This window comes from Gigantopelta aegis, chromosome 11, assembly GCF_016097555.1.
Source record: "Gigantopelta aegis isolate Gae_Host chromosome 11, Gae_host_genome, whole genome shotgun sequence".
Classification (NCBI taxonomy): Eukaryota; Metazoa; Mollusca; class Gastropoda; order Neomphalida; family Peltospiridae; genus Gigantopelta; species Gigantopelta aegis.
The window spans coordinates 17,003,953-17,135,544 of NC_054709.1; the positions used below are offsets into that span (position 1 = coordinate 17,003,953).

The following is a 131,592-nucleotide window of genomic DNA, read 5'->3' on the forward strand; positions in this document are numbered from 1 at the left end:
TACATAGGTGGCTTTTGTTATACATAAGGGGTGGGACGCAACCCATTGGTAACACGTTCGCCTGATGCGCGGTCAGTCTAGGATCGAACCTCCTTGCTGGGCCCATTTGGGTTACGTCTCATTACTGCCAGTGCACCACGACTGGTATATCAAAGGCCGTGGTATGTACTATCCTGATTGTGGGATTTTGCGTATAAAAGATCCATTGCTACTAAAGGAAAAATCTAGCGAGTTTCGTCTTTAAAGCTATATGTTAAATTTTTGGTTACACAGAGATAGGTCACCAATCGAAGGTTAAAAACGTTATGCCCAACATGTCATTTTGCAGGCCCGTATACGCCCCCCCCCCCCCCCATAGTCTGCCGAGGTCCGTCCGTGGATGTGTAAAAAGTATATTTGACATATTTTGAGACAAAGAAACATTTCAAATTTACTTCCCAGAATGCAGGAAAATGCATCTCCTGCATTCTAGATTTTAAAAAAATGGGGGGGGGGGGGGGGGGGGGGCATGCCTCCGGACCCCCTAGCAACTCCGGCCCTTTGAGCCGTCGATTACACACACACACACACACACACACACACACAAACACACACCATAATTTTCTGCATACGGGCCTGTTTTGTGAAGTTTTGTTATATTTTTACTTCTTAAAGGGCCGGTACAGTATTTTACAGTACATTAAACGTGGACTGGATCGTTATTTATTTTTGTCTCACTACTTCATTTTTCTGTGTATGCGTGTATGTATGTATGTATGTATGTATGTATGTATGTATGTATGTATGTATGTATGTGTATGTTAATATGATTACTATAACATACTAAGATGTATTAAAGCATGTCGACGTGCTTTTCCGAGTTTATAACGAGCATATTTTCATGCAATTATCACAAAATGTGAAAACTATTGGATGTGTAAACATTTGTTAACTCTGATATGTCACCTTCTGAGGAAACCCGCTACATTATTTTATTAGTAACAAAAGATATTTTATATGCACTTTCACACAGACTTGATGACACATATAACGTGGGGCAAATGGTCGGGATGGGAAAAAACAATCAAAGAATGGGTGCACGGAGTGTGTTCCATCTTACGATCATCTTAGGGGCTGTCCTAAGTTATTGTCATTGTTAGAATGTTGCCGACTATGTATAGGAATGAAGGAAGGAAATTGTTTATTTAACACATTTTATTTACGGTTTTTGGTTTACTCAACACATTTTATTTACGGTTTTTGGTTTACTCAACACATTTTATTTACGGTTATATGGCATCTGGCATATGGTTAAGGATCACACAGACATTGAGGGAGAAAAACCGCTGTCACCACTTCATGGGCTATTCTTTTCGATTAGCAGCAAGGGATCTTTTATATGCACCATCCCATAGACAGGATGGCACATACCACGGCCTTTGATGTACCAGTCGTGCTGCACAGGCTGGAGCGAGAAATAGCCCAATCCGACTATGTATAGACTATGTATGGCAACAAAAAAAACACCCAACATTTTGTAGGCATACATACATATTTATAAATAAAATAATATAATGTGCACATTGCGCGGAATGGTAACTAGCAAGGAATTACAATCGATAAAAGTCAATAATAAATAGCTAATACAAAAAAGGAAATGTTTTATTTAACGACGCACTCAACACATTTTATTTATGGTTATATGGCGTCAGACATATGGTTAAGGACCACACAGATTTTGAGAGGAAACCCGCTGTCACCACTACATGGGCTACTCCTTCCGATTAGCAGCAAGGGATCTTTTATTTGCGCTTCCCACAGGCAGGATAGCACAAACCATGGCCTTTGTTGAACCAGTTATGGATCACTGATCGGTGCAAGTGGTTTACACATACCCATTGAGCCTTGCGGAGCACTCAGTCAGGGTTTGGAGACGGTATCTGGAATAAAAATCCCATGCCTCGACTGGGATCCGAACCCAGTACCTACCAGCCTGTAGACCGATGACCTAACCCCGACGCCACCGAGGCCGGTAAATAGGTAATACGTGCATAGTAATAATATACAATATAATAACACATGCCATTGTATAATGATTTTAGAGAAATTTTATTTAACAACACTGTCTTAATGTTACTTTTAATGATTTTAATTCATGTGATAAAATTATATTTTTATTTTCCAACAAAGATCTAATGAAAAGATTTGCAGGGTACAATGGTCTCTCCAGTATTCAGGAAAGGGATGGAGGGAATCGGTAGAGCTGGTTCCACTTTTGGAAAAGGATGATACCTAAGATTTGCAGGGTACAAGTACTTCGAAAATGTCTTGTAAACGACGATGAACCTGATTACTCTGGTAGTTCAAGACGATGGCATGACTTGTGATTTTGGATGGCGGCCTAAATAAACGGATGGAAAGAAAGAAATGTTTTATTTAACGACGCACTCAACACATTTTATTTACGGTTATATGGCGTCAGACATATGGTTAAAGACCACACAGATTTTGAGAGGAAACCTGCTGTCGCCACTACAAGGGCTACTCTTTCCGATTAGCAGCAAGGGATCTTTTATTTGCGCTTCCCACAGGTAGGATAGCACAAACCATGGCCTTTGTTGAACCAGTGATGGATCACTGGTCGGTGCAAGTGGTTTACACCTACCCATTGAGCCTTGCGGAGCACTCACTCAGGGTTTGGAGTCAGTATCTGGATTAAAAATCCCATGCCTCGGCTGGGATCCGAACCCAGTACCTACCAGCCTGTAGACCGATGGCCTAACCACGACGCCACCGAGGCCGGTAAATAAACGGATGGCGGATATTACTATCGCTGTCACTGGATGGCTTAAGAAATGGCGGGCCCGCCATCGCTTATGACATGTAGCAAGACCCCTGATATATTATAAGTATTGTATATATTTTTTTTTTTAAAGGTGAGACGGTAATAAAATATTGAATTGAATTGAATTGTATCAGTGTTGCTTGTTCTATGCGTGGTAGCAGTGGTCAATTTACACAATTTAATTAGCTGTTTTGAATTGTCGCTGGACAGTACTTGCGTTAATTTACATGTTGATGGTTTATTATAGTAAAAGAGACGTTTTAATGATTAAAATTGCGTATTAAATACATTTCGTTTTCTGCATAAAATATCAGTGACTGTATATTAAATGTATTTCTGATTGTTGTAGTGTTTGCACTAGGTCAAACTTAATTTTTTTTTCCAAATACCAATTTATAAAATATAATATTTCGTATCTACAAAATTTTGGGAGACCAAATCCAGCTTGGGCTACTTACAAACATAAAGACAACCCAAAAACATAGTGAATATACAGACACTGATATTCGAAACAAGAAAATGTATTCAGTGTGAAATTTTAGACGTAAAAAATCTTAAATGGCGGAAAACTCAGGAGAGACTCTTTTAAAGGGGCAGACCCTACTTTTTAAACACTACAGCATATTTTTTACTATTAGAGCCGTTCATGATCACTGAAATCAAACATTACTTATATTTTATTTTTTAGATTATCCATTTCCGGAGAACCGAAGTGTTTCTGGTCATCCTAGTGTTTCTAATACCAAAAAATGCATTTTTCATATTTTTAAAAACGCACGTGCGTCTGAGAAGTAGCGGTTTATTGATTCGAGTTCCAGTCTATTTTGAAGGATATTTCCTGTTTTAACGCCATAGACTCTTCTTTCACTCTATTGTAACTTTATCCAAATGAGTTATAGGTTTGTAAATTAACTAAACTTAGTGTCCATTTTTTATGGGTTAAAACTAGTGTCTGCGTTTTTAAGGGTACTTAGCCCTCTTAGTACGAATCTTATGTAACACTATGGTATTTTCGATTACTCGGACCATAATCTAATATTATTGCCATTGGTATAATAGTTTCTTTTTTCCTTTTTTCCTTTTTTTTTAAATTTATTTATTTTAAAAATCTAAATTGCTAATTTATCCCCACCACGCCCCTGTTTTTAACACACTACCCAGGAAATTTGGACAGCCGTGCTTCAAGCGTTAAAACTGTATTTTTTTAATAATTTAGTCATATCTATTTTGTTCTGTAAATAACCACCTTCCCTGTACAAAGCTCGAAGTTTTGCAAAACTCGAATATCACTAAAAGTAGACACGAACCAAATGGTCCCAATAAGACGCCGTCTTAATCTTCTATAACCCATTCCCATAAATATGGCGGCTAGAGGGAGAGGGGGTGCAGTATGACAATGAAGGGCACATCGCGTTATTAGGGAAAATATTTGAGGGGGGGGGGGGGGCGGAAAGGGGGAAAAAAAGGCGCATGGACCAACTCGTGAAATGGGCAACCCATGAACATTTTTAAAAAAAAAAAAAAAAAAAAGAATAAATAAATAAATAAAAATTAAAATAAGCGAGGAAATAAAAAAGATACTTGAATATATTTTGAAGAGACGGGACCCTGGACGCATCTTGGATCCGCCTTTGGTCATTTAATTTTTTGTTTCCAAATTAACTATTAACAATACATATTAAATGGTGTATTTCATTTTACTTAGAGAGGCCATTAAATTTTAATGACTGTTCTTTATTAAAATTCAGCAAAATATAATCCTTAGACCACGACTCAGTCATTCGAGGGTCGGGACTTAGCTCAGTGGTAAAGCGATCGCTTGATGCGCGGGCGGTCTTCCATCGATCCCCGTCAGTGGACCCATTGGGCTATTTCTCGTTTCAGCCAGTGCACCACGACTGGTATGGACAGAACTCTCTGGCGAAGTCAGAGATTGTGCCCACGACAGGCGTGCTTGAACAATTCTCTGATGGGTGAAAAATGTAGCGGGTTTCCTCTCTAAGACCATAATATTATTTCAAAATTGCAAAATGTCTGACATCTAATAGCCGATGATTATTTAATTATGTCGTTAAACAAAACAAACCTTTTAACAATCATTCGAACGGTAGACAAATATATTTCCTATATTCGATTGCTTTTTGTTTACGGTCTTTTCTTTTTGTCTTTTTTTTTTTTAAATTTGTTTTGTGCAGTACGTTTTCATGGGTTACACGTTATGTGTTGCAGATTAGTTTTACTCATTTTCTCATAATGAATAAATTTATACATGTTTACTATAACTTCTTTTTCTCTTTTTTTTTTCTTCTTTTGTTTGGCATTTCGAAAAAAACAACCTAAACAACTCCCCTAACAAAGTCTCCCTTTTGTTAAAATTCCTGTCCCGAGTATCATATCGGAGGTCGAACTCGGGATAGGCGTGTTCGAAACCCTAGTGGTATATGAGCACGTTAAACTAGTCACCTATCTATCTATATGTTAACAAAGGCGGATCTAGGGGAGCAGCCCCTCCCCCCCCCCTAAATTTTGCGAAAGTAATAATTTTATTATATATTAATTTTCTTTTCTTTTTTACGATCCCTTTCCAAACCTCCCTCAAAGTTCCCTTGGCATTCCGCCTCATGTCAATGGGGCCCCCCTAAATGGATTTTCTGGATCCGCCACTGGTTAAAAACTTCTCCCTCTCAAAGGCTGAGACAGAAGTGACTTTACCCTATAACTTGAACGTCGCACGATACCTGTCTTATAGGGGATGCAGTCTTAGCGTTACAAAACGTTATTATGGGGAGAGGAGAAAGGGGTGGGGGGAGAAGGAGGTATCAAAAATTGCAAAAAAATTGCGTTACGTAATTGTTGAATGCTACACCCACAGGAATAAGAAGTTTGTTTTATTTTAACGACATCACTACAGCACAATGATTTATTAATCATCGGCTATTGGATGTCAAATATATGGTCATTTTGACACACAGTCATAGAGATGAAACCCGCTACAGTTTTCCATTAGTAGCAAGGGATTTTTTATATGCACCATCCCACATACAGAATAGCACATATCACGGCCTTTGATATTACAGTCGTGGTTCACTGGATGGTGCGAGAACCACAGTAAAAAGACAAATATGAAAGTATTCTTTGGAACAAAACTACTTATCACCGTTTGGTTAATTCGTAAATTCCTCTTGTTACACATTGTAATTTTCCTGAGTATTGTCTAATAAATCTTGAAATCTTAAAATCTTTAAAAAATCTTAAAAAAAAAAAAAAATGCCTTTCCGTCCCTGGTCAGCCAACTAGCCAGGCCATTTATTCATTTCATTTCTAACTTATTTTCGTGCTTATATCCAATTAAGGTTCAAGCACGCTGTCCTGGGCACACACGTCAGCAATCTGGGCTATCTGTCCAGGACAGTGGGTTAGTTGTTGGTGGTTAGTGAGAGAGAAAAGACTGTGTAGTGGTCTTACACCTACCCACCGAGTCGTTTAAAACTCGCTAGAGGTGAGAGCCGGTACCGGGCTGCGAACCCTGTACCTACCAGCCTTATGTCCGATGGCTTAACCACGACACCACCGAAGCCGGTTAGCCAGGCCAGAGACCGGATCTTGGACGGACGTGCCTTAAACCATCGGGGTATATGGGCACCAAAATAGAGTTACGAGTTCGAGTAAATGCCTTTTTAACTGCATGCAAATGTTACACTGTATATCCTTGAATGTCCTGTTAGTAATGTATGCATGCACTATATCTCCTTCAATGTCCCGTTAGTAATGTATGCATGCACTATATCTCTTTCAATGTCCCGTTAGTAATGTATGCATGCACTACGTCTCCTTGAATGTCCCGTTAGTAATGTATGCATGCACTATATCTCCTTCAATGTCCCGTTAGTAATGTATGCATGCACTATATCTCATATACATTATACCTGAACTGAGCTGGTAAGACCAATGCAGTCACGTATCTCCATAACATGTGTCTTATGCGATTGCACAACATAAATCCTTTGAGAAAATAACCCCCGAAAATCTGCACGAACATATCCAAGATAGAAAATATTCTCGTTAGGTTTCAATATTTTGCAAATATTTGTTTATGGAATTTGTAAATGCATTCTGGTTTTTAAAATGCTACTCCATGTATTGATTTTGTGTTAAGACGACGTGTCGTATTGGGTTTGGCTACTTCGTAACAATCAGCGACTCAGTACAGATAGCTATTCGGGAACATTAGAAAGGAACTTATTACAAGTAACATTACAGTATATAGATAATTTAAATTAAATTGATTTAAAAATTAAAACACTTAAAAACAAAACAAACAAGAAACAGCGGATAAGCAGTTCTTTGAAGTGTATCTATGCAGTAAAAGCTACCAAAAATGTGTAACTTTAATTACTTATTTAAAAAAATTAAAAAAAATTACAAATTGTACAACAAAAACAAAACAAAACAACTAGATAATAAATTTTTAAAAATCTATATCTATGCAGTAAAAACTTTAAAAAAATTCTAATTAACATGGATCATATAATAAACACGAACATAAAATATATTTCTTTATTATTTTTAAATATTTTAATATATGCTGAATACATAAATAATACAGATTTCCATACAGTATAGAAACATGTGAATGATACGTCGTCATTATATCAAAGTATGCATAATACAATTTTTTTGCAACATATGCAAGTTTTATTATTTCATTTAATATCTATGTATACATATGTTCATAACAATGTATTAATTCACCTTATAGTGTAAGTAATTAAATTCGACGGGGAAACGTGTTTACTTGAGAGCAATCTTGCTACGTCTTTTGTCTACGAACACAATAATACATCGACAGCTCTTTATGTGGCTTTGGCACGTGGTAAAGATTACTGAAAGTTAATTTGAAACTTTAATTACTTATTGGCTGCATATTGATTATATATTACGGAGGTGGATGACCTTGGGAAGTTGATTTTGCCACTTTTATATATATATATATATATATACACATATACACACACACACACACACATACACATACACATACACACACACACACATATATATATATATATATATATATATATATATATATATATATATATATACATATACATATACATATACATATACATATATATACTAAAAGGCAAAAGTTATTGTGACACACAAAAGACAAAGATAATTGATGGTAAGTTTTTACTGCCGTGTATGAAACGTTATAATATGGAAAGAGAAATGGAAATATGGAAAGAGCGAAGTTCACACAGTCAGTTGCGAGTGTGTCCACCTTGAGCATTGATACAGGCCTGGCACCGTCGTCTCATTGAGGCCACTAAACGCTGGGAATACCTGTTTCGCAGATGCGAGGTTAGGATCCATGTGTCTTGGTGAGGGGTTGTCACGGGTGGTCGGCCGCTACGGAGACGGTCCTTGACCTGGTTGTTTTGTTGATACCGTTGCTATAAGTGCCATATGATGTGTCTGTGGATCTGAATTGACGTGCGACGTCACGCTGCGAGGTCCCAGATTCAAGCATCCCTATGATTCGCCATCTGTCATTTTCACTGAGGCGTGGCATGACGAAATGGCATCAAACAGTTCACTAATGGTGTTTTTCTGACTTCTGAACTTCTGAAGGCTGCACAGAGTGGCAATGATTTGCGACTGAATGTCTTGCCTTTTATGGTGAACACTGGACAGGATTTCTCCCGAATTATCCATGCTTCTTGCACAAAGCATGCAATCGCTGCAACAACTGCTCTCTCTCTCTCTCTCTCTCTCTCTCCACCCGATCCGTATCTTACCCTCTTTTTTCCCATCCAGCTTTCTCTTAGCCTTTCTTCCCCTCACCTTTACTATCAACCTCTCTCTCCCCACCCTATCTTTCTCTCTTCCCAGCTCCTCGCCCCATCTGCCCCTCACACTCTGTATCTTTTCCCTCCCAACCGATCTCTTCCTCTCTTTATGCCAGGCATGAGATACTAGTTGACCTCACATTTAATAACTGGGTACCTGATTTGCGCACCCCCCCCCCCCCCCCTCCCAATTACCGGCATCTTCTGACGACTAACTTTAGATGCTCCATCCCAATGTGAATACCCCCAAAATATAATCCAGGCTATGCTATTGCGATAAACAAACAAGACATTCCCTTACTTCCTTGATAATATTAACATACATACAATAAAACCACTTTTTATGTCGACCAACATTATGTCATAAACGGGCAGCTTGTGTACAATGTAGCCCGTATTATTATTCTCCTGAACTAGCCCGTCTATCGTAAAAGCGAGGCAGCTGGCGGCCATTACAGTTGATTATTATTGTTTACTGTTAGAACGCATTATTTAAACTATTTACATAACGGCATTTCAACTATATCGGTATGAAAGCTAGTCAATAGTGCCTATGGACGTATGAAAGCTAGTCAATAGTGCCTATGGACGTATTAATCAAACTTGCTAAGTTAACGTTTTAATTGTAATTTTAAAAGGTTAGTCACCAATACCTGCGGACGGTTTTTACATCCAGCCACCAGACTGGGTGTGGGATAAAAACCGCCAATCACTTAGGACACTGTTGCATTAGATACACCTTAACCGCATATGTGTCCTTGAACAAATCGACAGCACTTTGCAGGGTGTATACTAGCAAATCAAATACCATAGTCTAGACGCCAATAGTAACATATGTGGCTAAAACTCCTACCTGTAGCGTATCAATCGACATAAACGCCACGGATATAAATACTACCACCTCTCAATCTAACAATGAATCAGAAAAAAATGGTGGTCAAGCTGCTCATTTCTGAGATAACGGGTAGCGTCTATGACTATCCTAGTTCCGCACAAAATTCGAGTATTTTTTCACAGGTACTCCATACATGTTTCAAGCACAAGGCTACTTGACACAGTGGTACTAGATGAAATAAAATTGCATACATTTTATGCCCAGATGAAACAACTTTTTTTTACAACCAACCAACACACTCACATTTATCACCAATCACAGGACTTGTTGGACCTCGAACTTTGATCCAGCCGGAAGTTATTTGGTTCTTGGAAACTGGGTGCTGGTATCACTAGTTAATTTTTTTTTAAAGGGACATTCCCGAGTTTGCTGCAATTTTTAAGATGTTATCGATTAACAGAGACTTTAAACGTGTTTCTGATCGTTCTAATATTTGTACTAGGTTAAATTTCATTTTATTTCCTAAAATCTAATTTTTTCGTACGTATGAATTATTTGAAGACAAAATCCAGTTTGGGCTTCTTACAAATATTAAGACGACCAGAAACATATTAAATATACAGATGCTGATATTCTAAACAAGAAAATATATTTAATATGTAAGTTTAATCGTAGAAATATTTTATTATTCGGAAACATCTTACAATGCAGCAAACTCAGGAATGTCCCTTTAAACTTTTACATTTGGAAACTTCTAACGCGTAGTCTTCAGAGAAAATCAGCTACATTAATTTTTGTTCTCCATTAGTAGCAAGAAATCTTTTATATGCACTTTCCCACAGACAGGGAAGCACATACCAGTCTTTAATATACTAGATGTTATACACTGGCTAGGACGGGAGGGGGTCCAATGGGTTCACCGAAGAGGTTTGATCCCAAGATCCAAGCGACTCGGGGATCTTTTATATGCACCATCCCACACAGGATACTATAGTACATACCACGGCCTTTGTTACACCAGTTGTGGAGCACTGGCAGGAACGAAAAATAGTCCAATGGCCCCAAATCTGAATACCCGAATCTGAATAATGTATTTATTCATGATAGCATTACTGCCAAACAGATATATAGGGCTGCAAACGAATTACCACTAATACTGTGGGTAGAAGGATGGAACTACATGTCATTTGTTAAGCACACACCTCAATATTTTATCATTTTGTTAGTCTATAACATAGGCAGATGTAAGTGGGACAGCTGACATAGGGCTGGGTTCAGACAACCCCTATGAGATGACAAGATCCCTTGGTAAAATTAACTGACTGTCTCAAGATATATATTACTGGATATATCATTTATATATAACCACACGACTGACTATTTTATCTTATGACGATTAAAGGTGGTTTATGTTTAACTACATCACTTTAATTTATTAATCACCGGCTATTGGATGTCAAACATTTGGTAATTTTGACATATAGTCTAAGAAAGGAAACCAGACATTTTTCAATTAGTAGAAAGGGATCATTTATATGCATGATTTGACAGGATAGCACATACCACGGCCTTTGATATACCAGTCGTGGTATATTGGCTGGATTATCTTATGACGATTCCATAACATGAGCAGATCTGCAGTGTGACATGGGGGGGGGGGGGGGGGTCCAACCCCACCCACACAAAATGATATACTAGTATCCCTTTTTATCTTAAAGCATTGGCATTTTTGACCGACTTATGCAATTTAATTACAGATGTTTAAAATATCCTCCACAGACCCAGAGGATCTCAAGGGTTAAAGATTTATAGAATTCTTCCCTCCCCATAAGAAACTCTAGATCTGTCCTAATGTGTTACATATATATAACTTACAAAGCAACCAGTGTCTGTGTACTTCCCTGCACCCACCTGGCATTATTGTCCTCTGTCGTCAATAAAGCTGGTCTGACCCACAGCGCTAACTAACGACCGACCACCGGTGAGTAGGCAGGGGCGTAGGCTAAAACATACAGGTTTACACATATGGAGTTTCTGGTGGTGCAAAAATAAAATAGAAAAAGGTCCACTTGGTTCATATTCGAAACCCCCCAGGTCCAGATCATGCTACGACCCTGGTAGGGGAGCATAGTAGGTAGTTATAAGTGTCTCTTAATATCAGGAGACCGGCCTCGGTGGCGTCGTGGTAGGCCATCGGTCTACAGGCTGGTAGGTACTGGGTTCGGATCCCAGTCGAGGCATGGAATTTTTAATTCAGATACCGACTCCAAACCCTGAGTGAGTGCTACGCAAGGCTCAATGGGTAGGTGTAAACCACTTGCACCGACCAATGATCCATAACTGGTTCAACAAAGGCAATGGTTTGTGCTATCCTGCCTGTGGGAAGCGCAAATAAAAGATCCCTTGCTGCTAATCGGAAGAGTAGCCCATGTAGTGGCGACAGCGGGTTTCCTCTCAAAATCTGTGTGATCCATAACCATATGTCTGACGCCATATAACCGTAAATAAAATGTGTTGAGTGCGTCGTTAAATAAAACATTTCTTTCTTTCTTTCTTAATATCAGAACTATAGAACACTCCCCAAAGTGGTCGGCCTACGCCCACAGCCAAAAGCCGATAGGGTATGACAGGTGTGTGGCACGGTTGCGGTTGGAAAGACAAGGATTGGGATGTGGAGGTGGACAGCGAAAGAATTTTAAAGATCGGAAGAGTTGCCAGATCAAGAAGAATTGAGATAGAATTCAAAGGAGTAAAAGGCCAGTGGGATAAAAACAAAAACAAAAACCCAGACAATCATATATAAAAACATAACTTTATTGTTCTAATAAATTCTATATTTATATACATATATACAAACTGCCCATAATCATCTTCACACCTATATCGGTCATTACAATGCTTTCTGTTTGTTTCGTTTAACGACACCACTGGAGCACATTGATTAATTAATCATCGGCTATTGGATATCAAACATTTGGTATTTATGACAAGTAGTCATCAGAGGAAAACCGCTACATTTCTCCTAATGCGGCAAGGGATCTTTTATATGCAGTTTTCCACAGATAGGAAAGCACACACCACGGCCTTTATCCAGTTGTGGTGCACTGGTTGGAACGAGAAAAACCCAATCAGCTGAATGGATCCACTGCAGTTTGATCCTACGATGCAAGCACCTCAAGCGAGCACTCAACCCACTGAGCTGAATTCTGCCCCTCATTACAATGCAGTTACAATAAATTAAACTTGACAACTGCAGGTATAGTGCAGACTCGACATCAACTATTTTCATGTTGTTCCACAAACTCGATCAGTGTGGTTGTGTCTATTGGAATATTCAAGTGCTCAGCACCATCATAACTCTGAAAACAGAAAAAACATATCTTGTATAAGTATTGCATTTTATTATCAAACGTTAAAATTACAGTTTATGTTTTACAACACAACTAGAGAACATTGATTAATTAATCATCAGTGATTGGAGGTCAAATAGTTGGCAATTTCGACATATAGTCTAAGAGAGGAAACCAGCTACATTTTTCCATTAGTAGCAAGGGATCTTTTATAAGCAACATCCCAGACAGGATAGCACATTCCATGACCTTTGATGTACCAGTCATGGTGCACTGGCTGGAATGAGAAATAACCCAATGGGTCCACTGACGGGGATCGATCCCAAATTGACTGCACATCAAGCGAGTGCTTTACCACTGGGCTACATCCTGCCCCATAACTGATAAAGTGAGACCACTAACTGATAAAGTGAGACCACTAACTGATAAAGTGAGATCCATAACTGATAAAGTGAGACCACTAACTTATAAAGTGATACCACTAACGTATAAAGTGAAACAAACTTATAAAGTGAGACCATTAACTGATAAAGTGAGACCACTAACTGATAAAGTGAGACAAACTTATAAAGTGAGACCACTAACTGATAACATGAGACAAACTTATAAAGTGAGACCACTAACTGATAAAGTGAGACAAACTTATAAAGTGATACCACTAACTTATAAAGTGAGACAATTAACTTATAAAGTGAGACAAACTGATAAAGTGAGACCACTAACTTATAAAGTGAGACCACTAACTGACAACATGTGACAAACTTATAAAGTGAGACCACTAACTTATAAAGTGAGACCACTAACTGATAAAGTGAGACAAACTTATAAAGAGAGACCATTAACTTATAAAGTGATACCACTAACGTATAAAGTGAAACAAACTTATAAAGTGAGACCATTAACTGATAAAGTGAGACCACTAACTGATAAAGTGAGACAAACTTATAAAGTGAGACCACTAACTGATAACATGAGACAAACTTATAAAGTGAGACCACTAACTGATAAAGTGAGACAAACTTATAAAGTGATACCACTAACTTATAAAGTGAGACAATTAACTTATAAAGTGAGACAAACTGATAAAGTGAGACCACTAACTTATAAAGTGAGACCACTAACTGACAACATGTGACAAACTTATAAAGTGAGACCACTAACTTATAAAGTGAGACCACTAACTTATAAAGTGAGACCACTAACTGATAAAGTGAGACAAACTTATAAAGAGAGACCATTAACTGATAAAGTGAGACCACTAACTGATAAAGTGAGACAAACTTATAAAGTGAGACCACTAACTGATAACATGAGACAAACTTATAAAGTGAGACCACTAACTGATAAAGTGAGACAAACTTATAAAGTGATACCACTAACTTATAAAGTGAGACAATTAACTTATAAAGTGAGACAAACTGATAAAGTGAGACCACTAACTTATAAAGTGAGACCACTAACTGACAACATGTGACAAACTTATAAAGTGAGACCACTAACTTATAAAGTGAGACCACTAACTGATAAAGTGAGACAAACTTATAAAGAGAGACCATTAACTTATAAAGTGAGACCACTAACTGATAAAGTGAGACCACTTACTTATAAAGTGAGACAAACTTATAAAGAGAGACCATTAACTTATAAAGTGAGACCACTAACTGATAAAGTGAGACCACTAACTGATAACATGAGACAAACTTATAAAGTGAGACAAACTTATAAAGAGAGACCATTAACTTATAAAGTGAGACCACTATCTTATAAAGTGAGACCACTAACTGATAAAGTGAGACAAACTTATAAAGAGAGACCATTAACTTATAAAGTGAGACCACTAACTGACATGTGACAAACTTATAAAGTGAGACCACTAACTTATAAAGTGAGACCACTAACTTATAAAGTGAGACAAACTTATAAAGAGAGACCATTAACTTATAAAGTGAGACCACTAACTGATAGTGAGACCACTAACTGATAAAGTGAGACCACTAACTGATAACATGAGACAAACTTATAAAGTGATACCACTAACTTATAAAGTGAGACCACCAACTGATAGTGAGACCACTAATTTATAAAGTGAGACAAACTTATAAAGAGAGACCATTAACTGATAAAGTGAGACCACTAACTGATAACATGAGACAAACTTATAAAGTGATACCACTAACTTATAAAGTGAGACCACCAACTGATAGTGAGACCACTAATTTATAAAGTGAGACAAACTTATAAAGAGAGACCATTAACTTATAAAGTGAGACCACTAACTGATAGTGAGACCACTAACTGATAAAGTGAGACCACTACCTGATAACATGAGACAAACTTATAAAGTGATACCACTAACTTATAAAGTGAGACCACTAACTTATAAAGTGAGACCATTAACTTATAAAGTGAGACACTAACTGCTAGTGAGACCAATAACTGATAAAGTGAGACCACCAACTGATAAACTGATAAAGAGAACATTAACCGATAAAGTGAGACTACTAACCGATAAAGTGAGACCACTAACCGATAAAGTGAGACCACTAACTAATAAAGTTAGATTACAAACTAATAAAGTGTGACCACTAACTGATCAACTCAAAAAATGTAAATAGCTAATTCATAAAGTGACACTCCTACTCAAAAAAGTATCATTACAATATAATTCTAACCTTTTTTGACTTGACGAGTTTGTGATCACGGAACTCGGTGAGTTGTGCTCGTAACGTGAGATCACTGTTAACGAGAAATGCTTCTCCACATCGCTGGTACAGGTCAGTGAACGACATTCCTGAAAACAGTCAATCAATGTTTCATGACCACATGGCATGAAACACCCCCCCCCCCCCCCCCCTCCACCCAAAAAAGGCAAGTCTACATCACAAAAACAATTCAAGAGAGCTCATCTAATAACATTCCAACTTAAATTATATACAGCAAGTTTCTCTTCAATGGAGTTGTGGGTAAGTAGTAATGTATAATCTTCAAAGTTTGGGGGGACATTACTCCCCCACCCCTCCCTCCACTTCTGAATCACATTTAACACAAGGCTTCTAGAATTTTTATAAAATTCACTAGCCATAGGATCAGTAATTTAAAATTGTTATTAGCCATAATAAAAAATTTACTAGCCCTACATTACTTTATATTAATATAATTTTATTAAATAATAGTAATAAATGGATATGTCACCTAAAGTGGTAGATAGAGCTCAAAAACACTAACATTGGGGGATTTGGGTGGGGGAGGGGGGGGGGGCAGCATATTCATGCTTACAAAATAGACTTAACTGCACCATTTGACCAAAATATTTCACTAGCCGTTGGGCATGGCAATAATAATTATTTACTAGCCCAACATTGAATATCACTAGCAATGTGAGTGAGGCTCCCCATTTAACAAATTGCATATTATACAGGCAATGCTATTTAATGATTCTGAGTGAGAAAAGAAATTTGATAAAACAAATTATTACACATCAAACATGGAAACAAAGTAGCAAAACATTAATTATTTCATAAAATAAAAATATTTTCTGAGATAAAAATAAAATTTGCAAATTATTTTAAAATTTGAAGCTGGAGAAACCTTGAACCAGTCAGTTGGAATAATGGAATAAGCACTTTGTTGTGAGAGGTCAGGTTAAGTTATAAACAAGTACCTATGTATAATGGGTTGTCTTTGTTCTCTAGCTGGTGTTTGGCAAGTACCTATGTATAATGGGTTGTCTTTGTTCTCTAGCTGGTGTTTGACAAGTACCTATGTATACTGGGTTGTCTTTGTTCTCTAGCTGGTGTTTGGCAAGTACCTATGTATAATGGGTTGTCTTTGTTCTCTAGCTGGTGTTTGGCAAGTACCTATGTATAATGGGTTGTCTTTGTTCTCCAGCAGGTGTTTGGCAAGTACCTATGTATAATGGGTTGTCTTTGTTCTCTAGCTGGTGTTTGGCAAGTACCTATGTATAATGGGTTGTCTTTGTTCTCTAGCTGGTATTTGACAAGTACCTATGTATAATGGGTTGTCTTTGTTCTCCAGCAGGTGTTTGACAAGTACCTATGCATAATGGGTTGTCTTTGTTCTCTAGCTGGTGTTTGGCAAGTACCTATGTATAATGGGTTTTCTTTGTTCTCCAGCTGGTGTTTGGCAAGTACCTATGTATAATGGGTTGTCTTTGTTCTCCAGCTGGTGTTTGACAAGTACCTATGTATAATGGGTTGTCTTTGTTCTCCAGCAGGTGTTTGGCAAGTACCTATGTATAATGGGTTGTCTTTGTTCTCCAGCAGGTGTTTGGCAAGTACCTATGTATAATGGGTTGTTTTTGTTCTCTAGCTGGTGTTTGGCAAGTACCTATGTATAATGGGTTGTCTTTGTTCTCCAGCAGGTGTTTAGGAAGTACCTATGTATAATGGGTTGTCTTTGTTCTCCAGCAGGTGTTTGGCAAGTACCTATGTATAATGGGTTGTCTTTGTTCTCCAGCAGGTGTTTAGGAAGTACCTATGTATAATGGGTTGTCTTTGTTCTCCAGCAGGTGTTTGGCAAGTACCTATGTATAATGGGTTGTCTTTGTTCTCCAGCTGGTGTTTGACAAGTACCTATGTATAATGGGTTGTCTTTGTTCTCCAGCAGGTGTTTGGCAAGTAGCTATGTATAATGGGTTGTCTTTGTTCTCTAGCTGGTGTCTGACAAGTACCTATGTATAATGGGTTGTCTTTGTTCTCCAGCAGGTGTTTGGCAAGTACCTATGTATAATGGGTTGTCTTTGTTCTCCAGCTGGTGTTTGGCAAGTACCTATGTATAATGGGTTGTCTTTGTTCTCCAGCTGGTGTTTGACAAGTACCTATGTATAATGGGTTGTCTTTGTTCTCTAGCTGGTGTTTGGCAAGTACCTATGTATAATGGGTTGTCTTTGTTCTCTAGCTGGTGTCTGGCAAGTACCTATGTATAATGGGTTGTCTTTGTTCTCTAGCTGGTGTCTGGCAAGTACCTATGTATAATGGGTTGTCTTTGTTCTCTAGCTGGTGTCTGGCAAGTACCTATGTATAATGGGTTGTCTTTGTTCTCTAGCTGGTGTCTGGCAAGTACCTATGTATAATGGGTTGTCTTTGTTCTCTAGCTGGTGTCTGGCAAGTACCTATGTATAATGGGTTGTCTTTGTTCTCTAGCTGGTGTTTGGCAAGTACCTATGTATAATGGGTTGTCTTTGTTCTCCAGCTGGTGTTTGACAAGTACCTATGTATAATGGGTTGTCTTTGTTCTCTAGCTGGTGTTTGACAAGTACCTATGTATAATGTGTTGTCTTTGTTCTGTAACTGGTATTTGACAAGTAGCTATGTATAATGGGTTGTCTTTGTTCTGTAACTGGTATTTGACAAGTACCTATGTATAATGGGTTGTCTTTGTTCTCTAGCTGGTGTCTGACAAGTACCTATGTATAATGGGTTGTCTTTGTTCTCCAGCTGGTGTTTGGCAAGTACCTATGTATAATGGGTTGTCTTTGTTCTCTAGCTGGTATTTGACAAGTACCTATGTATAATGGGTTGTCTTTGTTCTCTAGCTGGTATTTGACAAGTACCTATGTATAATGGGTTGTTTTTGTTCTCTAGCTGGTGTTTGGCAAGTACCTATGTATAATGGGTTGTCTTTGTTCTCTAGCTGGTATTTGACAAGTACCTATGTATAATGGGTTGTCTTTGTTCTTTAGCTTGTATTTGACAAGTTATAAAGAAGTACCTATGTATAATGGGTTGTCTTTGTTCTCCAGCTGGTATCTGACGAGCAACATGAAGATGCCCTTTGCGTTTGGCGTCAGACTTCTCATGACGTGGGTCAGCGAGCTCAGAGCGAGCGCGCCTGTCTGTTGCACAAGCAGCGAGTTCTCGTACGATGTTTCAGACGTGTACGGGGTGAAGTTCGTCACATCATACCACACCCAGTTGAACCGACTGCATTTCGCGTTGTCCCAAACTGTAACGATAAATATATTATGCATGAGGTAAAATTGCTATGAAAGGAAAAACATATATATATATAAGTGGTTAAGCCATTGGACATAAGGCTGGTAGGTACAGAGTTCGCAGCTCGGTACCGACTCGCATACAGAGCAAGATTTAACGACTCAATGGGTAGGCGTTAGGCTACTACACCCTCTTCTCTCTCACTAACCACTAACAACTAACCCACTGTCCTGGACAGACAGCCCAGATAGCTGAGGTGTGTGCACAGGGCAACGTGCTTGAACTTTAATTGGATATAAGGACGAAAATAAGTAAAAGTAAATAAATAATGATGTGTATCTCCACCACCCACCTACCACCGAACCCCCTCCACTGGTACTTATTTTAGGAGAGCACTTATATAGGCTCTACCTGTTGTGCAATCCTTTTGACTTTTTTTGTTTTCTGATCAATAAAATATCTCAAAACAAAACTGGTACTTATTTTTGTATATTGCTTACCAAGAGGTGCATTTATGTGGTCTACAGAAGCAATGCAATGTAATTAAAATTAGCTCCACTATTACATGCGGATCTAACAGCAGCCAGCTACAATCTCATTAAAATTAGCTCCACTATTACACGTGGATCTAACAGCAGCCAGCTACAATCTCATTAAAATTAGCTCCACTATTACACGTGGATCTAACACCAGCCAGCTACAATCTCATTAAAATTAGCTCCACTATTACACGTGGATCTAACATCAGCCAGCTACAATCTCATTAAAATTAGCTCCACTATTACACGTGGATCTAACACCAGCCAGCTACAATCTCATTAAAATTAGCTCCACTATTACATGTGGATCTAACACCAGCCAGCTACAATCTCATTAAAATTAGCTCCACTATTACACGTGGATCTAACACCAGCCAGCTACAATCTCATTAAAATTAGCTCCACTATTACATGTGGATCCAACAGCAGCCAGTTGTAGCTCATGTCCACCAATCAAAACCGTACTTGCAGAATCATGCCAGTGATTTGAAAATATTCCGAATTATTCTGAGGGTATATATTCATGTGAATTACGAATGCCTTATTTAGACCAGTAGAACTAATTTTAATCAGATTGCTAACAACACTGCGTAGTCTCCAATGTCCAGGTAACATTTCGTCTGTAAATAATAATTTAAATATTGACCAATCACACTCTGCCTTTTATAACGTTATTTGGGAGCATACAAATTCTAAAAATATCGGGCGAGTCTATTTTAGTGGCCGCAGTACAGCGAACCATACCAATACGTACGGGATGGGTTATCAGTCTTCAATTTTACATTAAAAATTATTTATTTATTTATAAAAAAAATCAAAACAACTAAATCAGTCTTCAGTTTTACATTACAAATTATTTATTTTATAAAATAAAACATGTTTTAAGGCATTCGTAATTCACACGAAACATGTCGTATACCCTCAGGATAATTCGGAATGTTTTCAAATTATTTTTAAATCACTGGCATGATTCTGCAAGTAAGGTTTTGATTGGTGGACATGAGCTACAACTGGCTGCTGTTAGATCCACATGTAATAGTGGAGCTAATTTTAATTAGATTGGAAACAATGGTGTGTATCTCCACCACCCACCCACCTACCACCAAACCCCCTCGCCTGGTTTAGTGTGTTACTTACCAAGAGGTGAATTTATGTGGTCTATAGAAGCAATGGTGTGTACCGCCACCACCCATCTACCACACAACCCCCTTCCCTGGTACTTGTTTTGTGAGTTACTTACCAAGAGGTGAATTTATGTGGTCTATAGAAGCAATGGTGTGTACCACCACCACCCATCTACCACACAACCCCCTTCCCTGGTACTTGTTTTGTGAGTTACTTACCAAGAGGTGAATTTATGTGGTCTATAGAAGCAATGGTGTGTACCACCACCACCCACCTACCACACATCCCCCTCCCCTGGTAATTGTTTTGTGAGTTACTTACCAAGAGGTGAATTTATGTGGTCAACAGAAGCAATGATGTGTACCGCCACCACCCATCTACCACACATCCCCCTCCCCTGGTACTTGTTTTGTGAGTTACTTACCAAGAGGTGAATTTATGTGGTCTATAGAAGCATTGGTGTGTACCACCACCACCCACCTACCACACACATCCCCCTCCCCTGGTAATTGTTTTGTTTGTTACTTACCAAGAGGTGCATTTATGTGGTCAACAGAAGCAATGATGTGTATGCCCCTGATGCTGGCTAAAAGACTGAGCAAGTTCTGCGTCTTTTCGCCACGCAATGTGGCTCCATCAATGTTGTGAAGTATCAGAAAGAAATCTTCATAGTCTGAAACAAACAAAACAGGTATTATTGCATAGCTCGCTCTACCACTTGCTAAATTATCCAGGGGTACAGAAAGTACTCGCCCACTTGCCAAATGTGAATATATATATTCTGACGGACGAGTTAAACTTAAAGAATATAACTAACAGTCCAACTGGTGATCTCTCTTTTTCTGACTGACTAATAGACAATGGAAACAGAGCCAGTCATGGCCAATACTGTGAGAGCCAGGGGTTAAAATATTGCCAGTAAATTATTTTGATATAAATTATTGAGCTATAATTCAAGTCCGTTTTTTTTTTAGCGCCAAAGTGCCTCAAAGTCTATATTTGTTTACACTGAACAGCACAATTCTATGCACCTGTTCAATAAAACAAGGCCTTGTTTCTCGTATATTATTTATACACATAATCATTAGTGTTTATATTATCAATAGTCACAGATAACTTACCTTGTGAACTGTTATTAAGTTGTTAAATTGGTATTTTTATACAGCCACAAATGTAAAAGATCAAAAGAAAGACATGTTTTATTTAACGGCGCACTCAATACATTTTACTTATGGTTATATGGCGTCAGACATATGGTTAAGGACCACACAGATTTTGAGAGGAAACCCGTTGTCACCACTACATGGGCTACTCTTTCCGATTAGCAGCAAGGGATCTTTTATTTGCGCTTCCCACAGGCAGGATAGCACAAACCATGGCCTTTGTTGAACCAGTTATGGATCACTGGTCAGTGCAGTCAGTACCTTCCAGACTGTAGACCGATGGCCTAACCACGATGCCACCAAGGCAGGTCTGTAAAAGATCGAAGCCATGCTTTTGTAATTGTATTTATTTGGTTCCCATTATAGCATAGTGATTAAGGTGTAAAGGCGTGTAGGCTCGTAATGACCTTATCCAGCAGTAGATGACATCATTGGTTTTCTACTGGCCTCGGTGGCATTGTGGTTAGACCATCGGTCTACAGGCTGGTAGGTACTGGGTTCGGATCCCAGTCGAGGCATGGGATTTTTAATCCAGATACCGACTCCAAACCCTGAGTGAATGCTCCGCAAGGCTGAATGGGTAGGTGTAAACCACTTGCACTGACCAGTGATCCATAACTGGTTCAACAAAGGCCATGGTTTGTGCTATCTTGCCTGTGGGAAGCGCAAATAAAAGATCCCTTGCTGCCTATCATAAAAGAGTGGCCTATGTGGCAACAGCGGGTTTCCTCTGAAAAACAGTGTTAGAATGACCATATGTTTGACGTCCAATAAGATAAAAAAAATCAATGTGCTCTAGTGGCGTCGTTAAATAAAACAAACTTTACTTTACTTTTTCATTGGTTTTCTAACCTGCATTGTGGATTGTACCCTGCACTGCTGGACTTTTACTGCGCTCTGCGGAATGCACAGTTCTGCAATGCTGGATACTAACCTGTATTGCTGGATTTTGGCAGGGGTATAAATACAGATCCCGCAATGATTTGTCAGTTTCCGTCAATCATTCGCCCCGATAGGTGGGTTGGTTTTATTTATAGATAACTAAATTATACAGGTTTTACATAAGTGAATATTAATGGGATAATTTGTAGAGACCAAACACACAACCTTACTGATTAGATACAGGGGTGCACAAAATCGGTTGTCCGTGCGGCCGGGACAACCAAAATATGTTGCAGGCAACCATTCTTTGTCAAACAGTTGCCTGACGGGCAACCAAGAAAATCATAAAACAAGTAAAATGAAAAACAAAACTTCACAACACTCGGACAGTCACGGGCAATTCAAAAGTATCGAAACTGATAACTTGACTGACAGGCGATATAAATATCCACCCTAACGCTGCCATCCACTCAGCGTCCACAGTGCATGATTATGATGAGTTCAATGCAGACAGAACGTTTCAGAATGGTGGCTATTAGCAAACTACACCAACATCTATCCAGTTCTGAGCTAAAAATTTGGCTACGCCATTTTCTATCTTTCGTTTACATAATCTATCCGACACCTAACTTATAATAATAATACCAAATATTAACAGGGATCTCGCGACTGGTAACGAGAAGAGGTATCATCAAGAATTCAGCATAACAATGTTTGCTTATTTTAATAATCACAGTTATTAATTTTAACGGCAACATATGTATGCAAGAAAAGTCTGAAAAATCTGTAGCGTGTTATTTTAACTTTGTAAAGTCTTTGAGCCAAAGTAATAAAAATGGACCGAAATTGCGCGTCAGTTTCAATACACATGCTAGTTCAGGGCCAAAGACAAGTAGGCTAGGGCCGAGTTCAGCTAAACTGGTTTATGCGCTTCACATTAAACCCAATGTCCACGTCGGGAACCAACCACATAGTTCGCGAACGTTAGGAAAACGTTCATTGGCTGTTCTCTGTGTGCATATATGTCACGCTTGACAGTCAGCCAAGACTGCTGCACGCAGCACGTGTCAAAAGACATTGTTGCAGACATTAAACAATACGATTACACGCCAGTAAATCTTGATGTAAATTTGTGAGAGAAAAAAACAAAACCCAAATAGTTGTTCGCATCAGTGAATACTTGATTGCTGTTTCGTTTGTTTATTTACATTGTCTTTGTTAATTTCGTACTCAAGCATTTCGCGATCGTGGGAAAGGAACATGCAGTATTTATACAAATTGCTGTTAAACGTACACTGAATACAATTAGTTAAAAATAATCATGATATTTGTTAAGATAAAATATTATATAAATTTGTTGACTGTGAGGTGACATCTCAAATGTTAGCTAGATTATAAAAAGACTGTAAATTTGAATTCATTATCTTTTTAATCAAAACCTTTTGACATAGGCCTAAATGGATAGTTGTCATAACGTGAAGTCAGTATTCTTAGGCTAAGTATTTTACAAGCTGAAATCAACAACAAGCATTTAACACGACACGGAAATCAACAAAATGGCACAAATTACGAAATTGTTGGGGTATGGAATAGATCCAAAATAAAGATTGCTATTTTACTGAAATAATGAGCACTGTTTAAAAAAAGAAGAAGAGTATTGGCTCTAAGATTTTTATTAATGCCATAGGCCTTAGAATTTGGGGTGTGTTTGCAGAAGGCATTGGCTTCCAACTCTGCATATCTCCCCTCACCCACTGAAATGTATTTCAGTTTGTACATAATTAGCTGAAAAAGATGCATTTTCATTTTCATATATAAATACTCTATACAGTACTACACAAAACAATTTTGGCTAAAACATTTTCATTATGGCAAATAAAAATCCCATTTGGCAATTTTTTTTGGCAACAGGTATTTTTAATCCTGGATGAGCCCCGAGTTCATCAAAATATTATAACTGTGACAGCCCAAGCGAGATCGAACCACCTCTGTGTATCCATTCAGCTGATTGAGTTTTTTCTCGTTCCAACCAGTGCACAACAACTGGACAAAGGCTGTGGTATGTGCTTTCCTGTCTATGAGAAAGTGCATATAAAAGATCGCTTGCTGCATTAGAAAAAAAAGTAGCGGTTTCCTTTGATGACTACGAGTCCAGTAGCTGATGATTAATTAATCAATGTGCTCCAGTGGTGTCGTTAAACAAAACAAACTTTTTTTCAGCCTAAGCGAAGATGAGCTGTAGATAAATAATGTTAAAAAAGAAATAAAACTAAACTGATAAGTAATGATAATAATAAAAACATTTTAAATTTCAGTTTCATTTTAAAGACAGTTCAAAATTATATTTATAAAACTTTTTATGAAATATGTGGGCAACCAAGAGATGATGTTGGGCAACCAAACTTCAGCTACTGGTTGCCCACCGGGCAACTATCACAATTTCACATTTGTGCACCCCTGAGATAATTAATAAAGATTAATGGGTATTATTTTCGGCATTTATAATTAACAGAATTTAGGGCGATAGACAACACCTATTACACAGAAAGGTTGTACGCTCCGGGTGTTGTGGTTTTTGTGGCAAAGTTAAATATATATAGAGAGAGATATAGAGTGCCTATACATTAGATATAGGTCTATGTAAACTAAACAAAGTATTTGAAGTGCATATTCTTGCAGATATTGACATTTTTGGTCCACAATTTAGACTGTATATATTATAATGTTGGGGACTTAGTATATTAGTAATAATTATTACAGAGCGACTTACCTGTCACAGGTGAATAAGACTCAGTCTTATAAGGTAATTTAAGAATTGTGGTATATTTCATAGCCTGAAAGTAACCTAGTCATATTTATTTAATTATTTATGTAAATTTTATTACTAAATGAATCAGTGAACATACAGTTCAACTGCGTACCGTATGTTTTTTGAGGTTAATGTTAAATAAATACTGTAGACTTTTAATTTTGTTGATCTTTTGCCTTCATAGTTAGTAATTACGGCCATTTACAAGGACACCCTCTAATCCAGGGTCGTCACAATACTTCCTAGAAATGTTTTATTTAACAGCGCACTCAACACAATTTATTTACAGTTATATGGCGTCGGACATATGGTTAAGGACCACACAGATGTTGAAAGAGGAAACCCACTGTCGCCACTTCATGGGCTACTCTTTTCGATTAGCAGCAAGGTATTTTTTATATCCACCATCCCATAGACAGGATAGCACATACCACAGCCTTTGATATACCAGTCGTGGTGCACTGGCTGGAACGAGAAATAACCCAATGGACCCACTGATGGGGATCGATCCCAGACCGACCGCGCATGAAGCCTCCTAATTTGAAGTTACATGCAAAAATTGATGCCATTGAAACCATTGGAATAATAAAAGCTTTATTTCACCTTGATGTGCGGTCGGGGGCAGGACGTAGCTCAGTGGTAAAGCTGGTACCACGACCGGTATATCAAAGGCCTCTCTGTAGGATGGTGCATATAAAAGATCCCTTGCTACTAATGGAAAAATGTAGCGGGTTTCCTGTCTAAAACTGTATGTCAAAATTACCAAATGTTTGACATCCAATAGCCAATGATTAATAAATTTATCAATGTGCTCTAGTGGTGTTGTTAAACAACACAAAGTTTAATTTTAACTTTAATACAGACACAGCCAGACAAAAATACTGAACCATCTCTTACATCCTTCTTCAAAGTGTTTACGTATCAGTTCGTACTGGTCAGCTGGGTTTCTATGACTTCCATCACACTCGAGTATTTCATCGATAATACAGCCGAAAATCTGAAATGTAATAAACAAATAAGTGAAAACATTTTGTAGAAAAGGAATGCCATGCCTCGACTGGGATCCGAACCCAGTACCTACCAGCCTGTAGACCGATGGCCTAACCACTATGCCACCGAGGCCGGTAGAAAAGGAATGAGATCATTTTGAAAGGAATGTGCAGGAATTATATTATCAAGCATTCTGAGAGTATTGCTAAAGCAATACATGTCCCCTACGGGACCAAATATTTTTTGTATCTCTTAAATTCAAGGGCCATAACTCTGTGAATAAGAGTATGAGTGAGGCATACGATACCAGGCCCTAATCTGGAATTGAAAAAGTAACATAAGTGACTTCTCCCTTCCCAGAATAAATGGGCGAAGTTTGATAAAAATTGACAAAGTGAACATTTATCGGTACATTTCGTAATGTTTTGCCAGTAGCGGAAAATTGGGAAATTGTCTGATGCCAAAGAAAAACAGCGTCTGATATACGGCAACAAGGTGCCAAGTGAACTATGATAATAAACAAGTCAGGATCTTCACATCTGTCGTGTGATTTTGTTTTTGAAATCCGATTAAAAGTAAAGTTTGTTTTATTTAACGACGCCACTAGAGCACATTGATTTTTAATCTTATCATCGGCTATTGGACGTCAAACATATGGTCATTCTGACACTGTTTTTAGAGGAAACCCGCTGTCGCCACATAGGCTACTCTTCTTTACGACAGGCAGCAAGGGATCTTTTATTTGAGCTTCCCACAGGCAGGATAGCACAAACCATGGCCTTTGTTGAACCAGTTATGGATCACTGGTCGTGCAAGTGGTTTACACCTACCCATTGAGCCTTGCGGAGCACTCACTCAGGGTTTGGAGTCGGTATCTGGATTAAAACTCCCATGTCTCGACTGGGATCTGAACCCAGTACCTACCAACCTGTAGACCGATGGCCTGCCACGAGAAATCCGATTAGGTCCAGAATATTACTGGTACCTCGACTTCTCACTACTGCTAATAACTCATTGACTTGAGCCGAAAGGTAAACGCTCATTTCGTTGGCAAGATTAGGGCCTGTGATACGCCCGTCAGAAGTTTGATGGATATTAATCATTATGTTACAGGTATCATTCAATTCTTATTATGTGAAATGTTTGCAATGGGATTGATGAACAGTTTGTTTTGGATCAACTACACTTACGATGTTTAGTGAAATTGAGTCCTGACCCGTAGTCATCAGAAGAAACCCGCTACATCTTTCCATTAGCAGCGAGGGATCTTTTACATGCACTTTCCCACAGATAGGAGAGCACAGACAGTAGTGGTGCATTGGCTGGAACAAAAGAAAACCCAACCAACTGAATGGTCCACTGAGGTGGTTTGATCCTACGACGCAAGCACCTCAGGCGAGCATTCAACCGACTGAGCTAAATCACGCCCCCTACTATTGAATAAATGATTGAATGAATGAATGAATGAACGAATTAACGAATTATTGAATTAATTAAGGACATCCCAACACAAAATATGCATAAGAATCCTTACATGTTTGATAGTCAGACTGGGGAAGTAACCGTTGACAACCACGTGAGAGTAATCTCTGAGGAACGTCTTGCGAAACTCTTCAAGAAATCCTCTCTTGGAACCAAGACCATACAGCAGAATGTTAAAGCCACTGCTGAGGAAAAAAAGAAACACACATTAGAAGGGCTTTAAATTTTAATTACTTTCGGCCCGTTTTTTTTGTTTGTTTTTTTGGGTTTTTTTTTTTGGGGTGTGAGTGTGTGTGTGTGCGTGTGTGTGTGTGTGTATGTGTGTGTGTATGTGTGTGTTCTGAGCAAATCCTGCCCTTTGCCAAAATAACCAGTTTCTGATTTTTATGCATGTTTGGCTAATAAAATGTTACAATAACTAATTTTGATTAATTTTTAAGAAAAAAGTTTGTTTTGTTTAACAACACCACTAGAGCATATTGATTTATTAATCATTGGCTATTGGATGTCAGACATTTGGTAATTTTGACATATAGTGTTAGAGAGTAAATTTGCAAAAAAAATTCCATTAGTAGCTGACTAAAACAGGGCTTCTAGATTATGGCAGCCCCACTCCCATGGCTAGTGATATTCAATGTTGGGCTAGTAAATAACTACTGTTGCCATGCCAGACAGGGCTTCTAGATTATGGTAGCCCCACTCCCATGGCTAGTGATATTCAGTGTTGGGCTAGTAAATAACTACTATTGCTATGCCAGACAGGACTTCTAGATTATGGTAGCCCCACTCCCATGGCTAGTGATATTCAGTGTTGGGCTAGTAAATAACTACTATTGCCATGCCAGACAGGGCTTCTAGATTATGGTAGCCCCACTCCCATGGCTAGTGATACTCAGTGTTGGGCTAGTAAATAACTACTATTGCTATGCCAGACAGGGCTTCTAGATTATGGTAGCCCCACTCCCGTGGCTAGTGATACTCAGTGTTGGGCTAGTAAATAACTACTATTGCCATGCCAGAAAGGACTTCTAGATTATGGTAGCCCCACTCCCATGGCTAGTGATACTCAGTGTTGGGCTAGTAAATAACTAATATTGCTATGCCAGACAGGGCTTCTAGATTATGGTAGCCCCACTCCCATGGCTAGTGATATTCAATGTTGGGCTAGTAAATAACTACTATTGCTATGCCAGACAGGGCTTCTAGATTATGGTAGCCCCACTCCCGTGGCTAGTGATATTCAATGTTGGGCTAGTAAATAACTACTATTGCTATGCCAGACAGGGCTTCTAGATTATGGTAGCCCCACTCCCGTGGCTAGTGATATTCAATGTTGGGCTAGTAAATAACTACTATTGCTATGCCAGACAGGGCTTCTAGATTATGGTAGACCCACTCCCATGGCTAGTGATATTCAATGTTGGGCTAGTAAATAACTACTGTTGCCATGCCAGACAGGGCTTATAGATTATGGTAGCCCCACTCCCATGGCTAGTGATATTCAATGTTGGGCTAGTAAATAACTACTATTGCCATGCCAGACAGGGCTTCTAGATTATGGTAGGCCCACTCCCATGGCTAGTGATATTCAATGTTGGGCTAGTAAATAACTACTATTGCTATGCCAGACAGGGCTTCTAGATTATGGTAGCCCCACTCCCGTGGCTAGTGATATTCAATGTTGGGCTAGTAAATAACTAGTATTACTATATTGCCAGACAGGGCTTATAGATTATGGTAGCCCCACTCCCATGGCTAGTGATATTCAATGTTGGGCTAGTAAATAACTACTATTGCCATGCCAGACAGGGCTTCTAGATTATGGTAGCCCCACTCCCATGGCTAGTGATATTCAATGTTGGGCTAGTAAATAACTACTATTGCCATGCCAGACAGGGCTTCTAGATTATGGTAGCCCCACTCCCATGGCTAGTGATATTCAATGTTGGGCTAGTAAATAACTACTATTGCTATGCCAGACAGGGCTTCTAGATTATGGTAGCCCCACTCCCATGGCTAGTGATATTCAATGTTGGGCTAGTAAATAACTACTATTGCCATGTCCGACAGGGCTTCTAGATTATGGTAGCCCCACTCCCATGGCTAGTGATATTCAATGTTGGACTAGTAAATAACTACTATTGCCATGCCAGACAGGGCTTCTAGATTATGGTAGCCCCACTCCCATGGCTAGTGATATTCAATGTTGGGCTAGTAAATAACTACTATTGCTATGCCAGACAGGGCTTCTAGATTATGGTAGCCCCACTCCCATGGCTAGTGATATTCAATGTTGGGCTAGTAAATAACTACTGTTGCCATGCCAGACAGGGCTTCTAGATTATGGTAGCCCCACTCCCATGGCTAGTGATATTCAGTGTTGGGCTAGTAAATAACTACTATTGCTATGCCAGACAGGGCTTCTAGATTATGGTAGCCCCACTCCCATGGCTAGTGATATTCAATGTTGGGCTAGTAAATAACTACTATTGCCATGACAGGGCTTCTAGATTATGGTAGCCCCACTCCCATGGCTAGTGATATTCAATGTTGGGCTAGTAAATAACTACTATTGCCATGCCATGCGGACAGGGCTTCTAGATTATGGTAGCCCCACTCCCATGGCTAGTGATACTCAGTGTTGGGCTAGTAAATAACTACTATTGCTATGCCAGACAGGGCTTCTAGATTATGGTAGCCCCACTCCCATGGCTAGTGATACTCAGTGTTGGGCTAGTAAATAACTACTATTGCCATGCCAGAAAGGACTTCTAGATTATGGTAGCCCCACTCCCGTGGCTAGTGATACTCAGTGTTGGGCTAGTAAATAACTAATATTGCTATGCCAGACAGGGCTTCCAGATTATGGTAGCCCCACTCCCGTGGCTAGTGATATTCAATGTTGGGCTAGTAAATAACTACTATTGCTATGCCAGACAGGGCTTCTAGATTATGGTAGCCCCACTCCCGTGGCTAGTGATATTCAATGTTGGGCTAGTAAATAACTACTATTGCTATGCCAGACAGGGCTTCTAGATTATGGTAGCCCCACTCCCGTGGCTAGTGATATTCAATGTTGGGCTAGTAAATAACTACTGTTGCCATGCCAGACAGGGCTTCTAGATTATGGTAGCCCCACTCCCATGGCTAGTGATATTCAATGTTGGGCTAGTAAATAACTACTGTTGCCATGCCAGACAGGGCTTATAGATTATGGTAGCCCCACTCCCATGGCTAGTGATATTCAATGTTGGGCTAGTAAATAACTACTATTGCTATGCCAGACAGGGCTTCTAGATTATGGTAGCCCCACTCCCGTGGCTAGTGATATTCAATGTTGGGCTAGTAAATAACTACTATTGCTATGCCAGACAGGGCTTCTAGATTATGGTAGACCCACTCCCGTGGCTAGTGATATTCAATGTTGGGCTAGTAAATAACTACTGTTGCCATGCCAGACAGGGCTTCTAGATTATGGTAGCCCCATTTCCCATGGCTAGTGATATTCAATGTTGGGCTAGTAAATAACTACTATTGCTATGCCAGACAGGGCTTCTAGATTATGGTAGCCCCACTCCCATGGCTAGTGATATTCAATGTTGGGCTAGTAAATAAATACTATTGCCATGTCCGACAGGGCTTCTAGATTATGGTAGCCCCACTCCCATGGCTAGTGATATTCAATGTTGGACTAGTAAATAACTACTATTGCCATGCCAGACAGGGCTTCTAGATTATGGTAGCCCCACTCCCATGGCTAGTGATATTCAATGTTGGGCTAGTAAATAACTACTATTGCTATGCCAGACAGGGCTTCTAGATTATGGTAGCCCCACTCCCATGGCTAGTGATATTCAATGTTGAGTTAGTAAATAACTACTATTGCCATGCCCGACAGGACTTCTAGATTATGGTAGCCCCACTCCCATGGCTAGTGATATTCAATGTTGGGTTAGTAAATAACTACTATTGCCATGCCCGACAGGACTTCTAGATTATGGTAGCCCCACTCCCATGGCTAGTGATATTCAGTGTTGGGCTAGTAAATAACTACTATTGCCATGCCAGACAGGACTTCTAGATTATGGTAGTCCCACTCCCATGGCTAGTGATATTCAATGTTGGGCTAGTAAATAACTACTATTGCCATGCCCGACGGCTAGTGAAATTTGTGTTTCAAATGTTGCAGTTACGTCTATTTTGTAAATATAAATACCCCACCCAAACCCACAAAGTTAGTGTTTATAAGCTTGATCTCCCTTTTTAGGTGACATAACTGATTATTATTTAGTAAAATTGTTTTAACTTAAAAGTAAAGTAGGGCAGGTGAATTTTTAATCGTGGCTAGTAAATCTTTTTAATCACTGATCCCATGGCTAGTGGATTAAAAAACCCTTTCTAGAAGCCATGCTAAAACAACATTTGTTCCACTTTGAGCCCTGCTTTTCAGTTAAGGTGATGCCATAGCTAGACTTGGTTTCCAACGATTAATGTAATTTTTAGTTATTATCCATTTTTAGAGAAATAAGGTCCTTAAATCCGTAACAGTATGCCTTTAAAGACAAAATGTTTTTAGGTTAGCATGTCTTTTATCGATAATTAAGCTGAAAATCACAAATGTAATAAATCAACATGTGTGTACTTAATGTAGGCATTTTGGGCATGTTTATCGCCTCGACTTTCATGTAATCCAAAACCATGACGTTAATTATTACTTCCAACATCAGAGCTTCTAGAATTTTTATGAAATCCACTAGCCATGGGATCAGTGATTTAAAAAATGTACTAGCTACAATTAAAAATTCACTAGCCCTACTTTACTTTAAGTTAATACAATCTTACTAAATAATAGTAATAATCAGATATATCACCTAAAGAGGGCGATAGAGCTTAAAAACGCTAACATTGATGGGTGGGGTGGGGGCAGGATATTCATATGTACAAAATCAACTTAATTACAACACTGACCCAAAAAAAGTTCACTAGCCGTCTGGCATGGCAATAGTAGTTATTTACTAGCCTAACATTGAAAATCACTAGCCATGGGAGTGGAACTGCCATAATCTAGAAGTCCTGTCTGGCATGGCAATAGTAGTTATTTACTAGCCCAACACTGAATACTACTAGCCATGGGAGTGGGACTACCATAATCTAGAATTCCTGTCTGGCATGGCAATAGTAGTTATTTACTAGCCCAACATTGAATATCACTAGCCATGGGAGTGGGGCTTCCATAATCTAGAAGTCCTGTCTGGCATGGCAATAGTAGTTATTTACTAGCCCAACATTGAATACCACTAGCCATGGGAGTGGGGCTGCCATAATCTAGAATTCATGTCTGGCATGGCAATAATAGTTATTTACTAGCCCAACACTGAATACTACTAGCCATGGGAGTGGGACTACCATAATCTAGAATTCCTGTCTGGTATGGCAATAATAGTTATTTACTAGCCCAACATTGAATACCACTAGCCATGGGAGTGGGACTACCATAATCTAGAATTCCTGTCTGGCATGGCAATAATAGTTATTTACTAGCCCAACATTGAATACCACTAGCCATGGGAGTGGGACTACCATAATCTAGAATTCCTGTCTGGCATGGCAATAATAGTTATTTACTAGCCCAACATTGAATACCACTAGCCATGGGAGTGGGGCTACCATAATCTAGAAGTCCTGTCTGGCATGGCAATAGTAGTTATTTACTAGCCCAACATTGAATACCACTAGCCATGGGAGTGGGACTACCATAATCTAGAAGTCCTGTCTGGCATGGCAATAGTAGTTATTTACTAGCCCAACATTGAATACCACTAGCCATGGGAGTGGGGCTACCACAATCTAGAAGTCCTGCAACATGTTGTTTAAACAATGACACTTATAAACAATTTAAACAGCAGGGCACTACTAATTTTGCCATTGGCAGGGGTTAGGAGAGGTCTTTCCATGTACCAGCAAGCAAACATAGTTTAAGTTTGTTATGTTTAACAACACCACTAGAGAACATTTATTTATTAATCATCGGCTATTGGATGTCAAATATTTGGTAATTGTTTTTACCTATAATCTTATAAAGAGGAAACCCACATTTTTTCATTAGTAGCAATGAATCTTGTATATACACCATCCCACAGACAGGATAGCACATACCACAGCCTTTTGATATACCAGTTGTAATGCACTGGCCGGAACAAGAAATAGCCCAATGGGACACTGATGAGGATTGATCTTATACCGACCGCGCATCAGGCGAGTACTTAACCACTGGGCTACATCCTGCCCTGCAATATTGTTATTAACAGCTGCTCAAGTGTTGTAGATATTCATAAATACATTTCAAGTTATTTTATCTCTATTTGAAGCTTTCGATTTCAGTGGTTTTGAGGCAAATATAAAATACAGCTGAAAATCTGGAACGAGAAATAGCACAATGAGGATCGATCTTAGACTGACCGCGCATCAGGCGAGCGCTTTATCACTGAGCTATGTCCCACTCAACAAGCAAACATAAGAGCTAAAGCACATTAGGATCCATACCACATGTGATACATCCAGTTTGGAAAGAGGGCCGTGTTTTCTAAGAGGAGTTCTTGAAACTCTTTTTTGTGCCCCGTCGCTACATTTCTCAACAATTTGTTCAGCGATTCCTGTTCCATCTTCGGTGTCTTCAGTTTGGACAGGGTGTTTTCTGAAGTGCGACCAGTCCCAGAATGGAGATCGAAATAGTCTTCTGCGTTGGTCGTCTGAAAGAAAAACATTCACGGCTTCAGATCTCGCTCATTTGGGCACAACAGGCTGTCACTCGGTTCTAAAATGTGACTAATTTAAGGAATTATTTTATGATCCAAACACTTAATACTGAAGCTACTTTGTAGAGAATTTAATCGCTTGGCTAATTTGGCACTGGTTGAGCCCCAGTCAGGAAATGTTTTATTTAACGACACGCTCACACATTTTATTTACAGTTATATGGCGTCGGACACATGGTTATGGACCACACAGATATTGAGAGAGGAAACCCGCTGTCGCCACCTCATGGGCTACTCTTTTCGACCAGCAGCAAGGGATCTTTTATATGTACCATCCCACATACAGGATAGCAAATACCACAACCTTTTATATACCAGTCGTGATGCACTGGCTGGAAAGAGAAATAGCCCAATGGGCCCACCGACGCGGATCGATCCCATACCGACCGTGCATCAAGCGAGCGCTGTACCACTGGGATACATCCCACCCCGAGCCCCAGTCAGATGCCAGATATATGGGGGGGGGGGGGGGGGGGGGGGGGAGGAGGACGACATGTTAATAAGCTAAGCAAAGGTTGCCATATAAGGCTAGTTATCACCTTCGTTCCCCATCACTCTCCTAAGACTAGTTCAAGGAGGGTAATTTTTATCTCCTCTGAGCTTGTGAATTTATATGGTATCAATACGGCAATATCTTAAATGGCTCCCCATAATCTAAGTTACGGGAGCAATTCATAACTCCCCGAAATGTTTTTTAAGTTGAGGCCTGCTTTGGTGTAAAGGGTTAAACAAAAATACAAACATCTTCAAAATCTTTGACGGGTTTCTTTCTTCTTGACGGAGTCTGTGGTGTGTTGCTCTCTTCGTCACTCTCGGAGTCTGTCGAATCCTCATCGCTGTCGGACAGTTCGTCATCTGGGGTAGGAAAATAATCAGTGTGATGATATGTTAAAGTCTGTTTTGTTTAAAGGCATATTGTCACAGACCACTGACCTATTTAATGGCATATTGTCACAGACCACTGACCTATTTAATGGTCTAACAAAGTATTACCTGTGCAAAAATAATTTGATTTGTCCCTAAATGTACTTTATTCAACCATCTTTATAACCACCATACTCCATTTATTAATGATATTTTGTAAAAATAATTGAATTATGGCAATGGTCCATACTTCAAAAAATGAAATTGCCGAGAGGGTTGACATGGATTTCACTCCATCATGTTTCAGTCAAGGTGATGCAATAGCTAGATTCGGTTTCCAACAATTAATGTAATTTCTATTTATTATCCAATTTTAGAGAAATAAGGTCCTTAAATCTGTGACAGTATGCCTTTAACGACACCACTGGAGCACATTAATTTGAAAATCATCGGCTATTGGATGTCAAACATATGGTCATTTTGACACTGTCATAGAGAGGAAACCAGCTACATTTTTCCATTAGTAGCAAGGGATCTTTTATATGCACCATCTCAGACAGGATAGCAAATACCACAGCCTTTGATATACCAGTCATGGTGTACTGGCTGGAATGAATGTGATGATATGATGAAAAGTAATGCAAGTAACAGATGTCAAATAATGCAAGTACATTAGTTCATGTAAATCGTAAAAAAAAACCCAAAAAAAACCTAATTTTTAGTAGTAGAAAAAAACATATCGTCGTTATGTGTTCTGGTTTCAAATAACAATATTTAACTATAGCCTAGAATTTATTACAAAATATGCAAATAATGCAAGTAGATTAGCACATATAAATCGTACAAAACCAACCTTAATTAAAGTACGGAAGAAAAAAAATGGTTGTTGTTTTCAAATAACAATATTTAACTATAACAGTTTTTTTTATTATGTTCAAAACTTCCTTGTAAATGCATTTATTTTTAAATGATTGTCACAGCCATTATATTTACCAACTAAACACACAAAAAAATCACTTTAATCATCCAATTTTTTAAAGTGAATATCTGAACCAAAAAACACCTCACACCTAGAATCTATAATGGACCACGATTAATGAATTCTCACCCGTAAGTAAACTGTGTAGTGAGACTAACACAATACTTTTTAAATGAGAAATATTATCAGTAATTATGCCACATCCAGTTTTTCCAGCAAAAATGAAAAGTATTGAGAAAGAGAATTACATCAGACAGATAAATAATAAACAGGGCACACCCTGCCCATAGCCAAATTAGCCAATTGTTAAAAAAATACATTCAAAAGTAGCTCAACATTTGGCTAACAAAATTGTTTTTAAATAATGTTCAACAAAATACTCTCTACATCTAAAAATTGGCTAAAACAAAATTCTTTCCAATGTGGGCACTGAAGAAAGTACAGTGAAACCTGTCTAAACTGGACCCTGAACAAACTGGAATCCTGTCTAAACCAGATCCTGAACAAACAGGAATCCTGTCTAAACCAGATCCTGAACCAGAATCCTGTCTAAACCAGATCCTGAACAAACAGGAATCCTGTCTAAACCAGATCCTGAACCAGATTCCTGTCTAAAACTGATCCTGAACAAACAGGAATCCTGTCTAAACCAGATCTTGAACAAACAGGAACCCCTGTCTAAACCAGATCCTGAACTAGAATCCTCTCTAAAACTGATCCTGAACAAACAGGAATCCTGTCTAAACCAGATCCTGAACCAGAATCCTGTCTAAACCAGATCCTGAATAACAGGAATCCTGTCTAAACCAGATCCTGAACAAACAGGAATCCTGTCTAAACCAGAATCCTCTCTAAAACTGATCCTGAACAAACAGGAATCCTGTCTAAACCAGATCCTGAACCAGAATCCTGTCTAAAACTGATCCTGAACAGGATCCTGTCTAAACCAGATCCCGAACAAACCAGAATCCTGTCTAAACCAGATCCATAACAAACAGGAATCCTGTCTAAACCACATCCCTGTCTAAAACTGATCCTTAACAAAAAGGAATCCTGTCTAAACCAGATCCTGAACAAACAGGAATCCTGTCTAAACCAGATCCTGAACAAACAGGAATCCTGTCTAAACCAGATCCTGAACAAACAGGAATCCTGTCTAAACCAGAATCCTCTCTAAACCAGATCCTGAACAAACAGGAATCCTGTCTAAACCAGAATCCTCTCTAAAACTGATCCTGAACAAACAGGAATCCTGTCTAAACCAGATCCTGAACCAGAATCCTCTCTAAAACTGATCCTGAACAAACAGGAATCCTGAACAAACAGGAATTCTGTCTAAACCAGATCCTGAACAAACAGGAATCCTGTCTAAACCAGACCCTGAACCAGTATCCTGTCTAAAACTGATCCTGAACAAACAGGATCCTGTCTAAACCAGATCCCGAACAAACCAGAATCCTGTCTAAACTAGATCCATAACAAACAGGAATCCTGTCTAAACCACATCCCTGTCTAAAACTGATCCTTAACAAACAGGAATCCTGTCTAAACCAGATCCTGAACAAACAGGAATCCTGTCTAAACCAGATCCTGAACCAGAATCCTGTCTAAACCAGATCCTGAACAAACAGGAATCCTGTCAAAACTGACCAAATTTCATTTTTAATTCTAAAACACAACCCTCTAAATACTCGATCCAGCGTGATCCAGTTTAGACCGGTTTCACTGTAATACAAAACAAGTTTGGTGGAACCTGAAGCATTTCGTTTCCGTAACCGGTAAGGTGTGGTGGTTTCTGGTCTTCTCTGGGATCTTCTTAATGGACTTGTCTCCTCTTGTTGCTTACTCTTCGGTTCAGAAACTGGAAACATACATTTATAATTCTAACAAAAGTTATGTTATCTGTGTTTTAAGTCTATAAGAGGTAGGAACTAGCATGTATCACATTATAACATGTCAATAATCATCATTCCCAACCATCTCAAAATAAAAGGGAGTACGTTTTGTTTAATGACACCACTAGTGCACACTGATTTATTAATCATCGGCTATTGGATATCAACATTATGTAATGTTGACATGTAGTCTTAGAGAGAAAGCCTGCTACCTTTTCCATTAGTAGCAAGAGACTTTTATATGCACCATCCCACAGACAGGATAGCACATACCACAGCCTTTGATATACCAGTCGTGGTGCACCGGCTGGAACAAAAAATAGCCCAAATCGACAGGGATTGATCCCAGACCAACCATACATCAAGCAATTGCTTTACCACTGAGATACGTCCCATCCCCTCATCTACAGTCACACATTACTACATTCAGTCTCACATTACTGACATTCAGTCTCACATTACTGACATTAGTCTCACATTACTGACATTCAGTCTCACATTACTGACATTCAGTCTCACATTACTGACATTAGTCTCACATTACTGACATTCAGTCTCACATTACTGACATTAGTCTCACATTACTGACATTCAATCTCACATTACTGACATTCAATCTCACATTACTGACATTCAATCTCACATTACTGACATTAGTCTCACATTACTGACATTCAGTCTCACATTACTGACATTCATTCTCACATTACTGACATTAGTCTCACATTACTGACATTCATTCTCACATTATTGACATTCAGTGTTACATTACTGACATTCAATCTCACATTATGCCAATTAATGAAACTTGGTCTACCTTATTTTTTAAATTATTTTAAATTTATGCATAGTGTACTGTTACAGAATGAAGTTTATGTACACGTCACCTTGTGATGTTTTCACTTTTTTCCCACTTGCTGTTTTGCTCTTGGAAACACTCTTTGATGGAGTTGTCTCCCTTGTGTGTCTTCGAGTTGGTGTTCTGCATTCATCAGCTGAAAGAAAGAAATGTTTTATTTAACGACGCACTCAACACATTTTATTTACGGTTATATGGTTAAGGACCACACAGATTTTGAGAGGAAACCCGCTGTCGTCACTACATGGGCTACTCCTTCCGATTAGCAGCAAGGGATCTTTTATTTGCGCTTCCCACAGGCAGGATAGCACAAACCATATGGCCTTTGTTAAACCAGTTATGGATCACTGGTCGGTGCAAGTGGTTTACACCTACCCATTGAGCCTTGCAGAACACTCACTCATGGTTTAGAGTCGGTATCTGGATTAAAAATCCCATGCCTCGACTGGGATCCGAACCCAGTACCTACCAGCCTGTAGTCCGATGACCTAACCACTGCGCCACCAAGGCCGGTTTGCATGTAATTATGGTTTTAGGAATCTAAGGTTTTAGGAATATAAGTCTTATGGACAGCTATACAGGAGACAAAATTTTAATTTGTGTGTAAGGAAGAATAATTTTAAACCATACTTGGCCAAAAGTGTTTTGATCTCATACAACAGAAATGTTTTAACTTTAACTATATCGGCTTCTTTCTTATACCTAAGAGAAGGAACATTTTATTTTCTAAATTATGATTAGTGAAATTTTCTAACGAGTCGGTATCTGGATTAAAAAACCCATGCCTCGACTGGGATCCGAACCCAGTACCTACCAGCCTGTAGACAGATGGCCTAACCACAACGTCACCGAGGCCAGTCATCATCAGATGACAAAGATATATGAATAGGTTTTAATTAAAAATCAAACTTATATAATTATGTGAAATCACAGTGTAAATATCTGTGGGTAAAAGCACAATACCATATAAATATTAAAGTATGTAAACTTTGTACAAAATTCAAAATGTTTTACAAACTTTAAAACCAATTCTTGATGGAAGTGCAAAGATTCTAAGATATTTTTTCTGTTACCAAATATATCTTTTCTCGTCAGCTTTAGATAATTACACTCAACCAAAATGTGGCACACTGTAGTTAAACATTACCGGCCTCGGTGGTGTCGTAGTTAAGCCATCAGACATATGGCTGGTAGGTACTGGGTTCGAAGCCCAGTACCGACTCCAACCCAGAGTGAGTTTTAACGACTCAATGGGTAGGTGTAAGACCACTACACCCTCTTCTCTCTCACTAACTACTAACTCACTTTGTGGATAGCTCAGATAGTGAGGTGTCTGCCCAGGACAACGTGCTTGAACCGTACTTGGATATAAGCACAAAGTGAAATGAAATGAATGAAAGAAAGACCCTTCTAGTTCAACTTTCTGGGATATTTATTATTTGGCTTACTGGCCTCGGTGGTGTCGTGGTTAAGCCATAGGACATAAGACTGGTAAATACTTGGTTCGCGGCCCAGTACGTCCCACCTGGAGTGAGTTTTAACAACTCAATGGATAGGTTAAGACCACTACACCCTCTTCTCTCTCACTAACCACTCACTTTGTGGACAGATAGCCCAGATAGCTGAGGTTTGTGTCCAGGACATCATGCTTGAACCGTAATTGGATATAAACACAAAAATAATTGGAAAACAATTGTTTAACCAAATTTTTAAAATGTAGTTCACTGTCAGATGGACCAAGCCACTGGCTATGCAGAGACTTGGCCTGCGACAGACATTCCTGAAACCTTAGTGGTATATGGGCATGTTAAAAATACTCACTCACTATCAGAGTACACTGGCAATGTTTATGTTTAGGAGGATGAGCGCTGAAAGGAATGATGTAGTACATTCTGTTTATTTAGAATAGAAAGACACTTGTAAATGACCTTTCAATGCCATCATGCCCGACTTCTTTGGAGTTTTGAACTTGAAAACGTCACAGCCAAGAAACACACCGTCACCCACGCCGCTAACTGCCAGCGCTGAAAATAATGAGAGAAATCGAAATACGTACATCATGGCATGTATTAAAATTAAAGAAAACTCAAAACTAAATTAGCAGTAATTAAAGTCAAACAGCTTTCTGAACATTTTTCGGAGGTAACCCTTTATCAAACTTACAAATGTGTTGGTTACTGCCATACATAATTTGCTGCTGTACCAGTATATGTTTTTTTCACTACTTGTATACCAGTAAAAACTAATTATATAGTAGATAAGACTGCAAATTGCCCAGGGCTGTGCCTTGTCTAAAAAAACAGGCATCGAAATAAGTTGAGAACAGTTGTTCAGGTTACATGTAAGAAAAGTCGAGAACGGTATTACGTTCTTGACCACTTGTGCAATTGCAAGCAATTATAGTCATTCCGCGTTTAAGCAGCGTCCACTAGATGGAATTTACTTACGGGTTTTGTTTTCTTGTAGAAAATTGCACTGATGTTCGTGCACACTTATGCAATTGCAAAGCAATTTCGTCAATCCTCATTTAAGCAGTGCCCACTAGATAAATTTACTTCCAGATTTCGTTAGTTGTACTGATAACTGAAATTCAATTGTAACTTTCATATAGTTGAGGTTATGAAGTTACCAGGCTATACTTTGTGGTAACATGTAAATGGGTTACCAGACACAATGCTTATTTTGATGCCTGAAAAACGTAGGCGACAGTATAATTTAAGAATTACGCGACAATAACCGAGGGTGTTTTCCTGATTCATGTAAACAAAAGGGGTGATCGTTAACTAAAAAAGGAAGGAAATGTTTTAACAACGCACTCAACATATTTTATTTATGTTTAAATATGGCGTCAGACATATGGTTGATGACCACACAGATACAGAAAAAGGAAACCCACTGTCGCCACCTCATGGGGTACTATTTTCAATTAGCAGCAAAGGATCTTTTATATGCACCATCCCAGACAGGATAGTGTATACCATGGCCTTTCTTACATCAGTTGTGGAGCACTGGCTGGCTGGAACGAGAAATAGCCTGATGGGGCCACCGATGGGGATCGATCCTAAACTGACCACGCATCAAGCAAGTGCTTTACCACTGGACCACTGCCCCCTTTACGTTAGTCGCTAGAGATTCACAGCTCCTACGAAGCTACTCACAACGCTCATGACAACTGTCGATCATGCCCCCCAATTTGTTTTCAGCCTGGATTCCGTCTAATTAGGCAAGGGACGTCACTCTTAGCGTGCATGCGCAATAGGAATGCCAAAGAGGTCTATTTGTTGGATATAGGAAGGAAATATTTTATTTAACGACGCACTCAACACATTTTATTTACGGTTATATGGCGTCAGACATATGGTTAAGGACCACATAGATATATATAGAGAGGAAACCTGCTGTCGCCACTTCATGGGCTACTCTTTTTGATTAGCAGCAAGGTATCTTTTATATGCACCATCCCACATACAGGGTAGTACATATCATGACCTTTGTATACACCAGTCGTGGTGCACTGGCTGGAATGAGAAGTAGCCCAATGGGCCCACCGACGGGCATTGATCCCAGACCGAGTGAGAGCTTTATCACTGGACTAGGTCCTGCCCCTTGTTGGATACATCGCTTTTTGTCATATTACCAATAATAATTTTACCATTTATTACATATAAACGACAAGGTACAATGACAAACAAGGTAGGACACTGTGGTATTTTTCTTGCTTTTGATAATATCACGACGGTAAGTAAGGAGAGCAACCACAGCACCTGAAAGCCATTGTCGTAAATTTCAAACCCTGCCATAACGAACCTTCCGACTGCCCCATCACTGGATCATCTTCATCGCTGCTGTCCTCAACAACATCGCCTTTCTTCGACTTGGGTGAACAGGTCTTTGTCGAATATGTGAGTGTTTCTCGGTAATGTCGAGCTAAAAAAGAAAATAGCCAGGTTATTATACAGCCAGGTTATTATACAGCCAGGTTATTATATAGCCAGGTTATTATACAGCCAATTTATTATATAGGTTATTATAGAGCCAGGTTATTATAGAGCCAGGTTATTACACAGCCAGGTTATTATACAGCCAGTTTATTAATATATATTATTATACAGGTTATTATATAGCCAGGTTATTATACAGCCAGGTTATTATATAGCCAGGTTATTATATAGGTTATTATAGAGCCAGGTTATTATAGAGCCAGGTTATTATACAGCCAGTTTATTATATAGGTTATTATAGAGCCAGGTTATTATACAGCCAGTTTATTAAATAGGTTATTATAGAGCCAGGTTATTATATAGCCAGGTTATTATACAGCCAGTTTATTATATAGGTTATTATATAGCCAGGTTATTATACAGCCAGGTTATTATACAGCCAGTTTATTATATAGGTTATTATAGAGCCAGGTTATTATACAGCCAGTTTATTATATAGGTTATTATAGAGCCAGGTTATTATAGAGCCAGGTTATTATATAGCCAGGTTATTATACAGCCAGGTTATTATATAGCCAGGTTATTATATAGGTTATTATAGAGCCAGGTTATTATAGAGCCAGGTTATTATATAGGTTATTATAGAGCCAGGTTATTATAGAGCCAGGTTATTATATAGCCAGGTTATTATACAGCCAGGTTATTATATAGCCAGGTTATTATATAGGTTATTATAGAGCCAGGTTATTATACAGCCAGTTTATTATATAGGTTATTATACAGCCAGGTTATTATATAGGTTATTATACAGCCAGGTTATTATACAGCCAGGTTATTATACAGCCAGGTTATTATATAGCCAGGTTATTATACAGCCAGGTTATTATATAGCCAGGTTATTATATAGGTTATTATATAGCCAGGTTATTATACAGCCAGGTTATTATACAGCCAGTTTATTATATAGGTTATTATATAGCCAGGTTATTATACAGCCAGGTTATTATACAGCCAGTTTATTATATAGGTTATTATATAGCCAGGTTATTATACAGCCAGGTTATTATACAGCCAGTTTATTATATAGGTTATTATATAGCCAGGTTATTATACAGCCAGGTTATTATACAGCCAGTTTATTATATAGGTTATTATAGAGCCAGGTTATTATACAGCCAGTTTATTATATAGGTTATTATAGAGCCAGGTTATTATAGAGCCAGGTTATTATAGAGCCAGGTTATTATAGAGCCAGGTTATTATAGAGCCAGGTTATTATATAGCCAGGTTATTATATAGCCAGGTTATTATAGAGCCAGGTTATTATATAGCCAGGTTATTATATAGGTTATTATAGAGCCAGGTTATTATATAGGTTATTATAGAGCCAGGTTATTATACAGCCAGTTTATTATATAGGTTATTATAGAGCCAGGTTATTATACAGCCAATTTATTATAAAGGTTATTATACAGCCAGGTTATTATACAGCCAGGTTATTACATAGGTTATTATACAGCCAGGTTATTATATAGGTTATTATACAGCCAGGTTATTATACAGCCAGGTTATTATACAGCCAGGTTATTATATAGCCAGGTTATTATACAGCCAGGTTATTATATAGGTTATTATACAGCCAGGTTATTATATAGCCAGGTTATTATACAGCCAGGTTATTATACAGCCAGGTTATTATATAGGTTATTATACAGCCAGGTTATTATATAGGTTATTAATATATTATACAGCCAGGTTATTATATAGGTTATTATATAGCCAGGTTGTTATACAGCCAGGTTATTATACAGCCAGGTTGTTATACAGCCAGGTTGTTATACAGCCAGGTTGTTATATAGGTTATTATACAGCCAGGTTATTATACAGCCAGGTTATTATACAGTCAGGTTATTATATAGGTTATTATACAACCAGGTTATTATACAGCCAGGTTATTATACAGCCAGGTTATTATACAGCCAGGTTATTATATAGGTTATTATACAGTCAGGTTATTATATAGGTTATTAATATATTATACAGCCAGGTTATTATATAGGTTATTATATAGCCAGGTTGTTATACAGCCAGGTTGTTATACAGCCAGGTTGTTATACAGCCAGGTTGTTATATAGCCAGGTTGTTATATAGGTTATTATACAGCCAGGTTATTATACAGCCAGGTTATTATATATGTTAGTATACAGCCAGGCTATTTTATAGGTTATTATACAGCCAGGTTATTATATAGGTTATTATACAGCCAGGTTATTATGTATATAATATATCTAGGTTGTTATATTTATAACTGAAATCAGGGAGTATTTTGTTTTCAAAAACTTGATTAGAGATATTTCTAATCAACTGAAAATTGACTAGCAATTACTGTTTAAAGTTATAAAATTGTGTAGCGATCTCTGAAATTTGCGTAGTGAATTATGACACTGAACAAAATGTTCCCTGGATATTATATATTTATAGCCAGGTTGTTATAGAACTTCATTTATAACAAAAACTGTTATAGGAACTTCATCGTTGAAATGAAGCAGGGCTCAAAATAGAGGTCGGCAAAAAGCATTCCTTATATTAGACCTTGAAGGCAAAACAGAAATTTACCTGCCACCAGGTATCTAAGAATTGAAAATCTGCCTGACCCAATTTTCTTTTTGTGTCACCCATAATATCCAAGTAAATGGTGCTCCAAATTTTACACAAACAAAAAAATAGTTTATGCAATTATAATTAGATTTCTGAAGGGAACACGCGAATTAAACGATTCTATTTTCTATGCACAATTGTCAGAGGCCTGATTGCCCATCCCACCAAAATTGCAGGTCATTTTTTAAAAGAAAAAAAAGAAAGAGTAAAGTTGGTTTAGTTTAATGACACCACTAGAGCACATCGACTAATTAATCATTGGCTATTGGATGTCAAACATATGGTTATTTTGACAGTCATAGTGACATAGAGGAAACCTGCTACCATTTTTCATTAGTAGCAAGGGATCTTTTATATACACCATCCCACACAGGATAGCACATACCACAGCCTTTAATATACCAGTTGTGGTGCACTGGCTGGAATGAGAAATAACCCAATGGGCCCACAAACAAGGATCGATCCCAGACTGACCGTGCATCAGGCGAGCACTTTACCACTGGGCTACGTCCCGCCCCTTTTAAAAAGACAAATGCATGCACAATTACCTCATCTGCAATTTACACATGTAGTTTGTGATTCTGTTACATTTTAATTCCATAATGCTCTAAAATACATCTCTGATATCCTACTTCTTCACTTACATCATCAGTGTTTCTGCTAGAAATTGTTTTGGATATGGCGTTATAGAACTGAATCCAACCACAATTGGGGGAACCCCCTTAGAAAGAAAATGGGTTACGTTTAGGGTTAGGATTAAGAAAATCACACAGTAATGATAAGAGTAATTCAATTTGTCAAAAGGTTAACTTAAAACAAAAATTTGCAAAAATATTTGGGTATGGTGCCATTACTGTTTTACCCTCTGGCAGAAACCACATCTACTATGTTTCCCTCATCCCATACTTTTTCCTTTGGCCTGCTATTTTTAAATAACAGCTAGTCATAGTTTACTTCCTATTCCAAGACCTCTGATGAGCTTTTTTTTCAAATACTGATAATACACTTAATGATATATAATAAAAAAAAAGCGTGTATATAATAGAAGTCTGGGTTTCTGCCAGAGGGTAAAATGGGTATGACGTCATACTCAAATGTTTTTGCAGATTATTATTATTATTTTTTTTTTTTAAGTTAACCTTTTCATAAAATGAATTACTCTTAACATTACCGTACATGTATATGATTTTGTTAACCCTAAATTTAACCCATTTTGTTTCTGGGAGAGGCCTCGATCCCATACACCCTCCCCTATTGACTGTGGTTGCATTCAGTTCCATAACGCCATACCCCAAAAAAACATTTCTGGCAGAAACAATGGCAGTTGTAACAGGCCTCTGAAAATTGTGAGACCGATAATTTCGTTCATGCGTCGCTCGCGTAAGTTTAGTTTTAGTAACCTGATTTTCTTTCACGCATTGAAATTCATGACATCATTTACAAGTTCATGATGAGTTACATAAAAATTAAATGGGTTACCTGAATTTGTTTTTGTAACCCATAAATGGATTAAGCATATTTTCAATTCTCAGAGGCCTGTTGTACATAACTTAAGTGACGCTGTGCAGCGTTCAAGATTAAAAAATTTGGGCAGTATCCCAGTTGGATACTAACATTTCAAAGTCTGCTATCCCACCTGAAAATTTAGGGGTTATAGCGAAAACAGAACCGTGCCAAAACGGCCCCAGACGAAAACGGAACCAAACTGGACAAAACGGAACCTGTGTTGGCTAAAACGGTACCAAAATCTGTGGACAAAACGGAACCTGCGTTGGCTAAAACGGCACCAAAATCGATGGCGAAAACGGCACCGAAATCAAAACCTATTTATCTCGCATTTCCAATGAGAAAACAATATATGCTATTATAACATGATTGCTCATAGTTAATTTTTATGTGAATTAAATAAATGAAATTGTTTATATACATGAGTGTTGTTATTTTTGGGCTACATAGTAAGGGCCTCGATTAGTGATGTCAAGCATCATCTTAGCACGTGCTCAAGCTAAAAATAACAGTTGTACTGAAGGCACTAATTTACTCTTTTACCTTTTTAAACACAGCAACAACTAACAGATCTCATGAAGGAAGTCAGACGTAATAAAGTAAAATGATGTTTATTTATTTACAAAACAAGCAATCGATTGTTGTGTACTTAACCAAGCAAGCCCGGCAAGGCTGTGCAGTGAACATGGTGAGCTTTGATGTTTTGTCGACCGGCTTTATTCGGCAATAAACCTAAGTCATGATTTTTCATTTCTCTCTCTCTCTCTCTCTCTCTATTATGTGTGGTTCCGTTTTAGCCACAATCGGTTCCGTTTTGGTAGTGGTTCCGTTTTAGCCTGATCCCAAATTTAGTATCCCATATAAATGAAATTCATAAATAACATCGTAACAAACTTGGATGACACTGTTACTTAACTTCACCAGTAAATGATGACTTTCATTGTTTCAGCGAAAAATAAAAATGTAGGATTAAAAAACCCACAACATAATAGGGATACTGGGTTATTGAAGTCTGGTATCCAAAATTAAATTCTGGTATCCCCGGGATATCGGGATACTGTTAATCTCGAACACTGCTGTGTCATGATGGTACGCAGCTAACGAGCTATGATAATGAATCATTGTTAGGTGCTTTGAGTAAGTAACATATCGGAGATCTTGGCCCATGTTTCTTAAGCACTATGATATCACAAAACAGTCATGGGCTATGCCATGTTTTAGTGACATCAAAGTCTACAATGTAGCCAGAGTACTTTGCTGTTTGAGAGCTAGAAGGACATCTGTATCATGTATGGGTATGATCGCTCTCTACCGTCAGAAATATCTCTACAACAAAAACACGGAATGGTCGACTACTACAGTAAGTTGTAACCACACAGTAGACAGATTCCCACTTCGACAATAAAACTATCCTAACCATTGAAAGGGGGTACGGGTCGAACTAATGCCCAATTGGCAAATTAATCGGTTCGGGTTGTAGTAAATTAGTGTGGGAAATAAATGGAGTGTGGCCCAGTCACCCCAGTGCTGAGTGTGGGAGGACTGTTCTGCCAGTCAACGTGCCGGTATAAAATTAAAGAACGCATAACGACTGGCACAGAAAACAATATCTTCTACTAACCATGTGTTTTACTTTCTTGCGAAATAATGTGTTTGACAACATCGTCATCGCCAGCAAATGTCACAGATACAGAAGAACTTTTCCGTGCCGAACGCATTTCAATCAAAAATGGCGGGGATTTTCTGAACTCTTGTTTTTCGAAGTTAGGTTTTGCCCAGAAAAAAAGGTCAGTGCTGAAACGCGGACTTGCATAGACAAAGGCGAAAAACTCGAACTTTTAGTTGCAAATGAAAACTTCACATTTTTATTCATTAAATATATCAGTTTCAACATTTTAAATTATAGCAACACTTGCATGAGGTGTGATTGGTTGTAGGTTCCATTACCGTTCATGGACATGGCAATAAGAAAAATGGCAGGTATTTTCTGAATTCTTGTACTAAGGCCATGATATGTACTGTCCTGTACTCCTTGCTGCAGATATGGTGGCAGAAGGTTCTTTTTCTCTGTCTGTTTTGCCCTTTTTCTTGTGACCAAGTGCCATAATAACCATGATGGACACCAAAGAGGCAAATAGTCATAGTTTAAAATATATGGGCATCCAGGGCAACACATACATTATGATGCTAATAGTAAATGAAATTTGGTCTATAATACTAAGTGTTCCCTTATTTTTGCACTGTCAGTATATTTAAATGTAAAATAATACACAACAAAAAAGTAACAGCACAAATATTTATTCATTGTATAAATAAAATTAGCCATATATAGTTTTGACAAAATTTGATACATGTATATAACAAGAAATCTTCTCTTTTTTTTTCCTTTTTTTTGTAAAGATATGCAACAAAACAAAATTCTATTTTAGTCTTTCACATAAGGTATTGGACACAAACTGGTTTGATTTAAGCAAAACCTCTTTCCGGGTCTTTAAAAATTGTGATAATAATCATTTCAATTCATGCATCACTCACAGAAGTGCAATTTGGTGTAAACCATTTTTCGTGTTGTATTAACTTTAGGACATCATTTATATGGACATGACAATTTACACAAAGGCTGTGCTTATTTCATTGGGTCCACTAGGTCATCACTGTGGAGCAGCCAAAGAGATGTCTTTAATTTGATATCACATTATGTTGGATACCGATGTATGATACCAAAAATATCACACAGTGTTTTCTTCAACAGGTGTGTAATTAAAAGAGGTAATGCTCAAACAGAGATGTTTGGATACCTTGCATTCATGAATAAAACTGATTTATCACAATGATATATCACAGCAATATCAACAAGCAATGGAATCTCTTGGTCCCTTAATCTATGTATACACATAGGTCTACTCAGTGTGTACACTAGTTAATATACTATATACTATATAACATTCTATCTCAATGAGCAACAATGAAAAAAACCCCAGAAGGAATGATTGAAAGAATATAATTATATATAAACAAATTGACAGGGTATAATACAGACTGATATGAATAAAGGTGGTGAGGTACGGATCTTTTGCCCCTATGAGTTCCATGAATCATGCTTCCTGCTGTTTATTATACAAATAGTAAACTATATTCCCAATGGCAGGGTAAGCTTGATTTCCAACAGACATACCTATACAAATGAAAAAGTTCCCTTTTTGTTGTAGTATTCAGGTACATGTAAACAAAACGGGAACTTTTTCATTTCTATTTCAACTCCATGCAGTTGTTTTCAGATAGATATGGCTTTGAACCCCCACCATCAATCACACATTAATAAAAGAAAAGAAAAGAAAAGAAAGGGAACAAAATAATAATAATAATAATAATTATAATAATAATAATAATAATAATAATAATAATAATACATGTAATAATAATAATAATCATAAAAAAAAAAAATATTTAAAAAAATAAGTAAATAAAAAATAAATAAATAAATAAATAAATAAAATAAAATAAAAATAATATTTTAAAAATCCCCAAAATTAAAAATATTAAATGGATTTTCTGGAAAAATTCTACAGTATGCTTGTATCACTAATATCACATAACTAACCTTGGGTATACATATGTACAGTACCTAGTTTTATCTTACCATATTAATACTATAGTACAGCAGATAACATTTACATACATGTATGGTATATATAACTGTATATAACATGTTACATCAATTACATCAATCAATCAAGTTTTGTTGTATTCACAATCAATAAAAAGCTACAGTAACACTGAAAAGGTACATGTAGATCGGCATATTACAAAAATACAGTTCAGTGCCATTAAAACAATCAACAGGTAACCTGAATTGTAATAAATCAATATGGTTAAAAATGGACGGATGGTTTTCAAAACTTGGGAAAACATTTGTATGTAAATAACAACAAAACATGTTGAGGCGAAACTGACAGTTAATTACTTAACAGCCTGTAATTTGACATTTTTCTTACAACTTATAATATACATATACAATGTATTATAAATAATATACAGTGTATTATAAATAATATACAGTGTATTATAAATAATATACAGTGTATTATAAATAATATACAGTGTATTATAAATAATATACAGTGTATTATAAATAATACACTGCACTCTGTCATCCACCCATATATGAAAAACAAGTGATTGTCAAAAATAGGTCATATAATATATTGTACATGTGTATGCTTTGTATTGACGTGTCATATTTATAGAAGAATTATGGTACATCTTTATAAAAAAATTCAAAATTAAAGTTTAATGTGTGAAAACAAAATCTAAGCATTTTAAAACATTTCTCAAAAGATAGAAATTCTCAGCAATAGATAATGTAGGTACAAATTTGTAAAAACTACTGGTACTAATTAATATATGAACACACATTTACATTTCACAACTAACATGAACACAATTTAACATACATTGTATACCTTATTTACAAAATGTACATGTTTTACATGAGAACTATTTTTGTTGAAAATACACAAAATGTATGCATCATTGCATATTCTGCTTCTTAAGTACATGTATAGTCTGTCTATGTGTGTGTGTGTTTGTGTGTGTGTGTGTGTGTGTGTGTATGTATGTATGTATGTGTATGTATGTATGTGTATGTATGTGTGTGTATGTATGTGTGTGTGTCTGTCTGTCTGTGTGTGTATATGTGTGTGTGTGTGTGTTTGTGTTTGTACATGTGCGTGTGCTCAATATGGTTATGTCCAGTGTAAACTGAATCATTTTTCTACAGAACAAACTGTAATATTTGTTATTTCTTGAAAAAAATACCTGGCTACTGTGGACCTTTGAATCGTCAACTTCGCTTGTTCCAATTGCTAATGACGTCACTTTCTAATGACGTCATTAGCTTTCCGGGTGTTATTTTCATTTGATCCCGGAAAAAGAATGTAATTAACCAATCACAATACAGAACACACTCGTCATCAGTTTACAATGTTTGCTAAACAAAATTCAGACTGAAATATTCCTAACAGGAAAATAAATATCCCTACCAAAAGACGCAAAATCTCCAGTATCTCAAGCTATTCAATTCAAACAGGACACACAAACACCAAAAAATAAATTCAATAAAAAGATTACGTAAAACAACTGGACTTTAATGATTCTAATATTGTTGCAAGACAAGATCACATTTTAAAACAAATTTGAGTCACAGGACACAATATTTTACACAAATCATCAGTCTGTTCATATGTAGTTATGCAACTGCCAATACACATTCTGAATTAAAAGTTCCAAGGAGATACATTGATATTTTTAAAGGCATACTGTCACAGATTTAAGGACCTTATTTCTCTAAAAATGAATAATAAATATAAATTACATTAATTTTTACAGACCAAATCTAGCTATTGCATCACTTTAACTACACCATGATGGAGTGAAATCCATGTCAACCCTCTCAGCAATGTTAGTTTTTGAATTATGGACCATTGCCATAATTCAGTTATTTTTACAAAATATCATTAATAAGTGGAGTATGGTGGTTACGTAGATGGTTGATTAAAGTACATTTAGGGACAGATCCAATAGATATATTTTTAAGTAACATTTTGTTAGGCCATTTAATAGGTCATTGGTCAGTGACAATATACCTTTAACAAAAAAATGTATTTTTTAAAATTTACAAACCTTTCCTTTTTCTTCAGTTTATTATTCAGACATGTCATTTTGTTAAAAAAAAAAAAAATGGCAACATTTGTGTAACATTAAAACTGCACAGGTTGTACACTGAGGTAACAGGTAAGAAAAGCAATTAGAACCTGTCACATGAGACAGGTAAAAAATGTAGAACATTTTGACCTCTGAAATATAATATTCAAATAAACAATTTACTCTATAAATTGATATGCAATTAAGTGGTTTTGACTGTACTAACAATTGAAGGTAACAGAAGGATCTGAATTACTCTATAAATTGATATGCAATTAAGTGGTTTTGACTGTACTGACAACTGAAGGTAATATATCTGAATTACTCTATACATTGATATGCAATTAAGTGGTTTTGACTGTACTAACAACTGAAGGTAATATATCTGAATTACTCTATACATTGATATGCAATTAAGTGGTTTTGACTGTACTAACAACTGAAGGTAATGTATCTGAATTACTCTATACATTGATATGCAATTAAGCGGTTTTGACTGTACTAACAATTGAAGGTAACAGAAAGATCTGAATTACTCTATAAATTGATATGCAATTAAATGGTTTTCGCTGTACTAACAATTACTGAAGGTAATGGAAAGATATGAATTACTTTATAAATTGATATGCAATTAAGTGGTTTTGACTGTACTAACAATTGAAGGTAATGGCAATATCGGGCGATGGAGCTAATGGGATGGTTAGTGAGTGGTTTAATGTGTATTTACAATATCACAGCCTTGCTTCGACAAGCTCGGGGAGACCACACCTCAACAGGTTATTGGTCAAAATGGCAGTGTTTATTACTCTCTCTCTAACATACAGGCTGATCACATTTAGATTCTAGTGAAAAAGAGTAACGAAATGATTATAGAATACCGGCTTCAGTGGTGTCGTGGTTAAGCCATCGTACATAAGGCTGGTAGGTACAGGGTTTGCAGCTCGGTACTGGCTCCCACCCAGAGCCAGTTTTAATGACTCAATGGGTAGGTGTAAGACCTCTACACACTCTTCTCTCTCACTAACCACAACTGGCCTTGGTGGTGTCGTGTTTAAGCCATTGGAAATAAGGCTGGTAGGTACAGGGCTCGCCACCCGGTATCGGCTCCCATCCAGAGCCAGTTTTAATGACTCAAGTGGTAGGCGTAAGACAACTATACAGAAAACAACATTAGATATTAATTAATTGACCAGCCAATACAAGACTTTAAAGTATTAGAATCAGGAAATAAAATTGCTAGAATAAAACAATAAACTCGAGCATTTACATTCTGTTTTTGTAAGATTGTGAAAGCCACATTTTTGGTGAAATTCTGTATCATTTGGCAACATACAAATCAGATCATGATTACCGTGTAATTAATTCCACTGTAATTAAATGAGAGGATCAGTTTATGCTCAAAGCAGAGCTGGTTTAAGGATCCACGTGCTACATGTGCTACTAGGATAAACCGTCTCTGTCTCAAAGTACATACAGTTACCTTTTATTTATTTATATTTATCAATTTGCAATGGGAAGTCAATTATTAATGATCATACTACAAATACTTAAAGGTACCTAGTTGGTCTGTGTAAAATAGTTTAAAGCTTTTTTATGGTTACTTACAAGTATTTATGAAATTATTTATCTTGGTAAATTTAATGTGTTTTTGAATGATCTGGTGTTTGTATGTCAAACAAAAATGGCAGGTATCTCAGAAACTATTATCAGTGACTTTAATGGTACATACATGAATATTAATTTTTAATTTGGCCATGTTGGTAAAAATGGAAATACATGTTGTTGATGGGTTTTTTTTTTTTTTTTTGGGGGGGGGGGATAGTTGGGTTTTTTGGGGGTGGGGTTGTACAAAAATGTGATCAGCCTGTAGACATTTTATACATATCACTCCAAAAACAAACAGCTATATGATAAACTACATAATCATTGTTAGCATTTCTAATATATAACTAATCAGTATAAAATTCAATAATGGTGTCTTTCCACAGTACTGAAAAATATTGAATTTAAAAAAAAAAAAAGGAACAGTATTTACTACATTTACTGCATTACAAATTATCTGTTCACAAAATCTATATTTCATATTTATAAATGTTTTAATTTATTTACTTTTTATTTCTTTTCACAATTGGCCTCTCAAATTAGCCTGTAATATATATCCATAATTGTAATTGAAATAAAAATTATTTTGTTATTTATTTATTAATTTAAAATTAATGTTTAACACATACACACATGTATTGTTTCATTAAATAAAAAATAAAAATAAAACCAAACAAATAAAAAACCAGCTATTTTTAAAGTTACTGCAAATAATACTGGGCGAAAATAAAGCTAAAAATAAACAATTTACATGTATAATTTAACATATTTTAATTAAATTGTTAGCTGTTAGTACTTGTACAAATAAATATAAGACATTTTAAAAAATAAATATATAAAAACAAACAAGTGTTAGTAACTACCACACGAAAACCTGTGCCATCTTATATTTACACACATTTCAGTCCTATAGACTAAACTGCCAGGAAATTGATAATTATAGAAAGCAATTATTTTAACCCAGGGCTTGATATTATCTTTCAACATCAATTTGTTCTGTATAGGACCATTAAGCATCTCTTTGTTTTTACTCCCTCTATCTGAATTCAGTGGTGGATCCGGAAAATCCATTTAGGGGGACCCCAAATGACCTGAGATGGAATGTCAATGGAACTTTGGGGGAGGTTTGAAGGGGATTGCAAAAAAACCCAGAGAAAATTAATATATAATAAAATTATAACTGTCGCAAAATTTAGGAGGGAGCGCGGGCCCATGACCCCCCACTAGATCCACCTCTGGAATTGTATCCATTGTTTTTACTTCTTCTATCTGAATTCAGTGGCAGGTCCAGAAAATCCATTTAGGGGGTCCCCAAATGACATGCGATGGAATGCCAATAGAACTTTGGGGGAGGTTTGGAGGGGATCGTAAAAAAATGAAAATTAATATACAATAAAATTATAACTGTCGAAAAATTTAGGTGGGGGAGGGGGCGGGCCCTTGGGGCCCCCCTAGATCCACCTCTGGAATTGTATCCATTAAAAGAGTTATGTAATATTAATGTTTTATCTTATTGGGCAGGAGAACATCTACTCCGTTAAAACAAAACTGTGGAATTTTCACTAGACTAGCTTGTTTGGTCGAACTATTTTCTAAGTCTGTTCGGGTATGGTACTCATCAAATTCACCAGCTGCAAATTTTAATATAATTTAGTGAAATAATTTCATGTGGTTATCAATATTTTGTTGGAAACTAACTGGGTTTCTGCACATTTTGAAATTTAATAGATAATTTGGCAGAACCCAGAACACTTGTCCCTAACAAATGGACAATATTAACACTTAACATATAATAGAGCTATGAACCTTTTTTAAAAATAGATTAAATAATATTATTACCGTACAAGCCAATGTCTTACATCTGGGTAATAAAAAGATATTAAAGGGACAGTCCTGAGTTTGCAACCATTGTGAAATGTTTCTGACCAATAGAACCTTTTTGATGATGTAACATACAAATTAAATACATTTTCTTATTTAGAATATCAGTGTCTGTATTTACAAGGTGTTTGTTGTGGTCCTAATGCTTGTAGTAGCCCAGACCAGATTTTACCTCCCAATAATTTTGTATGTACGAAACAATATCTATCACAAATAAAAGTAAAAACTAAGTGCTACAAACAGTAGTATACGACTGTAAACATATTCGATATGCAGACACTGGTATTCTAAACAAGAAAATGTATTTAGTATGGAATAGTAGTCGCCAACAAGGCTCTGATGTCAAAAACATCTTATAATGGCTGCAAACTCAGGACCGTCCCTTTAATTAGTAACATCTTACAATGGCTGCAAACTCAGGACTGCCCCTTTAATTAGTAACATCTTACAATGGCTGCAAAGTCAGGACCATCCCTTTAATTAGTAACATCTTACAATGGCTGCAAACTCAGGACCGTCCCTTTAATTAGTAGCATTTATAGTGGCTGCAAACTCAGGACCGCCCCTTTAATTAGTAACATTTATAGTGGCTGCAAACTCAGGACCGCCCCTTTAATTAGTAACATCTTACAATGGCTGCAAACTCAGGACCATCCCTTTAATTAGTAACATCTTACAATGGCTGCAAACTCAGGACCATCCCTTTAATTAGTAACATCTTACAGTGGCTGCAAAGTCAGGATCGTGCCTTTAATTAGTAACATCTTACAATGGCTGCAAACTCAGGACCGTCCCTTTAAAAATATAATGTTTAATATTATATTTTTTTAATCACCATGTACACTGGGCTGATTCAAAATATAACTACAGGTGAGAAAATCTAAATAAATGTTTCAGAATTTCAAGTCTGGCAGATTAGGAAATTATCAAGACATTCAAGAGGAAGCACTTTCCTTGATGTGGGAGGTGGTGGGGGGTTAGTATCTATGACTACCAACTACCTTAACTACATGAACTGCAAACCATGAAGATAATGAATTATGCAAGAAAAAGGGAATTTTACTATTTTAATTTTTGAAGTAAGTTTTATTTTTATGATATACATGCATGCCTATAATACAGATGTTTTCGGGGTTTTTTACCAGGTGATATTCATGTTAGGGAATATTAAGTACATATAATCATTCCTGGATTTTTAGGGGCGAGACATATAGTCCAGTGGTAAAGCGCTCACTTGTACACGGTCGGTTTGTGATTGATCCGTTAGTGGGCCCATTGGGCTATTTCTTGCTCCAACCAGTGCATCACGACTGGTATATGAAAGGTATTGCGGGAGGAAACCCACTGTCTCCACTTTATGGGCTACTGTTTTTTTATTAGCAGCAAGGGATCTTTTATATGCACCATCCCACAGACAGGATAACACATACCATGGCCTTTGATATACCAGTCGTGGTGCACTGGCTGGGGCAAGAAATAACCCAATGGGCCCCCTGACGGGGATTTTCTAATGAATTAAAAATTGATTAGCAACTATCTTTCAATGTTTTACTATTGTGTAGGAATCTCTGAAAACATGCATAGCAAATTAAGATGTGATACTGAACAAAATGTTCCTTGCTAAATTAAAAATATCGTAAAATAACAAAAATCCCTTCAGTGATCTGAAATTATGAATAATTATGATTAACTGACATTGATACAAAGTTATTCAAATGCTAATGTATGAGAATCAAAACCAAAAAGGTTTGTGTTTATAAGCTGCATCATGTTGTAGCAAAACCACATAAATGACATAAATGAATATAGAACATTTTAGAAATAAACTCTTCGTGTAAAGATTGTATTAAAAACATTAATCTGTCTTGCAACAATATTTTGAAACCTAGCTGGGTCTATATTGAATATAAAACTTGGAATTATCTGGTTTTTATTAATATCCCTTCATGTCTGTGCTACTTTAAGGAACAAATACATATTAGGGGATATGTAGCAGCTGCCTTTCCCCAGAAATATACAATCAGATAATAAAAATTGTAAATCAACGAATATCACAAGAAAAATAAAAAAGAAACACCACAATTATGATTGTTGCTTACTTTACAATGTGATTGTTTTGGGGGTTTTCAAATTACAATATAAGACTTCGGCACTTAAACATTTATCAAACATAATGAGTCAAACCAGTTCAAGCAAACACCTAAAACATAATAGGTAATCTATTCTAACTTTAAATATTAATATATATATATATATATATATATATATATATATTTATATTAAAAGAATCCTTCATATGTGTCCATGTGGGACAGGGCTATTCCACTCGAGGGTACATAATTTGTTGTCAGGGACAAGGCTTGCTGAGGGTGGAATAGTCCTGTCCCACATGGATACATAATGGAGGATTATTTTTCTCCCAGTCACTAGATGAAAAACAAGCATTTTGGGAAAACATGAAAAAAAAACCTTTTTTTTTTTTTTTATCTTACAATAAAATAATCATAACTGTTGAAAAGATCGTACTCAAAAATGGTTTATATAGAAGTTTAACCGAAAAATGATAGTATAATTTCATTATGACAGCTGGTTTCCTTGTTTTTATGAAATATAAAAAGCATTTTTTGCGTTATTTTACCGTTTACGTGACGTCACCCAATGTTAATATCAGCTCAAACAACAGAAGTTATGTGGTCATGCAAGACCAATTTATTCCACATGGGCTGATGTCATGGAATACACTTGTCTTGCATGGCTAGGGATGGGAGAAATATATATATATATATATATATATATATATATGAGATTGTAGTTTTGATAAGCAAACTGTTGAAATCTATGAAATTAAATACTTAGTCCATAAATACACAAATGTAGAGATTAATTATAACAAAATAGAGATTATGCATATTACAGCAAACTGAAACTATTTATAATGTAAGGAATTTTGTCATAAATATATCAATTAATGTATTCGTAAACATAAATAACTTTCAATTTTGAAATAATATTGCAAACATCAGGGGAAAACCCCATTTGAGCAATATTTCAAATAAATAAAATGGAGAATGTGTTGTGAGAATTATATTCAAATATGGTTTGACAACATGCTGAAGATATCTTAAAAAAAAAGAAAAGTAATAAAACATTTATAAAATTATCCCAAAATGTAATTTTTGACATGGAAATCAGTCACCGTTTGGTAACAAAATTTGCTTGGTAAATTTGGCCCTAGATATCTCTGGTTGTAAAAAAAAAAAAAAAAAAAAAAATTATTCTAATGAATAATCACTGTCTTGTAATTAAAAAGAATCACTGTCTTGTTTGTTTGTTTTTTAATTCCATAGATAAAGACAAGAACTAAAGCAAAACACAGAATCCACTTTTTTTCTCCGAACTCGTTGATTTAATTGAACGACCACTCTTTGGTGGAGTTTTTGGCCTGGCGACCGATTTTTTCTTTTCCTTTTTCTTTTCCTTCTTTTTGTCTTCTTCGTCACTACTGCTGTCATCATCACTGTCATCTACAAGAAAAAAATTAAATTACTGGCATGAATATAAACGACACATGGACATTCTTGCCTTGCATAATAAAGATCAGGTTCGACTTAATTTGAAACCGAACCCTCTTGGGACAAATGTTTTTTTTTCGTTTTTTTTCTTAAATACTTAAAGGGACATACCCTAGTTTTTAAACACTAAGGTATATTTTTGACTATTAGAGCCGTTTTTTGATAACTGAAATCATACTTTACTTACATTTTATTGTTTAGATTATCCATTTCCGTACATTCAAAGTGTTTTTGGTCATCCTGGTGTTTTTAATATCACAAAATGCATTTCTCATATTTTTAAAAACGCATGTGCGTCTGAGAAGTAACAGTTATGGAGTCAACTTTTAGTCTATCTTTAGAGGTTATTTCACCATTTCAAAGTCAGAGACTCATATTTCACTCTATTGTAACTTTATCCAAATGTGATACAGCTTTGTAGATTAACTAAACTTAGTATTAATTTTCACGGGTTGAAACTAGGGTATGTCCCTTTAAGGATTGTCTGTTATTTCATTGGGGTATGAAAAAAATAAAATAAAAAATCATCCGCAAACTGAATCAGTGCAGTTGTTCTAACAGTCGTTTGTGGCTAATTTGTTTTGTCCATACCCTGATGAGCGTAAACGAAATAACAGACAATCGCTGTAATATTAATTACTGACTACAAAACAAAAAAATAAAAATTAATAAATGGCTCCATTCCAAATATTCAGATTACATCCACAATGGGAAACCTTTTTCATTTTTTATATCTTATCCAGCATCAGTCTTTTCATTTAATGCCACTATAGATATCTAAAATGATGTCTATTATTGTCAATTTAGCGATTTACTCTTTTGTCTTAGTACAATGTACATGCAATTTTAGATCCCTAAAACAATATAAAGTCATATTTAATAGAGCACTGATGGACTTTTAAAAGTTTACTCTCTCAACCTGTCTTCCATGACTGGTAGTACAAAGACTATGATATGTACTGTCCTGTCTATGGGAAGATCTGTTGCTATTTGAATTTTGATGGGAGTAGCCTAAATGGAGACAAAAGATTTCGTCTCTCCCTATCCTCTCCCTTACTCCAACTTTCTCCTATCTTTCTTTCTTCTCTCTCTCTCTCTCTTTCTTTCTTCTCTCTCTCTGTTTCTCTCTCTCTCTCTCTCTTTATCTCCTCTCTCTGATTCTCTGTTTCTCTCTCTCTCTCTCTCTCTCTCTCTCTCTCTCTCTCTCTTTCTCCCCAATCGCCCCACCCTTCCCCCCTCAACAGCCATGTGCTGAGGTGTCACTGAACAAATATTCCTCCCCCCCCCCCCCCCATTTTGTACTTCAAATGCTGCAGCACAATGTCCAGGTAAGGTGAGGGGGAGGGGAGGGGAAGGGGTTAATGGATTGGGCTTTTTTAAAAACAAATTCTCTCCACATTAATTTCATTCACTGGTTGTTAAACTGCAATTACAACATGATAATTATAACGCTGACTTTAAGTAGAAAGAATAAAACCATGCAGCTAACTTAAGATCTACAAACTATATATATATATATATATATACATGTATATGTGCAATAATAAAAACAAGAAGAAAAACCCTTTTCTGAATATACTGTCATATTGCCAAACTAATAACAAGTCCATGTGACACTGTGAGATTTCATTTATCATTCCTTTTATGTCCTGGACAGACAGCCCAGATAGCTGAGGTGTGTGCCCATGACATCGTACTTGAACCTTAATTACATATATAAGCACGAAAATAAGTTGAAATGAAAAATGAAAATCATCCCTTTAACTTAGAATTCACCATTTATTAAACATGACTTTTAAGCAAACATCCCCAGATTATTATAACATTATTGTATATTACTGGGTAAATACGAAGACAAATTAAATATGAAGACAATGTATAATTAACAATCGATTGTAAATTTGCTTAAATATTACATACTGCACACTATATCTTATATACTCTAAGCCATCTTATAATGTATATGATATATGGTAAGCTATTTGATATGTTAAATATATTGTAAGCTATTTTATGTGTTATATATTGTAAGCAATGTTATATATAATATAATATAATATAATATAATATAATATAATATAATATAATATAATATAATAATATAATATAATATAATATAATATAATGTATATATATATGAAGCTTTCCACTTGTATAAAGAGCCATGATGACGATATGTATGTTTACATGTATACTGATTTTACATGCATGTTTGATGAGACATCAAAACTAGAACAAAAAGAGAACTACGTTTTAGAATCACAGTTTAAATTTAATTATCACTGCAAGCTAGGAATAGATAGAGGATGACAACTAACAACTCAGCACACAAAATGGTCTCACCGACAGGGATCGATCTCGAACCAACCATGCATCAAGCAAGGGCTTTACCACTGGGCTACGTCTCGCCCCTTTGATATGATCAGAGTTAGAACTACGTTTTAGAATCACAGTTTAAATGTAATTATCACTGCAAGCTAGGAATATATAGAGGATGATAACTGACACCCCAGCACACAAAAATAAATTGAATATTGGAGAAAAAGTCTTTACTTTAGTCATCTTATCGAGCAAAAGTTTTTTAAAGTTTGTCTTGTTTAATGACACCACTAGAGCACATCGATATACCAGTATTAATCATCGGCTATTGGAAGGAAGGAAATGTTTTATTTAATGATGCACTCAACACATTTTATTTACAGGTATATGGCATCGGACATATGGTTAAGGATCACACAGATATTGAGAGAGGAAACCTGCTGTTGCCACTTCATGGGCTACTCTTTTCGATTAGCAGCAAGGGATCTTTTATATGCACCATCCCACAGACAGGATAGTACTTACCACAGCCTTTGTTACAGCAGTTGTGGAGCACTGTCTGGAATGAGAAATAGCCCAATGGGCCCACCGATGAGAATCGATCCTAGATCGATCGCGCATCAGGGGAGTGCTATACCACTGAGCTACGTCCTGCCCCCGGCTACTGGAAGTCAAACATTTAGTAATTTTGACTCATAGTCTTCAGAGGAAACCACTACATTCTTCCATTAGTCACAACGAATATTTTACAGACACTTTCTCACAGACAAGACAGTACATACCACAGCCTGTGATATACCAGTCGTGACACACTGGTTGGCATGGAAATGAATGGGTCCACCAAGGTATTTCGATTCTACGATGCAAGCACTTTAGGTGAGTGCTTTACCAACTGAACTAGATACCACGCCATAAAGGAAAAGGTACCTATTTCTGCATACTTATAACATTACTGAAACATGCGCATGATCAAAGTACACTGGCTTTGGTGGCATCGTCGTTAAGCAATTGGGCATAATGTTGGTAGGTACTGAGTTCACAGCCTGGTACTGGCCCCCACCCAGAGCGAATTTTAACAACTCAGTGGGTAGGTGTAAGGCCACTACACCCTCTTCTTTCTCACTAACCACTAACAACTAACCACTAACACACTGTCCTGGACAGACAGCCCAGATAACTGAGGTGTATGTGCCCAGGACAACGTGCTTGAACCTCAATTGGATATAAGCATGAAATAAGTTGAAATGAAATGACATGATGACGTTTTGCCATAAGAGGGCTCAAACTTAACGGCGGCACCGACAGCAATTGCCGCCGTTGTTGAGATGTAAATTTCCATAGGTCGGGAGTGTCACCGATGGCACTTTTCTGCCACTAGTTAAACATTTCTGCCGTCGGTAAAGCTCCTCAATGATCGCAAACTGTATATACCTAGTGTATATATTATATGTTAGGATTTAAAGGGACATTCCCGAGTTTGCTGCAATTTTTAAGATGCTATTGACTAACAGAGACTTTTTAACGATTATAATTACATATCAAATATATTTTCCTGCCTAACATATTAGTGGCTGTATATTAAACGTGTTTCTGATCATTCTAATTATTGTACTAGCATAAATTTTATTTTATTTCCTAAAATAATTTTTTCCATATGTACGAAATTATTTGAAGACAAAATCCATGTTGGGCTTCTTACAAATATTAAGATGACCAGAAACACATTGAATATACATACAGACACTGATATTTTTAACCAGAAAATATATTTAATATGTAAGTTTAATCGTAGAAATATTTTATTAGTCAGAAACATCCTACAATGCAGAAAACTCAGAAATGTCCCTTTAACATTTGTGGTTTTGAAATGTTTATCATAGTTTGATACCCAAAACCCAATGTATTTTTCATCCTGGGATATTGATAAACATTCATTCATTCATTATTTGACTTACCATAGTTTGATACCCAATAGCCGATGTATTTTTCGTCCTGGGGTGTCGTTAAACATTCATTCATTCATTCATTCATTCATTCATTCATTCATTCATTCATTCATTCATTTATTCATTGAAATATGTCTACATACAACAAAATAACCTTTCAGTTATGTCGATTTGCATCAAAAGTCACTTTTGAAAAACAAAACAAAAATTGTACGCAGGCTCAAAATTGTCGTCTGTGGGCTGTGAAACACCCATGGCAATGTTTTTAAAATATTGCCGCAGGTGACAAATCTTAAGTTCAAGACATGCATAATTACCTTAATAATATTAATATGAAATAGGCTTAAAGCTTTTTTAAAATATGAAGATATATGTGATATACTCAGATGAACATTGTTATGTTTTGATTGTATAGATCAATGCTTTTTAAACGTAAATTCAAAGCTGTCGAAGCTTGCATCCCAGCACCATTGCATGCAGCTGTATTGTATTACTGTGACCTATTTGTATTATTGTATATAGGGAATAACTCGTTACTGTCTTAAGATATCAGCTTTATCCTGTGATGGTTAGAATGGTTATATGATCAGAGTTAGAACTACATTTTAGAATCACAGTTTAAATTTAATTATCACTGCAAGCTAGGAGTATATAGAGTATATAGCCCAGCACACAAAAATAAATTGAATATTGGAGAAAGGTTTGTCTTGTTTAATGACACCACTAGAGCACATTGATATACCAGTATTAATCATCGGCTATTGGAAGGAAGGAAATGTTTTATTTAATGACGCACTCAACACATTTTATTTTTGGTTATATGGCATCGGACAGATGGTTAAGGACCATACAGATACTGAGAGAGGAAACCTGCTGTCATCACTTCATGGGCTACTCTTTTCGATTAGCAGCAAGGGATCTTTTATATGCACCATCCCACAGACAGGATAGTACATACCACAGCCTTTGTTACACCAGTTGTGGAGCACTGGCTGGAACAACAAATAGCCCAATGGGTCCACCGACGGGGATTGACCCTAGACAGACCGCGCATCGAGCGAACGCTTTACCGCTGGGCTACGTCCCACCCCTATCTGGGTCATAAGGACTAATTTTCACCAAAGCACACAAAAAGTAAAAAGTTTGTTTTATTTAACGACGCCACTAGAGCACATTGATTTTTTATCTTATCATCGGCTATTAGACGTCAAACATATGGTCATTCTGACACTGTTTTTAAGAGGAAGCCCGCTGTTGCCACATAGGCTACTCTTTTATGGCAGGCAGCAAGGGATCTTTTATTTGCGCTTCCCACAGGCAGGATAGCACAAACCATGGCCTTTGTTGAACCAGTTATGGATCACTGGTCGGTGCAAGTGGTTTACTATCCATTGAGCCTTGCGGAGCACTCACTCAGGGTTTGGAGTCAGTATCTGGATTAAGAATCCCATGCCTCGACTGGGATCCGAACCCAGTACCTACCAGCCTATGCCACCGAGGCCGGTTCCAAAGCACACAAAATCATGCTGTTAATGAAACTTGTAAAGAGTTATTGTTTTTTCCACGCGACTTACTGCAGCTTAAAAATGCCCTTCTTTCGCCAACAACAAAATATTCGCGATGACCTCGGTGGTGACCTGGTATCCTCCACGGCAACGTGGACGTGGTCGAGATCATCATCATCACTGTCATCATCTTATGATCAAATGATAATTTAACTTTTAATTTATTTTTATATATTTTTTTTTTAACTACAGGTATTCAAAATTGATTTACAAACTGATAATTGGAAACCAAATGATTGCTTTATTTTAACTATACATTGAAAAACAAACTGTTTATTTAATTTTTACTATACAAAAAACATTGAAAACCAAAATGCTTAATTAATGTTTACTGTACAAACTCCACTTGTTAAATAGATTTATTAAAGGGACAGTCCTGAGTTTACAAACATTGTAAAATATTTTCGACCAATAGAGCCTTTTCAATGACATAACATACAAATTAAATACATTTTCTTATTTAAAATATCAGTGTCTGTATTTACAATGTGTGTGTTGTTGTCCTAATGTTTGTAGTAGCCCAGAATGGATTTTACCTCCCAATAATTTCGTACGTACGAAAAAATATATATCACGAATTAAAGTAAAAACTAAGTGCTTCAAACAGTATATGACCGCAAACACATTCGACATACAGACACTCGTATTCTAAACAAGAAAATGTATTTACCATGAAATAGTAGTTGCCAACAAGGCCCTTTAATTAGTAACATCTTACAAAGGCTGCAAACTCAGGACAGTCCCTTTAATTAGTAACATCTTACAAAGGCTGCAAACTCAGGACAGTCCCTTTAATTAGTAACATCTTACAAAGGCTGCAAACTCAGGACCGTCCCTTTAATTAGTAATATCTTACAATGGCTGCAAACACAGGACCGTCCCTTTAATTAGTAACATTTTACAATGGTTGCAAACACAGGACCGTCCCTTTAATTAGTAACATCTTACAATGGCTGCAAACTCAGGACAGTCCCTTTAATTAGTAACATCTTACAATGGCTGCAAACTCAGGACCGTCCCTTTAATTAGTAACATCTTACAAAGGCTGCAAACTCAGGACCGTCCCTTTAATTAGTAACATCTTACAAAGGCTGCAAACTCAGGACAGTCCCTTTAATTAGTAACATCTTACAAAGGCTGCAAACTCAGGACCGTCCCTTTAATTAGTAACATTTTACAATGGCTGCAAACACAGGACCGTCCCTTTAATTAGTAACATCTTACAATGGCTGCAAACACAGGACCGTCCCTTTAATTAGTAACATCTTACAATGGCTGCAAACTCAGGACAGTCCCTTTAATTAGTAACATCTTACAATGGCTGCAAACTCAGGACAGTCCCTTTAATTAGTAACATCTTACAAAGGCTGCAAACTCAGGACCGTCCCTTTAATTAGTAACATCTTACAAAGGCTGCAAACTCAGGACCGTCCCTTTAATTAGTAACATCTTACAAAGGCTGCAAACTCAGGACCGTCCCTTTAATTAGTAACATTTTACAATGGCTGCAAACACAGGACCGTCCCTTTAATTAGTAACATTTTACAATGGCTGCAAACACAGGACCGTCCCTTTAATTAGTAACATCTTACAAAGGCTGCAAACTCAGGACAGTCCCTTTAAGAAAACGTACCAGTTAATGTTCCTTTACAATAAAAATCCCCCAACAAGGATGGCTGCATTTACTTGGGATTTATGATGTAATTAATACTATGCTTTTAAACAAAGACTATTACTTGGTTTGGGAGCAATTCAACTCTCCCCAAAACCAACTCGCCACCTACCAACTTGCCCGAGTGGTTGGTCAACTCGCCCCACACTGTCAACACGTATCATTAATTACCGTTTTATTAATTAAATATACCAATAGTTTATGCAATAATGTGAATTAAATATTGTAAAATATTCACACCAGTCGGAGTCCAAAAGCCATTCCTGATCATTCCTTTTAGGAAATAAGGGACAAACTCACAAACGTCGTTAAATTAGGCTTGACAGTTCATTGTTTATCCAATATTAGGATCTCCCCAATGTAAAACCATTTAATAACTGGTTGTTTCACTGTAATATTAATAAATAAAATGACACCAAAGTTATAGATGTCCATTTTTAATTTCATCACAATTATTTACTGACAGTAAAGTTTGGGGCGCGAGTTGTCCAAACACTGGGGCAAGTTGGTAGTGGGTGAGTTGATTTTGGGGCAGTTTTTATTTATACAGGATTACAAAATGTTGACTTCATGTAATTATTACATATATTAGGATAGATAATAACCTTTGTTTTTGCCACGTTAAACTATACAGTAAACAGTTGTTGAAATATTTACATGAATCCAAATATATTTGTTTAAAGTATATCTTACAGAACACAAATCTAAACAGGGGGGATAATTTCAATATCTCTCACAGCTAGTTGACCGAGGGAAGTAATTTGTATCTACTGAAAATAGGACACTTTTTGTCCTAAAGTATTCTATATGCAGTGGAAATTTATATGTGCTAAAATAGTTGAGTTTATGATAAAAACAACTGATGACAATAAAATATTGTCAACACATAAACTGGAGATGGACTGTGATTGCTTAACTTTAAAAGTGCATAAAGTGAGTTTATAGTCAATGACACATATACCATGTTTAATTTTCTCGTTTAATATTAAAAACAAAACTCATTGGCTGACACATAAATTTCACCAAAGAAAACACATTTTGATTGGTTAACTTAAAATGTTAAAAACGGGTTTCATAAAAAGCAGTACTGGGTCAATGACATCCACCACTATTTACCTTTCTCCTTTGACAGTAACAACAAAACCCATTGGTTAACTTATAAATTTCACAGAAGATATATTTTGATTGGTTAACCTTTGATGAAGGGCAGTTATGGGTCAGTATGACACATGCCACGTTTTACCTTTCTCCTGGAATGACAATGACAAAACTCATTGGTTGACACATAAATTTCATATAAGAAGATACGTTTTGATTGGTTAACTTTAAATGTTAAAATAAAAATTCAATGAAAGGCACTAATGTGACAATGACACATACAACGATTCAACCCATTGGTTAACACGTAAATTTCATAGAAAAAGATATGCTTTGATTGGTTAATTAATAATGGATTCAGTGAAAGGTAGTTATAGGTCAGTGACAAGTACCACTATTTAATTTTCTCCTTGAAAGTAATGACAAAAATAATTTGGATTGGTTAACTTTAAATGTTAATAATGGATTTTATGAAGGGCAGTTTTGAGTCAATAACAGGTGCCACTATTAACCTTTCACCTTGAAAGTTTCAACAAAACCATATGTTGACACATCAATTTCATTGAAGAATATACATTTAGATTGGTTAACTTTTGATGAAGGGCAGTTATGAGTCAATGACACAAACCACTATTTAACTTTTTTCTCTGACAGTAACAACAAAACCCATTGGTTAATATATCAATTTCAATGAAGAAGATACATTTTGATTGGTTAATTTTAATTTATTTTATTTTTTACTACAGGTATAGACAAAGTTAGTTTGTTTTGTTTAATGACACCACTAGAACACATTGATTTATTAATCATTAGCTATTGGATGTCATAGTCTTAAGAGTGGAAATCTGCTACATCTATCCATTGTCATGTCATGTCATAGGGTTTTACGTGCACATTCAGAACAAGCTGTTGTAGTGCACGCCTGTCATAGGCACAAGAGCCGGCCTTGGCCTGCTCCTCCGTCCATGACAGGAAAGGTGAGGGGAGGGGAGGGGAGGGACCGCCTGCACTGGCAGGTGCAAGGGAGCACCAGCAGCCCAATCAAATCGGTAGCAGGTGGGTGGGGGTGGTGGTGGTGCTATGGAATTTGAATGGAGCAGTTAAATGCCAAAGAGAAAAGGGTGCGCAATTTTGATTGAGGGAATTTGGCGCAATTTTGAACGGTCGGTCGAAAGGTAAATGGCCGAGCTAATATAGGTTTTGATATTAGTGAATTGAGAGTAGCTCGTTAACTTTAGACCTCTACGATGCTGTGGTGTCTACCTAGGTTGCCCACAGGGCCCTTATAAAGGGCCTGACCGCTTCTGGTCGAGGTATCATCTGTCCATTAGTAGCAATGGATCTTTTATATGCACCTTCCCACAGACAGGATAACACATACGTTTTGATTGGTTAATTTTAATTTATTTTATTTTTTACTACAGATATACAAAAAGTTAAGTTTGTTTTGTTTGCAGCAATGGATCTTTTATATGCACCATCCCATAGACAGGATAACACATACAACAGCCTTTGGTGGTGTATTAGCTGGAACGAGATATAGCCCAATGGGCCCACCGATGGGGATCAATATCAAGCAAGTGCTTTACCACAGGGCTACATGTACACATGTATGTCCCACCCCTCGGTTCATTTTAAATGTTAATAATGGATTCGATGAAGGGCAGTTAAGGGCCAATGACACGTACCGCTATTTACCTTTCTCCTTCTCAATCATCTTGAGACATTTCTCGGCAGCATCGGCGTTCGGTGCGTTGTAGATGCTCCGGATTAGTGATGTCGACAGTTTCTTCTTCTTGTGCTGTTCGGCTAAATCCAGCATCCGTTTCATGGATTTCTGAAACACACAAAACAGGAGATGAAAATGATGTTGGATAATAATCCTGAATAGTTTGAAATAGGTAAAAAATAATAATTTAAAGTTAAATTTAATTTTAAATTAAATTAAATTAAATTAAATTAAATTAAATAAATTAAATAAAATAAAATTTTAAAAATAATAAAAATAATAAAATTCAAAATGTTTTTCAAAAAAATGAATAAATAAATATTAAATAAAAAATAAATATATAAATAAATAAATATTAAAAAAATAATTATTAAATTAATAAATATATAAATAAATAAATATTGAATGAATGAATGAATGAATGAATGAATGAATGAATGAAAGTAATAAACAAACAAGTAAATAAGGCAGAAACCCACCATTCTTATTTCCATTTGTGCCTGACGTTTCCTCAACATGGCAGACTCCATCATGTATTTAACTTTCTCAGCATCAAATCTCTGAAAATACACGCAATTGAAATTAATATTTTAATCAAACTCATCCAGAGAACACCAAAAGTATCACACAGAACATGTATGTATGTATGGGCTAGCCTAAATTACTTATAATCCATCCTATCCTCCTACAAAAATGTTTTTTTTTTGTAAATAATTTCAGTTTGGTTTGACATAAGAAGAAAAGTAAAAGTGTTTTGGAAATAACAAAGTAATACTATTTTTGTGTGCAATTTTGAAAATAATTGGCTCTGAAATAAATAACTTGTAGTAAATTCCATACTATGTTCATTCATCACGGTCCACTATAGTTCCTAATTGTGACACATGTTATGGTTCACATATTCACTTCTAGGAAATGGTGAAGAGTTAAAACAATATGTATGTTTAATAGTAAGCCTTCTGGCTGTATTTTGCCCATGTTATTTTGTAATACTGTTCATCAACCCACCTTTGTATTGGTATTTGCTATGTCGGCGGTCTGTCCTTTCTGTGCTACACTAGCCAACATGGCAGTATGTGTGTTCACTTGCTTCTTCTTCTTCGGTGGTTTCTGCTTGCCCCAGATTTGAATCATAATTGCACTTGTACACAAGTAGTCAATGAACTGCAATCAAAACAAACACACAATTCTTATACATATAGAGATGTACAAAAATAAAATAAAATGTCACAATTCTCATTGCTCAATGCCTGTGTCAAGCAATTATGTCTGTGTATGTCTGATGGTAAGTCATATACCTCATTCTTCACCTTGTTATAGTCTCCACATACATGTATTTCACTTCATGGTACACCAAATTTTCAAATCGGGGGGCTCATTTTTATGGTTGTTCTATCGTCAGGTTTCTGTGTTAGCATTATAAAACATTTTAAAGTCCCGAAATAAAAACTGGCGAAAAAAGTGGGGGAGCTGAGTCCCCCTAGTCCCCCGGCTCCTACGGCCTGCACCGGGGGGCGGTACTTAGACCAGTGGTACAGCGCACGCTTGATACGTGGTTGGTCTGGGATCGATCCCGTCAGTGTGCCCATTGAGCTATTTCTCATTCCAGCCAGTGCACCACGACTGGTTTATCAGAGGCTGTGCTATGTGCTGTCCTGTCTGTGGGATCGTGCATATAAAAGATCCCTTGCTGCTAATCGGAAAGAGTAGCCCATGAAATGGCAACAGCGGGTTTCCTCTCTCAATATATGTGTGGTCCTTAACCATATGTCCAACGCTATATAACCGTAAACAAAATGTGTTGAGTGCGTCGTTAAATAAAACATTTCCTTCCTTCATAGTACACCAGGTATTTGGCATAAATATCCTGACTTCATTGAAATTTATGTGTTAACAATGGTTTTTGTTGCTACTTTCAAAGAGAAAGGTAAATAGTGGTATGTGTCATTGACCCAATAATGCCTTTCATAGAATTGTTTTTTTAACATTTAAAATTAGCCAATCAGAATGTGAAATTTATTTTTTGAGTTTTGTTATTACTTTCAAGGACCTAGGTACATAGTGTTACGTGACATTGACCCATAACTGCCTTTCATGTATGTTCCTTTTAAAAATAATTCTATGAAACCTTCTGTGTATTTCTGTGAAAATATTGGTGTTTCTGTGAATTCCATGCAATATCTGTGTATTTGTATAATTATTTCTGTATTTCTGTGAAAATGTTAGTCTTTCACTGAATTCCATGAAATTCAGGTGTATTTGATTATTTCGATATTTCTGTATTTTCGTCTTTTTGTGTATGTCTGTGAAAACCTACATGAAGAGTTCAGGTGCAAAAACCAGTAACTGCCATTTTATCCAAAAACTGACTTCTACTATCATTACTCAGTTCAAAACGTTATGTTCTGATTTTTACACTAGTTTTTTTTGAAATTTGGTCCTTTATTTACTTCAGTTTCAACTTAAGATTGCCCATAATGGACTTGATACGTTTTATATATAAAAGCATAATAACAACAAAACTCTTTTGCAAAAAATTACTAAAATGGATTCATCCGTTTTTGCATCTGAACTCTTCATGTATTTTTGTGTTTATTTCTGTGTCTATAAATGTAAGCAGCATCTAACCTCTTCATCGGCTTTGGGGTTCTTGTACATATGTGTTTCTGTGATTATTTCTGTGATTTATTTCTGTGATTATTTCTGTGTGATTATTTCTGTGATTACTTCTGTGTGATTATTTCTGTGATTATTTCTGAGTGATTATTTCTGTGATTATTTCTGTGTGATTATTTCTGTGTGATTATTTCTAAAGACTATTTCTGAGACTATTTGTGATTATTTCTGTGATTATTTCTGTGATTACTTCTGTGATTATTTCTGTGTGATTATTTCTGTGATTATTTCTGTGTGATTATTTCTGTGTGATTACTTCTGTGATTACTTCTGTGATTACTTCTGTGATTATTTCTGTGTGATTATTTCTGTGTGACTATTTCTGTGATTATTTCTGTGTAAGTATTTCTGTGTGACTATTTCTGTGGGATTATTTCTATGTGATTATTTCTGTGTGATTATTTCTGTGTGATTATTTCTATGATTATTTCTGTGTGATTATTTCTATGTGATTATTTCTGTGTGATTAATTTCTGTGATTATTTCCATGTGATTATTTCTGTGTGATTATTTCTTTGATTATAAACGTAAGCAGTATCTAACCTCTTCGTCGGCTCGGGGGTTCTTGTACAAGTATGCGTGGTTCCAGTCGGGGTTGCTTGTATTCTTCACCTTGTTCGTCTCCACGTACTTCACTTCGTGGTACACCAGATACTTGGCATAAATATCCTAAAAAATAACACACACTCAGAACATTAGAAATAGAAATCTCGGTCAAACTTGATGCAGTTGTTTTTTGTTTAATTCTAAGACAATGCCCTGACAAGTTAATTTGGTTGATTGAAAACTTGTTTTGTTTAACGACACCTCTATAGTATATTGATTTATTAATCATCAGCTATTGGATGTCAAACATTTGGTAATTCTGACATTTAGTCATTAGAGGAAACCCGCTACATTTTTCCTAATGTAGCAAGGGATCTTTTATATGCACCGTCCTACAGACAGGATAGCACATACCACAGCCTTTGATATACCAGTCGTGGTGCACTGGATGGAACGAGAAATAGCCCAATGGGCCCACCGACAGGGATTGATCCTAAATATCCTTAAAATAACACCCACTCAGTAAATAAGAAATAGAAATCTCTGTCGAACATGATGCAGTCTGGATGGGACAACAACAGAACAAGTCATTTGTGTAATGGAGTAGTTTTGTTTTTGTTTAACAATACCATGGCAAGTTCATTTGTCTGATTGATGATGACTGGATCTGAGTGAAGTTAAAGACTCTCGATAGATGGATGGATGGATGGATGGATGGATATATGGATGGATAGATGAATGGATGGATGGATGGATGGATGGATGGATGGATGGATGGATGGGTAGGTGTGTGTTTGGGTGGGAGGATGAATGGATGGATGGATGGATGGATGGAATGATGGATGGAAACATTGATGGATAGTTGGGTGGATGGATGGGTGAGTTTTGGGTGGATGGATGGATGGGTGGGTTTTGAGTGGGTGGGAGGATGGATGGATGGATTGATGGATGGATGGAAACATTGATGTATAGTTGGGTGGATGGATGGACGAGTCTTGGGTGGGTGGATGGATGGATGGGTGGATGGATGGATGGATGGGTGGGTGGGTGGATGGATGGATGGATGGATGGATGGATGGATGGATGGATGGATGGATGGATGGATGGGATAAATGGATGAATGGATGGATGGTTGTATGGATGGATGGATGTATGGATGGATGGATGGATGGATGGATAAATGGATGGATGGATGAATGGTTGGTTGGATGGATGGATGGGTGAGTCTTGGGTTTGATGGATGGAGGGAGGGAGTCTTGGGTTTGATGGATGGAGGGAGGGAGGGAGGGAGAGAGGGACAGACGGACGGACGGACGGATGGATGGTTGGATGGATGGGGGAGTCTTGGATTTAATAGATGGATGGATGGATTGGGTGGATAGATGGATGGATGGATTGGGTGGATGGATGGATGGATGGATGGATGGACAGACAGATGGTGGGTTGATGGATGGGTTGATGAATGGACAGATGGTTGGGTTGATGGATGGATGGATGGATGGATGGATGGATGGATTGATTATGTCATAATAGGACATCATTTAATCATTTTTATTTTGCTGTATTTAGTTAGTCTTACACAAAATGTAACATAGGTATATATTTCAAACAAGAATTTATCAAGTTTCTGACAACACTATCTTTTATTCTGCTAAACCAAAGCATACAGTAAACTTGTTAAAACACTTACAGTAAACTTGTTAAAACACTTACAGTAATCTTGTTAAAACACTTACAGTAAACTTGTTAAAACACTTACGTTAAAACACTTACAGTAAACTTGTTAAAACACTTACGTTAAAACACTTACAGTAAACTTGTTAAAACACTTACAGTAAACTTGTTAAAACACTTACAAAAACACTTACAGTAAACTTGTTAAAACACTTACAGTAAACTTGTTCGGTAACCCGCGGGCGTTGAGGACCTTCATGTTGAAACACACTTGTTTTCCAACCAGCTCCTTCGGATCATCAACAAAAACGTCGTCATTCTCCGAATACTCTTTCCCCTTTTCATTGCAGGGTATGCACTCCACCTGGAATATCAAAAACACATTATATTTAGGAAAGGATAGCAATGTCTGTTTAACAACACCTCAGCACCTTTATAAACTATGCATTACTAACAAACAGATACTAGAGTTGCAAACGAATCACTATGTACTTTTACATGAATTACAACTAATATTGAGGGTAGAATGATGGAAATACATGGTAAAGAGGTCTCAGGTTAGCACATTTTGCCCAAATATCTCTATAATTTTTATCCGAATTTGGGGGGCAGTTGACCCCCCCTCCCCCCTGTCTCGTACACTTATGCTACAGACCACCTGCTACATTGCACTTACATTTAGTAAACCAACTTCTTGTCCTTTGAAATCTGTAACCTCCAACTGTTCTTTTGACTCAATCTGGAAACAGAAATAATGGAATGATTTATCTCATGGTCACTAAAAAGACTACAAACATATCAGGGACAACATGGTATGGCTCGAGTTTGCCAGACTCTCAAATTCACCTGTGAAGGACATTTTCACACCTCTTTAAAAAGTGGTACAACCATGCCATACCTCTTTAAAAAGTTGTACGACCATGCCATACCTCTATAAAAAGTGGTATGACCATAGCCGTACCTCTTTAAAAAGTGGTATGACCTTGCCATACCTATTTAAAAAGTGGTACAACCATGCCATACCTCTTTAAAAAGTTGTACAACCATGCCATACCTCTATAAAAAGTGGTATGACCATAACCGTACCTCTTTAAAAAGTGGTACAACCATGCCATACCTCTTTAAAAAGTGGTACAACCATGCCATACCTCTATAAAAAGTGGTATGACCATAGCCGTACCTATTTAAAAAGTGGTACGACCATGCCAAACCTCTTTAAAAAGTGGTACGACCATGCCACACCTCTTTAAAAAGTGGTACGACCATGCCACACCTCTTTAAAAAGTGGTACGGCCATGCCACACCTCTTTAAAAAGTGGTACGGCCATGCCACACCTCTTTAAAAAGTGGTACGGCCATGCCACACCTCTTTAAAAAGTAATACTGTCATGCCATACCTCTTTAAAAAGTGGTATGACCATAGCCGTACCGGCCATACCATCAGCACCACCCCTGTGTATAGTCACCAGGTCCCCCCCCACCCCTGACTTCAAACTTAAAGAATGTGCATTAACAAATACTGGAATTGTGAGCACACTTGATGGAACAAATTAAAGTCTGATTGTTTAACAACACAACTAGAGCACATTGAATGATTAGTCATCGGCTATAGCATGTGAAACATTTTTGGTAATTTTGACATATAGTCTTAGAGAGAAAACCCGCTATATTTTTCCATTAGCAGCAAGGGATGTTTTATATGCACCATCTAACAGACAAGGTAGCTTATACCATGGCCTTTAATATACTAGTTGTGGTGCACTGGCTGGAATAAGAAATAGCCCAATGGGTTCACCGACAGGGATCGATCCTAGACCAACTGCGCATCAGATGAGTACTTTACCACAGGGCTACATCCCACCCTTGAACAAATGTGTAAGACATCATAAACTAATAGAATGTTTTCTGCGAAAGAACAATCAACATAACAAATTAGCATGGAATTTGGTTTTGTCTGCAATGCATGAGCCAAGTTTGAAAACATTTGTATTGAAAATTTGATGGACTATCTAAAAGTTATTTTAAATATTCAAATTATTTAAAACATTCATGTTAACAGATAACTCACAAGATAAGCCAGCGACTGAAGCCAGAATTTGACACTGCCAATGTGGAACTCAGCCTCGTAATCTTCTGCAAACGGGTCCTTTGCCTGTAACAAACAACAAGACTCGCCCATCAGATCAATATAACAGTTATTACACCAGGTCAATCATAATATAATACACCATCAGGATAATATATCAGTTATTACACCAGGTCAATCATAACATAATACACCAGGAGGTGAATTTATCAGTTATTACACCAGGTCAATCATAACATAATACACCATCAGGTTAATATATCAGTTATTACACCAGGTCAATCATAACATAATACACCATCAGGTTAATATATCAGTTATTACACCAGGTCAATCATAACATAATACACCAGGAGGTGAATATATCAGTTATTATACCAGGTCAATCATAACATAATACACCATCAGGTTAATATATCAGTTATTACACCAGGTCAATCATAACATAATACACCAGGAGGTGAATATATCAGTTATTACACCAGGTCAATCATAACATAATACACCATCAGGTTAATATATCAGTTATTACACCAGGTCAATCATAACATAATACACCAGGAGGTGAATATATCAGTTATTACACCAGGTCAATCATAACATAATACACCAGTATAAATATGCCCTTTAAATTTAGGAAATATGAAAATGTTTTCCAGACATTTATTTTTCACATTGCCTTTAGATATTGACCTGAAATTTGGTGTATAGTTTTATCATATACTGTTACAGATGAAGATTGACTTCAATAGCAATTTACTATTTTTTTCACGGAGTTATATGCCCCTTAAACTTATATAGGCTCCTTTTATTTACTTAGCAAGTGCAAGGGAAATAATTTATTTTTAAGAGTTACACAAATTTTATCTTCAAGTCAGTGCTATAATTTATTTATTATAACAACATGATTGTCTACAAATATAATATAATATAGATTAAAATGTTGGTGAGGTTGGGTGTTGTTGTTGTTTTTGTGGGGGGTTTTTTTTTGGGGGGGGGGGGATTCAATCATTGATAAAGCCATAACATATTTTTATACATTAATTTTAGTTTTACAAAATCATAGGAATATTTAATAGAGTTGTGATATTATAAATAAATATCATATTGTTATTACATACATGTATGTTAATACGATAGTTATGACACCACTAAATTGCTTTGAACCTTATCTTATGGATTATAATATAAATAACTATAGAAAGCAATATTTTCAAAATAATGAATAAGAACAAGAAATAAGGAGAAAACAAAAAGCTGACAACAATGTATGTAATGAGTAGTATTAATTATATATGTATGGAAGAAAACCTCTCTAAACCAGATACCTCTTAAAACATGACTTTTTATTTGGCCATGAGGGTGTCCGGTTTAGAGAAGTTTCATTGTATAAGAAGAACACAATATCAATGGCTGCATGGTGGCATTTGACTTAATTTATAAATAAACATAAGACATTGTTTTGAAAATGTTACATAACTCCTGATAAACACCCACTCTCCTCCCCATAATGTTTCCTAATACATTTGATAATGCCCCCTGCCACCGTAGAGTGTTACATAATTGCTGAACAGTCGAAACAATTCCCAACTCATTTCAAATGCTCATTTAATAATTAAGGATTGTCAGTTATTTCTTTTACATTCATCGGGGTATGAACAAAACAAATCACCCGCACACTGTGTGAATCAGCGAAGCCATTCTCACATACAAGTTTGCGGATGAATTTTTTTTTTCATACCCAGATGAACATAAAAGAAATAACAGAAAATACTTTAATTAAATCTGAATCATACTTGCTAATAATAACACTAAAACTTTATTTTGAATTATTTTTGATCCATAAACAATAACACTAAATAAGACAACTTGCCCAATATAAAATGACGTCATCAGATATGACATACGTTCCCTGACGACGTAATTTTTACGTTCATCGAGAAATGAACAAACTCCCATTGCTACGGCTGGACCAATGGGATGACATTATATTGTAATTAATGTAACAGAAATTTAATTATATCTATATATTACTACTTAAAAACGTATCTGCACACATCTGGCAATGCAACACTACTCACTGACTATACTGTGAAATCACTTGTTTGTGGTATGCTAATTTTCATGTAATTCACAGACTGGTGCAGTCATGAATTTAAGAACACAATGCAAATATAATACATGTATACAAATTTATGATACTGTCTTTTTGATTCACAAAACTTATGTACCCAACGAAATGTGTTTTTCAGCAAAATTATGAAAATTTAAGCCCACGACAACAAAAGATTTCACGGTATGCGAGCTAGAGTATTACAAGATTGTTCATTAGCTGTTACTAAAGTAAATGAAGAGTTTCATCGCAAAACGCGATAAATGCCACCATACACACACAATCCTAAAACAGTTTTATTCCAAACCACCATAAACACTATGCCAATTTCTCTGCAATCTGCCATATATCCTCAGACAATTGTATCGCGTTTTGCAAAAAACTGAATTTGAACTTGTGTTTGTCTATGTGTGAACAGTGTCTGAGTGGTGTTCGCACAATGGTTTTTAACATGGCGTTTATCGCGTTTTGCAATGAAACTCTTCAAATGTTACTAAGCTAAATTAAATGCTGTTCCAACTATTATTATATACAGTCCTCAGGCATGGATAACAGAATTTTTTGCAGGGGGGGTTCCGATGTATTTTCGTGCTGGGGTGTCATTAAACATTAATTTATTCATTCACTTACTCATTCAGTAAAATAAGTGGATACCCCTGGATCCGCAACTGAGTCCTAGTTTGGGAGGGGGGGGGGGGGGGGGGGCTGTTTTAATGCCCACTGCTTGCAGAACAAATTTTTAAAAATAATAACATTGTTATATGACCGCACCTGTAAAGATACTGAAATGACAAAATATAGATGTTCTATTCGAAATGGATAAAATTTAACTCTTAAATAAAAAAGTTTTCAATATTCTTGAGATTGGAGCTTTAAATTTTGTCAAATTCTTGCATTTTTCAATCTTCTGCCATTTTGTTTTAGACAATTTTAAATCAGAAAAGCAAATTTGTCAGATGGCCAACATATTTTGTTGCAGGTAGAGAGGCTTTAGCAATCCCAAATTAGATTAAAAATCTATGTTAGATTATATATATCCTTAATTTTTTTTCGCATATGTCACATTTCTGGAAAGTGGGACCTCACTACAATGAGTCTGTATATATAAGCATGGACCCTTTCAGAATGGATTATTTGTTTAACCACACTTTAGCTCTGACTAAACAGGTTTCTTATTCACCCGTTGGTGAGAACATTATTCGTTATTTTTGTTAACACATACTTGTTTACACATGTACATGTGATAACAATTTCAAGACATACGACTGGCTGTTCCTAGATGATGACCAGGTCACCAATGCCATACATCCAATGAAAAACCAGGATGATAGAAATCGATTAGCCTGTAACGTATAGTTAACCTGACAATCATTTGTCTGTGATGCATAAGTTAAATGTGTAAAGATGCGTAAAGATGTTAAAATTTGCTTAAAACTTGGTTTTTGAGGATATGTAAGAAATAGAATAATACATTTGTGTCCATTAGATACCATTTATCTTACAACTCATTGTTTATAAATGTATCAAACTTGCTTTCACTCGTTAGATACATTTTAAAACTCGTGAGATAAATGGTATCTAACGGCCACTCATGTATTATTCTCTGTACCAAACACATGTTAACTGTAACCCTTGCTGTTAGAGCAGAAACCTTCAATCATTACCAATTGTAAAGAAATGTCAGTTTTTCATTTTGCAACCAACCAGTCTTTGCCATGAGTAAAATCAAGATAAGCTAAAGGTTGATCACCCTCCTGAAATGGTGCTATAGCCAAGCAATCACATGAAGTTACAAATTAAACTGATTAAATATTTAATTTGAAGGCATTTAATTTGCGGCTTTTCTAAAACTTTTTAAGCAAGTGTCGGAGGGAGCACAAGTCATCACTCACCTTTCATTGATTGAAAACATACTTTATTGCATATAATATATGCAAAAGGATTAAAGTCCGAACCAAAATGTTAACAACTACGATAAAGTGCTCTCCTACTTTTATTTTTTGTTAGATTTCCCCCACATTTTGTCCAGACAGAAATCTTGAAAAAACCATTACAATGACACAGATTCCACATATTAGATGATAACCATGTCACCTGTATCAACTTCGCTGAGATCACATAGGGCAAAAAGCATGTAATTTTTTGCTGGCTGCCATTTTGGCTTTTTATGGAATATTCTCCAAGAGGGGTGAAAGGATATGACTTAATCTAACGACGTCATAACATGTTATGATATAAAAGCAAACGTTATGACGTCATATTAATTTTTTATATTATTATTTTTTGTTTGCTTAAATATACCACTAGAGATCATTGATTTTATATTAATTATGTCACATACTATGGAGGTTTTCACCCCTCTTGAAGAGTATTCCATAAACAAGCAAAATGGCAGATGGCAGAAAACTGCATGTATTTTGCTCTATGCTATCTCAGCGAAGTCGATACTGGCGACATCATTACAGTCTATATGTGGAATCTGTGTCACTGTAATGTTTTTTTCACAACTTGTGTGTGGACAAAATTTTGGGAGAATGTAACGGTAATTAAAGGTAGGAGAGTAATATATCGTAGTTGTTAACAATTTGGTTCGGACTTTAGGCACAAGTTATCCAACTTACGAGGCACTCTCCTCGCCTTTCATGTCAAAGACTGAAAAACTGCATACTAGAATAACCTATATCTATATGTAGTTGGCTATCTATTAACCTACATAATGGTGAAGGTTAAGTAAACATAAGCAGAATTATGGCAGATAGAGAAACTTAGATTAAAGCAAACAATTTAAATGTTTACTCTAGCTTCTTCCGAGTCCTGCAAAATTAGAACAAATATTATTATCCACATGCTTCAAAATAACTGAGTTAATAAAAAAAAATGTATGAAGCACATGTGTAATAACAAGTGTAATCAAGCGACCAACCAATACAAAATTTGGGTTTTTCATGTAAACACTAAAAATGCTTCATTTCAGATTATCAAATTGAAATAGTCTTCCACTGACTTGATATATCTCAGGGGTTTTAAATGTATTTTTTTGTAAAATATCTCATCCCCATGTTGGATATCCTTGTATTTCAGTATGCATTATGCACAGTGTTTAAAGCAGTAAGCTGTTTTCAACACTACAGATATTGTTTTTAACACTGATATACCATTTTCAACACTATATATACTGTATTCAACACTACATACACCATTTTTTAACACTGTGTATACCGTTTTCAATACTTAGTATACTGTTTTCAACACTGTATCCTGTTTCCAACACTATGTATACTGTTTTCAACACTATGTATACTGTTTTCAACATTGTGCATACTGTTTCCAACTGTGTATACTGTTGTCAACACTGTACTGTATATTGTTTTCAACACTATGTATACTGTTATCAACACTATGTATACTGTTTTTAACACTATATATACTATTTCCAACATTACACAGTATACTGTTTTCAACACTGTATACTGATTTAAACAGAATACTGTTTTCAACACTATGTATACTGTTTCAACACTGTATATACCATATTCAACACTAGGTATATTGTTGTATGTATACTGCTATCAACACTATGTATACTATTTTAACACTGTATATATACTGTTTCCAACATTCCACAGTATACTGTTTTCAACACTATGTATATTGTTTTCAACACTGTATACTGATTTCAACACTATGTATACTGTTTTCAACATTATGTATACTGTTTTCAACACTATGTACATGTATACTGATTTCAACTCTGTGTATACCGATTTCAATACTGTGTATACTCATTTTTTCAAAACTATGTACACTGTTTACAACACAGTGTATACTGATTTCAATGCTGTGTATACCGATTTCAACAGAATATTTTTTTCAACACTATGTATACTGTTTTCAACACTATGTATACTGTTTACAACACTATGTATACTGTTTACAACACTATGTATACTGTTTTCAACACTGTGTACTGTTTTTCAACACTATGTATACTGTTTTTCAACACTATGTATACTGTTTTTCTACACTATGTATACTGTTTTTTCAACATGTGTATACTATTTTCAACTCTATGTATACTGTTTTCAACTCTATGTATATTTTTTCAACACTATGCATACTGTTTTTCAACACTATGCATACTGTTTTTCAACACTATGTGTACTGTTTTTCAACACTATATATACTGTTTTCAGCACTGTGTATACTGATTTCAACACTACATGTATGCATACTGTTTTTAATGCTGTGTACCAATTTCAAGAGAATATTTTTTCAACACTATGTATACTGTTTTCAACACTATGTATACTGTTTTTCATCACTGTGTATACTGTTTTTCAACAGTTGAAAACCCTCACCTCTGGCAGGTCCCACTCCTCCCCCTCCAGATGGTTCTGGTACATCTCCTGCATGATGAACTTTCGGTTGAGGAATTTCTGTCGTGGCCAAATCCATTCGTGTTTCGTCTCGAGATTAATCACTCTCACCATGACCTAGTAACACAAACAAAAGTTGAAGATAGTTTAAGTTTGTTTTGTTTAACGACACCACTAGAGCACATTGATTTATTATACATACCATGGCCTTTGATATCCAATAGCCAATGATTAATAAATCAATGTGCTCTAGTGGTGTCGTTAAACAAAACAAACGTTAAACTTTAATATACCAATCATGGGGCATGGATTGGGTCATTTCGCAATTGAGGATGAGGATATATCTATATCTATATGATTATAATAATTGTTTAATGACCCCCCCCCCCCCCCCCTCCCACTTTATGGGCATGCCACTTTATTACAATAACAGGCCAAATTTTTTAAGCTTGTTTTTTTTTTAACTGTAAATGTATGTACTAATAAATACAATGCACCATTCCACACAGACAAGGTTGCATATACCATGGCCTTTGAAATACCAGTCATGGTGCACTGGCTGGAACAAGAAATAGCCCAATGGGCCCACCAAATGGGATCGATCCCAGACTGACTGCGCATCAAGCAGGCGCTTTATCTGGTCCCACTTTTAAGGTTGATCTTACTGCTAGTGTCACTTTGTGAAATGGCGCCCTGCTCTGTAGACATGTAGTTATAGTGTTAATCTTACCTCTGTCCGGCCTTTGAGTTCCCCTCTTGCTTCAGGGGAGACAATCATGATTTCAAACTTCATTTTCTTGTCCAGTTCGTCACTGATGGAATTGGCTTCCTCCACAGCTGGCAGTATTTCTGTAATGTCCTCCTGCAGTAAGGCATCATCTGTGATAGAAATTAAATTGTGTTCAACAAATGTTTGAGAAAATCACTCACCCCCACAGACACATGTTTAGGGTTTAGTGCCCTATGTATTATAGTGATACAGCTGGTAATTTCCACTCAGACAAAAAACATTTGCTAATTTTGACATATAGTCTTAGAGAGGAAACCCGCTACAGTTTTTTCCATTAGTAGCAAGGGATCTTTTATATGCACCATCACACAGACAGGATAGCACACACACCACAGCCTTTTATATACCAGGTGTGTTGCACTGGCTGGAACGAGAAATAGCCCACCGAGAGGGATCGATACAAAACTGACCGCGCATCAAGCGAGTGATTTACCACTGGGCTATGTCTCGCTCTAAGATTAACAAGAACACAAAAAGAAGGAAATGTTTTCTTTAACGACGCACTCAACACATTTTATTTACGGTTATATGGCATCAGAAATATGGTTAAGGACCACACACATATTGAGAGAGGAAACCCGTTGTCGCCAATTCATGGGCTACTCTTTTCAATTAGCAGCAAGGGATCTTTTATATGCACCATCCCACAGACAGGACAGTACATACCATGACAATAAATGATCTTTCTTTTTTTTTTTCTTTTTTTTTTTTGAATATTTTATTTTCATTTTTGGTCACATTTTCACACAATATATATATTTTTTTATACATACATACACAGATCAAAATTAATATAATATGAAATAAAACAACAAACCTCTTGCCAACACGTCACTGAACCTCACTCAGTACTAAACACTCAAAAAATGTTTATACATGTATATATGGTAATAAATACTTAAGATACTGTCAATGGTGGATGACCTAAAGATATTTATTCAAACAACTTATGGTATACACTCCATCTTTTAATAAATTCATCATATTTGATTTTATTGGAATACATTTTTTTTTCTAATATATAATAAGAATGTATATGAATTTTTAATATTTTAATATCTAGTGATTTCTTCAGAAATTTTGAACTATATATAAATGATCTTTCTAATGATTGCTTTACATACCTCTTGTTTTGTTTTCAAACTCAAAACCAGACTTCTTAGCTATTTCTTCCTGAGCATACTCATACGTGATCTCGGGATATTTCTCTTTTGATGCTTTCTGCTCCTCTGGGTTGACATACACAAAGTACTGTGTACTTCCAAATATCAACCTAAAACACAACATAAAAATGTTTATTATCACATAGTTCAATATATTAAGAGAAATATAACCAGTATGACTCACGTGTGTCATAATGATTTCATGCACATAACAAATGACACTTATCAATCATATTTACACAATGTTGACAATTAATGTTAATCCTGTTTTACATGCATTTGTAAGCTGATTTCTGATTGGTTAATATTAACTTATTATCAATGTACAATATTAATATTTAAGATAAACCAGTTTGTCTTCAGTATGCACCTGATCATGCCATGTGACATGACATAATAAAAACTGCCTATAATGTTATTAATGCCTGTGTTTTTTTATTCTTTATGCCAATTGTTTTCAAAATTGCACACAAAAATAGTATTATTTTGTTATTTCCAAAACACTTTTACTGTTTTCCTTACATTAAACTTAACTGAAATTATTTACAAAAACCATCTTTATAGAAGGATGGGATGTACTACATGTATACATGTAGGTATACTTTCATTTGCACCTGTTGTTTTTTACTCTTAATGGCATCACAGAAATAAATTTACCTGTCATTGTGTGTAAGGGTAGTTTTTTTAATGAATTTACCTGTCGTTGTGTGTAAGCGTAGTTTTTTAAATAAATTTACCTGTCATTGTATGTAAGGGTAGTTTTTTAAATGAATTTACCTGTCCTAGTGTGTAAGGGTAGTTTTTTAAATAAATTTACCTGTCATTGTGTGTAAGGGTAGTTTTTTAAATGAATTTACCTGTCAAGGTGAGTAACGGGAGTTTTTTCAATTAATTTACCTGTCGTTGTAAGGGGAGTTTTTTAAATGAATTTACCTGTCATTGTGAGTAAGGGGAGTTTTTTAAATGAATTTACCTGTCATTGTGAGTAAGGGGAGTTTTTTAAATGAATTTACCTGTTGTTGTGAGTAATGGGAAAATTTGAAATGAATTTACCTGTCGTTGTGAGTAAGGGGAGTTTTCGAAATGAATTTACCTGTCGTTGTGAGTAAGGTGAATTTTTGAAATGAATTTATCTGCTGTTCTAAGGGAGTTTTTAAAATTAATTTACCTTTCATTGTGAGTATACTGGGTTTTTAAAAAAATGAATTTACCTGTCATGTGAGTAAGGGGCGTTTTTTAAATGAATTTACCTGTTGTGAGTATGCAGAGATTTTTTTAATTAATTTACCTTTCATTGTGAGTAAGGGGAGTTTTTAAAAATTAATTTACCTTTCATTTGAGTATGGGGAGTTTTGTAAATTAATTTGCCTGTCGTTGTAAGGGGAGTTTTTTTAATTAATTTACCTGTCATTGTGAGTAAGGGGAGATTTTGAAATTGATTTACCTGTCATTGTGAGGGGAGTTTTAAAAATTAATTTACCTGTTGTTGTGAGTAAGAGGAGTTTTTAAAATTAATATACCTATCATTGTGAGTAAGGGGAGTTTTTTAAATGAATTTACCTGTCGTTGTGTGTAAGAGGAGTTTTTTAAATGAATTTACCTGTCGTTGTGAGTATGGGGAATTTTAAAAATTAATTTACCTGTCGTTGTGAGTAAGAGGAGTTTTTAAAATTGATTTACCTATCATTGTAAGTAACAGGAGTTTTTTAAATTACCTGTCGTTGTGTGTGAGGGGAGTTTTTGCTACGACTGCTTTTCCATTTCTCATGATCCTCAAGGTCGCTTCGACTGGCTCAATACTGTACTTGTTTCCCTCCTTCTGAAAGATGCCATGTGTCTCGGCAATACTGAAATATAAAAACGTTTGTTTTGTTTAACACAGGGCTTCTAGAATTTTTATAAAATCCATTAGCCATGGGATCAGTTATTTAAAAAATTTATTAGCCACGATTAAAAATTCACTAGTCCTACTTTACTTTAAGTTAATACAATTTCACTAAATAATAGTAATAATTGGATATATCACCTAAAGAATGAAATAGAGCTTAAAAACACTAACATTGGGGGAGGTGGGGGTGGGGGCAGGATATTCATATTTACAAAATAACTGCAACATTTGACCAAAAATAATTCACTAGCCATTGGGCATGGCAATAGTAGTTATTTACTAGCCCAACATTGAATATCAATAGCCATGGGAGTGGGGATACCATAATCTAGAAGCCCTGTAGATGGGACAAAATTAAGACCCTTATTTAACATAGTTAAAGTTTTTGTTTGTTTAAAAACACCTCTAGATAGATAGATAAGGCCAGTATTTTTTTTATTATTCGGTTTACGAACCTGCCGACGTAAATTTTGCTCAAATATATTTTTTTTAAAGTCGTATTTTTCACTTTTATTATATTTTTTTTTGCCGCAGACTTCCACAAATAGCTCTAAAGAAAAAAAAAGTTACCATTCTAGTCTATTGTGGCGCATTTCGTAAATAAATATACCGTTGTAGACACTAATTGTTAATTCGTCTTCGGTCGCTCTCTTTCGGTCCGATTCGTTATTTCGCTCACCCCTACTGATACACCCCAAACAGATTTTAATTTATTTTTCCCCTTCCTCCTACCTTTGTGCACAAAAGTTCTTGTTCGTAAACCTAAAAATTAAAAAATACTGGCCTAACTAGTTTAATGTGCTCATATACCACGTACTATAGGGTTCGAACACGCCCATCCAGAGTTCAACCTCTAATAAGATCGGTGGCCTGACTCTAGAGCACATTGATATATTAATCATTGGCTATGGGATGTCAAACAATTGGTAATTTTGACAGAGTCTTAGAGAGGAAACCCGCTACATTTGTCCATTTGTAGCAAGGGACTCTTTTATTAGAACCATCCCACAGAAAGGACAGCACATACCACGGCCTTTGATATACTAGTCGTGGTGCACTGGCTGGAATGAGAACTAGCCCAGTTGGTCTATTGATTCCAGATCGTGAGCTGTTTACCACTGGGCTACGTCACACACCTGACTAATTTTAATGTACAAACCTTGGTCCTTTGATCAGGATGTCACAGTCGCTTCCTTTGCCAAGCTTGACCTCTGGTTTCTCAAGGAAGCGGACAATGTGACCTGTCAACATTGGGTCCATGTTGAGATTGTAAATGTGGGGCACGGTCTTCTTCTTTTCAGCCAGTTCCGCCAACCCCGCGGTACCCATACCCTGAAACATGAACATCAGTGTGTGTGTGTTAAAACAAGATCTTTCATAAACTCATAGATGATATATTACTTTAAAGGGACATTCCTGAGTTAGCTCCATTGTAAAATGTCTCCGGCTAATAAACTTATATATTAAATATATTTTCTTGTTTAGAATACCAATGCTTGTATATTCAATATGTTTCTGGTTGTCTAAATATTTCTAAGAAGCCCAAACTGGATTTTGTCTTCAAATAATTTTGTACATACGAAAAAACAATATTTTAGGAAATAAAATGAAATTTAACCTAGTACAAATATTAGAATGGTCAGAAACACATTTAATATATAGCCACTAATATTTTATGCAGAAAAATATATTTGATATGTAATTACAATCATTAAAAAGTCTCTGTTAGTCGATAACATGTTAAAAATTGCAGGAAACTCAGGAATATCCCTTTAAGTATGGTATGACAGAGTGATGCTGTTTTAGGGGTCCCAGTCTCTTTTCACATCGGTCTGGTGATGATATACTTTTAAATTAATGAACTGTGATACTGTCACTTTAACTAACCCATGGTGGTTCCAACTAACACTTATTGGGCATTATGATAATGCACCTTTAAATTAATCAAATGTGACATTGTCACTTTAAGTGACACTTACTCCTTGAGTCTCATGATAATACACCTTTAAAAGAACCAAATGTCACATGTCACTTTAACCTTCTGACTATACTGCAAGCGAGATATCTCGCCCGACATCACGCCAGTCGACATACTGTACATTGTATACAGTGCATTCCCCAATTCATATTTCCACTCTTCTAACTACTGCAGGCGAGATATCTCGTCCGACATCACGCCAGTTGACATACTGTACAATGTATACAGTGCATTCCCCAATTCATATTTCCTGCCATTTTGCACACGATACTCACCTGAAACATTTTATCTTAACAGGAAACAGTTTACTCTACAGCATGCTAGTTTTTGTTTATTGTTTTTCTGTGGAAAATAGCTTGGTAATTCGAGTTCAAAAAGTGGTTTTCGGCAAGTATTTTCGCTTGACAACAATGGCGGCACATCGCAGTCATTTCAGGGATCAATAGCTGATTGTGACAGCTAATTTGATAATAAATTTGATCTTTCTACCAACAATGAAAATCACCAAATATTGCAATATGAATTGTAGTTTGTTTTTTGTTGTTTTTAATTCCAGTCAGAAAGCCACTGTTATTGAGAATAACGGACATAAATACTGGACAGCTGGTCACAAATGCCAGTAAGTAAACGGGACTTTTTCTATTTTTTTGCCCAATTTCAATTGCCATTAACTGATCTGAAATATCATAAAAATTACAAAAACCCACGAAAATAATACCTACCGATTCATATACAAACTTTATTTTATGTATTTATAAAACATTTAAGTGAATATATGTCGGTAAAAATTATAAACTTGTACCCACTTAAAGTAGTCTAAAGGTTAAACGAAACTAGGTGGTTCCAACTAGCACTTATTGGGTTCGGTGATATTGCACCTTTAAATGAACCAACTGTGACACTGTCACTTTAACTGCCACTTACTCCTTGAGCCTGAGCCTCCTTGAGTCGCTCCTCGAAGGTCTTCTCCATCTCGAGTCGCTCGCGCTCGTTGGCCTCCAGTCGACTCTTGTACTCCTCCTCCAGCTCCGCCTTCAGCTTGGCCATCTCTGTGCACGAATAAAATGTTTTATTTAACGACGCACTCGACACATTTTATTTACGGTTATATGGCGTCAGACATATGGTTAAGGACCACACAGATATTGAGAGAGAAAACCCGCTGTCGCCACTTCATGGTCTACTCTTTTCGATTAGCAGCAAGGGATCTTTTATATGCACCATCCCACAGACAGGATAGTACACACCACAGCCTTTGTTACACCAGTTGTGGAGCACTTGCTGGGATGAGAAATAGCCCAATGGGTCCACCGACGGGGATCGATCCTAGACCGACCGCGCATCAAGCGAACGCTTTACCACATGTACTTAATAACATTCAGGACACACTGTGTTACTGTAGTTATGTTATAAATCTAGAGGCATCTATGTGTGTGTGTGTGTGGTGGTGTGTGGTGGTGTGTGGAGGTGTGGAGGTGTGTGGTGGTGTGTGGTGGTGTGTGGAGGTGTGGTGGTGTGTGGTGGTGTGTGGTGGTGTGTGGAGGTGTGTGGTGGTGTGTGGAGGTGTGTGGAGGTGTGTGGTGGTGTGTGGTGGTGTGTGGAGGTGTGTGGTGGTGTGTGGAGGTGTGTGGAGGTGTGTGGTGGTGTGTGGTGGTGTGTCGAGGTGTGTCGAGGTATCTATTACCTTCTTCAGTGAGTTCCTCATCGTCATCTTTCATGACGGTCATTGTTCCAGTACCAAGCATTGCCTTCAGTTTCTCGTTCTCCTCCTGCAGTTCTCGAATCAGCTTTTCAGTCGGGTCTTCGTTGATTGTCGCTGTCGTCTTAATCTGCTTCGCTCGATCGGCTAAACATAGAGAACCGAACTTACAAAGTTGGTTTTTGACTTACACATGTATAACTACATGTATTTTTTTTTAAATAATAATAATTAAAAACCCCAACATTGAGGGCCAAACTTACAAAGCCAGTTTTGACGTATACAGATATAACTACATGTATTTACAATCATTTCGTAGTGTGACGGCATGCAGCATGCTGTTAATTTAATTACATTTTAAGCATGAAAAAAGAAGTTTGTTTTGTTTAATGACACCACTAGAGCACATTGATCTATTAATCATTAGCTATTGGATGTCAAACTTTTGATAAGTTTTACATATCGTCTTAGAGAGGAAACCCAATATATTTTCTGATTAGTAGCAAGGAATCTGGACCCATATTCACAAAAAGGTGTACATTTATGTCTACGACTAGCACTTATGTCTGCCGTAGATTTACGTTTACGTGCAAAAAGCACCGTATTCTGAAAGACGGTCGTAAATGTAAACGTAACTTAGTTGGACGTAAATCTACGGTTTAACACTCTCACTGGACAAATTAAAAAAAGCTACATTAGAAACGATGGCTACCGGGTAAATAACAAATGCACAAAACGCAATTTCATTTGTCGTCTGCTAACAATAACACCGCGAACAGCAAACCATGGCATTTTGGTATTGGTGAGGATCCGTGTTTTGGTACGAACTTTAAGACATTCTTAAAAAGGAAAAGATAACTCAAGAGAAATTGGCTGAGTTGAAAACATCCGTTCGATCATCAACAAAAATATGTTCAATCCGTGGGCGTTCACCATCGCAAACTTCTTCAATTATTGGAAATGCTGCCAGTTCTGTAAATAATAGTAAATAATGGCGATCGTGCTTGATTTATTATATGTACACAACTTATGTGCAGCGTTAGTTGTAACCGGAGGCACTCTTATATTTACGTCCAACTTTACACATAACTTACATTTACGTTGTTTCGTGAATAGCTCTCCAGTCATAGATTTACATGTACGTTTACGTGTAAAACTAGGCTTACGATGTTTTGTGAATATGGGTCCAGTTATATGTAGCATCATACAGACATAACAGAACATACCACGGCTTTTGATATACCAGATGTGGTGCACTGGCTGGAATGAGAAATAGCTCAATGGGCCCACCGACGGGAATCGATCCGAACTGATTGCGCATCAAAAGAGCGCTTTACCACTGGGCTAAGTCCTGTCCCCTTTTGGGCATGACGCTGCACTGACTTCCACTATTAATATAATGTCACGGAAAGGCCGAGTTCTGGACGTCATTCCAACTCAGACACAAAAATGTTAATAACTCATGTTAAAAAACCCAACTTAACTGAACCATGATGGAGTGAAATCCATGTCAACCCTCTCAGCAATTTTAGTTTTGAATTATGCACCATATAATTCAATTATTTTTACAAAATATCATTAATAAATGGAGTAGGGTGGTTATGAAAATGGTTGAATAAAGTACATTTAGGAACAAATCAAATAATTTTTGTTCAGGTAATACTTTGTTAGACCATTAAATAGGTCAGTGGTCTGTGACAATATGCCTTTAACTAAATACATTTTTCATTAAAATAATTTTACCATTGCACAATATACAAATACTTTTTATATTCAAGTTAGTGAGTAAAGCTGATGTAAATAACGAACTAAACCACAGTATTCCGCACAGAGTGATATCTATGTATCTCACCATATCGTAGAGTTGAAAGTGATTCATCAAAATTGATATCAGCTGGACTCACTGCAGCTATCTGAAATAAATAAATAAATAAATAAATAAATAAATAAAAATGTATGAATAAAAAATAAAAATAAATTACTATATAAATAAATAAAAATGAATATATAAATAAATATATAAAAATGTATAAATAAATATATAAAAATGTATAAATATATTAGTAACAAGAAACTGCACATAGCAATCAATCAATTGCCATTAGCCATATATCCATTGATCCATCAGTCTATCCACATAAATATGAATACTATATCTGTAATTATGAAAATGAAAAAATATCTATAATTATGAAAAATATATGTATAATTTAAATTATGAAAAATATATGTATAATTTAAATTATGAAAAATATATGTATCATTTAAATTATGAAAAATATATCTACAATTATGAAAAATATAATTATAATTATGAATTTCTTTTTTAATTATAATGTTTTATATTTATAAATATGAAAACTATATTTATAATTATGAAAAATATATTCATAATTTTTTAATATTCATGTCAGTAGGATTAGCTAACCCAATTTTTGAAAAAAGCCAGTGTGGCTCAAAATTTATTTGTGCATAATATTGTAGCAGAATCTCGCTGGGTCGCATACACCGCAACGCTCAAACCAAAAACAAAGTCCCGAGTTACACTTACATGATACTGACCGAATGGTTAGGTCAAACATTTTCTCGAGCACCGAAGAGGTTCGAGCCAATGGAATTCAACTGTATTTATACTGTCATTAGACACAGACTTCACCGAATCCATTTAGAATTGAGGAAACTCACCATAATAGTCTTGCTGTTTCCACCAAGAGCATTCTTCAAGAGTTTCGTCAGTACCGAGTCTCGGAAAGGCACTCGCGTGTTTTTGCCGCTGCTCTTCTCGGCCAGTGCGGCGATACAGTTTCCCAGACATGACAGAGACTGGTTAATAGCGGCACCCTCTTTGAGCCGGTCACCTGTCGCACCAGTGCTATCAGCACGCTCACTGGAAAGAGAGGAAAGGAATGTTTGTGTAATGACACCAACTACAGCTATTTGGTGTCCAAGATATGTTAGTTATTTCGACATTTGGTAGACAGACAAACAAATAAATATATAGACATAACAGAGACATGCATAGACAGACACATAGACAAACACAAAAAGAAAGAGGGAGAGGGAGGTAGAAAGAGAGAGACAGATACAGAGAGAGAGAGAGAGAGAGAGAGAGAGAGAGAGAGAGAGAGAGAGAGAGAGAGAGAGAGAGAGAGAGAGAGAGAGAGAGAGAGAGAGAGGGAGGGAGGGAGGGAGGGAGGGAGGGAGGGAGGGAGGGAGAGAGAGAGAGAGAGAGAGAGAGAGAGAGAGAGAGAGAGAGAGAGAGAGAGAGAGAGAGAGAGAGAGAGAGAGAGAGAGAGAGAGAGAGAGAGAGAGAGAAAGATACAGAGAAAGAGATACAGAGAAAGAGACAGAGAGAGACAGAGACACCGAGAGAGAGACAGAGACAGAGACAGAGACAGAAAGAGACAGAGAGAGAGAGAGAGAGAGAGAGAGAGAGAGAGAGAGAGAGAGAGAGAGAGAGAGAGAGAGAGAGAGACAGAGAGAGACAGAGAGAGAGACAGACAGACATGTCGGTCCCTGGTCCAGTCTCTGGATAGCCAGTGATCTGGCCCGGGACAGAAGTAATAGGACAATTTAGATAATCTAATGCACTATTCTCTATTACTGACCTGCCAGCCAAATCTACCAGGTTGATAACTGAAGACTTGGTCGTTTCTTCACCAGCAGCATTTACAAACTTCTGTACGAGAGTGATGCCAACGATTGTGTGAGCACGGCTGAAAATATTAATAAAATGAAATCATTTTATTTTTTACACTACAAAAATCACCAAAATGTGAAAGTTAGAACATTTATCACTTTTGTCTCAATTTCTTCCTACCTTTCAGCAGCATCCCATTGACTTCATCAGAGAATTGTAAACATTTGTTAAAAGTTTGTTTTGTTTAACGGCACCACTAAAGCACATTGATTAATTAATCATCGGCTATTGGATGTCAAACATTTGTTAAAGTTTGTTTTGTTTAACAACACCACTAGAGCACACTGATTAATTAATCATCAGCTATTGGATGTCAAACATTTGGTAATTTTGACTCGTAATCATCAAAGGAAACCTGCTACATTTTTTCATCAGCAGTAAGGGATCTTTTATATCCACTTTACCACAGACAGGAAAGCATATACCACAGCCTTTAGCCTGTTGTGGTGCACTGCTTGGAACGAGAAAAACAAAATGAGTTGAATGGATCCACTGAGGTGGTTCGATCCTGCAATGCAAGCACCTCAAGTGAGTACTCAACAGACTGAGCTACATATGCAAATCACCTCCAGATAATTGTAATTCTCTCAGTTCTTTATATTAATTCATCTTTACCAGTAGCCATTTAAAGGGACATTCCTGAGTTTAAATTGCTGCAATTTTGAAGATGTTATTGACTAACAGAGACCTTTTAACGATTGTAATTATGTATCAATTATATTTTCAGCATAAAATATTAGTGGGTATATATTAAACGTGTTTCTGATCATTCTAATATTTGTACTAGGTTAAATTTCATTTTACATGTATTTCCTAAACTAAAGTACAAAATTATTTGAAGACAAAATCCAGTTTGGAATTCTTACAAATATTAAGATGACCAGAAATACATTGAATATACAGACACTGATATTCTAAACAAGAAAATATATTTAATATGTAAGTTTAATCGTAGAAATATTTTATTAGTCGGAAACATTTTATAATGCAGCAAACTCAGGAATGTCCCTTTAATATGATAAATATCTATTATATTAAACAGCTACTAGTGAAAATGGGTGTAATATAAAGAACACAGAGAATTACAGTACCCTGTTCAAGATGGCAGAATGCCACTGAAGCACAGGCAGAAAATTATGATAAAAGGTTAAAAGTTTAGATTTAATTTGTAAAGATTGTTAAGACAATATTTATTATCGTTATAATCAATGATATTGGATTGTCAACAGGCTTAGCCTATTTCAAGACCGTTCCAATCATTTACAAGAAAGAAATGTTTTATTTAATGACGCACTCAACACATTTTATTTACGGTTATATGGTGTCAGACATATGGTTAAGGACCACACAGATTTTGAGAGGAAACCTGCTGTCGCCACTACATGAACTACTCTTTCCAATTAGCAGCAAGGGATCTTTTATTTGTGCTTCCCACAGGCAGGACAGCACAAACCATGGCCTTTGTTGAACCAGTTATGGATCACTGGTCGGTACAAGTGGTTTACACCTATCCATTGAGCCTTGCGGATCACTCACTTAGGGTTTGGAGTCGATATCTGGATTAAAAATCCCTATGCTTCGACTGGGATCTGAACCCAGTACCTACCAGCCTGTAGACCGAAATATTAAAAAAAGTTTATTTTGTTTACCAACACCACTAGAGCACATTGATTTATTAATCATCGGCTATTGGATGTCAAACTTTTGGTCACTTGGGACATATAGTCTCCGAGAAGAAACCGGCTACATTTTTCCATTAGTAGCAAGGGGTCTTTTATATACAACATCCCACAGAGAGGATATGGATATATTATTGATATAATTATGTAAAACCACAGTAGCTAGTTGTCCAGGACAGAGGTTTAGTTGTTAGTGGTTAGTGAGAGAGAAGTCGGTACAATAGTCTTACACCTACCCATTGAGTCTTTAAACTTGCTCTGGGTGGAGCCGGTACCAGGATATGAACCCAGTATCTACCACACTTAAGTCTGATAGCTTAACCACAGCACCACTAAGGTCGGTTCCTATAGCAGCTGCTGGTGTGTATATATCAGTACCCATTGAGTTGTTAAACACATCTGGATGGAGCCGGTACCGGGATATGAACCCAGTATCTATCACACTTAAGTCTGATGGCTTAAACACTACACCACTGAGGTCGGTTCCTATAAATAGATGCCGTTGGTGTGTATATATCAGTAGCCATTGAGTCGTTAAACTTGCTCTGGATGGGAGCCGGTACCGGGAAATGAACCCAATATCTACCATACTTAAGTCCGATGGCTTAACCATGACACCAGCAAGGTCGGTTCCTATAGCAGCTGCTGGTGAGTATATATCAGCACCCATTGAGTCGTTAAACATGCTCTGGATGGGAGCCGGTACCAGGAAATGAACCCAATATCTACCACACTTAAGTCTGATGGATTAACCACTACATCACCGATGTCAGTTTCTATAGCTGCATGCTGCTGGTGTGTGTATATATATATATATCAGACCCTACGTAAATCTTTAATATTTAATGACTTGTAATAATAGATCATTATCCTAGCTTTAGCTTATAACATGGATTAGTGATACCTGACTTTGCTAATTAACTGTGGCCATGATGTCACCTTCACAGGTGTTTCAATGGAGGGCATTACAGTAAATTTCACAAACTCAATACTTAATCCCTTGCCATTGGCCAAAGTTTTAATGTATATATATATAATACCCATTAATCTGAGACTAGGTAGAAAAGGACAGAAACCTGTATGGCGACCTTCCATGTAGTTACATTCATCAAGTTTAATTAGTGTGCGTGTCTGATATTGATTGTGTATTAAATACCGTAAATACTTTACTAGAGGCCTGCCTTGAATAGAAGCCTGTCTTGATATCAGAGCCAAAGTCTCAGAGTGTCGGGAACAAATTAGTGGCCTACCTTGAATAAACATCTGCCTTAAAGGGACATACCCTAGTTTTTAAACACTAAGACATATTTTTACTATTAGAGCCGTTTTTGGTAACTGAAATCATACTTTACTTAGATTTTATGGTTTAGATTATCAATCTCCGTACATTCGAAGTGTTTTGGTCATCCTAGTATTTTTAATACCACAAAAGACATTTCTCATATTTTTAAAAACGTATGTATGTCTGAGAGGTAACAGTTATGGAGTCAAGGTTTAGTCTATTTTAGAGGGTATTTCACCATTTCAAAGTCACAGACTCGTGTTTCACTCAGTTGTAACTCTATCCAAATGTATTACAGGTTTGTAGATTAACTAAACTTAGTGTCCATTTTTATGACTTTAAACTAGGGTGTGCACCTTTAAGTAAAGGCCTGTTTGTACTTAAAGGCCTGTTTGTATCATTCTAGCTTTGTGTCAGAGTATAAAGACCATTATAGTTGTCACTTCTGTTTAAATTAATGGCATTATATATAACTAGAGCAAATAGATTTAGTAATCATCAGCTATTAGATGTCAAACATTAAATTTTGGTAATTTGTTACATATAGTCTTAGAGAGAAAATCCGCTACATTTTTTCCATTGGTAGCAAGGGATCTTTTATATTCACAATCCAACAGACAGGATAGCATATTCCATGGCCTTTGATATACCAGTCATGGTGCATTGGCTGGAACGAAAAAAACCGGGGATCAATCCTAGACTGTTAGCACATCAGGCGAGCACTAGACCACTGGGCTACATCCCTCCCCAATGATGTTATATATAACATGTCAAAATTGACCACACAGCAAAAACAGGAAGTTTGTTAATATAATAATCATATTTAAAGTTTATTTTGTTTAATGGCACCACTAGAGCACACAGATTAATAATCATTGGCTACTGGATGTCAAATATTTGTTAATTCTGACAATTAGTCTACAGTTAAAGTTTATTTTGTTTATAGACAACACTAGAGCACAATGATTAATTAATCGGAGAGGAATGTAGCATAGTGGTAAAGTGCTCGTCTGGTGCGTGGTCGATTTAGGATCGATCTCTGTCAGTGGATCCCTTTGGGCAATTTCTATATTCCAGCCAGACTCAGTATATGACAACTGGTGTAACAAAAGTCATGGTATGTACTATCCTGTTTGTAAGATCCCTTGCTACTAATTGGAAAAAGTAGCACACTGGGTGGTGGCAGCAGGTTTCCTCTCTCATTATCTGTGTGTGGTCCTTAACCAGATGTGCAATGTCATATAAGCCTAATTAAAATGTGCTGTGTGTGTCGTTAAATAAAACATTCAATCCTATTGATTAATTAGTCAATCAGCAACTATTAAATATCATAACATTTGGTCATTATGACAGCCTTATAGGTAGGGCCCTGAAAAGACATATATAACTGTAACAGAAAAATCAACCTCCACTGAGGGGATTCCAACCACAGACAGTCAATATGAGAGTCCAGCGCTCTACCAACTGAGCTAATAGGGACTGCCAGTAGAAGCACTTTATACCAACACTACTACATAACCTCACAGTATCATTAATTGTCACTATAGCTTGTTCAGCTTGCCCAGACAGAGACATTGTATATAATAGCATAGGCCATGATTAATCAATCAGTAACTTTTGGATATGAAGGAAGGAAATGTTTTATTTAATGATGCACTCAATACATTTTATTTACGGTTATATGGCATCAGACATATGGTTAAGGACCACACAGATACTGAGAGAGGAAACCCACTGTCGCCACTTCATGGGCTACTCTTTTCGATTAGCAGCAAGGGATCTTTTATATGCACCATCCCACAGACAGGGTAGTACATACCATAGTCTTTGATATACCAGTTGTGGTACACTGGCTGGAACGAGAAATAGCCCAACCAACGGGGATCGATCCCAGATCGACTGCGCATCGAGCGAGCGCTTTACCACTGGGTCACATCCTGCCCCTAGACAGTATCAACGCCATTGTAGCTTGTTCAGCTTGCCCAAACAGAGACTTTGTATATAATAGCCGTATATTACCACTCAAGCAGATCACCTATAAACACTCTAGTGTGGTACTTCAGTGTTTAGAATTACAGACAATTAACCGATGTGTTTTCGGTCAACAGATAGATATATGGATTGTATACAACAAGATAATATGAGGACTGTATAGCTTCTGTTGTCGGTACAACACCCCACTCATAATTAGTGCCGGTTGATTGAACACAATCAATCAATAGAGACCTCACAGTACTATATATATATATCTATATATATCGCTTGAAATAACAAACAGAAAATTCATGTTATAACATGGTATATGTGGCCTTCACACACACATTCCTGTCCTACAAATAAAAGTCTCTTCATATAGACACAAGTCTGTCTTTATTAATACAGGTATCTGTCATATAGGCACAATCTCTGACCTTATAAATATGGGTCTCTGTCAAATAGATATGAGTGTCTGTCATATAGACACAATCTCTGACCTTATAAATATGGGTCTCTGTCAAATAGACATGAATGTCTGTCATATAGACACAATCGCTGACCTTATAAATATGGGTCTCTGTCAAATAAACATGAGTGTCTGTCATATAGACACAATCTCTGACCTTATAAATATGGGTCTCTGTCAAATAGACATGAGTGTCTGTCATACAGACACAATCTCTGTCCTTATAAATATGGGTCTCTGTCAAATAGACACAATCTGTGTTCCTATAAATATGGGTCTTTGTCAAATAGACTTGAGTCTCTGTCATATAGACACAAGTGTCTGTTCTTATATATATATATGGGTCTCTGTCATATGGACACAATCTCTGTCCTTAATATGGGTCTCTGTCATATAGACATAATCTCTGTCCTTAATATGGGTCTCTGTCAAATAGACATGAGTGTCTGTCATATAGACACAATCTCTGTCCTTATAAATATGGGTCTCTGTCAAATAGACATGTCTCTGTCCTTAATATGGGTCTCTGTCATATACATGGTAAACACAATCTTTGTCCTTATAAATATGGGTCTCTGTCAAATAGACACAATCTGTGTTCCTATAAATATGGGTCTTTGTCAAATAGACTTGAGTCTCTGTCATATAGACACAAGTGGCTGTTCTTATATATATGGGTCTCTGTCATATATACACAATCTCTGTCCTTAATATGGGTCTCTGTCATATAGACACAATCTCTGTCCGTAATATGGGTCTCTGTCATATAGACACAATCTCTGTCCTTAATATGGGTCTGTCATATAGACACAATCTCTGTCTTCATAAATATGGGTCTCTGTCATATAGACACAATCTCTGTCCTCATAAATATGGGTCTCTGTCATATAGATACAATCTCTGTCCTTAATATGGGTCTCTGTCATATAGACACAAGTGTCTGTTCTTACATATATGGCTCTGTCATAAAGACATGAGTCTGTCCTACAAATACAGGTCTCTGTCATATAGACACAATCTCTGTCCTTATAAATATGGCTATCTTGTCCAATAGACATGACTCTCTGTCCTTATATATATATGGCTCTGTCATAAAGACATGAGTCTGTCATATAAATACAGGTGTGTTATTTAGACACATGTCAGTCTGTCATACACATACACAACAGGTTTCTGTCATACAGGTACAATCTCTGTCCTTTCCTTATAAATATGTCTCTCTGTCATATGGACATGAGTCTATGTCCTACAAATGCAGGTCTCTGTCATATAGACATGAGTGTGTCCTTATAAAATGCTGGTCTCTGTCACATTGACACAAACTCTGTCCTACAAATATAGGTTTCTCTTATCTAGACATGAGTCTATGTCCTACAAATGCAGGTCTCTATCATATAGACATGAGTGTGTCCTAGAAATACAGGTCTGTCATATAGACATGAGTGTGTCCTACAAATGCAGGTCTCTGCCATATGGACAAAAGTCTGTCCTAGAAATACAGATCTCTATTATATAGACACAAATCTCTATTCTTATAAATATGAGTCTGTCAAATAGACATGACTCTGTCCTACAATACAGATTTCTGTCAGAGACAAGTCCATCCCAACCAGAGCCCCACTGCTGGTATATCAAAGGTCATGGTATGTACTGTCCTGTCTGTGGGAAAGTGCATATAAAAGATCCCTTGCTACTATTGGGAAAATGTAGTGGGTTTCCTCCCAAGTACATGCCAAAAATTATGAAATGTTTGACATCCAATAGCCAATGATTAATTAATTAATGTGCTCTAGTGTTGTAATTAAACAAAACAAAACATTTGTTTGTGTGTGTGCATACATGTACATGTAGATATCCTTTAAATTACTCCCTGTCAATGAACTCTAAAGGTAGGCTATTGCCTTAATTGGTGTATTAATAATGTAAACGTCTATCAACCGAGTTTGTATTTCTAACACAGATGGTTGCGGTAATGTAGCATGAACGTACTGATAGTGTGATGGCAATCAATGTTTTACGATAAATTAAGTATCAGAAACTCTGTACATATATCAGGTGATTACAAAAAAGAAGAAGAAAAAAGCCCAAATTTTAACCATCCCACTTTTTGGAGTTAAATAATGGTAAAAGTCTGCAATGCAGAACAGTGAGATTGTGTGCAAAACCTGTTTATTATGTTATGCAATGGTTTAAAAAATAGCATCTACATTGTACATTGTATATACTCCAAAGTACACTAAAATTCATTCTTCATACAGCAATCTTCCTCAGAAACCCCCAACCAGCCAACCCACCCCTTCCTCACAACCCCACCCACCCCAACACACACAACCCAAACTAATAATGTACATCAATTTTGTTAAACACTTAAAATTGGTGGTACTTTTGAGTTGAGGGAAGGGGTGTATGTGCACATCACAACACCCCACCTCCACCCCCATATCTGCACCTGGGCACCATAAGTGTTTGCTTATGTTTTCTTTTGTAATTCACATGCTTACATAATAATGAAAGAAAGAACAAAAGAAAAAGAAAACAAATAACAAATAATAAAAGAAAAAAACAGAACAAACAGAACAAAACAAAAATATGTACAGAAAAAAAAGCAATATGAAATTTTAGCTGAGAAAAAACAAACAACATCAACGATTTTTCTCTTGTGAAATGATAGTGCTAAAACAAAACAAAAATATAAAAGAAAAAGAACAACACAAAAATATGTTTAAAAGATTTTATTAAAAAGAAATAAAGAAATGATTATGAAGTTACAGCTGGGGAAAAGCCAGCTTCAACGATTTTTCTCTTGTCAACCGATTGTCCCAAAACAAAACAAAAACAAGAAAAAGAACAAAACAAAAATATGTCTAAAAGATAACAAAAAAGAAAAAAGCGAGAAAAATTATTATGAAATTACAGCTGGAAAAAGAGAGCATTAAAAAAAAAAATAATAGTAAAAAATAAATAAATAAAAAATAAAAAATTCACGTGCACTGATTGTCCAAAAACATTACACAATACACCTGCTAATTTATTTACACCCGACGACAGGTTCATCAACCCATTGTCTGTACAACAGTCGATCAGTCTGTCACATTTAAAGGCCAACTGCATATATACACACAGAACGTGATGAGTCTAGTCCTACCGATAAAAATATTTGGCTGAAGTCATGGCAGCCACTAAACAAATCCATGCCATCGCTCAGCACACAATACATCAAACAGTCAATGAATGGCTATCTAGAAATCCTATAACTGTCCCAGGCATGTCGGTCTAATGGATATGGAAATGGAAATGGCGGTACGTTTGAATGGTGTTAAGAAATGCTGTATTTAAGCACTTGTATGCTCGCTATGACCAAGCGACAATAGAAGATATCTATTTTTCTGATCTCAGGAGAGCGACCTTGTAATTGCGGTGTATGTTGCAACATTGAGATCAACGTGTCAACATACTGCGAATCTTTGATATGAAAACTATAAAGGGCCAAACCCAACCCAGCTTAACATAATTAAGGGGAAGTATAATTAAAAAATAATATATATATATATATATATATAACATTACTGTTATAACATTGTGATTAACAGCAAGGGTTCTTTTATATGCACCATCCCACAGACAGGGTAGTACATACCATGGCCTTTGATATACCAGTCGTGGTGCACTGGCTGGAACGAGAAATAGCCCAATGGGGATCAATCCCAGACCAACCGCACATCGAGCAAACACTTTACCACTGGGCTACGTCCCGCACCCATTGTGATTTAGACAAATATGAACTTTCATAAATATTCAGTATTAAAAAAGCCTGTTGGGCAAACTACTACCATATATAGACTCATTATTTACGGGAAAGGAAAGGAATGTTTATTTAAAGCCGCACACCCTAGTTCCATCCAGTGAAAATAAATTATAATTTGGTTAATCTACAAACCTGTAACATACTTAGATCACGTTTTTATCAAATGGAGTGAAAAAGCAGGTTTTATATCGATAAATACCATGGGAATCCCCATGTCCCAATTGCTTGAAATAATTTTGAAAGTTAGTATTCTGATGTCACCGGTAGATGTCGCTCGAAGCACAACAATGCCTACGTCACGACAAATTTCACAGACTTGGGGTGCGTTTGTTTCACCTCTCCTGGACATGTTCCAACTGTCCTGTCCTGGTTGTATCCCCTCTCCAGATATCATAAGACTTAGCAAAATTATTGGTTTTAAGGGTTTGTAACGTTTTGTATTGAGACACTTACTTGTCTGAACTTTATTGTTACTGAAAATGTTCACGAACTGTGAAGAAAAATCTCACAAATGAACAACAACAAATCGGATGTTGATTGCGCGAACCGTGCACGAGAAAACCAACCGAACCAAAATGATAACGGTCACGTGATATACCAACATCTGTGACATTGAAATGGAAATATCCCCTCTAAAAATAGATTGGACCTCGCTTGCTTAACGTTTTTTTCTCGACAACACGTCTTGTGAAAAAATGCAAAAAAAGCATTTCGTGGTTTTACAAACATCAGGATTACCAAAAAGCACTTCAGGTGAATGGAAATGTGTATTCTAAATAATAAAATGTAAGTAAAGTGCAATTTTATTTGTAAAAAATGGGGTTTAATAGCGAAAAACAACGCCGTAATGGTTAACAAATAAACGTAACTAGGGTGTGTCCCTTTAACAAAACCTCAGCACATTTTAAATTACAGCTACATGTATTTGGTGTATGGCTATGCTGACATCTGGTTTAAACAGAGAGAAAGAAACCTGCTGCCGCCATATTAGCAACTCAATAAAAACTTTGTTTTGTTTAACGACACCACTAGAGCACATTGATTTATTGAATGTCATACATTTGGTAATTCTGACATATAGTCTCAGAGAGGAAACCCACTACATTTTTCCATTAGTAGCAAGGGATCTTTTATATGCACCATCCCACAAACATGATAACACATACTACTGCCTTTGGATATACCAGTCGTGGTACACTGGCTGGAACAAGAAATAGCCCAATGGACCCACCGACGGGGATCGATCCCAGACTGACCGCGTATCAAGACAGTGCTTTACCACTGGGCTTCATCCTGCCCCAGCTGGTAAATAAAGCAACAAGGGTCTTTTATAATATTATGCACTTTCCCAGTCATATCGTGACCTTATACTAGCAAACAAACATGTGCTAAGGTGCGTTTTTATGAAAAAAACCCAAAATCCTTCAACTCATGAATGGGCGGGACATAGCCCAGTGGTAAAGCACACGCCTGATGCGCAGTCAGTCTTGGATCAATTCCCGTTGGGGTGGGACATAGCCCAGTGGTAAAGTACACGCCTATTGTCCGAACCAAATTGTTAAAAACTACGAAAAATTACTCTCCTACCTTTAATTGCCGTTAGATTTCCTCCAAAGTTTGTCCAGACAGAAATCTTGAAAAAACCCATTACAATGACACAGATTCCACATACCAGATGATAACCATGTCACCTATATCGACTTCGCTGCGAGCGCATAGGGAAAAAAGCATGTAATTTTGTGCCAGCTGCCATTTTGACTTTTTATGGAATATTCTTCAAGAGGGGTGAAAGGATAGGACTTAATCTAACAAGTCATAACATGTTATAATATATAAAAGCAAACGTGATGACGTCATATTATTTATTATTATTTTTTATTATTATTAAAAAATGTTTAATGATACCACTAGAGATAAATGATTTCATATTAATTGTGTCACATACTTTGGAGGCTTTCACCCCTCTTGAAGAGTATTCCATAAACAAGCAACATGGCAGACGGCAGAAAACTGCATGTATTTTTCCCTATGCAATCTCAGCAAAGATGATATCGGCGACATCGTTGCAGTCTCGTGTGTGGAATCTGTATATTTGTAGTGGTTTTTTTTGCGATTTGTGTCTGGACAAACTTTGGAGGAAATCTAACGGCAATTAAAGGTAGGAGAGTAATTTTTTGTAGATCGATCCCCGTCGGTGGGCCCATTGGGCTATTTTTCGTCCCAGCCAGTGCACCACGACTGGTATATCAAAGGCCGTGGTATGTGCTATCCTGTCTGTGGGATGGTGTATATAAAAGATCCCTTCTTACTAATGGAAAAATGTAACTGATTTCCTAACTATGACTGTGTCAAAATGACAATATGTCTGACATCCAATAGCCGATGATTAATAAATCAATGAGCTCTAGTGGTGTCGTTAAACAAAACAAACTTCTTCTTTTTTTCAACTCATGAATTTATACCCATGCTGTATTTTCACTGCTGAGATACAATGCAGATACCAATGGCTGTCCGTGACATTTCTACATTGTGAACATACATGTATACTAAGGTGTGTGTTCATGATTTTTTTTCTTTTTTTTAACATGTGCCTATATTAATTATATTAGTCACATCTAGCACTGGTAATTGAGTGTCACGGATGTTGCTTATATGTTGAACTCCGGTTTGGACTATCTCAAAAACTAGGACGACTTTTTGGCTCTCCGCTGCGCCACTATTATACATTGTAAACATATACTAAGGCACGTGTTCGTGAAAAAAACATGTCCCTATATTAATTATATTACATGTCCCTATATTAATTATATTACATGTCCCTATGTTAATTATATCACATGTCCCTATATTAATTATATCACATGTCCCTATATTAATTATATCACATGTCCCTATATTAATCTGATTTACAGGAGTCACATTTGGCATTGGTAATTAGGAGTCACTAATACACATGCAGCTTATATCTATTACCAATATCTGTAATTAAGATTTAATCATGAACATAGTTCATACAAAAGCCTGTGTACATCCACCTAAATGAGATGTAAGTACTGTAGGTTTGTTTTCTTTAATGACACCACTAGAGTACATTGATTTATTAATCATCAGCTATTGGATGTCAAACATTTGGTAATTCTGACATGTAGTCTTAGAGAGAAAACCCGCCACATTTTTTTCGGTCAGGTCAGGTCAGGTCATAGGGTTTTACATGCACACTCAGAACAAGCTGTTGTAGTGCACGCCTGTCATGGGCACATGTGCCTGTCTGGGCCAGCTCCTCCGTCCAGGACAGGAAATTTGTTTATAGTAGCAAAGGATCTTTTATTTGCACCATCTCACAGACAGGATAGCACATACCACAGTCTTTGATATACCAGTCGTGTTGCACTGGCTGGAATAAGAAATAGCCCAATGGGCCCACCAACAAGGATCGATCTCACACCGACCGCGTATCAAGCGAGTGCTTTACCACTGAGCTACATCCCGCCCCCTAAGTATTGTAAAGCGCAAACTGAATAATTACAGTTGATAGGAAGATATATAATTATTGTATTATTATGGAAATTCAAATGAGTGACAGAGAGATTAGGCCACCATGTAGTCCAACGGGAAAGTTAAATATTTTCTTTTTTGATCCAGAATTTCAATCCTATATCCAAAAATCCAGAATTGATGTCATATATAGAGGATAATAAACGAGTTACCAGTTATTATCAAATTTATGTCCCGAGTGAAATAATTTTCACTTGTCACAAGCTTTAGCGAGTGACAAGTGAAAATTATTTCACGAGGGACATAAATTAGATAATAACTGATACCGGGTTTGTTATTCTATTTATTACTCCAGCTATTTGGGGTTTTTTAAAGCCTTTGTTTTCGATATAGCCTACATCGGCTACACATCTGTGTATATAGAAATGACATAAACCACTTTACTGTTCTGGGTATTGCTTTAACTTTGTATTTTATTCACGGTTCACAGATAATTTTCAAAACACAAAGTTCTATATATTCTGTAAAATAAATCTATAATGAATTGCATTAAATTACCATTTTATTACAAGTTTAACACTGAAACCAGAAAGACATAAACGCAAACGCTTTAAACTATGTGATGCCATTGTGTGTGCTTTGCCAAATCGTGATGACGTCATATTTATACAGACAAGGTGATTGGTTTGTTGGCGTCAAATCGTCAAATAGTAGTGTACGTTAAACCAATGCATGATAATTTCTCAGTGAGAAATTATTATTTTTATTTTTCCCGTTATGAGTGCCTGCTGGGGTAATAATTACTGTTAAATTTTACTATTTAGTACATATATATTGTAATAATAGTAAAGGTGTATTAAAGGGACATTCCTGAGTTTGCTGCAATTTTTAAGATGTTATCGACTAACAGAGACTTTTTGACAACTATAATTACATATCAAATATATTTTTCTGCATAAAATATTAGTGGCTGTATATTACACGTGTTTGTGATCGTTGTAATATTTGTACTAGGTTAAATTTCATTTTATATCCTTTTTATCAATCGGAAACATCTTGCAATGCAGCAAACTCGGGAATGTCCCTTTAATTACATTGTTATAATATGTCAAAAATAGTGTTTTCGTGTTCATTCATTTGGTGGTGGGGGAGGCGAATGACACATTTGTGCACTTTAAATTATTTTTGGTACATCCTCCGGTCCAGTCTCTGATTTGATCAGCGGCCTGATTATACAGTGAAACCCCTCCAAACTGGACACCATAGGGACCAATAAAAATGTCCGGTTTTTATAGGGATCCGGTTTAGAGAGGTTAAAAGTTTAATTGTCCAATTCATCACTCAGATCGGCATATTTGTATTAGGCAATTTTTACAAATTTGAAAGAAGAAGAAGAAGAAAGGTTAAGTTCTATACTGATTTTTAAAAAGGGACTCCAGTTTTGAGGGAATTCCGGTTTACAGAGGGTCCGGTTTTGAGGGAATTCCGGTTTACAGAGGGTCCGGTTTTGAGGGAATTCCGGTTTACAGAGGGTCCGGTTTTAAGAGGTTTCACTGTAGAAAAAAAAATATTCTTGAAATTGCAGCTTTTATAAGAAAAGTAATTACAATGGGGGATTTTTCATGCCAGTACCGGCTCCAACCCAGAGTGAGTGCACCGCTAGGCTCAATGGGTAGGTGTAAGGCCAAATACACCGAGTTTCACCCACCCACATGGGGGATGATTACCCGGCATGCACTGCAGGTTCCGTGTATCCCAGGCTCAGGTGATACTAAGATAGCACAACTGACAGCAAGCACGGAGCACAGACCTGTCAAGCAGTCCCATACTGAAATGGAAATACTGCGGCTTCACCATTCATCTCATCATCATCCATGTTTGTAATGTCAACAAAACAAAAACAAATGTCTGTGTCTCTGTGTCAAATGTTTGTGGCATTTTCTAAAAACAAAAGCAAACAAAGAAGAGTAATTACCTGCTTGTTGCGTTCATGTTTGTAGATGCGACAGTTCTGTTCAAGGTACCTTCTTCTATCTTGCTCTCAATATCGTTGTAACTTCGTACAGGCACGATCTTCAGGTTCTCCGCTACAAAGCAAAACAGTCAACCTAATTTCCCACAAGTCACTGCAAAACTACTATTTCTCCCATCCCTGTAGCTATGCAAAACAGACAAATTCATATGTCCACTTATGGATTAAAATTGGCCTTGTATGCAGATGCATGAGCAGGGGGAGGGTTTCGTGGGTTCAAACCCCTCCCTGCTCAAGCACATTTTCAAAAATAATGTAAGACACCAGCAAAGCATTACCACATGTCTAATGTGTTTAATTAATGTTGTTGAGTACATATATACATGTATACATATACATATACATATACATATACATATACACACTGTATATTGTAAATTATCCGGTTTCAAGGGGGCTTACTATATATTTTTTATATGTACCAGTTGTTTTGCTAGTTGGCATCTACAGGTATATATATGCCCAGTTTCATTTTTTTTACCAAAAGTGCACAATTCAGTCAAATATTGGGTCTTAGTTGCCCCACTACTACAAGTACTGCTAGTACACAAGTCAATCAAATTAAATGACAAATGAAGTTTATGGTTTAAACAATATTTATTTCTGTTTATATATTAACAGATGGGATTGGTCAACAGGCATAGCCTATATAAAGACCTTTCCATACGTTATACAACTGAAATACTTACTGGTCAACATGGACAAGCATTTATTGTCAGAAAAGTAAAACAATTGCATTATTAACCTGTCAAAATATAAATATTTGTATACAAATTGGAACCTGAGAAACAAGAAGAATAAAGGAGAAGGTGAACGGTTTTATCAGTCAAAATGTTTGCTTCTAGCAATGAAATGTTGGGACTGCTTTGAATACTAAGACTATTTTCTTGTAGTGTTAAGTTGGTATTTATGAAGTAAGGAAATGTTTTATCTGATGACACACTCAACACATTTTATTTTCGGTTATATGGCATCAGACAGATGGTTAAGGACCACACAGATATTGAGAGAGGAAACATGCTGTCACCACTTCATGGGCTACTCTTTTCGATTAGCACCAAGGGATCTTTTATATGCACCATACCATCGACAGGATAGCACATACCACAGCCTTTGATGTACCAGTCGTGGTGCACTGCCTGGAACAAGAAATAGCCCAATGGGCCCACTGACGGGGATCAATCGCAGATTAAGCGCGCATCAAGCGAGCGCTGTACCACTGAGCTACATCCCGTCCCTGGTATTTATAATGACACATACCGTAGAACCCGCCTTTCGGATGCTGTCTAACCCGCAGACCTCCTCTCCTTGTTTTAATGTCGAGTAAGTCACGAACTTGTTCATTGTAAATTTCCAACATGCTGAATGTGACCTGGACAAAACAAAACCCACACAGATACGTTTGTCATAAAGAATGAATGAATGAATGAATGAATGAATGAATGTTTAACGACACCCCAGCACAAAAACACATATCGGCTATTGGGTGTCACAAATGTTAAGTATTGTCATAAAGAACATATTGCATTAAGATCCACTTTCCATAAATTTGTCATAAAGAACATATTGCATTAAGATCCACTTTCCATAAATTTGTCATAAAGAACATATTGCATTAAGATCCACTTTCCATAAATTTGTCACTTTCAATTTTCCTTCTGCACCTTTAAAGATGTTTTAGAAATAGGTGGATAGACGGATGGAAGGGCAGGGAGGGAGGGAGGGAGGGAGGGATGGATGGATGGAGGGAGGGATGGATGGATGGATGGAGGGAGGGAGGGAGGGAGGGAGGGAGGGACAGATGGATGGATTATAATACCTCAAATTCAGCTTAGATAATAATACCTCAAATTCAGCTTAGATAATAATACCTCAAATTCAGCTTAGATAATAATACTTCAAATTCAGCTTAGATAATACTTCAAATTCAGCTTAGATAATAATACTTCAAATTCAGTTTAAAGAGTACCACATATACCTCAAATTCAGCTTAGATAATAATACTTCAAATTCAGCTTAGATAATACTTCAAATTCAGCTTAGATAATAATACTTCAAATTCAGTTTAAAGAGTACCACATATACCTCAAATTCAGTTTTTTCACCACCTGCTAACTTCTCATCAATACCTTGATATATCTTTTCACAAAACTGTGGAACAATTCCTAAAAGAAGCAATGAAATTGTTAATAAATATGTCAACCTGAACACATAAAATAAACATAGATATTTTCACATTATGTTGTACTGTTTTATGTCTATTTTTAGTTTCAATACACCCATTTTAATTAATGTTTATATTACTATGTTCGCACTTCTTAAAATTTTAAATAATAAATACAGTCGAATCCACTTTATTGCATATCGGTTTATGCAATTAAGTTAATTTGACTGTATAAGCATCAAACAGAAATCAGTCTAAAGTTGTCATAACCAAAACCAAGGAGAGCTGAAGATCACTGTCCTGAAATTGTTGTAGACAAGGAATTAAAGTTATTTTAAGGTGATCAATTTTCCACTCATCAAACGTTTTCTAGGCAAAGACCAGGGCCCCGTTCCACGAAGCGATCTTAGTGCTAAGATCATCTTAAGGGCATAAGGTAGCTATGCATATACGATGATCTTAGGGCTAAGATCGTTTCGTAGAACGGGCCCCAGGGGCCTAATTCACTAAAGTCTCGCAACTTTGCGATCTCGCAGTGCAATGCTAAAAGACTTGCAAAGAGGATGCTTTGTTGTCTAGCAGAGCCTAAGAGACCTTTGTGAATTAGGCCCCAGAAATGGTCATAAACACTTTTTTTAAAACAACCAACAAATATTTTTTGAAAAGTTTATTGTAAATGAGTTATCTACCTCTATTGATTCCATATCCAACTACAGACCAGCTCTTGCCCGACCCAGTCTGCCCGTATGCAAACAGTGTGGAGTTGTAACCTTCCCACGCGTTCGTGAGGATACCCATTCCTAAATCATTGAACACTTTTTTCTGAAAATAAACATATGTCAAGGTGTTCGAGCATTATCATTAAAATTCATTGACAAATGGCAAAAGAAAAGGATACATGTATTTGTTTTTATCCCGTAATGTCTGTATACATTGACAAGATATGATGACTAGATAAATCTCTATATTTTCGGTCACTGACCAAAAATATAGGTCATATGACATAAATCCGACGCGTATTTCAGACTAGATTTTCAACAAACATACTTTTTAAATCATTTGTTTAAGTACAGTAAATACAAATAACTTTTAGTTTTGTGATAACAATTCAAAACTTATATATTTATTTATGAATTAAGAAAGAATGACGTCATGTATATTGTATGACGTCATATGGCAAAAGCCTTGCTATGATGTCATATGGCAAAAGCCTTGCTAAGCTGACGATACTTGATTTGCGTACACAAAAATGGAATAAATAATGATTTTCCCGACTATTCCTGTAGGATTGCAGGATAAAAGAAATAACTGGTAATTGTCTTAAGATATCGGTTTTATCCTGCTCAGGTCGAATAGCAAATGCACAGCCTCGCTGCATTTCCCATTCTAACCTTTGCAGGACAAGGCCGATATCTTAAGACAGTAACCAGTTATTTCCGATATACTAAAGAGCATATTTTAAACTATGGCTATTTGGTGTCTAACATATGGTTATTTCGACACTTTGTGAGAGTGAGAGACAGAGAGAGAGGAAGGAAGGAAGGAAATGTTTATTTAACAACGCACTCAGCACATTTAATTAAGGTTATATGGCATCAGACATATGGTTAAGGACCACACAGGGAGGAAACCCGCTGTCGCTACTTCATGAGCTACTCTTTTTGATTAGCAGCAAGGGATCTTTTATATGCACCATCCCACAGACAGGATAGTACATACCATGACCTTTGTACACCAGTTGTGGAGCACTGGCTGGAACGAGAAATAGCCAAATGGGGCCACCGATGGGGTTCGACCCTAAACCGACCGCGCATTGAGCAAGTGCTTTACCATTGGGCTATGCCCCCCCCCCCCCCCCCAACCACAAGAAGGGACGATGGGCATAAGTAAGTATATACCTGGTCAGCGAATTTCTTTCCGTTGGGGTGAGAAGGATCCTGTGCATGGTACCCATCGGGCTGCTCCTTCGACCCGTCGTGCGACCAGTAGCTGTAGTCGAATGTGAATTTCTTCTCGTCATTCTTGTCTTCAGGGTTCTGTATCATCGTCACCGGCCCATTCATCTCAATGATCACCTTGGCATTGCGGTCTCGTTCACGTTTGTTGTGCAAACTGTTAAGGAAAAGTCTACCGGCCTCGGCGATGGGTGTCGTGGTTAAGCCATCGGACATACGGGTGGTATAGGTACTGGGTTTGCATACTGCAATGGTGCCGGCTCCCACCCAGAGCGAGTTTTAACGACTCAATGGGTAGGTGTAAGACCACTACACCCTCTTCTATCTCACTAACCACTAACCAACTACCAACTAACCTACTGTCTGGACAGACAGCCCAGATAGCTGAGACATGTGCCCAGAACAGCGTGCTTGAACCTTAATTGGATATAAGCATGAAAATAAGTTGAAATGAAATTGAAATGAAAAATCCAATGATTAATCAACAAATAATAATAATTTCTGATTATTAGGGTTTTTTGTTAAACATTAATTTTAAAATGTTTTATAACTTCCTATAGAAGTAAATTCTTCTTGGACCAAAATTCCAGGTGTGTAGGGCAGTCTAGACTTGTGTGGGGTGGGGGGTGGGGGGAAGAGTTCGAATATTAATCTAGTAGGGGGTGGGGGGAAGAGTTCGAATATTAATCTAGTGGACCCTTTTTTCTTCATTTTTTCTGGACACATATATTGCCGATGAATAGCCTACATGTAAAACCGAACTGTAAAAAAAATGTTTTGGCTTCAGTGACAAACCTCCCCACACCTCCCAGTCCACACACACCTCCCAGTCCACACACACCTCCCAGCGCACACACACCCCTCCCAGCCCACACACACCCCTCCCAGTCCACACACCCCTCCCAGACCACAAACCCTCCCAGTCCACACACCCCTCCAGCCAACACACCCCTCCCAGTCCACACACCCCTCCCAGCCCACACACCCCCCTCCCAGTCCACACACCCTTGCATTCAATTAAACATCATTTTAAAAAATCATTAAATTTAATGAACAGATATGATCATATTAATGTGTGTGACAGTTTAATTGGAAATATGTGTACACATGGCAGATAAATCAGAGATCTGATTTAGAGAGCATTGCTCCAAATCCAATAAACATAATATTTCCATTTCCACATGTTTTTTTTATTATCCTCAATGAGCACACAATAAATCATTTAAGTCAATATTTCTTAATATGAAGAATACCGAAAAACAAAAAGAATACTTTTTACACACAACCCCCTCAATATCATCCAAAATCAATTTTGATTGGCTCCAACCAGTTATGCAAATAATTTGGAATATACCGGAGGGAACATTTTGTTTTTTAAAGTTTAATAAACGACAGTTGGTCAGCGGCAGATTGGGGGTGTGGGTGTGTGTGTGTGTGTGTGTGTGTATGTGTGTGTGTGTGTGTGTGTGTGTTGGGTTCAGTGGCCCGGACCCCCCCCCCCCCTAAATTTTGCGATAGTTATAATTATATTATATATCAATTTTCATTTTTTTTACGATCCCCATCCAAACCTCCCCCAAAGTTCCTTTGGCATTCCACCTCATGTCACTGCCCCCTCCCCCCCCCCAAATGGATTTTATGGACCTGCCACTGTTGGTGATCTGTTGAAAATTTATTAGCAACTACTATTTAACGTTTTACAATTGTGTAGCAATCTCTAAAATTTGTGTAGTGAACCACGACGTGGTACTGAACAAAATGTTCCCTGTACAGCCATCGAAATAAGTCAAGTCTAATGGTTGTTCAGGTTACCTAGAGGTTGCATGATTTCAAGAAAGTAGAGAATGGTAATCTTTGTTCTTCACAAAATCTTATTAAATGAAAACTACACCACATACATTTGTATCATTTGAGTGTTATTCAAATCTAAAATATGCATACATGTACAAGTGATGATTAAAAGTGTCGGCCTATAAATTTGTGGTAACCTATATAAGGGTTATCACATGGAAGTTAAAGTTTCTGTTCTTTTAAGGCACCACTTTTGGGTGCATACTACCAAATCAAATCCCATAGACGACAATAGTAACATATGTGGCTAAAACTCCTACCTGCAGCGTATCAACCGACATAAACGCCACGGATATAAATACTACCTACCACCCCTCGCCCTTATAGTGAATCAGAAAACATTGGGGGTCAAGCTGCTCATTTCTGAGATAACGGGTAGCGTCTATGACTACCTTAGTTCCGCATAAAATTTGAGTACTTTTTTTTTTCAGGTACTCCATACATGTTTCAAACACAAGGCTACTTAACACAGTGGTACTAGATGAAGGAAATGTTTTATTTAACGACGCACTCAAAACATTTTATTTACGGTTATATGGCATCAGACATATTGCTAAGGACCACATAGACATTGTAAGAGGAAACCTGCTGTCGCCACTTCATGGGCTACTCTTTTTCGATTAGCAGCAATGGATATTTTATCTGCACCATCCAGTAGACAGTATAGCACATACTACGGCCTTTGATGTACCAGGAAATAAAGGGGAATTTTGAAATCACAGCTTTAAATATTAAAAATACACTTAAAATTGCAGCTTTAAATATAACTCTCGGAAACATGTAGATACAACGCACGCACATGCGCACACTCGCACGCACACACACACACAACCAGGCCCTAGGAATTGGGGTGGGGCGGGGGATGTGTCCAACACATACACAATTGAAAAGGAAGAAGTTTGTTTTGTTTAACGACACCACTAGATGTTGGATCTCAAACATTTGGTAATTTCGACATAGTCTAAGAGAGAAAACCTGCTACATTTTTCCATTAGTAGCAAGGGATCTTTTATATGCACCATCCCACAGACAGGATAGCACATACCATGACCTTTGATATACCAGTCATGGTGAGCTGGTTGGAACAAGAAATAGCCCAATGAGCCCACCAATGGGGATCGATCCGAAACGAGCCCTTTACCACTGGACTATGCATACACAATTGAGGCCCAAAACATTTTTAGGTTTTTTTACCTACAACATATATATCATTGTATGTATAACATAAACAAAACGAAAATGTCATTGTGTCCTTAATTCATCAAGATAAAACCTCGAGCGCGTATGTTACGCTTGCCTTGGGGTTTATCTTGATAAACTAATCATTCAAACGAGCCTCCCCCCCCCCCCCCCCCCCCCCCTCACACACACACACACAAAAGAACGATATAAAGCGTATTATACAAGTTTCTTGTTTACTTGCGTAACTTGGCCCTATTCGTAAACAACAGACTGAAGTCTGGGGAAAAAACAATGGATGTAGCTCTATATATACAAAGTATTTTCGTAAATAAATATAACCCGACTTAAAAAATCGTAAACTGTACACTACTAAAACGCTGTCAGAGTTATACTGCTAGACACATCAATTTGACATTTAACAAAACAACTTTTTCGCAAAGGATATGAATGGGCGTACCCTCACCGCAACTTTGACGTTTTCTTCTGGCATGGTGGGGAAACAATACTCCAGAAAAAAGAGAAAAACAAAAAACTACTGCTCCTGTAATTAAGTCCGGTGTGCAAGCACGTTACACCCAATGCTGTATTAGAGATTTGATGTAAACCGAACTCCCATATTTATATTTGAACGTGCGAATCACAGTGTATCGGTTGCTAAGAGGTGTACACGCGAATCTATTTCCACATCCGACCAACAGTTTATCTGTTGCTAGGAGAAAAATCAATGAAGCTTGAAACGGATTATAGTTAGCGGTTCCAGTTTCTACCCGCTTCGATTCGTCAATGGGTATGTCGCTGGCGGATCAAGAGGGTGAATATAGGGCTGCCGCGAGAAACACATAGCATAATGTTTGAAAAGGGGTGTAGTTGAAACGGCACATGCGGTAGGGCCTATTCCAAAGTACACAAACATGACAAGAGACACAGAAAGATAATTTAAAGTTTGTTTGTTTAAACGACAACGTTGGAGCACATACATTTATTAATCATTAGCTAATGGCAGGCAATTAAGTAGACGTTGGGGTGGGGGTGGGCGTGACTGAGATCGAGGGCGCAAAGTGGGAAAGTTTCTAGGGGGTTCGGGGGTATGCTTCTCTGTAAACTTTTGAAAACTAGATGTCCTGAAATGCAATTTACTATCAATAATAGGACTATTTTTTCGGAATTATGGAGGGGCTGGAGTACCCAGTCGCCCCCCCCCCCCCCCCCCCACACACACACCTTACTGGTAAGAGAGTATTAACAACTGTCCAAATGTCCGTCTAGCTCTCTTACCGTCCTCGGGCTGGTGGATGTCAAACATTTGGTAATGTTGACATGTAGTCTTAGAGAGAAAAACCGCTACCTTTTTTCATTAGTAGCAAGGGATCGTTTATATGCACCATCCCAAAGACAGGATGGCACATACCATGACCTTTAATACACGGGCGTTCGGACCCTGGTTCAGGGGTTTCCACAGAGGCATGTGGCGTTGGGGGTCACTACGCCTTAGGTGTGTAAGTAAGCGCTTTGGCATTATGTAAGGGGCCTCAAATCAATTGCCTCTACGCTTCAATTGGCTATATGTGATCATCAACTGTTGGTTGTAACAACTATTAAAACTTAACAGCACACAGGTATTCACACTTCTAATAGGTGAAACATGTCCTTCATACCTAATTAGGTGTAAGGCCCTAAGCACCCTTTCATTTAACGACAGTCAATTACTAACTGTCATAGACAACAAAGCTGGCACTTGCATTTGCGTTAAACTGATAGTGAAAATATAACCGCCTTAAAAAAATATCCTGGGGGAAAGGTCTGCAGGTTGGATCGAGTTTGTAGGTGTGTGCTTATGAAGACAGGCAATAAAGCGTAGCGTGTTCCATCGACTGGTACTATATACTAATATCATACAATCAGGACCAGAACGCTCTTTGCTTTGATGTATCAGTCACGAAGCCCGAGTAGGCCTACTCTGAACGTAAGACCTCGGTGGCGCAGTGGTTACGCCATCGGAATACAGGCTGGTAGGTACAGGGTTCGCAGCCCGGTACCGGCTCCAACCCAGAGCGAGTTCTTAAGGGTTCAATGGGTAGGTGTAAGGCCACTTATCGGAGGCCGGACTCGGGGTAGGCGTGTTCGAAACCATAGAGGTATATGAGCACGTTAAAACCATATCTAAGTCTAAGTAAGGCCACTACACCCTCTTCTCTCTCACTAACCACTAACCAACTAACAACTAACCCACTGTCCTGGACAGACAGCCCAGATAGCTGAGGTGTGTGCCCAGGACAGCGTGCTTGAACCTTAATTGGATATAAGCGCGAAAATAACTTGAAATGAAATGAAATGACCGTAGGAAGGCCAGACGGACATTTGGATCGTAATTATTGGCCCTTAACCGTCCAAATGTCCTTCTAGCCATCTTACAGTCAGAGTACTCGGGCTACTAGTCATGGTACACTGGTTGGAAGGGGAAATAGCCCAATGGGATACTGACGGGCATCGGCTCTAAACCGACCGCGCATCAGGCGAGCGCATTACCATTGGGCTACGTCTCGCCCTCGAATCGACTATGAATATATTGATTTAAATTCACACACACTCTTCCTAACATTAATATTTTGAAGTTAGAATTAAGTAAACCCCCATTTCATTTCATTTCAACTTATTTTCGTGCTTATATCTAATTAAGGTTCAAGCACGCTGTCCTGGGCACACACTTCAGCTATCTGGGCTGTCTATCCAGGACAGTGGGTTAGTTGTTAGTTGGTTAGTGGTTAGTGAGAGAGAAGAGGGTGTAGTGGCGTTACACCAACGCACTGAGCCATTAAGAACTCGCTCTGGGTTGGAGCCGGTACCGGGCTGCGAATCCTGTACCTACCAGCCTGTAGTCCGATGGCTTAACCACTGCGCCACCGAGGCCGGTGTAAACCCCCAATTCATCCTTGGATCCGCGGCTGGAGAGGACGTACTAACCCTATACATGCTGAGCTGTGAACCTGTGGCAATTCTTAGGCGTGAGAAAATTATAAATCAGGGTCCAGGGACTGCAGGCTCATGGTCGGGTCCAGGGCGGAGTTTTTTGTTGTTGTTTGTTTAAGTTGAAAATGGAAATCTCTTTAAAAAAAAAAAAAAAAAAAATACTGTTAATGTTGAACCATACAAGTCGGTCATCGGTAGCACCCGCGAGTGATTGTTGGTATTGAACCGACGGTAGGTAACGAATTCGGAGACCTGCATAATCAACATATAAATCCATTCGGCTCTAAAATATAAACCACGATTATAAAATAGTTTAATTTTTAGACCGGCCTTGGTGGCGTTGTGGTTAGGCCATCGGTCTACAGGCTGGTAGGTACTGGGTTCGGATCCCAGTCGAGGAATGGGATTTTTAATCCAGATACCGACTCCAAACCCTGAGTGATTGCTCCGCAAGGTTCAATCGGTCAGTGTAAACCACTTGCACCGACCAGTGATCCATAACTGGTTCAACAAAGGCCATGGTTTGTGTTATCCTGCCTGTGGGAAACGCAAATAAAAGATCCCTTGCTGCTAATCGGAAAGAGTAGCTCATGTAGTGGCGACAGCGGGTTTCCTCTCAAAATCTGTGTGGTCTTTAACCATATGTCTGACACCATATAACCGTAAATAAAATGTGTCGAGTGCGTCGTTAAATAAAACATTTCTTTCTTTCTTTATTTTTAGAAAAAGTGTGAGATTATAGTAACGTTGCGTGAGAACGTGATGTTTGTTACAAATGCGTGAGACTCACGTCAAATGCGTGAGTGTTGACAGGTATGTACATGTACGTTGTCAGCACCCCCCCCCCCCCCCCCATACACTCTTCGTACGTATTGCCCGAACATCTCTTCCCATTTGGGCGTACATACCTTGTGGATTAGGGGAGGGACGTAACCCAGTGGTAAAGCGCACGCTTGATACACGGTCGGTCTAGGATCGATCCCCGTCGGTGGACCCATTTGGCTATTTCTCGTTTCAGCAAGTGTACCACGACAGGTCTGTCAAAGTTAAAGTTTGTTTTGTTTAACGACACCACAAGAGCACATTGATATATTAATCGTCAGCTATTAGATGTCTTTTTTGTTTGTTACTATAAGCCATTTCTGAATGGAATATGGCTTGTAACTGTAAACAGTGCCCAACGTCGGCTAAGTGGAACGACTTGGATTCAAAAGTACATGTTTACACACACATCGATCTACCTACACTGATTTACAAATATGAATGGGTTTTATATCGACGTGCTATTAAATCAGTACTAGTATTTAAATATTAATGCATTGCGTGTTGACGTTACGCATCAAATGCGACAGCCAACAGACGATTAGATGACGCGAATGGGTGAGCGTACCGTGACGTCAGCTGTGATTGTGATGTACGTGTACAGTTCTAGAGGACAAATCTACGTCACACCACTGTTCAACACTGTTTATGACTGCTATGCAACATTGGGTGGCAGTATCGATCGCAGTACGTAACACGGGTAGCAGGATCGAAAGTTAAAGTTTGTTTTCTTTAACGACACCACTAGAGGACATTTATTTATTAATAATCGTCCATTGGATGTCAGATATTTGGTAATTTTGGCAGGCTAAGACTGTCAACTGTTATGACGGAGTTGGCGAAATCTGCTGTTGCGTTGTAATTTCCACCACTTGCAACCAACGAGTGGAGTGCTCAAATTAACAACTAATCGGTTGTAGGAGTTGCAATCTAATTAAAATTAGCTCCACTATTACATGTGGATCTAAAGACAGCCAGTTGGAGCTCATGTCCACCAATCAAAACCTTACTTGCAGAATCATGCCAGTGATTTAAAAATAATTTGAAAACATTCCGAATTATCCTGAGGGTATACGACATGTTTCGTGTGAATTACGAATGCCTTAAAACATGTTTTATTTTATAAAATAAATAATTTGTAATGTAAAACTGAAGACTGATTTAGTTTATTTTTAATTTTATAAATAAATAAATAATTTTTAATGTAAAATTGAAGACTGATAACCCACCCCGTACGTATTGGTATGGTTCGCTGTACTGCGGCCACTAAAATAGACGCCCGATATTTTTAGAATTTGTATGCTCCCAAATAACGTTATAAAAGGCGAAGTGTGATTGGTCAATATTTAAATTATTATTTACAGACAAAATGTCACCTGGACATTGGGGACTATGCAGTGTTGTTAGTTTTAAATCACGGGCAGGATTCTGCAAGTAAGGTTTTGATTGGTGGACATGAGCTCCAACTGGCTGTCTTTAGATCCACATGTAATAGTGGAGCTAATTTTAATTAGATTGTAGGAGTTGTATACGACGAGAATCGAGTTGTAAGAAAGAAAGAAAGAAATGTTTTATTTAACGACGCACTCAACACATTTTATTTACGGTTATATGGTGTCAGACATATGGTTAAGGACCACACAGATTTTGAGAGGAAACCCGCTGTCACCACTTCATGGGCTACTCTTTCCGATTCCAATTAGCAGAAAGAGATCTTTTATTTGCGCTTCCCACAGGCAGGATAGCACAAACCATGGCCTTTGTTGAACCAGTTATAGATCACTAGTCGGTGCAAGTGGTTTACACCTACCCATTAAGCCTTGCGGAGCACTCACTCAGGGTTTGGAGTCGGTATCTGGATTAAAAATCCCAAGCATCGACTGGGATCCGAACCCAGTACCTAACAGCCTGTAGACTGATGACCTAATCACGACGCCACCGAGGCCGGTCCGTGTTGTAAGAGTGCTCAGACTAGCAACTGGACAGTCGTAGAAGTCATAAGATCGGCGAGTTAGTCAACTCCTTCGTGACAGTTGGTAGTTTGAGTCTAGCATTGGAGGGGAAATCCGCTACAATGTTTCCATTAGTAGCAAGGAATATTATATATGCACCATCCCAGACAGGACAGCACATACCACTGAATTTGATATACCAATAGCAGCGTACTGACTGAAATGAGAAATAGCCCAGTGGATCCATCGACACGGACAGGGATCGATCCTATCCCGACCGCGTATCAAGTGAGCGCTTTTAAATACAGAAATACTTAATCGCAGCCAGCAGAATGTAACATCTCGCGAAATGCGATTTTAAGCTACGCCCTTTTTCATAAGCCACGCCCTCATATTACAAAGGAGTCTTAACGTTTCCGCAGGAAATAAACATAAATATGAACGAGTAGGCCTAATTCTCTACTATATTGGTAAATTATGCCAAATATAGATCTGTGTTATTGTAACAAGCATTTAATAAAATGAAGTAATACAAATCGGTTTTATAATGAGCGTTTTTCAGTGTTTTTTTTTTTCTTCTAATCTGTACTTCCGATGTTTTGACGTACCTACGTAGTCCGATACACCTGCCGTCAACTCAGCAACTGAGTTTATGACAGATGTATCGGACTACAAACAACGCTGCATAGTTAATCATTTGTAAACGTGACACAATATTAATAATACGTGAATAATATAATATATCGCATAGTTGTTTGTTTGTTTGAGGTTTGTTTGGGGGGGGGGGGGGGGTTAACGCCTGTATCAGATATGTAAACATGAGTATATATATATACAGTATATGTAAAAATGAATATATAATCTTGGGTTAATTCATTATCTACCACCTACAGGTAAGGTGAGGGAATGGGGTTAAATGACCTAACAACTGACCTAACAATGTGGTACGTGCTGTTTGGCTATATATGCTGGGGGTAGTTTTTGCCAAAATTATAAACTTCAGATTTCAATTTTATCAGGGTAGATTTTCCATTTTGATTGTAATGTTAATTTCAGCTAAATAAATGCCTTCTTATGCAGACACTGAAAATTAAATATGAATGTGATGGATTAATCCATTATCTAAATGATCAGGGTATATTTACAATTTGTTATTTGTAATTTTCATTTTCTATTTTTGTAAAAGTGGGGTGGGACATAGCCCAGTGGATTAAGCATTGATGTGAGGACGGTCTGGGATCAATACCCGTCGGTGGACCCATTGGGCTATTTCTCGTTCCAGCCAGTGCTCCACAACTGGTGTAACAAAGGCTGTGGTATGTACTATCCTGTCTGTGGGATGGTGCATATAAAAGATCCCTTCCTACTAATCGAAAAGAGTAGCCCATGAAGTGGCGACATCGGGTTTCCTTTCTCTATATCTGTGTGATCCTTAACCATATGTCTGATGCCATATAGCCAGAAAACAAATGTGTTGAGTGCATCGTTAAATAAAACATTTCCTTCCTTTATTTTTGTAAAAATAAACCCGGTATGTGAATAATCTTACTGTATGTTTCCTATCACTGCTAGGAATAGTTGTAGGAAAATGAGACACTTAAGAATTTAATAGGTTGGATTTTAGAGTACCTTAACCACCGACGGTACAAGATCATCCACTGAGGGTACTTTTTCCTTAATATGGTATATTAATTTATGTATTTGTTAGCTATTGTATATTTCAGCTAAGTAAACAGCTTCTTATGTAGACACTAATAATTAAATATGTATATTCATTATCTAACTAATAAGGGTCGATTTTCAAATTATAAGAAATTATTATTTTTTCCTATTTTTTTTATTATTATTTTTTAATTAATTATTATTATAATAAAAAATTAATAAAAAAAATGAATAGCTAAATGCCAATTTGGGTTCAAAGTGTGCACAATTTGGTTCACATCAATAATCTACCGGGTACCACCCGGGCACCCTTGAAGAAAAATCCAAGATGGCGGCTAAAATGGTGGCCAAATCAGGGAAATGGCTATAGCTTGCTTATAAATTGAAAGATACACAACAATTATTGCATCTACCCTATGGTTTTAGGAGGGCACTGGTGCTATCAAAATTCAGATTTAAATAAATGGGCCATGTAAATACATGATGGTCACCATTATGGTGGTCCAAATTGAGAAAATGACAATAACTTCCTTATTATTCGGTACTAAAATGTAATTCTTGCATCTGACCCATGGTTTTAGGGGTCATGGAATACGATGAAAGTAGTTCAATTTTTCTATACAAGTTAATTTTAATTAATTCAAGATGCCAACCATACAGGCAATGTACCTAAGGAGATGGAACTGTTAAAAATAAAGTGCCACTGTATATTTGTAAAATGATTAACACAGTCATTAAAAAAAACCTGTGGGTTTAAGATAATCAATTAATAGTAATAAAATAATTTGACAGATGTAAAGAAGAAGTTTGTTTTGTTTAACAACACCACTAGAGCACATTCATTAATTAGTCATCGGCTACTGGATGTCAAGAATTTGGTAATTCTGACTCATAGTCATCAGAGGAAACCCGCTACATTTTTCCAAATGCTGCAAGGGATCTTTTATATGCACTTTCCCACAAACAGGAAAGCACATACCATGGACTTTGACCAGTTGTGGTGCACTGGTTGAAATTAGAAAGAACCCAATCAGTTGAATGGATTGACAGATGTAAAATGCACTGTAACATTATTTTACAGTGACCTTTTCTTGGCCAATTTTAAAACTCTAATAGAATGTAAGATATCTGGTAGTGTTGTGCGTGGTGTAGTATGCATGATGTAATTTTGTTAATTTGCAATGTGACTGGCCTCGGTGGCGTAGTGTTTAGGCCATCGGTCTACAGGCTGGTACGTACTGGGTTCGGATCCCAGTCGAGGCATGGGATTTTTAATCCAGATACCAACTCTAAACCCTGAGAGTGCTCCGCAAGGCTCAATGGGTAGGTGTAAACCACTTGCACCGACCAGTGATCCATAACTGGTTCAACAAAGGCCATGGTTTGTGCTATCTTGCCTTTGGGAAGCGCAAATAAAATATCCCTTGCTGCCTGTCGTAAAAGAGTAGCCTATGTGGCAACAGCGGGTTTCCTCTAAAAAACAGAGTCAGAATGACCATATGTTTGACGTCCAATAGCCGATGATAAGATAAAAAATCAGTGTGCTCTAGTGGCGGATCGTTAAATAAAACAAACTTTACTCTTTTTTTTAAATTTGCAATGTAATATTATTTTAGGTGGCCTAGTACTTGCTTTTTATTCCCAGTGTTAAATACCATTATTGTAAAAAAATTTTTTAAAATAGACCAGCTAAAACTGAATTCCATTGCAAACTGGCAAACTGCATCATGCTCACTAAACAACACCCACAGTCATCCTCTTTAAATCAACAAGTCTTTTGTGTGACTGTTACTTTTAACAGTTCCATCTTCCTCGGTTCATTACTTATATTGGTGGCCATCTTGAATAAATTAAAATTAACCGGTATAGAAGAACTGAACTACTTTCATTGTGTTCATTGATCCCTAAAACCATGGGTTAAATGCAAGAATTACTTTTCTGTATCAAACATTAAGCAATTTATTGCCATTTTGTCCATTTGAACCACCATATTGGCAACCATCTTGTATTCAGGTGACCCATTTATGAAATATGAATTATGATGGCACCAGTGTCTTTCCTGGCTCCTAAAACCATGGGGTAGATATAAGAAATGCTGTTCTTTGTTCTCTGATTTGGCCGCCATCTTGGATTTTTCAAATTTCTCAAGGATGGCACCCAGTGGATTATCGATGTGAACCCTCAACAGTGTCAGAATCCATAGGTAACAACTATGTGTCAAATTTTGCACCCCCAAGTGGTAATTCTTCGAGACTTATCATAAAGACAATGACAATAACCTTTATTCTCATAAACTGTAGGTTTACAGTGTAGAGAAGAATGAAATACACACACACACACACACACACACACACACACACACACACACACACATATAATTATATATATATATATATGCTATGATAGGCACTATATAAAATTAGTGGGCAACGGGTGGAATGGTGCCATATTTTTCAAAATGGCCAGAAGGAAATTTTGAAATACATATCTTTGAACATAAACTCAAATCTAATCGACATGTTCTGTTGTTTTAAATGTTTGACTATGGTTTATAAAAATAAGGAATTGCTTATAATAAATATTTAATGTGATTAGATACAATGTAATTGTTATTGGAAACTCAGACAGTATTTACGTACTTAAAAGTTGGTATCCTGACATTAAAAGATGCACACTCAATGTGCTCAGTCAGAATAAAATGGTCCACACTGCTTGCCACTCATTTAAGACTTTTGATTTCAGAACCTGCAGCCTGTCTTTATAACAGAACAGATGACCACTATTATTGCAAGATTCGTCATTTTGATGTATGATCGCACAAGTACCTGAATATTAATGTTATTATAGGTGTTAAAACTGTATTGATATATTTAATATTTTATGAGATATTGAGAAAAATAGGTTGTGGATGGTGGCCATCTTGGATTTCAAGATGACAGCCATATAGTCACCATTGGATTCTTAGACCCTTGAAATGTCAGTCTAGGTGTCAAATCTGTATTGATATCTTTACTACTAAATGAGATATTGAGAAAATAGCATGTGGACGGCGACTTTCTTGGATTTCAAGATGGCAGCCACAATTTGCAAACATTTCTGTCACCGTTGGATTCCTAGTCCCCTAAAATGTAGGTATAGGCATTTCAACTCTCTCGATATGTGTACTAGTTAAGGAGATATTAAACAAAACAGGTCCACAATGGTGGCCATCTTGGATTTCAGGATGGCAGCCATACGGGGTGCAATTTCCAGTGGGCTCAGGCCCCGTGCTTATAAACCTTAAAGTCTAAACTTTAATAAAGTCCAGACTTTAACATCATGGCAACGCCATTCAAATAGCATTACGTTAAAGTCTGGACTTTATTAAAGTCTAGACTTTAAGTTTTATAAGTACGGGCCCTGGACTAAATATCCTTGTATTGGGTTATGCTAACCATGTGCCAATGTTCATGCTTTCATGGAAAAGTGCACAATTGATCAACTAAGTCGCTCCACTACTAGCATGGATAGTAAACATACCGTAAGGTTATTCACATATATTTGATTACAAAATTTAAAAACATTACATACAATTTAGACATCTACACTGATCATTTAGATAATGGATTAATCTATCATATATAGTGTCTACATAAGAAGGTGTTTAGTTAGCTGAAATATACATTAGCCAACATATGTGTAATGTAATATAACATGTTAAAGGAAAACTATCCTCGGTGGATAATATTCATGTACCCTTGGTAGTTAGGTATGATAAAACCAAAGCTTTTGAAATTTCAAGAGTCTCCTTTTCTGAAAACCACTCCTGACATGGATAGTAAGTAAGCAGTAAGATTATTGACATCTTGTTACAACAAATTAAAAAAAATAATTAAACTTTCACACATGGAGAGAAAATCTACCCTGATCAGTTAAATAATAGATTAAGCCATCACATTCATATTGAATTGTCATGTCTACATTAGAAGATGTTTACGTAGCTGAAATATACATTAGCCAACATATGTGTAATGTAATATAACATATTAAAGGAAACCTACCCTCGGTGGATGATATCCATGTACCCTTGGTAGTTACATGTAGGTATGATAAAATCCATGCTTTTGAAATTTCAAGAGTCTCTTTTTCTGAAAACCACTCCTGACATGGATAGTAAATATGCAGTAACATTATTGACATCTTGTTACAAAAAAAAATAAAAAATAAAAAAATAATAATAAAAAAACAAAACAAACTTTCACACATGGAAAGAAAATCTACCCTGATCAGTTAAATAATAGATTAAGCCATCACATTCATATTGAATTGTCATGTCTACATTAGAAGGTGTTTACGTAGCTGAAATATACATTAGCCAACATATGTATAATGTAATATAACATATTAAAGGAAAACTACCCTCGGTAGATGATAGCCATGTACCCTCGGTAGTTGGGTACCACACTGTAAAATCCACCCTTTTGAACTGTTAAGGATCCCCTTTTCTGAAAACTACTCTTGACATGGATAGTAAATATGCAGTAAGGTTATTCATATCTATTTATTTAAAAAAAATTTAAATTAAAAGTTTACATATGAAAAGAATATCTGATCAGTTAGATAATGGATTAAACCATCATGTTCATATTGAATTGTCATGTCTACATTAGAAGGTGTTTACTTAGCTGAAATATACATTAGCCAACATATATGCAATGCAATATACCATATTAAAGGAAAAGTATCCATGTACCCTCAATAGTTAAGTAACATAAAACCCACCCTTTTGAAATGTTACGTGTCTGTTTTTCTGAAAACTACCACTAACATCAGTAGTAAACATACAGTAAGATTATTCACATCTACTTAAAAAATAATAATATAATTTTAATGGAAATGTAAATGCACATATGTAATAAAATGGAAATCTACCCTGATCAGTTAGATAGTTGATGAATATTTCATATTCATATTTAATTTTCAGTGTCTACATAAATTGGAGGGACCGGACATAGCCCAGTGGTAAAGCATAGTCGGTCTAGGATCGATCGATTTTGATTGGACCATTGTGCTATTTCTTATTACAGCCAGTGCACTACAACTGGTACATGCATATCAAAAGCCATGGTATGGTGCATATAAAAGATTACCTGCTACTAATGAAAAAATATAGTGGGTTTTCTCTCTAAGACTATATGTCAGAATTACCAAATGTTTGACATCCAATAAATCAATGTGCTCTAGTGGTGTCGTTAAACAGAAAAAAAACAATGTTTACTTATACATATGTATTTTCACACACGCACACATTTATTTCAACTTATTTCGGTGCTTATATCCAATTAAGGTTGAAGCACGCTCTCATGGGCACACACCTCAGCTATCTGGGCTGTCTGTCCAGGACAGTGGGTTAGTTGTTAGTTGGTTAGTGGTTAGGGAGAGAGAAGAGGGTGTAGTGGCCTTGCACCTATGCTCTGAGTCCTTAAGCACTTGCTCTGGGCTGGAGCCGGTACGGGGTTGCAAACCCTGTACCTACCAGCCTGTAGTCCATTGGCTTAACCACTGCACCACCGAGGCCGGTTACACACACACAGACACACACACTCACATTCACACACAGACACACACACACACACACATTGTAACATAATGGCAATATTCAACTTAGGGGGTTGGTCCCAGATGTCCTGGAGGATGTGAACTAGATGTGCGTTTTTCTTTCATGTGCCAGCTACTGTTCAACGATTCTTAGATCGTTGTTTATGCCGTGGGAGCGAAACTTCGCTTCCAAAATTCTAACAATTGTGTGACGTCATTAATCATTGTAATATAATGGCAATATTCAGCTTAGGAGGTGGAGAGCAATGTCATGTAGGATATGGTGTAGAGACTATATTTTTTTCTCGTTCCATCCCGTGGCCAACGATTGTTAGATCAATGTTTATGCTGTTGGAGCCACAACGTCTAAGTGTCTAACAATTAATTTTGTGACGTCATTTGTCATTGTAACATAATGACAATATTCAACTTAGGGTGTTGTGCCCAGATTTCCTGTAGGGTGTGAAGTAGATGTGCATTTTGTTTCTTGTACCAAACACTTTCAACGATTCTTAGATCGTTTTTTTTATGCTGTGGGCGCGAAACTTCGCTTGCAAACTTCTAACAATTGTGGGACGTCATTTGTCATTGTACTATAATGGCAATATTCAGGTTAGGAGGTGGAGAGCAATGTCGTGTAGGATATGATGTAGATAGTCTTTTTTTCTCGTTCCAACCCGTGCTTAACGATTGTTAGATCAATGTTTATGCAGTGGAAGGCTAACTTCGCTTCAAATAGTCTAACAATTGTGTGACGTCATTTGTCTTTGAAAAATAATGACAATATTCAATTTAGGGTGTAGAACGCAATGTCGTGTAGGATATGCAATGTAGGTTTTTTTTCTCTCGTTCCATCCAGAGCCCAACGTTTCTTAGATCAATATTTATGCCGTTGCAACCAAACTTCGCTTCTAAGCGTCTAACAATTATGTGACGTCATTTGTCATTGTAATATAATGGCAGTATTCAGCTTAGGGGATAAGGCGCGATGTCGTGTAGGATATGATGTACAGACTTTTTTCTCTCGTTCCAATCAGTGGCCAACGATTGTTAGATCAATGTTTATGCTGTGGTAGCGAAAGTTCGCTTCTAAGTGTCTGACAATTGTGTGACGTCATTAATCATTGTAATATAATGGCAATATTCAGCTTACGAGGTGGAGAGCAATGTCGTGTAGGATATGGTGTAGACACTTTTTTTCTCTCGTTCCAGCCCGTGGCCAACGAGTCTTCGACTAATGTTTATGATGTGGCAGCCAAACTTCGCTTCTAAGTGTCTAACAATTGTGTGACGTCATTTGTCATTGTCACATAATGGCATTATTTAGCTTAGTGTTGTAGTGCGCGTTGTTGTGTAGGATATGAAGTCGATGGTTCTGTTGTTGTTCCAACCAGTGGCCAACGATTATTAGATCAGTGTTTATGATGTGGCAGCCAAACTTCGCTTCTAAGTGTCTAACAATTGTGTGACGTCATTTGTCATTGTAACATAATGGCAATATTCAACTTAGGGGGTTGGTCCCAGATGTCCTGGAGGATGTGAACTAGATGTGCGTTTTTCTTTCATGTGCCAGCTACTGTTCAACGATTCTTAGATCGTTGTTTATGCCGTGGGAGCGAAACTTCG

The 131,592-nt window shown here is 36.9% G+C and overlaps 2 protein-coding genes across 3 annotated transcripts; both read right to left on the bottom strand.

Annotated features, from left to right (window-relative positions):
* Positions 1 to 12,592: 12,592 nt before the first annotated feature.
* On the bottom strand, positions 12,593 to 49,056 carry LOC121385403 (origin recognition complex subunit 2-like). 2 transcript variants are annotated; one of them, XM_041516073.1, is made up of 13 exons: positions 48,944 to 49,056; positions 43,025 to 43,144; positions 41,146 to 41,241; positions 39,246 to 39,353; positions 38,217 to 38,324; positions 35,363 to 35,475; positions 34,349 to 34,554; positions 27,858 to 27,987; positions 26,231 to 26,330; positions 21,009 to 21,152; positions 18,592 to 18,825; positions 15,534 to 15,652; positions 12,593 to 12,870 (listed from the first exon to the last, which is right to left on the bottom strand). In XM_041516073.1, the coding sequence occupies exons 1-13, from the start codon at positions 49,038 to 49,040 to the stop codon at positions 12,787 to 12,789; spliced, it is 1,659 nt and encodes a 552-aa protein (XP_041372007.1). In that variant the 5' UTR covers positions 49,041 to 49,056; the 3' UTR covers positions 12,593 to 12,786. The 2 variants fall into 2 exon arrangements, with proteins under 2 accessions (XP_041372007.1, XP_041372006.1); XM_041516072.1 differs by having other exon boundaries at positions 27,858 to 27,990.
* Positions 49,057 to 59,629: 10,573 nt separating this feature from the next.
* LOC121385558 (kinesin-like protein KIF28P) lies at positions 59,630 to 114,096 on the bottom strand. Its single transcript, XM_041516273.1, has 23 exons — positions 113,897 to 114,096; positions 112,688 to 112,820; positions 111,920 to 111,999; positions 111,095 to 111,206; positions 109,778 to 109,889; positions 95,007 to 95,114; positions 94,084 to 94,285; positions 93,251 to 93,311; positions 91,384 to 91,545; positions 90,624 to 90,748; positions 88,881 to 89,053; positions 87,549 to 87,680; positions 85,795 to 85,943; positions 84,611 to 84,759; positions 83,863 to 83,997; positions 77,374 to 77,457; positions 75,982 to 76,044; positions 75,523 to 75,669; positions 73,629 to 73,754; positions 71,418 to 71,573; positions 70,889 to 70,969; positions 70,379 to 70,517; positions 59,630 to 60,032 (listed from the first exon to the last, which is right to left on the bottom strand). Exons 1-23 carry the CDS (start codon positions 114,059 to 114,061, stop codon positions 59,869 to 59,871), a joined length of 2,958 nt encoding a protein of 985 aa, XP_041372207.1. The 5' UTR covers positions 114,062 to 114,096; the 3' UTR covers positions 59,630 to 59,868.
* Positions 114,097 to 131,592: the final 17,496 nt, after the last annotated feature.

Coding starts and splice junctions, on each gene's coding strand:
- LOC121385403 (XM_041516072.1), bottom strand. CDS start 49,040: ATGCGTTCGGCACGGAAAAGTTCTTCTGTATCTGTGACATTTGCTGGC. Junction 34,555..35,362: donor CCGTCAAAGATTTTGAAGAT/GTTTGTATTTTT, acceptor TTTTTCTTTCAG/ACGACCAACGCAGAAGACTA. Junction 12,871..15,533: donor AACTCGTCAAGTCAAAAAAG/GTTAGAATTATA, acceptor TTCTGTTTTCAG/AGTTATGATGGTGCTGAGCA.
- LOC121385558 (XM_041516273.1), bottom strand. CDS start 114,061: ATGAATGGGCCGGTGACGATGATACAGAACCCTGAAGACAAGAATGAC. Junction 112,000..112,687: donor TGGATATGGAATCAATAGAG/GTAGATAACTCA, acceptor TGCTTCTTTTAG/GAATTGTTCCACAGTTTTGT. Junction 90,749..91,383: donor TGAGGAACTCACTGAAGAAG/GTAATAGATACC, acceptor ATTCGTGCACAG/AGATGGCCAAGCTGAAGGCG.